General features: G+C 38.5%; 6 protein-coding genes and 6 non-coding genes across 15 annotated transcripts; 7 read left to right on the top strand and 5 right to left on the bottom strand.

Annotated features, from left to right (window-relative positions):
- Positions 1 to 43613: 43613 nt before the first annotated feature.
- On the bottom strand, positions 43614 to 43701 carry TRNAY-GUA. The gene is given in 2 exon segments: positions 43614 to 43649; positions 43665 to 43701. It is a non-coding gene; the product is annotated as a tRNA-Tyr (tRNA).
- A 38086-nt stretch (positions 43702 to 81787) lies between these two features.
- Positions 81788 to 81875, bottom strand: TRNAY-GUA. Its single transcript is given in 2 exon segments — positions 81788 to 81823; positions 81839 to 81875. It is a non-coding gene; the product is annotated as a tRNA-Tyr (tRNA).
- A 2827-nt stretch (positions 81876 to 84702) lies between these two features.
- On the bottom strand, positions 84703 to 86772 carry LOC110921227 (60S ribosomal protein L36-2). The gene is made up of 4 exons (XM_022165515.2): positions 86627 to 86772; positions 85303 to 85410; positions 85013 to 85212; positions 84703 to 84925 (listed from the first exon to the last, which is right to left on the bottom strand). The coding sequence occupies exons 2-4, from the start codon at positions 85402 to 85404 to the stop codon at positions 84895 to 84897; spliced, it is 333 nt and encodes a 110-aa protein (XP_022021207.1). The 5' UTR covers positions 85405 to 85410; positions 86627 to 86772; the 3' UTR covers positions 84703 to 84894.
- An 11312-nt stretch (positions 86773 to 98084) lies between these two features.
- LOC110921182 (F-box/kelch-repeat protein SKIP4) lies at positions 98085 to 102585 on the top strand. 2 transcript variants are annotated; one of them, XM_022165465.2, is made up of 3 exons: positions 98085 to 98238; positions 99730 to 100230; positions 101854 to 102585. In XM_022165465.2, exons 2-3 carry the CDS (start codon positions 99749 to 99751, stop codon positions 102449 to 102451), a joined length of 1080 nt encoding a protein of 359 aa, XP_022021157.1. In that variant the 5' UTR covers positions 98085 to 98238; positions 99730 to 99748; the 3' UTR covers positions 102452 to 102585. The 2 variants fall into 2 exon arrangements, with proteins under 2 accessions (XP_022021157.1, XP_022021156.1); XM_022165464.2 differs by having other exon boundaries at positions 98095 to 98243.
- Positions 102586 to 104799: 2214 nt separating this feature from the next.
- On the top strand, positions 104800 to 105437 carry LOC118488906 (integrin-linked protein kinase 1-like). The gene is made up of 2 exons (XM_035986330.1): positions 104800 to 105033; positions 105312 to 105437. Exons 1-2 carry the CDS (start codon positions 104800 to 104802, stop codon positions 105435 to 105437), a joined length of 360 nt encoding a protein of 119 aa, XP_035842223.1.
- A 244-nt stretch (positions 105438 to 105681) lies between these two features.
- LOC110924986 lies at positions 105682 to 106552 on the top strand. The gene is made up of 4 exons (XR_004887312.1): positions 105682 to 105744; positions 105854 to 105948; positions 106287 to 106404; positions 106472 to 106552. It is a non-coding gene; the product is annotated as an uncharacterized LOC110924986 (transcript).
- A 124-nt stretch (positions 106553 to 106676) lies between these two features.
- LOC118479398 (integrin-linked protein kinase 1-like) lies at positions 106677 to 109639 on the top strand. The gene is made up of 5 exons (XM_035987165.1): positions 106677 to 106707; positions 107655 to 107767; positions 107847 to 107932; positions 108730 to 108848; positions 109411 to 109639. The coding sequence occupies exons 2-5, from the start codon at positions 107746 to 107748 to the stop codon at positions 109547 to 109549; spliced, it is 366 nt and encodes a 121-aa protein (XP_035843058.1). The 5' UTR covers positions 106677 to 106707; positions 107655 to 107745; the 3' UTR covers positions 109550 to 109639.
- A 3364-nt stretch (positions 109640 to 113003) lies between these two features.
- LOC110921048 lies at positions 113004 to 114933 on the bottom strand. Of its 3 annotated transcripts, none has more exons than XM_022165310.2 (7): positions 114816 to 114930; positions 114679 to 114742; positions 114189 to 114455; positions 114066 to 114095; positions 113845 to 113874; positions 113515 to 113750; positions 113004 to 113433 (listed from the first exon to the last, which is right to left on the bottom strand). In XM_022165310.2, the coding sequence occupies exons 1-7, from the start codon at positions 114845 to 114847 to the stop codon at positions 113106 to 113108; spliced, it is 987 nt and encodes a 328-aa protein (XP_022021002.1). In that variant the 5' UTR covers positions 114848 to 114930; the 3' UTR covers positions 113004 to 113105. The 3 variants fall into 3 exon arrangements, with proteins under 3 accessions (XP_022021002.1, XP_022021005.1, XP_022021003.1); XM_022165313.2 differs by having other exon boundaries at positions 113015 to 113433; positions 114682 to 114742; positions 114816 to 114933; XM_022165311.2 differs by having other exon boundaries at positions 113015 to 113433; positions 114189 to 114452; positions 114816 to 114932.
- A 2965-nt stretch (positions 114934 to 117898) lies between these two features.
- On the top strand, positions 117899 to 117970 carry TRNAC-GCA. Its single transcript has one exon. It is a non-coding gene; the product is annotated as a tRNA-Cys (tRNA).
- A 71-nt stretch (positions 117971 to 118041) lies between these two features.
- On the top strand, positions 118042 to 118113 carry TRNAC-GCA. Its single transcript has one exon. It is a non-coding gene; the product is annotated as a tRNA-Cys (tRNA).
- A 93-nt stretch (positions 118114 to 118206) lies between these two features.
- On the top strand, positions 118207 to 118278 carry TRNAC-GCA. The gene has a single exon. It is a non-coding gene; the product is annotated as a tRNA-Cys (tRNA).
- A 444-nt stretch (positions 118279 to 118722) lies between these two features.
- Positions 118723 to 123436, bottom strand: LOC110926536 (serine/threonine-protein kinase BSK7). Its single transcript, XM_022170320.2, has 11 exons — positions 123040 to 123436; positions 122468 to 122567; positions 122119 to 122333; positions 121757 to 121892; positions 120946 to 121079; positions 120763 to 120868; positions 120062 to 120147; positions 119799 to 119987; positions 119554 to 119706; positions 119281 to 119394; positions 118723 to 119191 (listed from the first exon to the last, which is right to left on the bottom strand). The coding sequence occupies exons 2-11, from the start codon at positions 122544 to 122546 to the stop codon at positions 118934 to 118936; spliced, it is 1470 nt and encodes a 489-aa protein (XP_022026012.1). The 5' UTR covers positions 122547 to 122567; positions 123040 to 123436; the 3' UTR covers positions 118723 to 118933.
- Between the last annotated feature and the right edge of the window lie 20743 nt (positions 123437 to 144179).

Here is a 144179-nt window from a genome sequence, read left to right as displayed (position 1 = left end):
ATCCAATATATGCCCCGTAGGGGTATTTCGGTCATTTTAAAGATTATAAAAGAGGTTTCTGAGTTCTACAGGAAATTTGAGTTTTCCGAACAGTTTATAAAGTCCAAAATACTCTATTTATTATTTAAAATCAGTAGCAACTGGAATCGGGTCAAAATACCATGTAGAACTCAAGTTATGCTCGAAAAGGGTATATTTGGTATTTACCGAACCGATGCCATAACAGCAGATTATGAGCAAGTTAAAAATAATTAAAAATCTTTAAAAATTCCAAAATATTATTTTACATCAGTTTGTAAAAGGTTTGGTGTCGAAATTTGGGTTTAGATAGGCTTTATGCTAAATGCGTCGTTTAATTACTAAAGTTTCCGTAATTGCGCTATTTAGCATAACTCCTATTCTATACCTCGGATTGACATGAAATTTTAGGGACATGTTTAGAAATCAGTAACTAAGGTTGTTGTCCTTTCATATGTCTAAAATTCTCGTTTTAAATTGAAAAGGGCGTTACGGTCAACTTTTAAGCATTTAACGGAAATGTGCTAAAGACTCGGACAAACAACGAACCGGTCACAGAGGGTTATACCATCATGTAACCTGGTCCTAAAAGAGTCCTAAGGCATATCTAACTCATACCAAAACGGGTCAGAACTGAAGTCAAAGCAAAAGTCAAAGTTTTGCGACTTTCGGTTCCGAACCGGGTCAAAACAGTAAATGGTCGGATCAAACAAACTTAGACTAGTTAATATACTTGTTATCATGTTATATGAGTGTTAAAATAGGTTACACACTATCTACATTACCGATTATGCATAAAATCGCAAAATAGCATTCTGTTGATTTTTTTCTAAGCAAGTTTGACTCGACATTCGGACTAGTTAGAGTGGGAATCAGAGGGTGCCCTTTTAGGGGTTTAAAGCCCACATGATTACCAACATATAACTACCTTTGATTCGACAAACCACTGGACCATTTGTGGTTTATCGTAAAGTCAATCGTTAATTACGACAGATTGACTTTTAAGCTATAACTATGTAAAAACTAAACCACAAAGGGTTAGGCATACTTACAGAAGCTTGGTACATGACCAGAGATGATAGAAGAGTGCTCTTGAGCTCCAGAAGTGATCAAGAAAGCAGGTTTGAGGTGTGGTTACAATGTGTGCACTACATGGCCTTTTATAGTGAACTTTGGAGCATTAGATCATGACAACAAGGCCTATAATTGATCATGGATGTTCAACAACTGTCCCTGAGTGTTAGGGGACGTGTAGGGGGTGCCCATGCTGCCATAATTGCATCCAAGGTCGGTTAAAATAGCAAACAGTGAACCTGTGCATGTTTTCTGCATCTGGGGCCTTGACGCGGCCCGCGTGACGGATCAGGCTACCCTTACGCGGGTCGCCTGAATCCTTATGTCAGGAACCGGATCTGCACATGCCTCGCGGCCCGCGTGAGCTTACTTGTTTCTCTAATGCGGGTCGCCTGAGACTTGATTTTCAAGATTTTCAAATCTTTTGCCATTATTACCCTGGCCTTTCGGTTTCGAAGGGGTAACTTTGCGTTTTGGGTCTCATTTATTTACGAATAAGGGCCTCGTGACTTTTACCCACGCCGTTAGGTCCCCGGTTAGTTTAATTACTATCCGAAAAGCCCTAACTTTCATTCTTGACACTTCTAACCCCTCGCATACGAGATTGATCATAACTTTCTTGTTTTAAAACGGAACTTCGCGAAATTTATATCGTATATTCTAGTGAGCGTAATTTACTGTTACAAAGCCTCGGGTATGTTAAAGGGTCACTCAGAGGTATAACTTAAACATGTTGACACAATTAACCCCTGTAGTTTGTAATCTCTCGCTTTCTTCCGCATTTCGTTCCGTACGATCCATGATTTATACGTTTGAAGGTACGGGCATCATTTAGGGTTACTGTATAGTATATTTATCCCTCGTTGACATTTTTAACCCTCGAATTTACATACTTTCTATGTTTGTCAACTTTAGTCCTTTATGTAGTATTTAATACCACGTGTAAACTCAAGACACGTGTCAATACATTATTGGACGAAATTTCAAGGTGTTACAATGTTGTTCAGTATGTGATGTAATTATTGGAGTTTTAGTTTTAGTGTCATGAATAAATGAATAAATTTTAATTTTAAGAATCTATGTTGTGTTTTGTTTTTACTTATTTAGTGTTTGAGTAAGTTTTAGATTATGTTGATGTTGAATTGTGTTTGAACATCTGTTTGGTAAGTCAACAGAGGTTTAATAGTATCAAGGGTTGGTTTGATGGTGAATAGATGAGTGGAAAGATAAAACAAATGTTTAGAATTTGATCATTGATAGCAGTTTTTTGAATAATCTGTGCTCCTGTAAATTACAGAGAGTCAATACTTCGAGTTGTAAAAGGTCTGTTGTAGTTAAAGTTTGGCAAAAGAGAACATCTGCTGATGATGAAACAACTGTGTATTCTAACGACTGTTGATACTAACAGTGGTTGGGCTAATGATGAATAAATATTATTATATAACGTCTGCTATAAGTATTATTATATAATTTTATTTATCAATAACAGTTTTTTGGATGAATTTACGGTATATTTTAGTGTTATAAAATGTGTGTTGTAGCTAAAGTCTGACAAAAGAGAGCATCTGGTGATGAGTAAATATCTCAAGATGCAAAGGTCTGCTATGGGTCAACAGATGTTAACAAACAACAGATGATATTCAATCTTAAAATTCTTAACAGAGGATTTGATACTAACAGTGGTTGGGCTAATGATGAATAAGTATTATTATATAACATCTGCTATAAGTATTATTATATAATTTTGTTTATCAACAACAGTTTTTTGGAAGGATTTACGGTATATTTTTGTGTTATAAAAGGTGTGTTGTAGCTAAAGTCTGACAAAAGAGAGCATCTGCTGATGAATAAATGTCTGAAGATGCAAAGGTCTGCTATGGGTCAACAGATGTTAACGAACAACAGATGATATTCAATCTTAAAATGCATAACAGAGGATTTGATACTAACAGTGGTTGGGCTAATGATGAATAAGTATTATTATATAGCGCCTGGTATAAGTATTATTATATAATTTTGTTTATCAACAACAGTTTTTTGGAAGAATTTACGGTATATTTTGTGTTATAAAAGGTGTGTTGTAGCTAAAGTATGACAAAAGAGAGCATCTGCTGATGAATAAATGTCTGAAGATGCAAATGTCTGCTATGGGTCAACAGATGTTAACGAACAACAGATGATATTCAATCTTAAAATGCTTAACAGAGGATTTGATACTAACAGTGGTTGGGCTAATGATGAATAAGTATTATTATATAAGGTCTGGTATAAGTATAAGTATTATTATTATATAATTTTGTTTATCAACAACAGTTTTTTGGAAGAATTTACGGTATATTTTTGTGTTATAAAAGGTGTGTTGTAGCTAAAGTCTGACAAAAGAGAGCATCTGCTGATGAATAAATGTCTGAAGATGCAAAGGTCTGCTATGGGTCAACAGATGTTAACGAACAACAGATGATATTCAATCTTAAAATGTATAATTGAGGATTTGATACTAACAGTGGTTGGGCTAATGATGAATAAGTATTATTATATAGCGTCTGGTGTAAGTATTATTATATAATTTTGTTTATCAACAACAGCTTTTTAGAAGAATTTACGGTATATTTTGTGTTATAAAAGGTGTGTTGTAGCTAAAGTCTGACAAAATGCAAAGGTATGCTATGGGTCAACAGATGTTAACGAACAACATATGATATTCAATCTTAAAATGCATAACAGAGGATTTGATACTAACAGTGATTGGGCTAATAACAGATGTTAGACTTACGACTGTTGAGTTACACCGATTGAAAAAAAACTGGTGAAAGTTATCATCTGTTCTCATAACTTCTGTTTATCTAACGACTGTTTGACTCACACTGTTCCCAACGACCAATAGAGGTTTCCAAACAACTGTCATCGGTTGTCGCAAGAGAGGTTCTGACGTGGACAGATCTTAGCCATTAAATATTTGTAACTACTGCCACGTCAGCATTAACTTCTTCTCTCTATATAAAAGCTGTTTCATCCCTAAATCGAGGTTCTACCACTGCAGTATCGAATTCAAAATTCTCAAAAACAGTTTCCAACATATTAAAAACCCTCTAATTTAAACTCTAATTCATCTCCAAATCACCTTCTTTTCCGATCATGTCTCTGAACATCAAAAACCCTCACAACTACCTCCCCATCTTCGAGAAAACCAACAAAAATACTAGCTATCACTCAATAATTGACCTTTTAACGTCATCGAAATACAAATAAATTCTTACTGCTGATGCTCCGGTTCATAAAGAAACACTCCGACAATTTTGGTTTAATGCTGAAATAGAGGCTGAAGATAATAATCCAGTTGCCATCACATCTAAGGTCGGGGAAAGTGTGGTACGAATTTCTCCCTTTACAATTTCCACTACATTTGCATTGGACGACTTGGGAGGTAAGAACAACTTTGAAAAACTTGAACTTCATACAGAGTTCATTGAAAGAGGGTATGATGCACAATTAAAGGAAGTTACTATCTACAAACAAAACTAACCTCCGCCAATGAAATTTTTGTTTCATACTCTTTTAATCTGTCTCTCAGCCAAGACCACCGCATTTAATGAGATACCTTTAAACATTCAGTATTTCGGTTATGCTATTATAACAAAATCTGATTACAATTTATCACAAGCATTGTTTTCTGATTTGTTGCATAATGTGAAAAATGTGAAAAAATTGAAAAAAGGTGTTCGTAGTAATGCTTTTCTGTTGTATCCAAGACTTCTAAGCTACTACCTACGAAAACAAGTGTCACAGACATATTTTGAACAAGGTGTAGCTTTTCAAATAAATAGTCTTACAAGTAAAACTTTTACTAAACTTATGGATAAAGAGTCAAAAGTTTCAACAACTGAAACAAAGGGAGATGAGCCTGTTTTTGATGCGTCCGCATCAGTTGCTCAAACTTCTGTTGTTGAGCGAACTGCTCCTGGTGATCATGACACCACAACCAGTGTTGTGAAACACACACCAGGAAAACGCAAAAAGAAAGCTGTCACATCCAAAAAGTCCATCAAAACTAAACAAAATAAAAAGGTTCCTCTGGAAGATGAGATCCCAGAGGTTAATGCAGTGACAACACAAATGTCACTTGAAACCACATCTGCTACTTCTTCAGAGTTGTTGGAAAGATCTCAACTCATCCAAACTCCTCATATATTGTCACAAAAGGATCATGTTGTAAGTACAGGGACACCACAACATGAAGTAGACCTTTCATATGAAAGTATGTTTAAAAGTCCCTCTCCTAGGGCAATCACCCTTTCTATACTACAACCCTCGGCTCAAGTTCCATCAACAACCTCTGTTTGAAGCAATTGAATTTCAGAAAGAAAATAGTTCCTCTAATGCACACATTACTGAGAGTAGATCGCAACAAATGACTGTGTCTGAACCAATTCAATCTCCTATCCTACAAACAGTTGAGGAGGTTATCCCCGTTAAGTATTATAAAAGTCTTGGTGGTAGTTCAAGTGGAGCAGCCACTACAACTGTTGAACCCATTGGTGATCAGTTGGACAGTGGTTACATCATTAAGACTCCCTTGAAGGCAACTACTGATGAGGTTACAACTGTAATCTCTACTTCAGTGGGAAGTCCCCAGAACGAAGTAAAAGAGGCATCTGTTTCTGATGATATGGAGACTTCTCCTATTATCAAAACAAATACAACCACTACAGGTGGGAATTCAGATGATCCTATTAAAGTAGGTGATGAATTAAGTTATAAGGATTTGACGGTTAGAGTGTCTACCATTGAAACAGATGTTGCTGAAATGAAAGAATTGATTAAGCAGATGATAGAGCTTTTTAAAAGTCAACCTACCATACAGGAAATTGCCAATGAGCTTTGGAATTCTATGCAACCCATCCTTCAAACTCAGAGGAATTTAGCTGAAAGTAACCGCAATTTCAGTTTGGAATTTATCAGAAATTTAGTTGATGCCAGGTATAAAGACACACAAGCAGACATTATGAACATTAAGGAACATCTGTTGGAACTTACTGGCTCCACCTCTACATCAATATTTGAGAAAGATGATGATGATGATAATGATGCTAAAAAGGGGGAGAAAGATTCATTGAGAAAGTTACCACCAGATTCAAAAGCTAATCCTACAGAAATTGTATCGCCTGCTCAACCTAAATCCCAACCTTCTCCAAAAAAACCACTACAAAAGAAGGAGAAAATACCTTCCACACCATCATCACCCATGTTGTCAATAGATGTTAGGAACACAAAAGTATCAGCAGATGTTTACCAAACAGCTGCTGAGACACCAGTTGTTTCAGCAGTAGTTTCTCAAACATCTGCCATGATCATTTTCACTACACCAACCACAATCCAACCATCTCCAACGTCACAAAGATTTCCCATACATTCATCTTCACTACCAAAACATTCTCCTTCACCAGAAATCATCTCCACACGTAAGAGAAAAACTCATATCGATAGAATCACGAAAATGAATAATGATCGTCTGGTAAAGCTAACTCAACCTAATTGGAAGAAAGTCAAAACAGTGGATTCAGATGAGGTATTGAAGTTTAAAAGAATGAGAGCAGAGCTTGTGGCTGCTGATTATGGTCCAGTTAGATCCATTGCCAGATGGTCTAAACTGAAGATAGTTGAGTCCTACAAAAAGCTGGAAGAAGTTAGAGCTGAACATTCAAATGTTTTTCAAAACTCAGTCTATCCTACAACTGCTGCTCTGTCTCTAAAAATCGGTACTTCGAAAAACCTTCTCTCATCATCTGATTTGTCTGAATCAATTGCAAATTTAGTTAGCAGGCCACAATCACCAAACTCATCTTCAATAATTCTTTGCCCAAGAAAACCAACTGATAAAAAAATAGTAAAGTGGAAGTCATGCTCAAAAACCCAAGTATTGACTTTGATCAGATCAGATGGTAGTGTTGAAGAGATTAAAATGGACAGTGGATATAATCTGAATGCATACGATCTCTAGGATTTGTTGGACCTTCAACTTGAGAGGGATGACAAAGAAGACATGTTCTCCCTGGACTTTGAACTACAATTCAAAGGACAAATCAGGGAGATGTTGATGAGAAATAAAAATCAGTAATAAAGAAGGGTTCTCGTATCATCTGTTGTATAGGGAGATTGTTGGATCAGCAGTTGTTACATTGTTTGCAGTAGCATATTTAACCAGATCACAACATGTAGCGAAGGACATGTTGCTGGGTAACAAATTCTTAAGTGAGGTTTGATGTGTGTTGTTTAGGCAGGTGATCATATGTTCTTAGTTAATGTTTGTTAAAGTTAAATTGTATTCGAATTTTATTAAGTTTGTTAGACATCTTTCCTATGTACTTAAGTTTATAACAACTTATATTGTCAATGGGTGGCTACTCTCTTTTATGAATAAGAGAATGGAAATAATCATATGTAACTGATGAATTTTATTAAGTTTGTTAGACCTCTTTTAGACATCTTTTATTAACTTTGATAAATATCTTTTATATTTACCTATAGTTGTCTTTTAGCTATAATAAATAACACGTTTTGGTACAATATCTATACACATATCTATATGTTCTGTCAATATGTGTTATGCATGGTTTCTAAGAAACGACCCATGTTTGCACACGAGTCTTACCGCTAGTAATTAATTAGAAGAGATTAAGCTAAAACAATAATTATCCATAAGACATGGCTTAATATGATGACAAGTGTCCATCAAATGGTTTCTTTTATTATATAGTAAGATAAGATAAGATTTTTAAACATATTGAATTTTAAAACTTATTATATTTTATTTTTACTTTTATTTTATTATACATGCCATGTTTGATTTTGTATAAACTTTGGCTTCTTTCAAACTCTATGTTTGAAGCTAAGATGGCCTCGTAAATAATTGTTCAAAGATCAAGTTTAGATCACTCTTGGTTGGCTATTGTTTATTAAATTAAATACACAACTCAAACTATTTTTATTTTATATACATGTATAATTATTTATTTTTATAATTATAACTAACAAAATATATAGTATTAGATAATTTTATTATGTAAAATAAAAAAGTTACAAGTTATGTGTATATAAATAACTTACTCATTTAAACATGCATGCTAAGTCAAATTTGGTATGTGAAGCCTGATAGGCTTTAATTTAGATTTGAGCTCGCTTGAAGTTGATTGTTTTATTGAGTAACTAACGAGCAGAGGGGCATTATGGTAAATTAACAATCTCGTATTTCGTTGCGCATACAATACTCTGATACCTGTATCACGTCTAAATTCAAAATCCCAAAAAAAAATCCTTCACTCTCCCTCAGTATCCCTCTACAAATCAAAGATTAGGGGGAAAGGGGTTATGCAGGTATGATGGTCACCACCGTCATTACTACTTCGCCGGACTTCCAGTTTCTAGAAGGGAGGTATGTAAGAGATAGTAGGGAGGTAGAGAGAGAGAAAGTGGAGTTGGAAATTGTAACACCTGTAAAATTTCCGTCCAATTGTGAGACGACACGTGTCCCAAATTTCCAACTAAGGAAAGTGAATTTATCGTTCAACTAACTAACGATACAGGTCCAATCCTCCAATTAATCCCGACTATGTAGAAGGAGGAACCTCCAATTAATCCCGACTATGTGGAAGGGGAAGCACTTATATTCTACGATCTTTGAAAAAGCGTTCCGTATCTCCGACTAATCCCGATTATGGGAAGGAGAGGAACTATTATTGTGCATTAACTAAAACGCGTCCCGGATCTCCGACTACTCCCGACTCTGGGAAGGAGAGGGACTATAATTGCCAAATGGCAAATGAATCAAAGTCCAAGGACTAAAGTTGTAAAAATCTCAATTTTTAGTTTCTGGAGGTCCCTTACAAACCGCAAGGCTTAGCCCTTACGGTCCGCAAGGGTGTTTGATTAATTGTGCATGCTGAAGGTCCTTACGGACCGTAAGTCGTGACCCTTACGGTCCGTAAGGGGGTCTGCTGGCAGATTTATGCTTGGTCTACAAGCATAACCTCACAAGGTGACACCTAGCTCGAATTGCCACTCTTTCACCTAGTCTTGACACCTCAATTACACTTGCTAACATCCTAGAATAACCATGGACACTTGTCTTAATCTTGTTCATCCTCTACAACTATAAATAGCAAGCAAAGTTGAACTTTCAACTTGCTCATTTCCTCAAATCCCTCTCTATTCTCTCTTGGAGTGTTTCCTCATTCAAGGAAGCCTCCTACTGAGTTCAAGCTTCTCCTAGAACACAAGTAAGTGTTCTTTCATAGTATATTTCATTTTATAGGCTAGTTATTAGCCAAAAGTCAAACAGTTTGACTTTCTGTTTGACTTTCGGTTATGACCATTATGGTCAAGCCAATGTTCAGTTCGAACATGGCTACGTGATCGTAATAATGAAGGTTATAATCCCATGGGATCATACCTTTTAAAGATCACGTTAAGTAGGCGAAATTACGAGTCAACTTTATATTAAATAAACGGTCAAAAACGTAAACTTCGCAAATTACGCTAATCAAGTTTCCAACTATTAAAACTTAAAATTTTAACAGCATATCAGTTTATAAAACATATTAGGACATGTTTAAACATGTCGAACTCGTCATTTCTTATTTAGAGCTCAATTCTATATCGAAAGTCAAGATGTGACAACCCTCACTAAACCAGGTATCCGTACGACTTAATTAATAATTAATTACTGCTTAATTACTGTGCTTGATTGAAATTATGGATAAACTGCTACTTGAATTCTGATACGTACACTTACTTGCATCATACTTTATTTACTGTCACTACATTATTTACATGCTGAACTTTAGTGACAAACATGATGCACAAAAGCACAGTAGCACAATGAATGGATAACCTATTGAACATGCTGATATAGCCAGCATCAGGCAGTCACTGCCTCTAAGGCCTGTATGAGCCCAAGATAGTTTACTACACTAATAGTGAGTGTAGAGATACAAGAGTTGTAGAACTGCGTCTCTAGGAATAAGTTACAGTGACATGATGTGCCAAAAAACGTACTCTAAGTACAAAACTCAGCACTTTAACTAAAAATTCAGCATTTGGTTAACTAATAAAGTGCCAAAACATGAGAAAAATATTACTAGACACTTTCCAAAGTGTCGGGGATAAGTTGTGTCACTAAAATTAAGATAAACGACACTTTAAAGCCTTGTTAAACGCTTTAACGGATTACTATCCAATCGAACAACCGGACTATACCCGGAATATGAAAATATTGCCATTTACATTGTTTATCTTTTTTCTGAGCCAGTTAGGGTCCCTGAATACCCTAACATCCACTGTAATGCACAACACACTAGTAACAGGGTTAATCCCTAAACTAACTAAACTAACCTAACTAATACTTAATGTTTAGTTGGAAATGAACTAGATTACCCCCCCCCAACCGAATCGGTCACTAGGTGACCCCACTCTTGTCCTAATCTTGATTATTATATTCATTTATGTCTAATATCTATGGGACATGTAAACCATTGGACCATAATCACAATATTTGCCTATAAGATCAAACTCTTGCACAACATTCTTTCCATCACTCAAACTCACCACAAAACACACTCTCTCTCTCTCTCTCAAAGAGCTACGGCCGAACACCCCCTATATCATCCATCCATCTTTCGACTTTGATCATCTCGTTTCAAGATCATACAAGTGCTAAGGATCACATACGAGGAGGCTTGGTGCATTCGGAAGGCGAAGGACCTCATCTCATTGCTTTTATCCACTCATTTTGCGTCTAGAATCTTCCCTAGCCTCGAGCTAGTAGTAAGTTGCTTGAAACACACTCTCAATCTATTTTAAAGTGGTTAAAACGTTATATGACGGTTAAAACTCATAAACATACAAAATGATATGAAAAAGTCTACTAAAAATGCTAAAGATGATGGTTAAAAGCTAGATTGTTGTGTAAATATTGTAGGATTTGTTTTGTGTTATTATTTGGGCCCGATCTATGTTGTGGTAGCTCGGATCATCGTCTAACCCGGATTGATCATGATCATGGATCATGACATAGAGTTTGTTTAAATGTAACAAGGGTTAAGTGATGAAACTCTACCACACACGAATCATGAACTTGTGTAAAAACGATTTTTCTTATGAAATAGTGTTTAAAACTAGTAGATCTACGGATCTTCAAGCGGTATTTTCAAAGGACCAAGTGTCCAAGAAATCATATTTTTCTAAAGCCGGATCTTATATGATCAAGAATGATTTTTAAACACACAAGTGTGTAAACACTTGTGTAACACTAAGTTTCGACAAAGAACTAGTTTTGTCAAATTTTACAAGAAGTTGTAAAGATGGAATTTCTTTAAAAGCGAGGTTTTTGCAAATCCGGATTGATTTATATAAAGATCCACTAAAAGTAATGGGATCTACTTCATATTTTTGGATAAACTACAAGTTCATGTGATTTTTGCGATTTACATATTTATTGACTAGTTTGTTGCTTTGAATATTGTTTGATTGAATGAGAAAATTGTTGGTTTGATTTATAAAAGAAAATGATACGCTTGAAAGCGTGGCCACCTCCAGTTACAGGGGAAACTCTGGCGAAATTTTTCCAAAAACCTAACACTTAGAAATATTTTCACTACAAGTGTTAGAAATACATTTTGACATGTTCTCAAATTATAGATTTCGCCACAACTTTATTTACAAAATATCGGAGGTGGGATTTCACAAAATAAAACTTGGTAAATATATATTTAGTATATATTTTTAATAACGTCATTTGTTATGTGTTTATGATTATTTTGTGAAATATACAGATATTATTTTTAGGGTAAAAAATAATATTACCGTGTTAACGACTCCAAAATAATACGAACGCCTTTACGATAATTATTTAAGTTACAACGGTATAGTTAATACCACTCGATCTTTAAAACGTAACTTACGCATTTAAGGAAATATTTATGAACGCGTATTTTTGTCAAGGTATTATTTTGGGAAAATCATATGTATTAAAATATAATATTTTTGGGAAAAATATTTATATTTTGGAATAAGAAGTAAAATATATATTAAGTGAGACTTAATAATATATTCCGAAGTTATACGAACGCACATGTATTAAATCCCCCATCCTTGGGAAGGAAAATAATTACCAAGTATATACAGAATGTAAACACGAAATAGTTGTCTAACTATTTCCCAAAAACTTAAACCATAAAGCTAAGGCACGACCGTCCGTCTAATAGAGTTAGTACGTGTAGGTCGTCGCACAGCTGCTTGATCAGGAGATATACTTGGTAGAGACGCACCACTGTGAGTTCATGTCCCCCTTTTCTCTTAACTGTTTTCAGTTTTCTAAACTGCGGGGGTGAAATACATGTTACTTTGATTACAAGTACTTTATACATGGTATGGTTAGCGTAAGGAGGTTTACTACTTAGATCATGTGAGTGGGTAGGCGGAAACTTGAGGCCATTAATCCTCAGGTTAGGACCGAGGGACAGGAGCGGTAGATCTATCTGGGTGTAGCGAGCCCAACCCCAGGCCCAACAGTACGGACCTCGGGGTGACTTTGTGCCCAACGCATAAATACGCTAGGTTTGAGTCTCCCTACTTGCACTTCACACATATCAATGGCCTTGCAGACCATTGGTGATCTCTTTTTCCTTATTTGCTACATACCAGGAATTTTATACATACAAAGGTTTATTTACTCACTTACACATGAACTCGCTCAACATTATTGTTGATTTTTCAACTTACATGTATTTCGGGGAATTAAAGGATCTGGCACGGTATGACACGATTTCCCGCTGCACTAGTTTCGAGGTCATCCGGGTTTAGGGAATGTGACTCTTTCCTGGACAAGTCACAGTCCTTAAACTATGTTTATGTCAAGTTGATGTTTGTGAACAATGTTTTATGTTAGTAGATTTTAATTCACGTTGCATGTGTCAACGTCTTCAGACAATGTTGTTGTGTTTGGTTTTTAAAACTTAATTTAATGGATGATCTTGCATGGTTTTTATTTCATATAGCTTGTTATGGTTAAGCTATGGTATTAAGAAGTCACACCAAAATTAACCACGTTTCCGCAAAGCCAGGGTGTGACAGCTTGGTATCAGAGCTCTGATCATAGCGAACTAGGATTCCTCCTCGAGTCTAGACTATGATCAGTAGGGCTCTCACGAAAACATTTTTACACTGAATACCACTTAAGTCCAGATCCAAAACGTTTTCATAAACAAATGTTGAGCATATTTTCTTTATTAATTATAGGCTCAGTCTGGGAGGCTGAGGCTCGGTCTGAGAGGCCGAGGCTCGGTCTAAGAGACCGAGGTACTTGTCTAGTAGGACTAGGAATATCAATCTGAGAGGCTGGGAGGAATTTGGCTAATGGCACTAGGAAGAGCAGTCTGAGAGGCTGGGGGAGAATTTGGCTAGTGGGACTAGGAAAGTCAGTCTGGGAGGCTGGGAGGCTAGTGGGACTAGGAGAATTATTTGATTGCTTAATTGGTGACTAATGTGTTTGCCTGATTGTATGACTGATTATTTGTGCATATTTGTGTTTATGTTACAGACACATGGACTCGTCCGGCACTGGTGATTCAGACACCACGGGCCCTAGACCTATTGTATCAGACGACCTAGAGTCTTCAGAGCGCGAGGTTCACACATCCGACGTTACTAGCACAGACGAGGATGACTTTCAGCCCTTTGCGTTACCTGACGAGGCTGTTGAGCTCACTGATGGCCCTTTGGCCGGGGACCTACCGCTTGTAGAGATCCCTGCTCCCATACCACTTGCTTCATATCCTGCGTATGATATGCTTCTCGACGCTGATGGCGACGTCGATCTATTTGATGATGAGCCCCTAGAGGACGATGTTCAGGGCGAGGCCCTTCTAGCTGCTGATGATCTTTTGTTACTCACAGATGCTCCAGCTGGGGAGTCACCTGCTCACTCACCGGTCCCAGACTCTTTCGAGTCTGTGGCCTCTGCACTTTCACGCACTCAGAGTGCACAGCACTTTTCTCACGGTTCAGACCCAGATAGAGCATCCTCTGTTGCCCCTGCTCCGAGCTTTGCTTTCGACCACGATGTTGAGGAGGATTCCGATCCTGTCTTTCCCCCAGGATTCGACCCAGACCAGGAGATAGAGTTCATCCACTTGGATCAGCCTATGGTTGACCCAGTAGACCCAGTTGACCCTGCATTCGCTGACGATGCAGATTTTGATATGGAGTTCGTTGACCCCGAGCCTGCCGTGGCCCTTGAGCCAGTGGCCGCTTTAGACCCAGCGTTTGAGCATGACCCAGTTCATGCTGGCGCACCCGTTATTGATCCTGTGATTGCTGACCCACCCATTAATGATCACCCTGTTGATGCTCCACTACTGGAGGGTGACCATGATGTTGCTGCTGATCATGTTGATCCCCCACTTATCGCTGATATACCTGTTGACCCTCTTGTTGCACCCCATCTTGATCCTATGCCTGTGCAGTTTGATCGTGCACTTTTTGAGGCACAGATTGACCCACGAGATGAGCACGCCCAGCATGGGTGGATTCCTGCTGATGATGAGATTCCACCTATTCCCCCTCCTGCCATCGATACACGTCACGTTGATACCTCTTTTTCGTTCCCTCAGTTTACACCTCCAGCTCGACCTGGAGAGGGTTCTTCGGCTCATCCTTTTGGACACATACCGGCACCTATCCCAGTGGTACCACAGTTTTCTACTACTATACCCCCTGTTCCACCATTCTCTGTGCCACCTTTCGATCCAGCCAGTGAGCCATTCCTTTGGTCATCACCACCTGTTATGCCACCGACCAACCCCTACCATCCTTTCCACATGGGATACTCTATTGAGGACGTTTTGATATCATTTGTTGTCCAGCACGAGGCACACACACGGCGCATTCAGGAGCTTGAGAGAGCTCAGCCACCGCCGTGCCAGTGTCAGGGTCAGACTCACCCTACTTCTTCGCAGCACCCTGGACCTTTACTACCGGACTATGCTGCACGCCTTTTGGCACTAGAGCAGCAGGTTGCTTCTTTCTTGCGTACCCAGAGAGCCATGGAGGAGGACTGGCTCCAGTTGCGTCGTTTGTTCTACACCCATTTTCCCCCTCCTCCACCGCCATCAGTGTAGAGCTCTTCAGTACCGTATGGGTAGACATTGGTGAGAAGACAGCGATTGCTTTGACTGCACAGCATTTTTGGAGACTACAATCTGATTCTGACTTTTGTTGATCATGTATATGGGATGTATTGACACTGATTTGATATAGTTTTGGACTAGGGTGATGTCGCCCTTAGTCATTGATGTTGTATGACACTATGATGTACTTGTACACTTACTATGTGGTCTCGATATATGGCAATCGCAGTATTCTCATCATATTTGATGTTTGTTTGGTAATTTATATTTTTATGACATGGGATGTTATGTGATTGATGTATTTATAACATGGGATGTTGTGTGATTGGCCTATTTATAACATGAGATGTTATGTACTCTTACTATCATTATATACATACGCTTTACTATGGACTGACCAACGTGAACACATCTTTTAGAAGATGCCGAGACGTCAAACGCCGATGCCTACCAACGAGGCAGAACTCCAGCAAATCATCGCTGCTGCCATCGCGCAATACGCCGCCTCTCAAGGAGGGACTAGTGGAAGTAACTCTGGCAATACTGGCAACAACAATCCACCTCATGGTAATACTAAGTCATTAAGACATACCATGACCTAATTGGACATCTATAGCAAAGATGCTAATGCCATTCATATGTTGTAACATATGTGCAGGGTGCACCTACAAGCAGTTTCTAGACTGCAAGCCTGTTAACTTTGATGGCACTGGAGGTGCTGTCGCCTTTGTTCGTTGGGCCGAGAAAACTGAATCTGTTCTTTGCATGAGCAAATGTGCACCAGACTAGCAAGTCACCTACATTTCTGGGCTACTCTTGGATGGAGCCCTATCTTGGTGGAATTTGCAAGTGCAGACACTTGGTGAAGCTGCTGCCTACGCACTAACCTGGACCGAACTGAAGGAACTAATGCGCAAAAAGTACTGCTCTCGCGCGGAAATCCAGAGATTGGAAACTGAGTTCTGGCACTTGAAAATGGAAGGTCCAAAGATTGCGGAATATGTTCAGAGGTTTCATGACTTATCGCATGTGGTACCTTATATGGTCACTCCAGAATTCAAGCGGATTGAACGCTTCATTTGGGGATTAGCTCCTCAAATCATAAGCATGGTGACCTCATCCAAGCCTGCAACAATTACTGAGGCAATTGATCTGAGCGTGGCTCTTACTGAGGAGGCTATCCGCCTGAACAAGTTCGATGAGATCGAGCCAAAGAAGAAAGAGACTCACGTCGAGTCATCCGGAGGTAACAAGCGGAAGTTCTTGAACTTCAAGCAAGGCACCAGTGGGTTGTTAAGAAAGGAGAGACAAGCGCACCAGCTCAGGTTACAACTGGTAGTGGAAAGAAAGGAAAGGGATATATGGGCACCCAGCCCAAGTGTAACACCTGCCAGCGACACCATTCTGGCCGTTGTAGTGTGAAAGTATGTGAAGCATGTGGGAAACCTGGCCACTTGAAGGATTCTTGTTAGGCCACTGTTGGCCAGGGAGGCCAAGGAGGATTTGGAAACAGAAACAATAACCGGGGTGGAAATGGAAACCGCCCACAAGGAAACATTGGAGGAAATGGGAATCGAGGCAACAATGCGAATCAAGCGGGCGCTGTGAATCATAACCAGAGGAATAATCAAGCTGGAAATGGTGGAGGAAACGGGTAAAGACCTGGATGCTTTAACTGTGGTGATGTTGGGCACTACAAGAGGAACTGCCCAGAATTGAACCAAGCTCGTGGGAGAGTGTTCAATATAGAAGCAAGGGAAGCGTGCCAGGATCCCAATGTCGTTACTGGTACGTTCCCTGTAAACCAACGCTATGCATCCGTTTTATTTGATACTGGTGCCGATAATAGCTTCGTATCATTAGAGTTTAAGAATATGCTTGGGTTAGCCGCTAGTAAGTTAGATATTCCGTACTCAATCGAATTGGCCAATGGAAAGTTAGTAGAAGCCAATGAAGTTGTCAGAGGCTGTGTGATCGAATTGGGAGAGCGTGAGTTTGCTCTGGATCTACTACCCGTCCAATTGGGAAGCTTCGACGTGGTGGTAGGAATGGATTGGTTATCAGGCAACAAGGCTGAGATAGTTTGTCACGAAAAGGTCGTTCGTATCCCAACCAATGATGGTGAGACCATTGTGGTTCATGGAGAGAAGCGTGATACGCCTTTAAGAATTATCAGCTGTCTGAAAGCGCGAAAGTGTTTACAAAAGGGATGTGTTGCCTTCCTGGCACACATTGTGGACAAGAAGGCTGCAGAACCGAAGATCGAAGACACCCCTGTCGTGAGGGAATATCCAGAAGTCTTCCCAGAGGACTTGCCTGGATTGCCGCCTCAGAGGCAAGTAGAGTTTCGCATCGATTTAGTCCCAGGCGCTGCACCTGTGGCTAAGGCACCTTATAGACTCGCCCCGTCTGAGATGCAAGAACTGTCGACACAACTTCAAGAGTTGTTAGACAAGGGATTTATCCGACCAAGCTTCTCGCCTTGGGGAGCTCCAGTTTTGTTTGTCAAGAAGAAGGACGGTAGTTTTCGTATGTGCATTGACTACTGGGAGTTGAACAAGCTGACGATCAAGAATAGATACCCTCTGCCAAGGATCGATGATCTATTCGACCAACTGCAAGGTTCAAGCTTTTACTCTAAGATCGATCTTCGATCTGGATACCATCAGTTAAGGATACAAGAGGAAAGTATCCCGAAGACAGCCTTCAGAACTCGTTATGGACACTACGAGTTCCTAGTTATGCCGTTTGGTTTGACAAACGCACCTGAAGTGTTCATGGATTTGATGAATCGAGTTTGCAAGCCGTACTTGGATAAGTTCGTGATTGTGTTTATCGACGACATTTTGATTTATTCGAAGACAAAGGCTGAGCACGAACAGCATTTAAGAGCCATTTTGGAATTGCTGAAGAAGGAACAGCTGTATGCCAAATTCTCTAAGTGCGAGTTTTGGCTACGTGAAGTCCAATTCCTTGGACACGTGGTGAATGGAGATGGAATCCATGTGGATCCAACCAAGATCGAAGCGATTAAGAATTGGGAAACGCCAAAGACGCCAACCGAGATTCGACAATTCTTGGGTTTGGCTGGCTATTATCGAAGGTTCATTGAGGATTTTTCAAAAATCGCTCAACCATTGACGCTCCTCACGCAGAAAGATAAGAAGTTTGATTGGGGAATCAAACAGGAAGAAGCGTTCCAGATATTGAAGGATAAGCTCTGCAATGCGCCAATCTTAGCACTACCGGAAGGTACAGATGATTTTGTGGTATACTGCGACGCCTCGCGTCAAGGATTGGGTTGCGTGTTGATGCAACGCCAAAAGGTTATTGCTTACGCGTCACGCCAATTGAAAGTGCACGAAAAGAACTATACCACACATGATTTGGAACTTGGCGCAGTGGTTTTTGCATTAAAGATCTGGAGACACTACCTTTATGGTACGAAGTGTACAATCTTCACAGATCACAAGAGCCTACAACACATATTCAACCAGAAGGAGTTGAATATGAGACAAAGACGATGGGTTGAGTTGTTGAACGATTACGACTGTGAGATAAAGTATCATCCGGGGAAGGCGAATGTGGTTGCCGATGCCCTAAGTCGAAAAGAAAGGATCAAGCCCATAAGGGTTAGAGCTTTGGAGATGATTATTCAAACCGTCTTTCCTTGCGCATTCGTGCCGTGCAGAAAGAAGCTCTCAAGGAAGGGAACCTTGAAGAAGAATATCTCCGTGGGATGGAGAAGCAATTGGTGCCAAACGAGGAAGGAACGTTATGTTTTGAGAAAAGGATTTGGGTTCCTCTGTTTGGAGGTTTAAGGAAAGTTATTTTTGATGAAGCTCACAAATCACGGTACTCTATCCATCCAGGAGCGGATAAGATGTACCAAGATCTCAAGGATTACTATTGGTGGCCTAAGATGAAAGGCGATGTTGCGGTTTATGTGAGCAAATGTTTAACGTGCGCTAAAGTGAAAGCGGAATACCAGAAACCTTCAGGACTTCTGCAACAACCAGAAATTCCCAAGTGGAAATGGGAACAAATCTCCATGGATTTTATTACAAAGTTGCCAAGAACGCCAAGAAGCCATGACACTATTTGGGTAATAGTGGACCGATTAACGAAATCTGCACATTTCTTACCTATCAGGGAGAAGGATAACACGAGCAAGTTGGTTGAAATTTACATGAGAGAAATCGTTACGCGCCATGGAGTACCTCTCTCAATCATCTCTGATAGAGACGGAAGGTTCGTATCAAGGATTTGGCAATCCTTCCAAGAAGCTTTTGGCTCACAATTGAATCTGAGCACCGCATTTCACCCGCAGACCGATGGGCAAAGCGAACGGACGATACAGACTTTGGAAGATATGCTGAGAGCATGTGTTATGGATTTGGGCGGTAGCTGGGATAAACATTTGCCATTGGTCGAATTTTCATACAACAACAGCTACCACACCAGTATTGGTGCCGCACCATTCGAAGCTTTATATGGATGCAAGTGCAGGTCACCGCTTTGTTGGTCTGACGCAGGTGATAGACAATTGGTTGGTCCTGATATGGTCCAGGAAACCACAGATAAGATCGCACAGATCCGAGATCGCATCAAGGCGGCTCGTGATCGTCAAAAGTGTTATGCGGATCGAAGAAGAAAACCTCTAGAGTTTGAGGTAGGTGATATGGTTTTGTTGAAGGTATCACCCTGGAAGGGTGTGGCACGCTTCGGGAAGCGTGGAAAGTTGAACCCGCGGTATATTGGTCCATTCAGAATTTTGGAGAGAATTGGGCTAGTAGCCTACAAGTTGGATTTACCTGCTGAACTAAATGGCGTTCATGGTACATTTCATGTATCAAACTTGAAGAAAAGTCCAACTCAAGATACCGTTGTCATTCCTACCGACGAAATTCATGTTGACGACACGCTCCACTCCGTTGAAGAACCTGTTGAGGTTACGGACTGGAAAATGAACAAGACCCGCCGGAGCAGTGTCAAGCTCGTCAAAGTTCGTTGGAATGCCAGACATGGTCCTGAATACACCTGGGAGCGTGAGGACCGGATGAAAGAGAAGTACCCCCCACTTATTTCCCAAGAACCCTGCTTCTAGAAGCAGAACTTAAAATTTCGGGACGAAATTTTTCTAACGGGGGGAGAATGTGACAACCCTCACTAAAACCAGGTATCCGTACGACTTAATTAATAATTAATTACTGCTTAATTACTGTGCTTGATTGAAATTATGGATAAACTGCTACTTGAATTCTGATACGTACACTTACTTGCATCATACTTTATTTACTGTCACTACATTATTTACATGCTGAACTTTAGTGACAAACATGATGCACAAAAGCACAGTAGCACAATGAACGGATAACCTATTGAACATGCTGATATAGCCAGCATCAGGCAGTCACTGCCTCTAAGGCCTGTATGAGCCAAAGATAGTTTACTACACTAATAGTGAGTGTAGAGATACAAGAGTTGTAGAACTGCGTCACTACATTATTTACATGCTGAACTTTAATGACAAACATGATGCACAAAAGCACAGTAGCACAATGAACGGATAACCTATTGAACATGCTGATATAGCCAGCATCAGGCAGTCACTGCCTCTAAGGCCTGTATGAGCCCAAGATAGTTTACTACACTAATAGTGAGTGTAGAGATACAAGAGTTGTAGAACTGCGTCTCTAGGAATAAGTTACAGTGACAGGATGTGCCAAAAACGTACTCTAAGTACAAAACTCAGCACTTTAACTAAAAATTCAGCATTTGGTTAACTAATAAAGTGCCAAAACATGAGAAAAATATTACTAGACACTTTCCAAAGTGTAACACCTCGAAAATTCCTGTCCTTTAAAATAAAGACACGTGTCATGAGAGACAGACGTGTCAGGAAAACCGGGACAAATAAAAAGATGTATGGTAGGATTTTTAATAAAAAGGGCGTCATGTTATTAAAATACCTCTGAACAACCCAAAGGAGCTTACGGACCGCATGGCCTTAAGCTTACGGTCCGTAAGGCAGTCGCTGGCAGCAGAAAATGGACAGCTGCCTGTTCAGCCTGTTACACCGACTTAAATGAATGGTTTTCGAAACCAGGGACTTGCTAGGCAGTATATAGCATCATAGAGACACATGGGATGATCTTGTAACCACTCTAGACTATCTTGGCATCATCTTGGACCTCAAGGTTCACTATATAAGGGCTTGAAGTTGTGAACACTTTACATGCTCACTTGCAACTTTGGTTCAAGACTTCTCTGGAGCTTTTCTGGACAACATCAAGTTCTCATTAAATCCCTAATCCTTCTTTGGACTCTTGTAAGTGCCCTTAACCTCCCTTAATCCTTTCTAGCTTAGTTAATTAGCTAAAAGTCAAACCGTCGTAATTAAGGTTTGACTTCGTGATTAATTAAAATGTGCTCTGTCAAATCACGAATTTAAGATACCTTTAAGTAGGTAATTATGTGGGTAACAAACCCTTAAAAGGGTGTTTTCAGATTCCCACTCTAGGCATGTCAATTGTCGAGTCAAAGCTAACTTTAAAAAGTCAACAGAATGCTTAAATCCGAATTAATGCATAATTAGCAATGTAGGATGCATGCAACCTGTTTTAACATTTAAATAACTTGGTAATTAATGTAAGAACATGTTCCAACATGTTCAACTCGACAATTTTCAGTTTAGGCTCGGTTTGGAATCGAAAGTCGCAAAGTTTGACTTCTGCTTTGACTTTCAGTTCTGACCCGTTTAAGCCAAGATTAGGATTGCCTTAGAGCTTCTTTTGAACCTATTTACATGTTAGTATAACTCTCTGAGATTATACAACTTGGTTCACTGGATATCCTATTCACATGCATGTTTCCGTTAATCGCTTATATGTTGACCATTATGCCCAATTGACCTTAAAACGCGATTTTTGAAAATGTAAAAGGGTAGGAACCTTAGCTACTGATTTATAAACTTGCACCAAAATTTGAAGTCAGTTTGAGGCCTAGATTAAGAGTTATGCTCAATAGCGTAATTAAGAGCTTCTTTGATAATTAAATAGCGTAAATTATGTATAGCCTATCAAAACCCAAATTTTTATACCAAACTTTTACCCACTGTTATAAAATAATATTTTGGGATTTTTGGTGATTTTTATTTATTTTTAGGCTGAGCATAACTTAGTGTTCTAAGATTAATTCGGTTTATGCCGGTTTTGCCCTTTTTAGCCATAAAATGAGTTTTACAAAACCATTTGACCTCAAACCAATTTCTACTGATTTGTTATGATAAATAAATTATTTTGAGCCTTCTGGAATATTAAAAATATCAGCTTTTTACAGAAAACCCGGAAATGGCTCCAAATCGCCTTTTAGGCATTTTTAACGCATAAGTGTGCACTAGAGCTTTATTAAGCTTAAGAGTTTGAACCTACTGATGTAATTAGTAAATTTTTATATTCTAAACAGTAGGCAAATGTGTTGAACTCAGAATTCCAGAATTGACCTTTTAGGCACATGTGAAGTTACCAAAATGCCCCTACGGTGCATAGTAAGGTTAAAGATAGTAAATTTCACATAAATTTGATACCCTACTGTTATAACTTAGTAAATTAAGTATATTTACTAATTTAATTAGACTTGTAACTCAGGTTATCATTTTAACCCTTTTTCACCTTATAAATTGACCAAAACGCCCTTATGAGGCATAGTTTTGGTTTAAAATCATTTGGGGCATAATGGAAGGTATCATTCTGATATCACAACATATTTTAAGCATATTGACTTCAGAAACTTGTATTTGACTCTTATGGTTACTCGTTACGCATTATACGCGTTCGGATCGGCTTTTGTGACTAGTTTGGCCATATTAGCCGAAACGGGTCAAACCATATCTTTTTGGTCTCAAAATCCAGAATGTGATTATGTTACCCATATAAAACAAGTGTGCAAGCTTGTTGGGACAAAACCACATTCTAAAACGGTCTTCGCCTTATTGTGCGTTTAAAACCGTAATCTTTATATAAAACTAACCGGTCTAAGCTTAAGACCCGTTAGGATTCTAATAGGTTATTAAAACCTTAATTTCCAGATCTAGGAGCCCAGTAAAAGCTACGTGCACTCGTTATATTTGGTTTATACTTTGCTCAGGTAAATACGTTTAACTTATTTTCCCTATACGGGCTTGGGGTACGGTATATAAAATACCGCTTGGTCGGGAAATTGACCTTAACCGGTCTTGGTTATGTGCAGTCAAATTAACCCGATTGAAAATGCTGTTTTGTTTGTTTAACGCCTTTGGGGGCTTAATGACCATGTCCCGGATATCCTTGGCATCATTCAAAGAATGGCCACGACCTTAGCACTCGGGTGTAGGCGTACACCCGTAGTGTTGTACAACATGTATAATCGTCGGTACGAGAGAAGTCTCGCGGCGGAATTATATTAAGTGGTGTGTCTATTAATCTTTAACCCGGCATGACCCGGGCTACCGAACGCAGAACGAACATGTAATTCTTTTACAAGATTATTAAGCAAATAATTATCCCAAGTTATAAAAAGTTTTATGCCATGAGCATTTAAATCAATTTTAAACATTTTCAAAATGAGTCAGTTAAATTGTATTTACCAGTGTAAACTGACGTATTTTCCAAAAAGACTAAGTGCAGGTACTACGCGTAATAGGCTGGTCACTCCTTAAGCATCCATAGAAGTCTCGCAAGCTTAGGATGCATGAAGTCTGTTGAAATGAAGTTTCCTGTTTACTTGATTCTGCCTGTGGATTCTATTTCGACATTTTGTGATACTCGAATATTACAATAATTTAAGTTGAAATGAATCTATCTTTGCTTCCGTTGTGCATTATAATTTGTGTTGTTTGACTATGATGATATCGACTACGTCACGTTAATCCCCCACCGGGCCCACCGGTGACACGTGGAAATTAGGGGTGTGACAGGTTGGTATCAGAGCCAACACTGAGTGAATTAAACACTAGCCTTTTGTGTTTAGTCTCAGTGCACGAATTGCACATTCTTCGAGTTCCGAGTCTAGACAAAGAACATAGGACAAACTCTGTTTTGTTTTATTTTGGGTCTATTATTATATGTTGTTGTTATCTAAAACTTGTATGCAGGTCATCATGCCACCAAGATTTCTTCGCGGTAGAGGCAAAGCACCAGTCACGGGTCACGATCACGAAGCCGGGCCTTCGCACCGGCGTACCCCATCCATCACTATGAGCACTAGTCCACAACAGCCGTGGAGGCTCTATGTTGAACCCGGGAGACGGTCAGTTTCCCTCAGCTCTTCACCTTCTTACCAGCACTCCTTTGGGCCCCAATCGGAAAATGAGCCCAACGAACAACCACCCTCTTTCATACCGTTACAGAGATCCAACTCGCACCATTCCTTTGGTGACCCAACCCCGGTTTTCCAAAGCCGATTCAACCTGGCCAACATTTTTCCAGAACCCGGGGGTTTTAACCCACTCGGACCGGAAGACCACTTCTCTGGGGAAAATGACATGGACGAGGATACTGATCCAATGGAGCCTGCTACAGGAACGCCGAACCACCCCATCGAAATCTCGGATGGGTCATCTTTCCACGGATCACCATACCGCGGTCCGGATAGTTATCAAGAGAGGTTCAAGCAGTGGGACTGGTACTTCACGCCTTCTGAACAATCGTCCCCGTATCAGCAACAGCAGCAACAGCAGCAGCAAGATCCTTCTGAGGATCAACGATTCGTGGCCGTCACTCCGCCACCACCACCACCAGTGGAACAGCAGCCGCCTCCGGAGCCACCGAGGCGGAGGAGGTCGAACACACGGATGACCGTGCGAGGGGGTGTCCGTATCAGCACACCCCAACCGTCAAGTGGCAGTCATTACCCGCCACTTCAGGAGGAAGAAGAAGAACCACAGGTGGGGGTTCCATCAAACCCCATTCCAGATGTCAACTCAGTGCCTGGGGCGCCTCCGTTGGGTTTTGACAACCCAATTCCTGCTTATTCTGCGGCATACAACCCGTTTGAAATGTCGGGCCACAACAGCTTTAACTATGCCAACGTGGACCCATATCAGGAGGCTTGGGATTACAACGCTCAACACCCAGAAGGGCACTATGGTGGTCCTTGGACTACCGGGTACCCTCCATATGTGTTCCAGCAGCCACCACCTCCTCAGCCGTTGTACCAGCCGCCGCAGCCACAGCTTATTCCGCCGGAGCATCAGCAGGAGGTTCTTGATAGGTTGAACCAGGTCGAACAAGTAGTTCGAGAAGACCGCAGAGAGCGGAAAGGCTTCTTCAAGGGTCTGTCAGACTTGCTAAAGGGGAAGTCCAAGATGAGGGGTCACTGAAGACCTTGTTGTTTGTTGCTTAGTTGTAATCAGTCCCTGCGTGGACTTGTTGTTTCTGTGTTCAGCTCCTGCGCGAGCTTGTCTTTTTATTCTGCCCCTGCGTGGGCATGTCTTTCGGTTAACCCCTGCGTGGGTTTGTTTGTTGTTTTGTTTATTGTTATTTGTACTTCGCCCCTGCGTGGGCATGTTGTTTGTAGAAGTCCCGTTTAGGGCAAGTATTATACTATTGAATCTTTATTTAGTGAAATGTTGCATTTAAAATTTTCATAATTGTTGTTATAAATAAGTATATAAACTTAAAATAAACAGGTAAAATGAGAATAACATTTCCTAAATTAAAGAAGACCTACCATTAATATAAAATGGCAAAATCTAAAAAGGGACAAGACCTAGCCACATGTCATTTTAAGACAAGGCCAAGATGGTATCTCCATAATTAGATTCAGGTCCATAATTAACGTCTCAACCTAGGATTGATCTGCGTTATAAAGAGAATCTAAGAGGTAAAGCCTAGCCACGTGTCGTTGCAGACATGGCCAAGATGGTAGAACCTGTCTAGAAGATTCCAAATTCTGTTAACATCTGTAAGTATGTTAACATATTAGGCAAATTGTGACCCAGCAAAAGTCACATAAGCCATCATTGAAAATTGGGTTAATTTAAAATTCCCTGTAAGTAAATGTCCATTCCTTGAGAGTGAAGTGCCTACGGGTAATAATCAATGTCCTAGGGACTAAGAGACAGTTTGAGTCTGCAACTCACTGTCTAGAATAGGGTAATGAACTGTGATTCAGACCCTAATACCTTGATTTTGTAAGAATCCGGGTTATAAACTAACACTGTCCTTGTGACTAAGTTATATGTTAATTCTTAACTATAATATAGGATTATAATACAGATCCTGAATTATTATTTGATTAATAAATTAACCTGCAATGGCTATTTAAAACCATGGTTAATAAAATGCATAAAATACTGTATTACCTGTTAAATAAAACCTTGCCCATTATTGTTATATGTAGCATTTGAAGCTACATGGCGGGGTCGGATGAGGTGAATAGTCGTCCGGTGGAAAACCACGATAATGCAAAGATACAGTTAACTGGTGCAGAGTTGAAAGCACTGGTAGATGATGCGGTTACAAAGGCATTAGAAAGACAGTACAGTGAGTACAGTGGGACCCACAGTAGAACCCTGTCTACACCGCATAATAAGTCTAAGACTCATTCAGAGGCTCACAGCAAGCCACCTTCTGTCCAACCCAAGTCTAAAAAGGAGGAATCTAAGAAGGAGGATGATAGACATTCTTCGAATGAAAATGATAATCAGTCCAAGAAGATTGTGCTTTATGATGCCCCACGTGCCAAGGGTTGCACGTATAAATACTTTGTGTCTTGTAAACCCCGGGATTTCACTGGGGAGAAGGGGGCAGTGGACTGTATGACTTGGCTTGATGAGATGGAGACAGTAGTGGATATAAGTGGTTGTGCTGAAAAAGATATTGTGAAGTTTGTGACACAATCTTTTAAAGGTGATGCACTGCAATGGTGGAAGTCGCTGATTCAAGCCACCGGAAAGATACCGCTATACAACATGTCTTGGGAACAATTTGTTGCCTAATCAAGGAGAATTACTGTCCCTAGCACGAGGTCGAAGGAATAGAGTCTGATTTCCTGTCTCTGGTAATGAAGAACCTGGACTGCCAGGCTTACCTCACAACCTTCAATACCTTGTCAAGGCTAGTTCCCTACCTTGTAACACCTGAACCAAAAAGGATAGCCCATTTCATTGGGGGTCTGGCCCCAGAAATTAAAGCAAGCGTCAAGGCCTCTCGGCCCACTACTTTTCGATCAGTGGCTGACATATCTTTGTCCCTTACAAAAGACGCAGTTAGACAGAGATCAATGAGAGCCGCAGATGCCGAGAAACGAAAACGCGAAGATGATGGTTCGCGACGCTCAGACAAGAAGTGTAAGGGCAATGACGACCACAAGAAAGGGTCGGGATCCAGGAAGGGGGATCAACAGTCGAGTGAAAAGCCCAGGTGCAAAGTTTGTAAGAAGCACCATTTCGGGAAATGCAGGCAGGAGTCTAGATCCCAATCTCAGCAGAAACTATGTGGGATTTGCAAGTCCCCGGATCATAAGGCATTAGACTGCAAGAAGCTTAAGGATGCCACCTGCTACAACTGTAATGAGAAGGGACATATTAGACCCCAACTGCCCGAAGCTTGCCAAGAAAACAGAAGAGGGAAAGAAGACTAATGCAAGAGTCTTCCGCATGGATGCAAAGGAAGCTATTCAGGACGATAATGTCATAACAGGTACTTTTCTCATTAATGATGTCTACGCAAGGGTATTGTTTGACTCTGGGGCGGATAGATCGTTTGTAGATAATAAGTTCTGTGAACTGTTGAAATTACCTGTTAAAGTTTTAAGTATGAAATATGAAGTGGAATTAGCTGATGGAACAATAGAAACAGTTTCGACTGTGTTAGATGGATGTGTCCTATCCATTAGGAACCACTCTTTTCCTTTGTCATTGTTACCCTTTAAGCTAGCAGCCTTTGATGTAGTAATAGGGATGGATTGGTTATCACGTAACCAAGCCCTGATAGTGTGCAACAAGAAGCAGGTAGTAATCAAGACCCCATCTGGTGAGCCGCTCACTATCAAGGGAGATACTCAACACAGAATACCAGAGCCAGTAGTCATGCTTAAGGCATCAGGATGCACGAGTAAGGGTTGCGTCATTTATATGGCACAAGTAACCATTGACGAGAAGAAGCCCAGGATCGAAGACATACCAGTCATTTCTAACTATCCTGAGGTTTTTCCGGAGGAACTACCTGGTTTGCCACCAGACAGGCAGGTGGAATTCAAGATTGACATCATCCCCGGAGCTGCACCAGTAGCCAGAGCACCATATAGATTAGCACCAACAGAGATGAAGGAATTAAGGACACAGCTAGATGATTTATTAGCTAAAGGTTTTATTAGACCTAGTTCATCTCCATGGGGAGCGCCAATTCTGTTTGTTAAAAAGAAGGATGGATCAATGCGTCTATGCATTGATTACCGTGAGCTAAACAAGGTTACTATCAAGAACAGATATCCTTTGCCTAGAATCGATGATCTATTCGACCAGCTACAGGGAGCGAGTTACTTTTCTAAGATAGATCTCAGGTCAGGCTATCATCAATTGAAGGTAAAGGAGGAGGATGTACATAAGACCGCGTTTAGGACTCGTTATGGTCATTACGAGTTCCTAGTGATGCCTTTTGGGCTCACTAACGCACCTTCCGCATTCATGGATCTCATGAATCGCGTATGTAAGCCTTATCTGGATAAATTTGTCATCGTCTTCATTGACGACATCCTCATCTATTCAAAGAACCAAGCTGACCATGAGAGGCATCTTCGGTGCATTCTTAAGCTGCTCCATCAGGAGAAGCTCTATGCCAAGTTTTCAAAGTGTGAATTTTGGCTTCGCGAAGTCCAGTTCCTTGGACACGTTGTGAGTGAGTGTGGAATTCAAGTGGATCCCGCAAAGATAGAAGCTATCATGAACTGGCAGGAGCCCAAGACACCTTCAGAGATTCGTAGCTTCCTAGGTTTGGCTGGATACTGTAGGCGTTTTATTGAAAACTTCTCAAGAATTGCTGCACCCTTGACGTCGTTAACATGTAAGAACATTAAGTTTAATTGGGGGCCTAAGCAGCAAGAATCTTTTGATATCTTGAAGCAGAAGTTGAGTAACGCACCAGTGCTAACTCTACCTGAAGGCATTGAAGAATTTGTGGTGTATTGTGATGCATCACACACCGGAATGGGTTGTGTGTTAATGCAAAAGGGCAAGGTCATAGCCTACGCTTCACGTCAATTAAAAGTGCACGAGAAGAATTTCACCACCCATGACTTGGAGTTGGGTGCCGTTGTATTTGCACTAAAGCTTTGGAGGCATTATTTGTATGGGACGAAGTGTGTAATCTATTCCGACCATAAGAGCCTTCAACACCTGTTCAATCAGAAGGATTTGAACATGAGGCAGCGACGATGGATGGAAACCTTGAACGATTATGATTGTGAAATGAGGTACCATCTAGGCAAGGCCAATGTAGTCGCAGATGCTTTAAGCAGGAAGGAAAGAGTGAAGCCGATAAGGATCAATGCCAAGAGCATTGAAATTAAGAATAGTTTGAATGAAAGGTTGTTAGCTGCACAAAAGGAAGCTGTGTTGGAAGCTAACTATCCTGAGGAGAAATTAGGAGTAACTGAAGAACAGTTGTCCTATGACAAAGACGGAATGTTGAGATTAAATGGACGAATATGGGTTCCTGTATATGGAGGACTTCGTGATGTTATCCTCAAGGAAGCCCACAGTTCCAAGTATTCCGTCCATCCTGGGGCTGATAAGATGTACCAGGATTTAAAGGCGAATTATTGGTGGATAGGCTTGAAAAAGTCTATAGCTGCTTATGTAGCTAAATGCTTGACGTGTGCCAAAGTCAAAGCTGAACATCAGAAGCCGTCAGGTTTACTGCAACAGCCTGAAATTCCCACTTGGAAATGGGAAATGGTAACGATGGACTTCATCACCAAATTGCCTAAGACGCCGAAGGGAAATGATACTATATGGGTCATAGTTGATAGACTGACTAAGTCAGCACATTTCCTGCCCATTAGAGAGACCTTCAGCTCTGACATGCTAGCCCAATTGTACGTAGATAAGATTGTGGCCTTGCATGGCGTACCAGTATCTATTATCTCAGATCGAGATACTAGATACACATCTCATTTCTGGAAGAGTTTCCAACAGTCTTTGGGCACTCAATTGAATTTCAGTACGGCTTACCATCCTCAAACGGATGGGCAGAGTGAGCGTACTATTCAGACGTTGGAAGACATGTTGCGTGCATGTGTAATCGATCTAGGAGGTAGTTGGGATAGGCATTTACCGTTGGTCGAGTTCTCCTACAATAATAGCTACCATACTAGTATTAAGGCTGCGCCTTTTGAAGCACTATATGGTAGAAACTGCAGAACGCCCATTTGCTGGGCAGAAGTGGGAGATACGCAATTATCAGGTCCTGACTTAGTCTTCGAGACAACGGACAAGATTGTCCAAATTCGCGACCGTCTGAAAGCTGCTCGAGACAGGCAGAAGAGCTATGCGGATGAAAGGCGAAAGCCTCTCAAGTTTGAGGTTGGCGATAAGGTTTTGCTCAAGGTATCACCTTGGAAAGGGGTGATGCGATTTGGCAAGAAAGGTAAGTTAAGCCCAAGGTATATAGGACCATTCGAGATCATCGAATGTGTAGGATCAGTGGCTTATAAGTTAAACTTACCTGAGGAGCTCGATGGTATTCATAATGTATTCCACGTCTGCAATCTGAAGAAATGTCTAGCTGACGAGTCGCTAGTCATACCACACACGGATGTGCATATAGACGAGAGCTTAAAATTTGTGGAAAAACCTGTGTCGATTGAAGATCGACAGGTGAAAAAGCTTCGAAGAAAGCTTGTACCTATTGTCAAGGTAAAGTGGGACGCCCGCAGAGGTCCTGAATATACATGGGAGTTAGAGTCCACGATGAAAGAAAAATACCCTCAATTATTTCCATAAATCTCGAGGTCGAGATTTCTTTTAAGGGGGTGAGGATGTAACACCTCGAAAATTCATGTCCTTTAAAATAAAGACACGTGTCATGAGAGACAGACGTGTCAGGAAAACCAGGACAAATAAAAGATGTATGGTAGGATTTTTAATAAAAAGGGCGTCATGTTATTAAAATACCTCTGGACGACCCAAAGGGCGACATGTTATTAAAACACCTCTGAGCGACCCGAACTCATAAATCCCAAGACCCTTAAATTGTTTGATAAACATCTTATATGCCAACCGGTTGTTCCAAATAAATAAAGTTCCATCTTCATTATGGACTTCGGATTAGTAGGTTTGTTACTACTGAAAATGCTAAATAAAGTCCTTGTAAATAGGGAATCAAGAATAGTTATGTAGTTTATTAAACTATTATGAGAATCCAAGACATGTTCTTGGTATTTCCGTCATCTTGCAAGTCCCTTAAGAAGTCAAATAAAGGAGGGGACATGTAAGAACCATCCAAGCATGCAATGGCTGAGCAGATGGCTCCACAACTGAAAAAGATGGACTGAATTCGGAATTGTTTTGGTTGCATGGTCATGACTTAAAAGTTTTAAAAGTTTTGTCCTCTGATCACCGGTTACAGACCGCAAGGCCCTAGTTTTACGGTCCGTAAGGAGGGTACCTGGGCGATTTCAGCAAGGGTCGGTTACGGACCGTAACTGTTTCAGCACACGGTCCGCAAGAGGAGCTTACGGACCGCATGGCCTTAAGCTTACGGTCCGTAAGGCAGTCGCTGGCAGCAGAAAATGGACAGCTGCCTGTTCAACCTGTTACACCGACTTAAATGAATGGTTTTCGAAACCAGGGACTTGCTAGGCAGTATATAGCATCATAGAGACACCTGGGATGATCTTGTAACCACTCTAGACTATCTTGGCATCATCTTGGACCTCAAGGTTCACTATATAAGGGCTTGAAGTTGTGAACACTTTACATGCTCACTTGCAACTTTGGTTCAAGACTTCTCTGGAGCTTTTCTGGACAACATCAAGTTCTCATTAAATCCCTAATCCTTCTTAGGACTCTTGTAAGTGCCCTTAACCTCCCTTAATCCTTTCTAGCTTAGTTAATTAGCTAAAAGTCAAACCGTCGTAATTAAGGTTTGACTTCGTGATTAATTAAAATGTGCTCTGTCAAATCACGAATTTAAGATACCTTTAAGGAGGTAATTATGTGGGTAACAAACCCTTAAAAGGGTGTTTTCAGATTCCCACTCTAGGCATGTCAATTGTCGAGTCAAAGCTAACTTTAAAAAGTCAACAGAATGCTTAAATCCGAATTAATGCATAATTAGCAATGTAGGATGCATGCAACCTGTTTTAACATTTAAATAACTTGGTAATTAATGTAAGAACATGTTCCAACATGTTCAACTCGACAATTTTCAGTTTAGGCTCGGTTTGGAACCGAAAGTCGCAAAGTTTGACTTCTGCTTTGACTTTCAGTTCTGACCCGTTTAAGCCAAGATTAGGATTGCCTTAGAGCTTCTTTTGAACCTATTTACATGTTAGTATAACTCTCTGAGATTATACAACTTGGTTCATTGGATATCCTATTCACATGCATGTTTCCGTTAATCGCTTATATGTTGACCATTATGCCCATTTGACCTTAAAACGTGATTTTTGAAAATGTAAAAGGGTAGGAACCTTAGCTACTGATTTATAAACTTGCACCAAAATTTGAAGTCAGTTTGAGGCCTAGATTAAGAGTTATGCTCAATAGCGTAATTAAGAGCTTCTTTGATAATTAAATAGCGTAAATTATGTATAGCCTATCAAAACCCAAATTTTTATACCAAACTTTTACCCACTGTTATAAAATAATATTTTGGGATTTTTGGTGATTTTTATTTATTTTTAGGCTGAGCATAACTTAGTGTTCTAAGATTAATTCGGTTTATGCCGATTTTGCCCTTTTTAGCCATAAAATGAGTTTTACAAAACCATTTGACCTCAAACCAATTTCTACTGATTTGTTATGATAAATAAATTATTTTGAGCCTTCTGGAATATTAAAAATATCAGCTTTTTACAGAAAACCCGGAAATGGCTCCAAATCGCCTTTTAGGCATTTTTAACGCATAAGTGTGCACTAGAGCTTTATTAAGCTTAAGGGTTTGAACCTACTGATGTAATTAGTAAATTTTTATATTCTAAACAGTAGGCAAATGTGTTGAACTCAGAATTCCAGAATTGACCTTTTAGGCACATGTGAAGTTACCAAAATGCCCCTACGGTGCATAGTAAGGTTAAAGATAGTAAATTTCACATAAATTTGATACCCTACTGTTATAACTTAGTAAATTAAGTATATTTACTAATTTAATCAGACCTGTAACTCAGGTTATCATTTTAACCCTTTTTCACCTTATAAAATGACCAAAACGCCCTTATGAGGCATAGTTTTGGTTTAAAATCATTTGGGGCATAATGGAAGGTATCATTCTGATATCACAACATATTTTAAGCATATTGACTTCAGAAACTTGTATTTGACTCTTATGGTTACTCGTTACGCATTATACGCGTTCGGATCGGCTTATGTGACTAGTTTGGCCATATTAGCCGAAAGGGGTCAAACCATATCTTTTTGGTCTCAAAATCCAGAATGTGATTATGTTACCCATATAAAACAAGTGTGCAAGCTTGTTGGGACAAAACCACATTCTAAAACGGTCTTCGCCTTATTGTGCGTTTAAAACCGTAATCTTTATATAAAACTAACCGGTCTAAGCTTAAGACCCGTTAGGATTCTAATAGGTTATTAAAACCTTAATTTCCAGATCTAGGAGCCCAGTAAAAGCTACGTGCACTCGTTATATTTGGTTTATACTTTGCTCAGGTAAATACGTTTAACTTATTTTCCCTATACGGGCTTGGGGTACGGTATATAAAATACCGCTTGGTCGGGAAATTGACCTTAACCGGTCTTGGTTATGTGCAGTCAAATTAACCCGTTTGAAAATGCTGTTTCGTTTGTTTAACGCCTTTGGGGGCTTAATGACCATGTCCCGGATATCCTTGGCATCATTCAAAGAATGGCCACGACCTTAGCACTCGGGTGTAGGCGTACACCCGTAGTGTTGTACAACATGTATAATCGTCGGTACGAGAGAAGTCTCGCGGCGGAATTATATTAAGTGGTGTGTCTATTAATCTTTAACCCGGCATGACCCGGGCTACCGAACGCAGAACGAACATGTAATTCTTTTACAAGATTATTAAGCAAATAATTATCCCAAGTTATAAAAAGTTTTATGCCATGAGCATTTAAATCAATTTTGAACATTTTCAAAATGAGTCAGTTAAATTGTATTTACCAGTGTAAACTGACGTATTTTCCAAAAAGACTAAGTGCAGGTACTACGCGTAATAGGCTGGTCACTCCTTAAGCATCCATAGAAGTCTCGCAAGCTTAGGATGCATGAAGTCTGTTGAAATGAAGTTTCCTGTTTACTTGATTCTGCCTGTGGATTCTATTTCGACATTTTGTGATACTCGAATATTACAATAATTTAAGTTGAAATGAATCTATCTTTGCTTCCGTTGTGCATTATAATTTGTGTTGTTTGACTATGATGATATCGACTACGTCACGTTAATCCCCCACCGGGCCCACCGGTGACACGTGGAAATTAGGGGTGTGACACAAAGTGTCGGGGATAAGTTGTGTCACTAAAATTAAGATAAACGACACTTTAAAGCCTTGTTAAACGCTTTAACGGATTACTATCCAATCGAACAACCGGACTATACCCGGAACGTGAAAATATTGCCATTTACATTGTTTATCTTTTTTCTGAGCCAGTTAGGGTCCCTGAATACCCTAACACCCACTGTAATGCACAACACACTAGTAACAGGGTTAATCCCTAAACTAACTAAACTAACCTAACTAATACTTAATGTTTAGTTGGAAATGAACTAGATTACCCCCCCCCCAACCGAATTGGTCACTAGGTGACCCCACTCTTGTCCTAATCTTGATTATTATATTCATTTATGTCTAATATCTATGGGACATGTAAACCATTGGACCATAATCACAATATTTGCCTATAAGATCAAACTCTTGCACAACATTCTTTCCATCACTCAAACTCACCACAAAACACTCTCTCTCTCTCTCTCAAAGAGCTACGGCCGAACACCCCCTATATCATCCATCCATCTTTCGACTTTGATCATCTCGTTTCAAGATCATACAAGTGCTAAGGATCACATACGAGGAGGCTTGGTGCATTCGGAAGGCGAAGGACCTCATCTCATTGCTTTTATCCACTCATTTTGCGTCTAGAATCTTCCCTAGCCTCGAGCTAGTAGTAAGTTGCTTGAAACACACTCTCGATCTATTTTAAAGTGGTTAAAACGTTATATGACGGTTAAAACTCGTAAACATACAAAATGATATGAAAAAGTCTACTAAAAATGCTAAAGATGATGGTTAAAAGCTAGATTGTTGTGTAAATATTGTAGGATTTGTTTTGTGTTATTATTTGGGCCCGATCTATGTTGTGGTAGCTCGGATCATCGTCTAACCCGGATTGATCATGATCATGGATCATGACATAGAGTTTGTTTAAATGTAACAAGGGTTAAGTGATGAAACTCTACCACACACGAATCATGAACTTGTGTAAAAACGATTTTTCTTATGAAATAGTGTTTAAAACTAGTAGATCTACGGATCTACAAGCGGCATTTTCAAAGGACCAAGTGTCCAAGAAATCATATTTTTCTAAAGCCGGATCTTATATGATCAAGAATGATTTTTAAACACACAAGTGTGTAAACACTTGTGTAACACTAAGTTTCGACAAAGAACTAGTTTTGTCAAATTTTACAAGAAGTTGTAAAGATGGAATTTCTTTAAAAGCGAGGTTTTTGCAAAACCGGATTGATTTATATAAAGATCCACTAAAAGTAATGGGATCTACTTCATATTTTTGGATAAACTACAAGTTCATGTGATTTTTGCGATTTACATATTTATTGACTAGTTTGTTGCTTTGAATATTGTTTGATTGAATGAGAAAATTGTTGGTTTGATTTATAAAAGAAAATGATACGCTTGAAAGCGTGGCCACCTCCAGTTACAGGGGAAACTCTGGCGAAATTTTTCCAAAAACCTAACACTTAGAAATATTTTCACTACAAGTGTTAGAAATACATTTTGACATGTTCTCAAATTATAGATTTCGCCACAACTTTATTTACAAAATATCGGAGGTGGGATTTCACAAAATAAAACTTGGTAAATATATATTTAGTATATATTTTTAATAACGTCATTTGTTATGTGTTTATGATTATTTTGTGAAATATACAGATATTATTTTTAGGGTAAAAAATAATATTACCGTGTTAACGACTCCAAAATAATACGAACGCCTTTACGATAATTATTTAAGTTACAACGGTATAGTTAATACCACTCGATCTTTAAAACGTAACTTACGCATTTAAGGAAATATTTATGAACGCGTATTTTTGTCAAGGTATTATTTTGGGAAAATCATATGTATTAAAATATAATATTTTTGGGAAAAATATTTATATTTTGGAATAAGAAGTAAAATATATATTAAGTGAGACTTAATAATATATTCCGAAGTTATACGAACGCACATGTATTAAATCCCCCATCCTTGGGAAGGAAAATAATTACCAAGTATATACAGAATGTAAACACGAAATAGTTGTCTAACTATTTCCCAAAAACTTAAACCATAAAGCTAAGGCACGACCATCCGTCTAATAGAGTTAGTACGTGTAGGTCGTCGCACAGCTGCTTGATCAGGAGATATACTTGGTAGAGACGCACCCTTGTGAGTTCATGTCCCCCTTTTCTCTTAACTGTTTTCAGTTTTCTAAACTGCGGGGGTGAAATACATGTTACTTTGATTACAAGTACTTTATACATGGTATGGTTAGCGTAAGGAGGTTTACTACTTAGATCATGTGAGTGGGTAGGCGGAAACTTGAGGCCATTAATCCTCAGGTTAGGACCGAGGGACAGGAGCGGTAGATCTATCTGGGTGTAGCGAGCCCAGCCCCAGGCCCAACAGTACGGACCTCGGGGTGACTTTGTGCCCAACGCATAAATCCGCTAGGTTTGAGTCTCCCTACTTGCACTTCACACATATCAATGGCCTTGCAAACCATTGGTGATCTCTTTTTCCTTATTTGCTACATACCAGGAATTTTATACATACAAAGGTTTATTTACTCACTTACACATGAACTCGCTCAACATTATTGTTGATTTTTCAACTTACATGTATTTCAGGGAATTAAAGGATCTGGCGCGGTATGACACGATTTCCCGCTGCACTAGTTTCGAGGTCATCCGGGTTTAGGGAATGTGACTCTTTCCTGGACAAGTCACAGTCCTTAAACTATGTTTATGTCAAGTTGATGTTTGTGAACAATGTTTTATGTTAGTAGATTTTAATTCACGTTGCATGTGTCAACGTCTTCAGACAATGTTGTTGTGTTTGGTTTTTAAAACTTAATTTAATGGATGATCTTGCATGGTTTTTATTTCATATAGCTTGTTATGGTTAAGCTATGGTATTAAGAAGTCACACCAAAATTAACCACGCTTCCGCAAAGCCAAGGTGTGACACAAGAAGTTTGACTTTTGATTTGACTTTTGATTCTGGCCCGTTTGGTCAACGTTTAGGCCTGTTTTAAATTTGTTTTGAGACCATAATATTGTTGATTATAACTCACTGAAGTTATACCACATGGTCAATCCGTTTGATGAGTTAAATGACAAGTCTTGAAATTATTGTTAAAAATGACCACAATGCCCTTATGTGGTCAAAGTAGCTAAATAAAGGATTTTAAACTAAACCAACTTATAATCTGACTTTACAGCAGTATATACTTCAACTAAAAATGTATGCAACTACTTGGACCTGTCATAGACTCATCCGATCTCCTGAAACCGTCCTTATGCGCATAACTAGTTATCGAATCTAGTTCGCATAAACTACGCGCAACAGTGCTCAAAACCTTTTTAAACCTTTCTAGATCAGAATGTTGGTTTAATTACCCTTTATCCAATGAGTCCTTACACACGGATAGGTATAAACCACATTCTAATCAATCTACGCTTAATCTAGCGAACCTATTCTTAAGTAACGTGTCATATCTAAAGGGACTAACCTTTGACATGTATAAATTCTAATAGATAATAAATCTATTCATTCCAGACTATAGAACCCCCCAGATAATCGGACTTGGGTCAATAATACTTAGGGGGTGTTTGTTTTTTCAGAAAAACCTCTTCTGACCTCTTATGTCTGCGTCGCGCAGACGTTTAGCTCTGAAGACCGTTTGTTTTTTAGAAGACGTTTCATTAAAAAATGTCTTCAAACCTTTACGCGTCCTCTTCCCCACGCAGACATGGTCCAATGTCTTCCCACCTCTTCCAGCCTCTTCCAACCCTCTCTCCACCCCTCTCCTCCTAATCTTAAACCCCGGTCATATACCAAAAAATAAAGGATAAGAATTGTGCTTACAACAAAACCCAGTTACAGTCAAGAACCTCCACCGCAGTTACAGTTCTTCACTTGAAGCAGTAAACCCTAGATCGCACCACCAGACACCTCTTCAGATCTTCAATTTCACAATCATCCCCCACAACCGCACCACCATTATCGTCTATTCCCCACTCGTCCTCGTTAACTAAAGGATCCGAAGAGGCTAATTTGCTCAGGGGTTCGGTTTTCGGGTCAGATGGGGGGATGTTGGAGGATGATCGAGTGGTTATGAGTTTTATTGTTCTGGGGTTTTGGTGGTGGGGTAAGCGGATGAGGGTAAGTGATCGAGGAGTGGTGGTGGTGGTGGAGAAACGGTGAGCAGAGGAATGGGTAAAGAGGTGAGATAATCAAACACTCTTTTTATTACACTCCGCAGACATTTGGTCCACCTCTTCTCATGCAGACGTTTGCAGATGTGGTCCGCAGGCTGCAGACCTTTTACATCTGAAAAAACAAATACCACCTTAGACTTGCGGCTTTTTGCTAAATTATAATCATATTGATTGGAAGTTAGCAAAAAGATAAATACTCTTAACTTATTTTATTTTTAAACTTGGGGTATGGCGAATATGCCACTTGGAGCGGGAATTACATAAATGGGTCGCCTATGATAACCCATAAATGTAAGAACCCAGTTAAATCCATTTTATTTGATAACTAAAACAATTGGGGTTATTGGTACCGTATCCGGACGTCCCAACTCATGAACTATTATAGCCATACAGAATAACGTGCTGATGTAGGCATACTGACAGTAAGACACGTTATTCGACTTTGGTGTGTACCTTAATCATTATAGCACTGAAAATGACCGGCTTTGATATCGGGTTTCCATTGTATGACAAATATGTAAATCTGATGACAAGACAAAATCCCAAGAAATATTAAATGATTACCTACGGGTTTTCTCTATGTAAAAAATCATTTTTGAAAAACTATTTTCAAAATGAGTCAGTTAATTGTATTTACCAGCGAAAGCTGACGTATTTTCAAAGGATTGAACTGCAGATACCGAACCTTGAATATTAGGCTGAGAATTCGGGTCGGCTATGGAATTTGCAACTCATAACTGAAGGCCTATGATGCCTAAGCTTCATTTTCTCTCGATCCTGCATGTGGGCTGTTATATGAACACTTGAACATTCTTATACTTTGAATATTAAACACTTTTAATGTTATGATTACTTTTACTCTTAATACTTCCGCTGCATTACTATTAATTAACTGTGATAACTGCTACCCAACCATCACGACTAAACCCATCTGGGCCCACCGGAAATCGGGGTGTAACAGAAATAGGGGGAAGGGAGAAAGAGATGTATTTATAGCTAGGGTTTTGGAGTGTGCCTAAACCCAATATCACGTACCAAAATGCACCGCGTTCGCCCTGTTTTGCTTCCTAACTCCATTTTCGCCCGATAAATCGTGTATTAATTTATCGAATCAAGTAAATTAAAATTTTAAAGATAATATATATATATACATATACACACACACATACTTGATAAATGAATTAAATAGTGACCGCATACACCAGTACGCGTTTAAGTTGTGTAGAAAGATACACCCGTAGATTTTTGTTGTTTAACGATCCGAATACTATCGTAAAATAATTAAAATCATATTACGGCAAAATAAACACAACAACAATTATTATGATTAAAAAAATCATGGATTTCGATATCTTTAATCTGGTGCTGGCCGTTATTGTGTTCCTACCGCCGCGTGTCATCTGTGTTCGCGTCAATTTAGCGCTCGATATTACATGAATTTCGAAAAGGGTTTTGCTAGCCTTACGAATACCTAATTAATAAAATTCAAGTCTAATATGAATTATTGCATTGAAAGCATGATTGAAGTTTGTTTAGCCACAGGCTAGAGTCATAAAGTTAGACCAAATTCTTAACGCTTAGATTTTACCATCACATTAAGGCAAGAAATACCAAACCCAAAGTCTCGAACCAAAACCTATAACTCCTTTCCAAGTGATTAACACATTATTGAGTACATAGACATAGAAAACGTGAATGTTTGATGCCACAAACACGAAGTTGATGATTTATTTTTTAGAGCTTGATAAAATTCAATTTCAATGTAGTGATTAGTTGCTTAAAGTCATTAAAACACACCTTGAGGTCATCCAAAAGAGTCGTTAAGGGTTTACTTCCCCAAAGTAATGCAAGAACTTAGCCAATCATGACTATAAGAATAAACACTGTCAAACTTGATTGCCTAAATATAAATATACAAGAATGATTGCTAAAGAGTTCTTACACTTTTTGACTAATTAATACCAAAATAAACTATGAAATGGTGTTGGAATGGTAGGTGGATGCATGATGGAATGGTGTGGTAACAGGTTGTGCATGAAGCGGGTGAGGATGGAATGGTGAGAGTGACAATGGGTTTAAGGATAATGAGGGATAACTAAGGGATGTCTTGAAATGGGAGGCAAATGGCTCTATTTGTAGGTTATCTAGAGCATAGGGCAAGACCCGTGCCCCATGCCTAAGTGATCCGGTCTTAAAAAAACTAAACAAACATTGTTGATTGACTCATAATATCATTACTAACCTTGTTTACACCCCTATACTTGTGCCTAAGTGATCCAGTCTTAAAAATACTAATCAAACATTGTTGATAAGAGAAAAATGCCCGGATAGTCCTTGTGGTTTGATCCATTTTCACCTATATTCCCTAACTTTTGCACATTCGTTCTCGAATAGTCCCTAGCGTGTATGGGGGTTAGTTTTTGGTGTTAAGTGGGTGGGAAATGACTGAAATGCCCTTACTACAAAACATCTTTGACTACGGGTTTTATACAATCAACATCATTACCATACAACTTTTTGGATGATTTCCTAGTGATTTTAAAACACATGTAAACACAGACTAAATAATAAAAACTTTGATAAACCTAGTTTTTCTTTAAATCTCCTAATTGTCAAAATTTATGTAGAAAAACCGATATGGATTTTATAAAACTTCAAGTGATTATCATCACTTTTATAAAATTAGTCCACCTAATCACCCATTAAACCTTCCTTTGATACCTAATACCTTTGTGACACCTAATGAAGCCTTGTATTTCCACCTCAGGAGACATCAAGCAAAACCCACCACCAAACTGTTTTGGCCATCAAACTCACTTTGCTTAAACACATCCATTGGCGAAACCCCCCCCCCCCCCCCCTCAACTTTTCCAAAACCGCGGGGCGGAAACGTATATACCTATAGGAAAATACTATTCATAACACTACGCATCGATAAGTTCGGAGGAGGGGGGCGGGCGCCCCCTCAGAGGTAGCCTAAGTTGCGCCCCTGAACACATCTTCATAGCTCTCTAATCCCTCGACCCTCCAGAGGAATATTACATAAATAGTTAAATAGCACCCTCTCACATCCCATATTCATACATATAATATATGGACATTTTAATTGATTTACTTTACATTTATAATTTTTTTATTATTATATATAATTTTAAGCATATTTTGTTTTTCCTCTTGTAACTTTTAAGTTCCGATGTTATATTAAATTTCGTGTACGTCATTGCAACGTGCGTATTATATACACGTTTAAATATGTTTTTTAATTGATTTTGTAAGTAGTAGTGTACAAGTAATCAAGACACATATAAACATTTATCAAAACTACCTTACGCTTAGTTATTTTTGTTACTAAAATAATGTGATACTACTTACTAAATTTCCAAGTCTGTTGTATTCGTGATAGAGTATTTTTTTATATTGTAAGCTATAGCGAGTGTTGGTACCTCACATCGATTCCAACCAAACAACACCGGATCATCAATGGTCGATATATTTCTGCGCATATAACGAGTTTATTTGTTGGATTTTATCTTTAGGTTGTTGAAATGAGTGTCAATGTGTATAAAGGTATAATTACAATAACTAAGAAAGAAAATAATGTGTGTGCTTGTGTGGTTTTTTCAACTTAAAACATAGAAAAAGTCACATGGAGGGGACTCGAACCCAGGTCAATTATGGAAAAGCAACCTTTTTTCAACCTCAGCAAGTATAATTGTTGTTAAAAATGGACCTAATTAGTATATACCAGGGATTTGTTTTTTAAGTAAACTTCATTGAAACGTGATACTAAACCTTAAACCGAGGCGGTCAAACCAAAGGGATTGCATATTTACAAAATTACACCAATCAACGCACGAGATGGATTTATTTTTTATCTACCATAAGAAACCAATCGACTTAACCTCACAAATGATTTCTTCCATTCTTAAAACCTTGTTATTGAACTTGACCCATTCCTCGCCCTCCATAAGGTCCAACATCCGATCCTTATAATGCCCTTTAGCGCTTCTTTTTGTTGACCATTTAAACCAATGTACAAAAACACCAACAAGTTCTGGATAATGCCCTTTAGTAGCAAACATACATGAGCAGAATATATGTTGTACCGTTTCATCCCCTTCTCCGCACAATACGCGAGACGAATCTTGAATAACAAAATTCTTCTTCTTTAAAGCCTCCAATGTCGCAATTTTATTAATCTTGGCCCGCCTTATAAAGGCGTTACACTTACACCATTCCGTGACATAAAAACTCCAAGTCGATCCTGTTTTTATCGAGTAATTCTTTTACTGCACCCACCGAAAACTCCACATCCGAAGCACCTATCCATTCCCATCGATCTCTACCATCTTGCAGCTGAAAGCCGAATAGAAGACATTCATAGAGGACATCAGTGATTTAGACTTAAAAAATTTTAAATCAACAAAAATTCCGACCTGCCGGATTCGAACCAGCGACCTAAGGATACCAGCAATTTACAACTACAGTCCTCCGCTCTACCAACTGAGCTAAGGTCGGTTTTGTTTTTCTGGCAACAAACATCTTTTAAATGTGTCTTCATTGTAGCATTAAATTTTGCACTCATTTGGAAAAAAAAAACGATTATTTGTTTGCGATAAAAGGACAAGTCATTCACACAAACAGTTAGGGTTCATTTGATTAACACTCTTTTATTATTGACAAGATTTTATAATATACAAAATATTCTTATGAAACATTTGTAGGTTAAGCCACTGATATAGGATGACATATCACTCGAACTGGTAAGAAGCGTTTTAACCAACTACCTAGAAAAGGGGGCATGTATGGATTAAAGATGTAATGTCTAGTCAATTGTTGTCTGTGCGACCCCATATTATATGAGAGGTATGTAGACAGTGGCGAAGCTTGAAAATTTCCACCGGGGGATCGGAAGTCACCGAACCAAAAAATTCTATATAAGTAAAAATTTTGTTTATAAAACCGGGGGGGTCAAAAACATATATACCTAAAAAATTCTACACGAAACTTAGATACATAACACTACTGAACGAAAAGTTCGGGGGGTCGGGCGCCCCTCCCGGCCCCTTGAAAGCTACGCCCTTGTATGTAGAGACATGTATCTGAGAGTTGGGTAGAGACACAATTGGTATTTGGTAATCGTTACCTAACTACATAACCATGTTATGGGGAGAGCGCTCAGCTATTCACAATGTGATAAACCATGAATCTCAGTGCTTGAACAAAAATAGTGTTTTCAAATACAGTAGTTAGTATTTATTAAGGCGTTTCAAGCATTGAAAATACTAAAATATTTATCTTGTTTGTTGACGTTTGTAACTACAAACAATCCTCGTCACTCCAATCACTCTCTCAGACCAATTTTGGACATGGAGAAACTTCACGGCTTAGACTTCATTGATTGACACAATGACACTACAACTTGAGGATTATTTTTAAGGCGGAAAAGAAACTTTATGTTATTGTTGAGAAGCCAATTCTTAATAAGCTTCTTTAGGAATGCTCCCGCTACAACGAATGAAGCGTGGGATAAACATGTGGATGACTTATCTGATGTGGCATGCTTCATGTTAGCAACAATGGTTCTAAACTTCACAGAAGGATCTAGAACCAATTGTAGCTTACAACATGTCAATTGGTTGAGAAAAAAGAAATATTTTCAAGTTAACCTAATTGGACTATAGGGGTGTGCATGGGTCAATTTGGGTCGGTTTTGGCTTAAAACCATAACCATAACCAAGATATCGGTTAATGAATAATCATAATTATAACCGATTGGTTATGACGGTTTTGGTTATTCAGTTTTGATGCTTATAGCGGCTCGGTTATGGTCGGTTAACCGTGAATTTGAGCCTAGCTAAAAGTAACTCAACACAATATAATTGTGCAATATTTGGGTCCGAAAGTTTGCGGTTGAAATTTGTTACCATGGAAAAATTGTTATTACACATTTCTATATATTATTATATTACGTAGCAAAAAATACTTATAATATGTATATTAATACCGATGATTATCGAATATTTAAATAAATATGATTCATAAATTTAAACAAACGTTTATAAAAAGCGAAATGATATAACTCATAAACTTAAACAAACATTCAACCAGAAAACATCAAATATTGAAAGAATGATGAAAAGTCCAAATCCCTTAGATCTTACTCTATGTTGGTTAGGTTAAAGTGGGTATAAAAAGATTAATAAACATAACCGACCTACTACTTTCGGTTTTAGCAAAACAATAACCGACTCACCGGTTTTTGATTTGGTCTGATTTTATCGGTTAATTCGGTTACGAGTTGGTTAATTCAGTTTTTTGCACACCCCTATTTGACTATAGTACAAAAACCAGGCATGTTCCAACCTGATGAAACAATGGTTAACCGGGTTGGGTTAACACACTGGTCTCGTCGAGAAGGGTTAATCCCTTCCTCTCGAGAATCGCTGACTGGATCGCCTGCTGGTTGATCTCCTGCACAAGGAAACAAACCGTGACTCGTAACAAGGAGGATGGGGTGGGGGTGCTCCTTGTTACCATTCTCCGGCGTGAGAATCAGTAGTCTGCTTGGGAAGCAAAGTATGATAGTAGTAGTAGTGAGAGAAATGTGAAAGAGATACCTCAAACCTGGTTTGGGGTTGGTATTTATAGCCGAGGAGTGAAGGAGAAGGTGGACGGATAGACTGACGACATGTTGCACCTTTGCAGGTGTGTCAGGCATGTCGGCTGTGGAGGTTAAGCCACGTCAGTCTGTCGCTTACGTAGACCTGACAGGCGGCTGCCATTGGTGCTACTTGCTCTGTGGTGTCAGTCCCACTTGCTGAGTGCACAGGATGCGGTGCGGGCCGCATCGCTGCTTGCGGTAACTGTAGATGTTCCCACGTCTCACTCCTTGATCAAGAAATACGCGAGATGCGGTGCCAAGCCGCATCGTCGTTTGTGGTGACTGTTGCTGTTATCCAGCTCCCTTGATAGAAGTGTTCACTGGATGCGGTGCTAGGCCGCATCGCTGTGAATACTTCCGTTTTCATACACCAGATGCGGTGTTGTGCCGCATCACTATACCGTTCCATATTCCGGGTAAGTCCTCCTCCATCATTGGGCAGATTGGATTCAACCACTGTATTCGTGCGTTCCCGTACGGACACAGGTAAGTTGTTAGCTAGTGGGGGTTTTGATAAGGGTAATGGTCACTCACGGTCGTGCTGACGCGAGATCTGAGACCATACCCCTTCAAGTCCCCCCAGTCTAGTGTTGCTGCCATATGCAAGTTGCATGTGGGAGGAGTACTGGACTATGGTGTCTAGAAGGTAGTTTGGAGTCTGGAGAAGATTCTAGGCCATGTATATGGTCGTTGCTCTTCGTAAATCAAGCTGGAATCCGGAAGAGTCATGTGACGTGTCTTCCGTACCGGTGAAAAAGTTTCGCTTGATGCAAAATTCTCAGTCTCGGGTTTTGATATGGTAGATCTTATCAGGGTTGGTTGCCACCTGTTGGTGTGTCGAACCAACTTTTGAGATTTTGCTGGAGGTGTCCACAAACTTCGAACCAACCTCTAAGATGGTGGTTGAAGGTGTGCACAAACTTCGAACCAACCTCTGAGGTGGTGAATGAAGAAGAGAGTGGTCTTCCGATATAATTGGACATGTAATGATGATCCTTTTTTTGGGGTGTTCATGTTCTTCCAATTAGCTCTCAAGTAACCGCACGTCCTTTGCGGTTACCTCGTTGCGTGACATTGTTGGCCATGTTTGGTCGAACAACTTGAATCTGGATAATGGTCAAATAAACATGGTCATAGGCATGGTTATGCCCACTGAAGGGGTAAGGTCCCAAAAACCTCATAAAAAGGATTTGAGACCATACCACAAACTGGCCTTTCAACCTTTTAACCTTGCGCGGCCGCGCATTGGTCTCACAAAAGGGAGAAAGTAATCAACAAGCTATGGTCGCGCGCCCAAAGGAAAGCATAAAATCCTTGCGCCTTCTTCCATTAGCAAAGGATTAAAATCCTAAAGATCAATACTTCCGCCCAAATATCCAAACTTGGATATCATTTTACCCAGACTTGGGATTTATTCATCTATGTCCACACAGTAAGGTGTCACACTAGATTACAGCAGTAATCTTCTAGAAAGAATATGATCGTGCACCACCCAGACTGGACACGTGTCATTACCACAAGCATCCCTGAAATCACAACAAAAGCATGCAATTGGAGAATGATCTCCACTTAAATCACTTTCCACGTGGCAATCCCCCAGCCATAGATCAAACCACGATCCGTGTGCATTCACATCGGATCGAGGTAACTTAACGTGGGATTAAAGAACTTAACGGAAGGAAAAATAACCGCTACGGCGTTAACATCTTCCGTCATCTTTTCAATAACAGGTTTTCCCTCCCAAACTCCCGGTTATAAATACGAGAACTGTTCAGGTATAAACTCAGATCACATTCACTTCTCAAATACTTTTCTCTTCTCCATTACCAATACTTATTCTCACACCGGAGTCGGGTCAAGGAAAGAACCTTCTTCTCCCCTTGGCGAGGCTAACGGTGCTCTGTTTTGCAGAATCACCGGAGAAGAAGCTCGGCAGCAACTGAATCAACCGAGAGAGAGCTAACCCTTTTATGCAGAATCAAACCCCCTAGATATCTCGGTTCCGACCATTTATCTAGTGTTTCTTCACCCACCATTGTTTATTCTATCCGTCTTACAAGTGGGTTAACAAAGTCATAAGCAGACTTGTTACCGCTGTTCGGCCGCTTGTTGTTCGACAAGACCTCTTTAGGTAAGTGGGAATGTCGTTCGCAGCTGTTCTTTAGCCACTTTCCTTCACGCTCCAATGCCGAGGAGCTTTCGTTGAAGAAGCTTCGTTCATCTGTGTGATGACTTAGTTGTGGCTCTTCTGTAGCAACCATTTGCGGAGCTATGGTTATGTCCGCAGCGACTCATGAGTGTCTGTGGTTTTGTAACCCAACACTCGCTTGGAAAGAGTGTGTTGTTCGGATGTGGCTCTTGAAGGATCAGGAGCCTGGGTTGCTGATGTGCGGTCTCGTACATTCCCTTCCTTCTTCTCTATGGAGAAGATGTTTGCGCACTTTCTGTGGTTATGAACCGGACAGGAGGGATTTGAAGCTTGAAGAGAATGAAGGCACTGCGGTTTACCTGTTTCTGAGATGTGGTTCAGTCCAAAGAACAACGCTGGTTCTGAGCATCTGACACACGTGTACGGGCTCGTGTGTGTCATCTCCGCATATTCCGCGTGTACTCGTGGGTATGTGCGGATATATTTATACCCCCTAATATAATGTAGAGATATATATTTTTTGCTCTTTTGAGGGGTATGTAAAAAAACGACATGCGGTATGGGTTATGGTGTGGGATACCAGAGAAACCGCATGCCGCTTATAGTTGGATAATGTAGTCGCTTTTTTGTTGTATACGTGGCTGATCGCACGTGTGAGTTGGTGGAAGTTGGTGAGATCTTCTGGCATGTGCTGAAATGAAAGGACATTTGCACTGCCCGAGGTCATAAATGCACTGTAGCAGGAGTGTAAACGTCTACTATGTCAGGCACGTATGCGGCCACGCGCGCGTGGTAACCGTCAGCGGAAACGTTGTTTGACACGTGGTGCCGCAAAATTCGCTCTTTTTGGACGTGATGATTCAGTTTCCATGTTGCATTAATTGCGATGAGTATATAAGGGGAAATCGTTTGTGGTTTCCCCTCACTTTGTTCAAAATTTCAAAATTTCCGGTGAGAGAAAAAGATACCTCTGTCTTCTCCGATAAGGTTTTTCTGAAATTCCGGTGAGGTTGTTGAGTTTTTGAAACTCACTTTCTTTTCTTCCACATCTCTTATGGCTGAACCATCAAATCCACACAATGTGGAGGGTGAAAACCCGGAACAACAGCCACTGGCGGGGGCTGATGAAGATGAAGATGATGATGGTGGTGCAACCGGTGGTGGTCTACCGGTACTGAAGTGGTCAAAGGGTCAGTTTAAAACCCTGATGACCAGCATACAAATGGCGGAGGAGTGGGGTGCTACCTACCCTCAAGAGGGTGATACTGGTGCCGATGCTCCGGCGGGATATATCACCCTATGGGCTGAGTTTTTTAACGATGGAAACCTCCGGTTGCCGGTGACGATGTTTGTTGCTGAGGTGTTAGAACACTATCACCTTCATATCTCCCAACTGAGCCCCTTTGGGATGTTCCGAATCAGGAACTTCGAGTACACTTTTCGTGCCCTTGGTTTAGATGTTACCCGATTCTACCAGTTAACGGTAAACACCGGTTTTTTCTCTTTTAACCAAAGGTATGGGAGTCTCAAGTTGATGACCCCTCCGAAGGGTCTTACCAAGTGGAAAAGGAGATTTTTCTACGTGAAAACTTGTGCGGTGCATGCCAACATGACCTTTCGGAGCGTGAGTGTGGGTGTTACTTCGGAAGATATTCCTGTTGCTTCCGAAAAGACTGTAGACTGGTTCTCTAGGTTGCGGCCTGTTGAACTTAAGAAACTGGGCAACAATGAGTTGTGGGTGTTGCGGATGATGCTTACCAGGCCGGATAGGAAGGCAAGGCCCGTTCTGCGGGAAAAAAAGTGGTGGTAAGCCTGTTACTCTTGTGTGTTTTCCTTGCTTCTTTATCCTCTTATTAATTTGCATGTTTTATGAGAGGATGCGGTCGGCCTGTGGAGGATGTTTGAGCCAGATTTCGAGGGCAAAGTTGAGTTGATTCCGTGTGAGTTGCGGGAAGGTTTTAATTTGGAGATTGTTGGCAATTTCTGCGTTCCCACACGTGATATGTTGAATGCACCACCGCCGGAAGGCGAAGGTATCTTCTATGATTCCCTTGTTGTTTTAAAGTTCACCCGTGTAATCTGCTTGCTTGATTGTTTAAATGCAGATCACCTTGGGGACCTGGGGAAGTTTGAAAAAACTGTCCCTAAGAAACATGTGGAGAAGAAGCAGGTGAAGAAACCCGCGCGGGGTCACGGTAAGGAGAAAACTGAGGGTTTTGTCGCCCCTCCTATGGTGCCGCAGGCCGCAGGTACCTATCGTTCTTGTTACCGCAGATATACCGATTACGTGGTAGTATCTAACACCCTTGAGGGTTTGGGTGTTCCAGGTGGTGGTGCGGCTGCAGGTGGGACTGCTGCGGGTTCCACTCTTGCTGGTGAGAAGAGGAAAACGGAGCAGAAAGCTGTTGGTGCTGGTGAAGGGAAACGTCGGAGACTACAGTTCAAAAGGGCTGGTCCGACACAAAAGAAGCCTGCGGTCATTGCTGGTAAGTGTATAACTTTTGCAAGTGTTTTGTATGCACAACTTGTTTTCTGATAGTTATTGCTTTCTTTGTTTTGCAGAACCGCAAGATAAAGATTTTTCTATCTTTGACGCTCCCTCGTCTCCCTTGCATACCACGGCTGCGGATGCGGGTGTTACGAAGGAAGCTGCGGCACCTTTTGTCAAGGTGGTGCCTGATCCGACCGTGCAGGCGGAGAAAACTGTGGAGGAGGTTGCGGCCCAGATTTTTGATACCGTTGATTCTTCTAACAACCCGATCTCTTCAAATGATGCTGATGATTTGGATTTGAGGTTTTCTGATGTTGGGAAACAAAAATCTGGTGCTGAGCCGCAGAAGTCTCCTGCTAGTGAGAAGGTTTCTGGTTCTGCTTCTGGTGGTGCGGGTTATGATGGGCCTCCGATTCAGCCTGGGGAGTCTGAACTGGAGTATTATTACCGCACCTATATGCAGGATCGGAGTATAAGCTATCACCGACCCCCTGGACTGTTATGCAGGGGGATGATATTTCCAACGATCCTTCTGCTTGTAGGGAGATTTTGGGTGGCCTGGGCACACCGTTTGAGGTTGATCGTGTCCGTGCGGCATCCCATGAACTTCGCATCAACCAACTTTCCACCATGCTTGTGGGAAGTTCCATAGTGGCGAACGCTATTATGGAAGATTACAAGGTGTTAAGCCGGAGGGAGGAAGAAGCTGCACGCATGCGGGCTGAGGCGGAGAAGTTGTTGAGAGCTGCTCGCGCAGGTGCGGAGCAGCTTGAAAAGGATAAGGCTGCTTTTGAGAAGCATAAGCAGACCGAGGTGTGGGCTGCAACCGCCGAGCTTAAATAGGTTCGTACTCTTGCTAAGTTACTTTCTGATGAACGCAAGAGTTGGAACGAAAAACTTGCTGATGAGCGCAAGAGCTGGAAAGTATCTTGGGCCAAACATAATGAGACATTGTTTCGTGTTCGTCAGGAGTTGACAAATGCCAAGGCAGCGAATGCTGCTTTGGGCAAGGAGAAAGCTGCGGCCGAAGCGATTGCTGTAAAGGCCGTGGAGGCGGAGGCCCGGTTAGCAAAGGCGCTTGAAGAGGCCAAAGAGGCGGGGGCCCGTGCTGCAAAGGCTCTCGAAGAGGTCAAAGAGAGGGGGAGCCGTGCTTCTAAGGCTCTTGAAGAAGCGAATGCTGAGCGTACCCGTTTGAATCAGGTTGTTGGCAGCCTTCAGGTATGAGTTGCCTTTTCCGTGCAAACTTTCCTTCTGTCTTTCGAATATGTTTAATAATTTTCTACAAATTTTGTTTCTTGCTTTCGAAAGGCTGAGGTGCAGACTCGCGAGGCCCAGCTTGCGGAGATTACTGCCCGCGTGACTGTAGCTGAAAAGCGGGCTAACGAGGCTGTCGAGGCGAGAGATGGGCTTACCTCTTCGTTTAACCAGCTTGAGACTGACCGTGAGTGGATGCGGTGTCACGGTATTGCACATGTAAGCATCGGGTGCCTTTACATTTATTTGAATTAGCATGTGATAATGTAATTGCCCTTTGGTGCAGATTGTTAAAGCTATCATGGACGCGCCTGAGACCATAGCTGGTATAGATTTGATTAAGCAGCGTGCCCGTGATGCCGGTTTTAAAGCTGGTTATAACCGCTGCATCGGCCATATAAACGTCTTGTCTAAAGGCGGCTACACTAATGAACGGTCCGGGTTTCGTGATGTGGATACCGAAGCGCTTCTTGAGGCGGCTGATGCATCATTTTATGACACGTCTTTCTCTTCTGTTGAGAAGCTTGATGAATGCTTAGAGGCAGCGGACTATGTAGATCGGTTACGGATGCTATATGGCGATGCGAAGGAGGAAAATACTGGTGGTGACGGACAAGATGGCGCGGGTACCAGTGGTACAAAATAGGACTAGGTTGGCCTGCGTGCCCTTTTTTTTGTTTTCCTCTGTATATGTCAGAACTTCATGTAAATCCGTTGTGCACCACGTGGGTGCATGAATTTTTTGAATATAAAGTTTAACTGTTGCTCAATTTGTACAAGTGTTTTTACTTCTTGCATGTTTGAACGTGTGTATGCGGAACTCTACCCGTTGTGAACGGGGTTGAGTATACTCTATACCTTTGTCGTATGAGTATTAGTCAATTCCGTCGTTTGCCCTGTTAAGGTTTAGGAATTGTGTAAGTTTTGTAAAAACTCGTGTGTGTATCCGGCCGGATAGACACTTAATGTTTTTCCTTTGTTGGCCTATTACAATATTTGTGTGTGGTTAGCACTTTGTGTGGGTATCGCGAATGAAGATTTTGCCAATCTGTTTTTGCGGATACCAAGTGTAACACGCATTTGTAATAGTAGTAACAAACAATATTGCATTGAATCGCTCGTTTATTTATTTGCAAATGGCCTGCGGCCTGATCGGTTACATGGAAATGTAAAGAGCATGGCTTACATGTAACAGCATCGAAGCTGTTGTGCATTCCATGTGCGTGCGATAGTTTTGCCTTCTAACGTTTGTAGTTTATACGCGCCTTTGCCCAAGACCTCTTTGATGAGGTCGGGTCCTTCCCACTTTGGGGCAAGTTTTCCTGGGCGCTCAGCGTTAGATGCTTCGTTATCGCGAAGGACGTAGTCTCCCGGGTTAAATGTACAAACCCGCACGCGTGAATTGTAGTATTTTTCAAGCTTGGTTTTGTACTTGGCCTCGTTGATGGCAACGTTTTCGCGCCTTTCTTCTAGGAGGTCCAAGTCAAGTCTGCGTGCTTCATTGTTGGCTATTTTGTTGATAGCCAACATTCGAGGTGAAGGAAGACCTACTTCCGCGGGGATTACCGCTTCTGAGCCATAGACCAGGCTGAAGGGTGTCTCCCCTTTGCTCGTTTTTGGGCTTGTTCGGTGAGCCCATAAGATGCTTGGGATTTCATCGACCCAGCCACGCCTGGCTGTTCCCAACCTTGCTTTGATACCTTCGACCAGACTTTTATTGATACTCTCGACTAGGGCATTCCCTTGCGGGTGTGCCACGGAGGAGAATATGTGTTCAATATGTAATTCTTCTAGCCATTTTTGAAATTCGTCAACAGCAAAGTTGGTGCCGTTATCGGTAACGATGCACATTGGTAGACCGAAACGGCAGATGATGTGTTCCCAAATGAATTTTCTCGTTATCATAGCAGTGGTTGAGGCGAGTGGTTTGGCTTTAACCCATTTTGTGAAGTAATCGACGGCTACTATGATAAATTTGACCGCACCTGGTGCGTCTGGGAAAGGTCCGACCACGTCAATTTCCCATTTTTGAAAGGGCCATGCAGTGGTGACCGGGATCAAGTTATTCTTGGGGCGCAAGGTCTTGGGGGCATGCTGCTGAAAATTAATACACTTGCGCAATTCTTTGACGGCATCCAGGTGCATGCCAGGCCAGTAATACCCAGCATTCATGATTTTAGCCACTACCATGCGTGGCCCTGCGTGTATGCCATACATTCCCTCGTGTATCTCTCTGATGAGGTATGTGGCATCTTGAGGATTGACGCAGCGTAGGAGTGGCCCTAGGTATGATTTACAGTATAAGATACCGTCTCCCATTTGATAATGGCATGCTTTGTATTGTAGTTTGCGTGCCTCGGACTTGCTTTCGGGAGTCACACCTGATTGCAAGTATGCAATGATTGGTGTCATCCAGGATGTTATACCGTACTGGATGACATTAACCTGGCGCAGGGGTACTGAAGGATTCTGCAGAATTTCAATGCGTATCTCCTTTGCTAGGTGTTGGAAGCTTGTGGATGCAAGTTTTATAGTGCATCTGCGGATTTGTTTTCACTTCTGTTGATATGTCGGATATTGAATGAAGTGAATTTTGATTTTAGTTGCAGGGCTTGCTCGAGGTAGAGGATCATGATATCCCCCTTTGCGGCATAGTCGCCGCGCACCTGCCTTGCTACTTACAAGGAGTCGACGTGCGCTTCCAAATGTTGCACGCCGAGCTTGACTGCCAAACGTAGTCCAGCCAATAGAGCCTCATACTCTGCCTCGTTATTTGTGCTTTTGAAATCGAGGCGGATTGCATAGGTAAGCTCTTGGCCATCGGGGCTGACGAGTCGCAGACCTGCGCCCGCACCTTCTTCGTTGGACGCACCATCGGTAAAAAGTGCCCATACTTCTGAAGAAGGTGGTGGTGATGCAGGGTTTTGTTCTTCTTCGCATCTTGGATGTGATTCGTCGGTACCTCGGCAACGAAATTAGCTAGGACTTGGCCTTTGACTGCCGGGCGCGGCTTGTAGTTTAGCGTGAGTGTGCCCAGCTCGATTGCCCATTTTGCTAACCTCTCAGAGATGTCAGGTTTGGATAGGATGGGGCCGATCCTGTAGTTGGTTAACACTGTGATGACGTGGTTTGCGAAGTAGCGTCGCAATCGTCTTGATGCGTGTACTAGGGCTAGTACCAACTTTTCCATTATTGAATATCTTGTCTCTGGGTCGTTGAGCATCTTGCTGATGTAGTAGATGGGTGTTTGAATTCCTTCCCGCTCCACTATTAGTACCGCATCTACCGCATTGTCCGCGGCGGATAGAAATAATATAAGTGGTTCATCTTTGCGTGGCGGTTAGAGTTGGGAGTTGTATCAAACACTCTTTTATTTCTCGGAAAGCGTTTTCAGCCTCTGCGGTCCATTGGAATTGTTCTTTCTTTAGACAGTTCCGCAAGGTCTTGATGAAAGGATAAGACTTAGCGGCATGGTTGGCTAAGAATCTGTTAAGTGCGGCTAGCCTGACGGCTAGTCGTTGCATCTCTTTCATCGTTGAAAGCGATGGCATGCGCTCGATCGCCTGAACCTTTTCCGGGTTTACCTTGAATCCATCTTTAGTTACGATGAATCCAAGGAATTTGCCTTCTTCCATTCCAAACGAGCATTTTTCTGGATTGAGCTTTATGTTAACGCTTCGCAGAGTTTGGAATGTTCTTTCGATATCAGTGAGCATAGTATCCTCCTCAATGCTCATGACAACTAGGTCGTCCATGTAGATTTCGACACTTTTGCTTATTTGCCCGCGGAAAGTGTCGTTCATCAGTTTTTGATAGGTGGCGCCCGCGTTGCGCAACTCAAACGGCATTTTTGTATAACAGTAATTTCCGGTAGGTGTGCGGAATGCCGTTTTGTCTTCATTCTCGATTGCCATCTGTACCTGATGATAGCCTTTGTAACAATCGAAGAAACACTTCCATCGGAATGGTGCGAGGTTATCGACCTTTGTTGAGGTCTTTGTAATCGACGCACATGCGCCAGCCCCCGGATGGTTTCTCTACCATGACTGGGTTGGACAACCAAGTCTGGTATTTGACTTCCCGCAGGATGCCTGCGGAGAGCAGTTCTTCCACCTGCTCATGCATCGCCTGGTTCTTTGCGGATCCAAGGTGGCGTTGGCCTTGGATCACCGGCTTGATACCTGGCAAGGTATTCAAGTGATATTGCGCGATTTCGCATGGAACCCCCGTCATATCTGCGGGTGTCCATGGAAAAATGTCTTGATTCCTGAAGAGAAGCTGCTTCAGGTGCGCTTTGGTGTTAGGGGACAAGGCGTGGCCCAACGTGACCTTCTGTTCTGGGTATCTCGCGTTGAGAACCCATTTTTCTGGTTGGTTGGGTGTCGGCCTTGCTATCTTGGTCGGACGCAGCTCGTCCGACGTCATGACTTCCCTGCGTGCATAGATTATCGCGACCCCTGTTTCGGTTGGGAAACCGATTGCAGAATGGGGTACGGACGTAATCATGTTGTAATCGCCTTGGGATTCTCTCCCAAGGAGCACGTCATATTTGGAAGTATGAGGTAAAACCATGAAGTTCACCTCTTCTGTTCGTGTGTGCCTTCCGCTGGTGAGGTGCACAGGAAAAGTAATTTGGCCTACAGGAAAGACAGTTTCCCCGCGAACCCGGCCAACGGGTAATCCACTGCTTGCAACCGATCTTTGTCTTCCTGGTCGAACTGGTTGAAGCACTGCTCATATATGTCCGAGGTACTGCCCGGGTCGATGAATAATCGCTCGGTGCAGTAATGAGCTAGTTGGCCTGTAATAACAACGGCGCGTCTGTCGCGCGGACCGCCTTGGACTTTTGGGAAGACGACTTGCTCGTCTTTCCAGTCATTGTCCGGTCTTCTCGCCGCCTTGCGCGGCCTTCCTTTGCCTCTATTGATCATATAGGTTGAGGCCACATACATGGTCCTCTTCCCTGAGAAGGTGTCCTCGCCATGGGGGGTGATGCGTTTGGTGGCTTTTTACCCACCAGGCAACAGGTGTTGCAACTTCCCCTCCTTTAGGGCTCGCTCAATCTCCAGCCGGTGACTGATGCAGTTGTTTGTTGTGTGACCTAAGTGCTTGTGATACTCACAATAGAGAGTGAGATCTTGATTTTTCTTGGACTTCATTGGTTGGGCCGGTCGCAGGTACTGCGCGTCCGTAAGAAGGACTTCGCTTGGCGACCTAGTGATCTCGGAACAGTTGCGGTCCCGAGATTCTTTCTTTGACGCCCGGTTGTCCCGTTGGGCGTTAATCGTTGCCCTTGCGTCAAACTGGTTGGTACGCGGGAAATAAGGTTTGGAATCGCTGCCGCGATTCCCTGTGTCCCGGTTGCGCTTATTGTTGCGCTTGGGCTCGTAGCGGGAGGTTTGACATTCTGCTTGGGGCTGTGCCTTTGCGAGATGCGGTTAAGGGACCGCTGCATCTGGGCGTATGTCTTTACCGTAGCCATGACATCTTCCCATTTTTTGGCAAGCCGTCCTTGCCAGAGATGGTCATAACCATCTGCTCGTCTCTGACGGCTTTTATGAAGTGGTTCCGTGCCATTTGGTCTGCTACGTCGCCTATCTCCAGGCACTCTTTATTGTATCGGACGACGAATGCTTCGAGAGATTCGTCGTCCCTGCGCCAGATATTCATGACGTCCATCAAATCACGTTCGTGACGTCGTTGCTGGCTAAAATGAGCGAGGAACTTTGCATGCAAGTCCTCAAATGAGGCCAGCGATCTTACTGGCAAAGAATCGAACCAAGCCCTGGCCAGGCCCGTGAGGGTCTGGGGGAAAAAATGACAACAGGTGGGTTCGTCCCACCTGCCGTTGCACCCTGCACCCATGAAAATGTTCATGTGGTCGTCCGGGTCGGACGAACCATTGTATTTCTCAATGTTAAATGGGAATTTTGTGGTGGTGACATGAGCGTGGGCGATTTGCAGGGCGAATTTAGAGTTTTTGGCCGCAGCTTTCGGCCTATAGGGCTGGTTCTCAGGGCGCTTTGCAGCCTTGAGGTATGTGTTGCGGGGGTGAGTTGGAGGAATATAGTGCCGTCCTCCGGGTCTGCTATTGGTAGCATGAGAGTCCCCGCAATATGTATGGTCGTCCGGGTCGGTACGACCATACCCTTCGTTATATGGCTGTGGGCCCAACCGGCTCTGAATTCCGGAGCCATGCCGGGCTGTGGACTGCCGCCTGTCCTCGCTGTAAAGGCATAGGCGGGTATGTACTGGGCCCCTGCTGTGGGACCCGTATGAGGAATCATCCTCATCGATTGTGCGGATATCACAGTATGATGATCCGCGATCTTCACGCCTGCTTCTCGAGGCTGGACGTGAGGGTGCTCTGCCGTCGTATTGTAAAATACGACACGCAGGTGTATGCGGTGCCGGGGTAGGCCCGGCTTGTACCTGAGCTTCCGCACAAGCGCGGTTGTATGTTGCGGCCAGCAGGGCTGCCTGCTAGTCATACCAGGCATGAGGGTCCATGTCTGGTGGAATCACAGATGCGTACTGTGATAGGTCGTGTCCGAACATTAGGGATGGACCCCTTTGCGTTGATGTGCCAATGTGGCCAGGATTTAGGTCTGGGGGAGTGGTCCCCACGTTCCCTGGGTTGGTGGGGTTTAGGTTATCCCCAGTAGTGTTATTTATGCGACCTGACATGATCTTTTGAGAGGGAGAGGGATGGTTAAAAAAGTGCTAAGGCCCCACGGTGGGCGCCAATGATGAAACAATGGTTAACCGGGTTGGATTAACACACTGGTCTCGTCGAGAAGGGTTAATCCCTTCCTCTCGAGGATCGCTGACTGGATCGCCTGCTGGTTGATCTCCTGCACAAGGAAACAAACCGTGACTCGTAACAAGGAGGATGGGGTGGGGGGTGCTCCTTGTTACCACTCTCCGGCGTGAGAATCAATAGTCTGCTTGGGAAGCAAAGTATGATAGTAGTAGTAGTGAGAGAAATGTGAAAGAGATACCTCAAACCTGGTTTGGGGTTGTTATTTATAGCCGAGTAGTGAAGGAGAAGGTGGACGGATAGACTGACGACATGCTGCACCTTTGCAGGTGTGTCAGGCATGTCGGCTGTGGAGGTTAAGCCACGTCAGTCTGTCGCTTACGTAGACCTGACAGGCGGCTGCCATTGGTGCTACTTGCTCTGTGGTGTCAGTCCCACTTACTGAGTGCACAGGATGCGGTGCGGGCCGCATCGCTGCTTGTGGTAACTGTAGATGTTCCCGCGTCTCACTCCTTGATCAAGAAATACGCGAGATGCGGTGCCAAGCCGCATCGTCGTTTGTGGGGAATGTTGCTGTTATCCAGCTCCCTTGATAGAAGTGTTCACTGGATGCGGTGCTAGGCCGCATCGCTGTGAATACTTCCGTTTTCATACACCAGATGCGGTGTTGTGCCGCATCACTATACCGTTCCATATTCCGGGTAAGTCCTCCTCCATCATTGGGCAGATTGGATTCAACCACTGTGTTCGTGCGTTCCCGTACGGACACAGGTAAATTCCCGTACGGATAAGGGTAATGGTCACTCACGATCGTGCTGACGCGAGATCTGATAATTTAATATGAAGTATACGTTGATTTTTTTAGTACCAATTTCATGCTACAGTTTTACTAGTTGTATGATTTTGGTAATAATCATATTGACTCGCTAGATAACTTTAGTAGAGAACCATGTAAAGTTACATATGGTTTTTTCAGCCAAATCAATTGTTTTTGTTTTTTATAAGTGAATTATGTTGATTATATCTATAAACATGGGTCAAAATATAGAACCTAATCATGTTTATTCAATGATAACGTAAATATAGATACCAAGTTAGAGATACTTACTTGTAGGAGTGGTCATCTTTGAAGACGAAGATAAGGCCATGATTCCCGTTATGGTACCTTAGGTTGATGGATCACCTTAGAGAGAATTTTAGTATTTTTTAGTATTGGTGTTCTACTAGAGAGTTTTGATCACCTCTTATCATCAATATATAAAGATCAATGAATAATGGTCATGAATGGTGATCACTTATAAAACTCTATGTTTTCTCTATTAATGGTACCTAAAGGGAAATCATAATTGCCCCTTAATACTAATCAATAATTACAATTACTACCATCAAGTAATTGTCGGGGACTAGTTATGTCATATTGGTAATGTTACCAAATGATCCCTAAGGCCACATCAACGGGTTATTTCTAACATTCTCCCACTTGGCCGAGTGATCATTTGTGATAAGTATAAGTAAGTTTGGCCAAGTTAAAACATTAATCAATGTTTCAAATTGAAATTGCAACAGAAAAATACAGTCATTGAATTACTGTCAACTCAAGACCCCCATTAATCATGTTACAACCCCAAATCAAAACATACGTAAATTTAAGACCAAAATGACTGAGGTAAGCCCTTTGAAATTAATTTGTATAATTCTTGTCTATACGTCATCAGGTGCACATACGTATTTATAGACAAACAAATTGTGTAATTGAGGAAAAATAATAACTAATCATTCATATGTACGATATGCTATTATGTAAGGCCTTTAGTAAAACCCGTCTTTATTATGAGCTCTTAAAAAGACTTTGGGTGCAGACCTTAGTTATCGGATCCGCAAGCATATCATGAATGTAAATGTATTCGATACAAGTATTTAGGTTCCTCTTCTTGTTCATAAACGAACAATAATTTTGTATCGAAGTTTAATGCAGCACCTCTCGAACTGTTACTGTTCGAGAAAATAAGGTAGCTGACTCTTCACAGTAAGTCTTCAATATAGTATTTATATGGAGTTAATAAGTTTATGAGTCCACTGATAAAATTTCAACAACATTTAGTGACAATTGCGTTGTTAATTAACAACATATTATGTCATTATAATTTAGGTTGTTGTTAACAGTTTCTCATGACTCCTCCATGAGATAGATTTGTCCGCAGACACAAGGATTACCCCAAATTGACTTTTAGTTTCTTTTGAACATCATAAAATCAAGGTAAGAATAATCAACCTCTTCTTATGGTCTTTCTCGTTTCTTAAAGATATTGTAAGATGCTTCACAATAATCTACAGTGATATAATGTTCATCAATGTGAGCAATATCTAAACGAGTATAGACTTGAACCTTCATAAGGCTTCTAATTAATGAAGCATAAGGAAGTAATCTCATTTATCATTTTATCCTCTTAATGAGAGCAATATTGTTTGTTACATATGTAAGGACCCACTTTAGAGTAAAGCTTATGGCACGAAACTAATGCCCCAATGGGTCTATCTTGGTATATTTTGATATCTCTCACGTAAGTGATATTTCCGAGATTCATTATATCAAAATATGTGTGAGAAATTATTTGACTTATGTAACATATACTTATCAAAAGAGTGTCATCTATATAAGGACAAGTTAACATTAGTTGCTCCCACTCATCCTGAGGTTGGTACACATAAATCCGCTTAATTCGTGATGAAAAGAATCGCATTAAGATTTCGTCACATTTTGATGTTTGCTTCAACCCATATATGGATTTCATCGACTTAGAAACTAAGTGTTCTTGACCTTTCAGTTTAGAACTTTCAGGTTGTTTTGAACATGTAAGTCTTTGTTTAGGAAAAATTGTTTTAATATCCATTTAATGTAGCTACAAAAGATTATAAGCTACTAGAACAACAATGATCCTCAAAGAAACCTTTTGTAAGAAAGGTAAGATGATTCTTTGATAAATAATTCTCTTCTGAGCATAACCATTAACAATCAATCTTGCTTTTAGTGTCTTAACATTTGCATTTGGATTTAGGTAATTCAACCAAATCCCAAACGTTATTTTGACACATAAAATCAAATTTGCTATTAACAATTTTTATTACATTTAGAAAATTGATTGATGCTAATGGCTTAATTAGAAGAGGTAGGATCAGTAAACTTTCTAAAATCCATTTCAACTTCAGTCAAGGAGGATACATAATCATCAAAGTTAGTAGGCTTTTAAACCTAGATGGCCTCCTTAGTTGATTATTAGGTTTATTAAGAGTTTCAGTTTTATGGATTAACTCTTGCCTAAGTTGCTATCACTTTCAAAATTCTAAGTGTGCGCAAGAGGTGTAATCGGAGTAAAATTTAATAGGTCTCTTCCCCCCGCCTCTTGCACTTCTGGCAAATCCTGATAAGGACTTTTACTGCTCCCACCGACTTAGAAATCTTTAACAATTTAGCATGCTTATGGTCAACATTAGAAGACCAATAAATTCTAATAGAGAAACAAATTAAAGAAGTTACTCATTGTAGTTTCTCTGTTTGAGGATTACTGTAACACCTCGAAAAATTTCGTCCAATAATGTCTTGACACATGTCATAAGGTTCCGTTATGTGAAAACATACTTTAGAGGGACTAAAAGTGACAAACAGTGAAAACTATGGAACGTAAGGGTCCAAAGTGTCAACAATGGATAAATAGGCTCTATGATAACCCCACATAATGTTTATAACCTTTAACGGTTGGTTCATGGATCATACGACGCGGAAATTGCCCAAAAGTGAAGTATTGTAAACTATAGGGGCCAAAAGTGTCAACATGTTTAATTTATACCTCTGAGTGAACTTTTGGCAGACCCGAAGCTTTGTATAGCTAAAATATACTCACTAGAATATGTGGTAAAAATTTCATGAAGTTTCGTCAACGTATGAGAAAGTTATGGCCAAAACCGTACTTAAGGGACTAGAAGCGTCAACGTCGAATTTCAGGGCTTTTCGGTTGAGCGCAAAGTTATCCGAGGGCATTACCATGTTGGTAAAAGTCCTAAGGTCCTTAAAAACCAAGTTTGGGGGTTTACGGGTCGAGAAAAGTAGCCGAAACATCACGTACAAGTTCAGGGGTCAAAGCTGTCAATGTTTGAAAGATGTTTGGCTGAACAGCAGGTCAGGCGACCCGCCTGGACAGACCCAGGCGGGCCGCGTGGGACTATCAGGTGCAGAAAATCGAATTTGGGTTGATTTGGGTCCGAATTTGAGTGACAAACAGCTGTAACTTGCCTCCACAATCACCAATAACATTTCATGCAAGCCTACAACTACAGTAAGCTCGAAAATACTGATTTAAAACAAGAATTGATCTCATTTTGATCATTTGCAAGTGAAGAACAAGGAGCATTCTCTCAAGAGCTCTCAAGAACACTTCAAGCAAGCTTTCTGGAGGGATTCTGATCAACAAGGCCGACTCCTAGTGACCATTTAACATCTATAGGACTCTTGTAAGCCTTCAATTCGTTCTTTGATCCATTCTTGTTGTGTTAATTGCTAAAAGTCAAACTGGGTGTTCATAACCTTTGACTTTCTGATTAAACGGATTTCTTTCAGTAATTTCTCGAATTGAAACTTGTTATAGATTAGTATTTATGTGGGAAACAAACCCTCTAAAGGGTACTAACTGATTCCCACTACATGCATGCTTAATGTCGAGTCAAACCTAATTCTAAAAAGTCAACAGAAGTGATTTTTGCGAAAAATGACATGATTAATGATATAGATGACATGCAACCTGATTGATCATTGAAAATAACTTGTAACATATATATAAATGTGTTTTAATCATCATCAACTCGACACTCTATAGTATAGCCACGAATCGGAACCGAAAGTCTTGTAAAACGATTATTTCGTAGACTATCGATTCGGATTCGTACATGCATGTTCAAGATCTGTTTTGGAAAGTATTTTTGACTATTATTATTTCAGTTAAACTTTCTGGAACTTTCGTTGATTGAGTCTATGTTTAGCCTATTCGAATGCTTGTTTCCGGTTTATGCATAAAGTTGACTATTTTGCCCTTTTTGATTTAAAACGGGATTTTTTGGAAAAGTGAAAGGATAGAAATCTTTATTTTTATTATATAAACTTGCACCGAAAGTTTCGGATCAGTTGGTGGTCCAGATTGTGAGTTATGGCCATTAGCGTAAAACTATATTATAAATTTACATAAACGGTCCTTTTTGCGTAGAACCCGTTTCTGGCCACATTTTGACACGAAACTTTTTACCAACTGATTATATATAATATTCTGGGAATTTTGGTGATTTTTAATTAATTTTTGGCTGAACGGATCCTAGATCACCTAGCCATTTCGGCTTATGTCGGTTTTGACCGTTTTAGCCATAAAAAGAGTTTTACACCTCCGTTTGACCCGAAACCTTTTTCTACTGATTTTATATGATGAATAAATTATTTTAAGTATTCTGGAAATATAAAAATCTCAGATTTACTGTGAAAACCCGAAAACGCCCTTAAATCGTATTTTTAGCGTTTTAAGCGCTTAGTAAGCGTTATACTTGTTTTAAACCCACAAAACTTATACCTACTGATGTAAACCACATATTTTCATATAATAACAGTAAGTATGATATTTTGAACTCAGGTTTCCAGTTTTGGCATTTTTAGCCCTTGTGAAATTACTAAATTACCCCTACGGTGCATAGTTTGGTTTTAAATGATATATTTGGTATATGGGTCATACCCTACTGATATAATATGTTATATTAAGTATATTTACTGTATGAACCAGACCCGCAACTCAGATTTCTAATTTTACCCTTTTATTATCTTTTAAATGACCAAAATGCCCTTCTAAGGCATAAATTGAGTTTAAAATTATCCCGGGCAATATAGGACATAACTTACTGATATAATATCATATTCTAAGCATATTACTTCAGGAAACTTGCATTTGAATCTTTGGTCTACCCGTAACGCCGTTTTCGCGTTCGGTTCGGTTTACGTAACTAGTTTGCGTAAATTGACCGAAACGGGTCAAACAATATCATTTTTATTTCAAAATCCAGAATGTATTTAGTATACCCATATTATACAAGTATTCAAACTTGTCGGGTCTAAATCACATTCTATCCGGTCTTTCGCTTAATCGTGCGTAAACCGTATCATTCCTAAAACTAACCGGTCAAAGCTTAAGCTTAAATAAAAGGCCGTTAGGAATCTAATAGGTTAATTATAAACCTTTGTTCCAGATTAGGAAGCCCGGTAAAAGCTATCACCACTTATCGTTTGTGACTTATACTTGCTCAGGTAAATACATTTTGACTTATTTTCCCTATACGGGCTTGGGGTACGGTAATTAAAATACCGCTTGATCGGGCGCACAAGTCCTGCTCCCTATGGGTGTTCAGTCTTGAATAGCTTGTGTGATTTCGTTTAAACAGTCTTGTCTTACTTAAAGGCTTTGGGGGGTTATTGACCATGTCCCGGATATCCTTGGCATTATCTTACGAGATGGCCACGACCAGAGCACGGGGTGTAGGCGTACACCCGTCGTGTATAACTCTTTGATGTGGTGTGTCAATTAAATCTCTAGCCCGGACAGTAGATCCCGGGCCACCAGAGATATAAGTGCATGTAAATCGTTCACAAGTTTATATTATATAATTATCCCAAGTTAATAAAATATTTATGCCTTGTGCATTTAAATAAATTTTAAATCATTTTCAAAATGAGTCGGTTGATTTGTATTTACCAGTGTAAACTGACGTATTTTTCCCAAAAGATTAAGTGCAGGTACTATACGGAAATAGGCTGGCTGTTTCCTAGAGAGCGTCCACAATAGTCTCGCAAACTCGGACGACATTTATCTGTTGAACTATTTATTTCTATTTTTATTTGATCCGCCTGTGGATCCATTTCAACTACTGTGATATTATTATTACACTTTATTTAAAAGTTGAAATGTTTCTATTCTGCTTCCGCTGTGCATTATTATATTGTGTTGATTGTCTATGACGATGCCAACTACGTCACTGTACCCCACACCGGGCCCACCGGTGACACGTGGAAATCGGGGGTGTGACAGGTTGGTATCAGAGCCAACGCTGAGTGAATTAAACACTATCCTAATGTGTTTAATCTCAGTTACACAATTGCACATTCCTCGATTTTCGAGTCTAGACAAAGAACTTAGGAAATGTTCAACATTTCGTTTAATTTATTTTATTTATTATTACATTGTCTTATATATATGTTGTGCAACTTGTTTGATTTTTGACAGGATCAGGATGCCGCCAAGGATGAGAGGTCGTGGAGGATTTCCTACATCGCACGATCATGAGGCTGGTCCCTCACATAGACGAGCACCATCCGCCACGCACCACACAGTCGCCAACGACCTTTGGAGGTCTTTTGCCGAGCCTGCTAGGCATTCGGTTTCCGCGAGCACTTCTCCGTCATTACCCCACTCGTTTGGGCCCCATTCGGAGAACGGGCCCCATGATTCGCTTGGATCATACATACCGTTGCACCAGTCACCGCACCAGCACCCAGCGCCAGCCTACCAGGGTTTGTATAACCCTAATGCTTATGTGGAGGAGCCAGTGGGCCATAACCCACTTGGGCAGGAGGACCACTTTTCTGGTGGTCACGGGATGGACGTGGACGAGGAGACGGACCCTTCGCTCCCACCATCAGGTACACCAAACCACCCGATTGAGATATCGGATGGGTCGCCATACACAGGATCACCATTTAATGGTGTGGACAGCTTCCAGGAGAGGTTCAAGCAGCATGATTGGTACTTCACCCCTAGCCACAACTCTCCTATGCTTCAGTCACTCCATGGTACTCCGATGCTTCAATCGCTCCATGGTTCGCCGGTGCACTCACAGCACCACTCGCAGCAGCAGCAGCTCCAGCAGCAGCCGCCTCTACCGCAGGACCTATCTGAGGCCCTGTGGCGTGACGTGATCACTCCGTCACCACCGCCGCCGCCAGTCTTACCTCCTCCGCCTCAGAGGCCAAGGAGGAACGCGCGCATGTCTACGCGCGAAGGGATTCGCATAGGCACCCCTCCACGTGTTAGTAGCAGCCGCTACACGTCGCTACCTGGGGAGTCTGAGACAGGGGAGTCTCAGCATCCAGTATCGGAGGTTACTTCTGTTCCGATCCCGCCTCTGCCGCCGCAGAATTTTGGAGAGCCGATTCCGGCTTATGCTAGTGCCGCTCAGTTCAACCCGTTCGAGCAGGTATTCCCTCAGGGTTATGATTACACGGGAGACCCTTATTGGCAAGCTGTGAACTACAGCTCACTCCCACATAGTGGTCCACTTGGAGACCCTTGGGCTGCTGGCCCATCTACTTTTGGTTACCCTCCGGGTTACCAGCAGCCACCGCAGCCGCAGCCTTACCAGCCGCCGCAGCCGCAGCACTACCAGCCACCACCACCGGCGCCTATGATGTCGCCGCCGCAGGTTCAGGAGATCCTGCAGGGGATTGATAGCATGCGACGCGAGTTTCAGCACAATATGCGAGAGGATCGCCGACGCACCAGTGGCATGTTTAAGAAGGTATTCGATTTGCTCAAGGGTAAGAGCAAGAAGGATCGTTGAATCCTTCGATTACCATTTCATGTACTCATGTCCCTGCGTGGACATTTATTCCAGTACTCTACCCCTGCGTGGGTATATCTATCTTATTCTACCCCTACGTGGGTATGCTATTCTGTTGACCCCTGCGTGGGTTTGTTTTATTTTATTTTGTTTTGTTATTGTTGTACTAGTTTAGCCCCTGCGCGGGCATGTTATTCATGCTAGTTATGTTATTTCAAAGTCCCGTTTAGGGCAATTATGTACTGGTATTTTATTGGAAATTTAAATGGTTAATTTGAATTTATCATTTTATTTATATGCATGAATAATATTAAAATAATGGAAAATATCAATTTTTATTTGATTTGCCATTTTATAAGAATCTTAGTAAGGTATAACCTAGCCTGAATGCCTTATTAACAGGCCTGGCCCTGATGGTAAAACCTGGTTGAAAAGATTCAACTCCCTGTTAACATCTGAGAACATGTTAGCATTCTGGCTAAGCGTGATCTGTAGAATCACACAAGCCACCCTTTTTAATAAATTATCTACAGATTATATCTGTATACAAGTCTATTAATGACTTGATACCTACGGGTTATGACTATGTCATATAGTGGCAGTTGTGGTCTATGACTCCCTGCCTAGTAAAGAAATATCTACAGATTACATCTGTATACAAGTCTATTAATGGCTTGATACCTACGGGTTATGACTAGGTCATAAAGTGGCAGTTGTGGTCTATGACTCCCTGCCTAGTAAAGAATTATCTACAGATTTTATCTGTACACAAGTCTATTAATGGCTTGATACCTACGGGTTATAACTATGTTATATAAGGACAGTTGTGGTTTATGACTCTCTGTCTAGTAAAGGATTATTTGTTTAATTATACAATTTATAGTCCTATAAAAATCTAAATTTATAATTTAGTGATTGTCCTTGTGACTAGGCCTATGGTGCCAATATATATATTTTCATTCCTTGATTGCTAATCAGAGCCTGAATGAAATTTATTAAATTAACTGCTAAGGTTTTTGATACCATGGTTAATAAATCGTCTAGGACGATAATACTGTTAGGTTCTAAATAAGACCTTGTCCTTTATTGTAGCTTAACGCTACGATGGCCAAATCGGAAGAAACCAACAGTCATTCTGGGGAACGCTCAGATAATGCAAAGATTCACGTTACCGGTGCAGAATTGCAAGCACTGATTGATAATGTTGTCGCCAAGGCTATGGATAGGCAGTTCAGAGAATCTAGTGGTACTCAGAGTAGAACCCGCTCAGTGACGCATGTCAAGGCTAAGACTCATTCTGGGGCTCATAGTAAGCCGCCGTCTAAAAAGAGTGAGCCAAAGAAGGTTGAGGATGATAATCATTCCTCCAACCACAGCAGCGTCCCGAAGCAGGAGATTGAGCTGAAGCGTGACACGTACAACAGGTCCTGTACGTACAAATACTTTGTATCTTGCAAGCCCAGAGATTTCACTGGGGAAAAAGGAGCCGTCGACTGCATGACGTGGATCGACGAGATGGACACTGTAGTTGATATCAGCGGGTGTGCTGATAGGGACGTCGTTAAGTACGTGTCCCAGTCATTCAAAGGAGATGCGTTAGCATGGTGGAGGTCACTCCTACAAGCTGCTGGTAAGGCCACACTGTACGGTTTGTCATGGGAACAGTTTGTGGCCCTGATTAAAGAGAACTTCTGCCCGCAGCACGAGGTCGAGCGAATCGAATCGGATTTCGTATCCTTAGTCATGAAGAACCTCGACTGTCAAACGTATCTTACTACGTTCAACACGCTGTCTCGTTTAGTGCCTTACTTGGTGACCCCGGAGCCACGTAGGATTGCTCGATTCATTGGGGGTCTGGCACCGGAGATAAAGGCGAGTGTTAAAGCTTCAAGACCTACAACATTTCGATCCGTAGCGGATCTATCCCTCTCCCTCACTCAAGACGTGGTTAGATTGAGAGCCATAAGGAGCTCTGAGGAGAACAAACGAAAACGTGAGGATGACACCTCACGGAAATCTGAAAAGCGACATAGAGGGAACAACGACCACAGGAAAGGGTCAGGGTCTAGGAAGAGTGATCATCAGTCGGGTGAAAAACCCAGATGCAAGTTTTGTAGGAGACACCACTTTGGGAGGTGTCGGTTTGAAACAAAATCCCAGTCTTCGGAGAAGCGATGTGGAATCTGCAAGTCCACCGAACATAAGGCTGTGGATTGCAAGAAGATGAAGGATGCAACTTGTTTTGGTTGCAACGAAAAAGGTCATATTCGGCCCAACTGTCCAAAGTTTGCGAAGAAGGCCGAGGAAGGGAAGAAGACTAATGCGAGAGACTTCAAAATGGACGCAAAGGAAGCAGTCCTTGACGATAACGTCATTACCGGTACGTTTCTTGTAAACGATATTTTTGCTAGAGTCTTGTTTGATTCTGGAGCTGATAAGTCGTTTGTAGATAATAAGTTTTGTAAACTGTTGAACCTTCCTGTTAAAACCTTAAGCGTGAAATATGAGGTGGAATTAGCCGATGGAACCATAGAAACCGCCTCAACTGTTTTAGATGGATGTGTTATATCCATTAGGAATCATTCTTTCCCGCTATCCTTGCTTCCCTTTAAGCTAGCTGGATTCGACATAGTGATAGGCATGGATTGGTTGTCGAATAACCAAGCCCAGATTCTGTGCAATAGAAAGCAGGTGATAGTGAAGACTCCGTCTGGTGAGTCGCTCACTATTCAAGGAGATACCCAACATGGATTGCCCGAGCAAGTGTCCATGCTCAAGGCATCCAGATGCATGCAGAAGGGATGTGTCATCTATATGGCCCAAGTTACCATTGATGAGCCGAAGCCGAAGATTGAGGATATCCCTGTTATATCAGAATATCCTGAAGTGTTTCCTGAAGAACTACCCGGATTGCCACCGGATAGACAAGTAGAGTTTCGGATAGATATCATTCCAGGCACTGCGCCTGTGGCAAGAGCACCATACAGATTGGCACCAACGGAGATGAAGGAGTTGAGGACGCAGTTGGATGATCTATTAGCTAAGGGTTTTATCAGACCTAGCTCATCTCCTTGGGGAGCGCCAATCTTGTTCGTTAAAAAGAAGGATGGTTCGATGCGTCTGTGCATCGATTACCGTGAACTTAACAAGGTCACTATCAAGAATAGGTATCCGTTACCCAGGATCGACGATCTGTTCGATCAGTTGCAAGGAGCAAGTTATTTCTCCAAGATTGACCTGAGGTCAGGTTATCATCAGTTGAAGGTCAAGGATGAAGACGTACACAAGACCGCGTTTAGGACTCGTTATGGACACTACGAGTTCCTAGTGATGCCGTTTGGGCTCACTAACGCACCAGCCGCGTTCATGGATCTCATGAATCGCGTCTGCAAACCTTACTTAGATAAGTTCGTTATCGTCTTTATTGATGACATTCTTATCTACTCGAAGAGCCAAGCTGACCATGAGAAACACCTTCGTTGTATTCTCCAACTACTGAATCAAGAGAAGCTTTATGCCAAATTCTCGAAGTGTGAATTTTGGCTTCGAGAAGTCCAATTCCTTGGACATGTTGTAAGTGAGCGTGGTATCCAAGTAGATCCCGCTAAAGTAGAAGCAGTTATGAATTGGCAGGAGCCGAAGACTCCTACTGAGATTCGCAGTTTCCTCGGATTGGCAGGATATTACAGAAGATTCATCGAGAACTTCTCAAGGATTGCTGCGCCCCTAACCTCATTGACCCGTAAGGAGAGTAAGTTTGATTGGGGCCCTAAGCAGCAGGAATCCTTTGACATTCTGAAGCAGAAGCTGAGCCATGCACCAGTGTTGACATTGCCCGATGGTATAGATGAATTTGTGGTGTATTGTGATGCATCACATACTGGCATGGGCTGTGTACTCATGCAGAAAGGCAAAGTCATTGCCTACGCTTCTCGACAGCTCAAAGTGCATGAGAAGAACTACACCACCCACGATTTGGAATTGGGTGCGGTTGTATTTGCTTTGAAGTTATGGAGACATTACTTGTATGGAACCAAGTGCATAATTTATTCGGATCACAAGAGTCTTCAGCATTTGTTCAATCAGAAGGAATTGAACATGCGTCAAAGGCGATGGATGGAAACTCTCAATGATTATGACTGTGAGATAAGATACCATCCAGGCAAGGCAAATGTAGTTGCCGACGCCTTAAGTAGAAAGGAAAGGGTTAAACCGATCAGAATCAATGCCAAGCGCATTGAAATAAGAAATAATTTGAATGAAAGGGTGTTAGCTGCACAGAAGGAAGCTGTGCTGGAAGCTAACTATCCTGCAGAAAAGTTGGGAGTAACTGAGGAGCAGTTATCCCACGACAAAGATGGAATGTTACGACTAAACGGACGAATATGGGTTCCAGTATATGGAGGACTTCGGGATGTTATCCTCCAGGAAGCCCACAGCTCTAAATACTCCGTTCATCCTGGAGCGGATAAGATGTACCAGGATCTGAAGTCAAACTACTGGTGGATTGGTTTGAAAAAGTCCGTGGCCGAGTATGTGGCCAAATGTTTGACTTGTGCGCAAGTCAAGGCTGAGCATCAGAAGCCGTCAGGTTTGCTTCAACAACCTGAAATTCCCGAGTGGAAATGGGAAATGGTGACAATGGATTTCATCACCAAGTTGCCAAAGACGAAAAAGGGAAATGATACCATATGGGTCATAGTTGACAGACTGACTAAGTCAGCTCATTTTCTACCCATCAAAGAGACATATAGCTCGGATATGTTAGCTCAATTATACGTCGATAAGATAGTAGCGCTACATGGTATACCTATATCTATCATCTCTGATAGGGATACTAGATATACGTCACATTTTTGGAAGAGTTTCCAACAGTCGTTGGGCACTCGTTTGAATTTCAGTACGGCTTATCATCCTCAGACTGATGGTCAGAGTGAGCGTACTATTCAAACTCTGGAAGACATGCTTCGAGCATGTGCGATCGACTTAGGTGGTAGTTGGGATAAGCACCTACCACTGATTGAATTCTCCTACAACAATAGCTACCATTCCAGCATAAAGGCTGCGCCTTTTGAGGCCCTATACGGTAGGAAGTGTAGATCGCCCATTTGTTGGGCAGAAGTTGGAGATGTCCAGTTGTCTGGACCAGAAATCGTCTTTGAGACGACAGACAAGATCGTTCAGATCCGTGATCGTTTGAAAGCTGCCAGGGATAGGCAGAAAAGTTATGCGGATCCTAAGCGCAAAGATTTTCACTTTGATGTGGGTGAAAAAGTGTTGCTCAAAGTATCGCCTTGGAAAGGTGTGATGAGATTTGGAAAGAAAGGCAAGCTGAGCCCGAGATATATAGGACCTTTCGAGATAATCGAACGTGTCGGGGCAGTCGCTTACAAGTTAAACTTGCCAGAAGAGCTTAGTGCCATTCATAATGTGTTTCACATCTGTAATTTGAAGAAGTGTTTCGCTGACGATTCACTGGTTATACCGCATACAGATATACACATAGACGAAAGTCTAAAGTTTGTTGAAAAACCTTTGTCGATTGAGGATCGACAGGTAAAGAAGCTTCGAAGGAAGCACGTGCCTATTGTAAAGGTCAAATGGGATGCCCGTAGAGGTCCCGAATACACGTGGGAAGTGGAATCCACGATGAAAGAAAAATATCCCCATTTGTTTGATTAAATCTCGGGGTCGAGATTTCTTTTAAGGGGGTGAGGATGTAACACCTCGAAAAATTTCGTCCAATAATGTCTTGACACATGTCATAAGGTTCCGTTATGTGAAAACATACTTTAGAGGGACTAAAAGTGACAAACAGTGAAAACTATGGAACGTAAGGGTCCAAAGTGTCAACAATGGATAAATAGGCTCTATGATAACCCCACATAATGTTTATAACCTTTAACGGTTGGTTCATGGATCATACGACGCGGAAATTGCCCAAAAGTGAAGTATTGTAAACTATAGGGGCCAAAAGTGTCAACATGTTTAATTTATACCTCTGAGTGAACTTTTGGCAGACCCGAAGCTTTGTATAGCTAAAATATACTCACTAGAATATGTGGTAAAAATTTCATGAAGTTTCGTCAACGTATGAGAAAGTTATGGCCAAAACCGTACTTAAGGGACTAGAAGCGTCAACGTCGAATTTCAGGGCTTTTCGGTTGAGCGCAAAGTTATCCGAGGGCATTACCATGTTGGTAAAAGTCCTAAGGTCCTTAAAAACCAAGTTTGGGGGTTTACGGGTCGAGAAAAGTAGCCGAAACATCACGTACAAGTTCAGGGGTCAAAGCTGTCAATGTTTGAAAGATGTTTGGCTGAACAGCAGGTCAGGCGACCCGCCTGGACAGACCCAGGCGGGCCGCGTGGGACTATCAGGTGCAGAAAATCGAATTTGGGTTGATTTGGGTCCGAATTTGAGTGACAAACAGCTGTAACTTGCCTCCACAATCACCAATAACATTTCATGCAAGCCTACAACTACAGTAAGCTCGAAAATACTGATTTAAAACAAGAATTGATCTCATTTTGATCATTTGCAAGTGAAGAACAAGGAGCATTCTCTCAAGAGCTCTCAAGAACACTTCAAGCAAGCTTTCTGGAGGGATTCTGATCAACAAGGCCGACTCCTAGTGACCATTTAACATCTATAGGACTCTTGTAAGCCTTCAATTCGTTCTTTGATCCATTCTTGTTGTGTTAATTGCTAAAAGTCAAACTGGGTGTTCATAACCTTTGACTTTCTGATTAAACGGATTTCTTTCAGTAATTTCTCGAATTGAAACTTGTTATAGATTAGTATTTATGTGGGAAACAAACCCTCTAAAGGGTACTAACTGATTCCCACTACATGCATGCTTAATGTCGAGTCAAACCTAATTCTAAAAAGTCAACAGAAGTGATTTTTGCGAAAAATGACATGATTAATGATATAGATGACATGCAACCTGATTGATCATTGAAAATAACTTGTAACATATATATAAATGTGTTTTAATCATCATCAACTCGACACTCTATAGTATAGCCACGAATCGGAACCGAAAGTCTTGTAAAACGATTATTTCGTAGACTATCGATTCGGATTCGTACATGCATGTTCAAGATCTGTTTTGGAAAGTATTTTTGACTATTATTATTTCAGTTAAACTTTCTGGAACTTTCGTTGATTGAGTCTATGTTTAGCCTATTCGAATGCTTGTTTCCGGTTTATGCATAAAGTTGACTATTTTGCCCTTTTTGATTTAAAACGGGATTTTTTGGAAAAGTGAAAGGATAGAAATCTTTATTTTTATTATATAAACTTGCACCGAAAGTTTCGGATCAGTTGGTGGTCCAGATTGTGAGTTATGGCCATTAGCGTAAAACTATATTATAAATTTACATAAACGGTCCTTTTTGCGTAGAACCCGTTTCTGGCCACATTTTGACACGAAACTTTTTACCAACTGATTATATATAATATTCTGGGAATTTTGGTGATTTTTAATTAATTTTTGGCTGAACGGATCCTAGATCACCTAGCCATTTCGGCTTATGTCGGTTTTGACCGTTTTAGCCATAAAAAGAGTTTTACACCTCCGTTTGACCCGAAACCTTTTTCTACTGATTTTATATGATGAATAAATTATTTTAAGTATTCTGGAAATATAAAAATCTCAGATTTACTGTGAAAACCCGAAAACGCCCTTAAATCGTATTTTTAGCGTTTTAAGCGCTTAGTAAGCGTTATACTTGTTTTAAACCCACAAAACTTATACCTACTGATGTAAACCACATATTTTCATATAATAACAGTAAGTATGATATTTTGAACTCAGGTTTCCAGTTTTGGCATTTTTAGCCCTTGTGAAATTACTAAATTACCCCTACGGTGCATAGTTTGGTTTTAAATGATATATTTGGTATATGGGTCATACCCTACTGATATAATATGTTATATTAAGTATATTTACTGTATGAACCAGACCCGCAACTCAGATTTCTAATTTTACCCTTTTATTATCTTTTAAATGACCAAAATGCCCTTCTAAGGCATAAATTGAGTTTAAAATTATCCCGGGCAATATAGGACATAACTTACTGATATAATATCATATTCTAAGCATATTACTTCAGGAAACTTGCATTTGAATCTTTGGTCTACCCGTAACGCCGTTTTCGCGTTCGGTTCGGTTTACGTAACTAGTTTGCGTAAATTGACCGAAACGGGTCAAACAATATCATTTTTATTTCAAAATCCAGAATGTATTTAGTATACCCATATTATACAAGTATTCAAACTTGTCGGGTCTAAATCACATTCTATCCGGTCTTTCGCTTAATCGTGCGTAAACCGTATCATTCCTAAAACTAACCGGTCAAAGCTTAAGCTTAAATAAAAGGCCGTTAGGAATCTAATAGGTTAATTATAAACCTTTGTTCCAGATTAGGAAGCCCGGTAAAAGCTATCACCACTTATCGTTTGTGACTTATACTTGCTCAGGTAAATACATTTTGACTTATTTTCCCTATACGGGCTTGGGGTACGGTAATTAAAATACCGCTTGATCGGGCGCACAAGTCCTGCTCCCTATGGGTGTTCAGTCTTGAATAGCTTGTGTGATTTCGTTTAAACAGTCTTGTCTTACTTAAAGGCTTTGGGGGGTTATTGACCATGTCCCGGATATCCTTGGCATTATCTTACGAGATGGCCACGACCAGAGCACGGGGTGTAGGCGTACACCCGTCGTGTATAACTCTTTGATGTGGTGTGTCAATTAAATCTCTAGCCCGGACAGTAGATCCCGGGCCACCAGAGATATAAGTGCATGTAAATCGTTCACAAGTTTATATTATATAATTATCCCAAGTTAATAAAATATTTATGCCTTGTGCATTTAAATAAATTTTAAATCATTTTCAAAATGAGTCGGTTGATTTGTATTTACCAGTGTAAACTGACGTATTTTTCCCAAAAGATTAAGTGCAGGTACTATACGGAAATAGGCTGGCTGTTTCCTAGAGAGCGTCCACAATAGTCTCGCAAACTCGGACGACATTTATCTGTTGAACTATTTATTTCTATTTTTATTTGATCCGCCTGTGGATCCATTTCAACTACTGTGATATTATTATTACACTTTATTTAAAAGTTGAAATGTTTCTATTCTGCTTCCGCTGTGCATTATTATATTGTGTTGATTGTCTATGACGATGCCAACTACGTCACTGTACCCCACACCGGGCCCACCGGTGACACGTGGAAATCGGGGGTGTGACAATTACAATTTTGGCAAGAAATCTGAGTGTGCCCACGTTTAAGCAACAATGAAACTTTTGTTAGAGTAGCAGTATATTCTTAAAGAGAAAAGTTGTGAAGGAGCAATGTCTTGTACAAGAGGTGCAAATTGAGGTAATAACAAGTTTTCACTCCCCCACCTCTTGCAACTCTCGCAAATTAAGATTAAGACACTTAATACTCCCACTAAACTTTTAGATCTGTGGGAATGCTACAAGATAAGTTTCAATGATGTATGTGCTGTGGGAACATGTCATATATGTTAGACTTGATTTCCTTAATGTCCATATGTTATAAAAATTTTGGGGACATATTTAGAAGGAATCATAGTATATATGAATTAATTTCTTTAATACCTTAATTCATATAAGACAATACAAGTAAATATTATGATAAATGAATTATGTCTGAATATTCCATTTTGGGATAAGTTCCAATGAAATATAACTTCTAATGGAACTTAATTTATTCCCTTAGCCATTTAAATATTAAGGCTTATAACACATGCTCATAAGTCACTAAGAATGAGATTTGATAATATTTCATCCTTCATTAACCTAGTCATAATTTCTCATGAAATTTGGTCTTAATGGATGAAATTTGTAAGTCTCATTTTTCTTTTGTTAAATTTTCATTTTCATGATAACAAAGGTTGTGAAAAATTAGCATCATCAAGTTCTATCTTATAAGGTTTCTATCCAGATTGAGATAACAAATAATATGAGAGTTTAAGGTAAAAGTGACTTTGTTTTAACCATGCAAACCTCACAACTTTCATAATGCAGCTTTTATATTGATACTAAATTCTGAATAATCTACAGAATATATAAGGTATCACTAAGCCCAATTATAAAACAGTTTGTATGGTTCTTATAGTCTTAACATAAAATTTTGCCACTAACTCTCATATTAATTATTTGTTGATTTCTGGTAAGGAAACACATAGAACTAGAATCAACCGGTCATATGTTGGTTAGAATATTACCATTAGTAAACTTAAATATCATAAATATCTTACTACTTATCTTAGCCAGCTGTTTCATTGAATTATGGATAGTCTCGATGCTCATGCCTAGTTTAATGGCATAAACCTGCTGTGAGACTTTCCTTTGAAGAAACTTATAGCTGGAAGTAGTAGTTGTACACTATCTCTGAATCTTAAAAGTATCCTCCTTTCGGGTTTAGTGGCGGTGAGATGAACATCATCTAATTTTCCAGTTTCATGCATTCATTTTCCTGTATATATGCTGCTAATCAACACACTCATTTTCCTTTGGTACTCTTGAGTGTTATAGTTGATTCTTAAGGAAACTTATGGTATTAATGGAAAAGTTATATGTAATGCACCGGAAAAGTGTAATGATTTCCATGTGTAAACCTTTAAATTATGGGTCATGGTATTGTACATTATGATGTATTCACATATGCCACAAACTTTATAGTAAGAATCTAGAGTAATGCATGCTGCTTAGGAGTTATTTTGATTCTTCCAAAGAAAACAAATTAGTCTTAGGAAATTTAGAATCTAAAATAGCTCCCATGATAGCAATAATGAAATGAGTTCTTGATTATCATAAGAGATATAATGGTTGACGTATCGCACTAGTCATGCTCTAGTTTTCTTCTGTAATACTTTTTATCAGAAAAGAGCAGTAGGATCATCATATCTTAAGAAATAATCAACAATTCAACAAGAGTAAATTTTGTAGAAACTCTTTAGTAAGCAAAACATTTTAGGTTTTGAAATTAGAGTGGATGGAATAGATGAGATACAAACCTAAGAAGAAGCTTGGAGTGATTTACATTATGGGGTAATCAAGTAAGGCATACACAAATTATTATATTGAAGATATAGTCTACTATAACACCAAAATAACAGACTAATTTAAGATTCTACCTGAATTTTGGCTTCGCTTTGGCTTTAACCAAAATTCAGAGAACGTACATAAATAACAAATTGTCTTGATGTTCTATAATAAATCTGGCTTCGCTTTGGCTTTGACCAAAATTTATGCATTATAAACATACATAATAAACTGACTTATTGTTCTACATGAAATTTGGCTTCGCTTTGGCTTTGACCAAATTTCATGTATTATGAACATAAATAAATAAAACCAACTTAATGTTCTGCCTGAATTTTGGCTTCGCTTTGGCTTTGACCAAAATTCACGCATTATGAACGATAAAAAAATAATAAACCTCAGCTTAATGTTCTACCTAAATTTTGGCTTCGCTTTGACTTTGATCAAAATTCAGCATTATGAACGATATAAATAATAGACCGTCTTTAGTGTTCTACATGAACTCTGGCTTCGCTTTGCCTTTGACCACAATTCACATATTATGAACATACATAAATATAGACTGTCTCAATGTTCTACATGAACTCTAGCTTCATTTTGGCTTTGACCAAAATTCATGTATCATGATGAACATACATACACAATAAGGTAAAACACATAAATATAACATAACACCTTTGGGCCAGAAATGAAATATTTATGTAAATTAGGCTAATAATTCATTATGTATGTAATTAAACAATTAGTTGTTGGGTTCATTATCCAATAATACACATAATAAGATAAAATGACATAAATTAAAGTTGGGCCATTTCCAAGTTATGGTCATACGAAACCAAATAAAATGAGGCTTCCAAAAGTTAAGACAAGACATGCAAATTCGTATGTCAAATAGGTTTCAAGACATAAGTAAAAAGATTAATTTCGCTTAGTGTGATGAACCCAAAACATAATAGAATCCCATATAGTCAAATATAATAACTGTAAGGATTTAGACATAATTTATCTCAGTAGATTTAAAAACAAATATATCTAAGTAGATTTAAATAAAATATAAAGATTTGCATAAATATAAATCCAAGCATTAATTGTATCGTTTAGATGGTTATAATAAAAAGTCTAATGTGAATATACCAAAAGATTTTGTAAACTTATATTGAAGCATTCTCTTCATAGAAAATCAATTTGGAATATCATTATATCATAAAGACAATAGTGCCCACAAAACACACACATCAAGAGTTTCATTTGATTTAATTACATTAAATGTGGATAAATAAGCAATAATGAAACAGTGGAGGAAACGGTAATATTATTTATGGATGGAATCTCATTCATCCATAATTAAAAAATAAAATAAATAGACCTTAATGATTTTAATTTCCATTATAACATAAGAAAGGTTAAACGATTAGAACATCAAAAGTTTTGGCAATATGGATAAGCTTGATTCCATGAAAAACAACTTCTGTAAATAGATTTTGTTTATTTGATTATATACATTTTGTTCAACTTCAGTGGCAATATCAACGATGTCTTCATAAATCCAACTAAAAAAACTATATATTATGCATTAATTTCATGATGCATTAGTGATCTTTTCAGTTTAATTGCAGAGTATGTCATTTTAAAAAATCTGCTAAAATATGTTGTTCGCTGACTACATTGCAAACAGAAAAATGTAAACTGAGCATAACAAGATAAAAATGATCATCAATAAATTTACATAATCGAATGATATCATTGCTCTGATACCACATGTTGATTATATCTATAAACATGGGTCAAAATATAGAACCTAATCATGTTTATTCAATGATAACGTAAATATAGATACCAAGTTAGAGACACTTACTTGTAGGAGTGGTCATCTTTGAAGACGAAGATAAGGCCATGATTCCCGTTATGGTACCTTAGGTTGATGGATCACCTTAGAGAGAATTTTAGTATTTTTTAGTATTGGTGTTCTACTAGAGAGTTTTGATCACCTCTTATCATCAATATATAAAGATCAATGAATAATGGTCATGAATGGTGATCACTTATAAAACTCTATGTTTTCTCTATTAATGGTACCTAAAGGGAAATCATAATTGCCCCTTAATACTAATCAATAATTACAATTACTACCATCAAGTAATTGTCGGGGACTAGTTATGTCATATTGGTAATGTTACCAAATGATTCCTAAGGCCACATCAACGGGTTATTTCTAACAAATTATAATTGTCAGATGTAATTATGAGTCGAGTCAAGCCCCTTTTTTCTATGTCATCTTTTATATAAATACTCAAAAACGAAATATGAAATTGTGTACTAGGTTTGTATCATAGAGTTAACATACTTCTTCATTTTCCATATAAAAAAAATTCGAACCCAGCAGTGGCAGACCTAGAAATTTTTTTCAGTGGGTTCACTATTTTAAAGGCTTAAAGTTTATAGGACCGGACATAAAAGTTTTATGGTAGTTTCGATAGTTCGGGTTGGGTCGAGTTGACCCGCAAACACTTTCTTTTTGTCAAAAAAACCTTATATTATGAATAATCGAAATGTTAATTATGATGACAAAACAATTTTAATACTAGCATGAACAACAATAGCACAAATGTGAACACATTTAGATTAATCAAAAATTTGTACCAGTTAGAACTTAGAAGCAAACACTGAACTAAGTGCACAACACCACATTTGCACCCAAAAGATCATTCGGATAAAGCATATGGAACATTTTGAGTTCTTATCCAGTTACACCATTCATAAATGAACTAACACATCTACATGATCCAGTAAATTCATCAGAAACAAAATGAAGAATTCATCAACAATTTGTTTAAATCACTCTTCAACTGGTATATTATATTAGAATGATTTTAGTATTATAGATTAGAATGAGGAACTTAAGACAAGTGCGACGGATGAACCTCTCTCTCTAGCCCATAGTAGATAACTGTGTAAGGCCTAAGGGATTGGTTATGGTGAATTTGATGAAAAAAAAACCATACAAATGACACCAAACAGAATCAAACAAGGGACCTCTTGAGTAATAGACAATTTTTGTGCCATTGTATCACTCTTCAATTTTGTTTATGGGTTCATCTCATAAATTATTTATGGGTTCACTCAGATTTTTTATATATGTTTTCTACTAAAAACTCAAAACTCGATGGATTCGCACGAACCCATTGTATAGTATGTAGATCCACCCTAGAACCCAGTCATGTAACACATTGAAATGCATTAACTTTTTTTGAAATGAAAAACATTAAATCAAAAATAAAAACACATTTATCATCACTAGTTTGTAATTTGAGTTATATGTCTTACAACAATTTAAATGAGATTTTCATCTCAAAAAGGGGATATGGCGAAATTGGTAGACGCTACGGACTTAATTGGATTGAGCCTTGGTACGGAAATTTACTAAGTGATAACTTTCAAATTCAGAGAAACCCTGGAATCAATAAAAATGGGCAATCCTGAGCCAAATCATGTTTTCCGAAAACAAACAAAGGTTCAGAAAGCGAAAATAAAAAAGGATAGGTGCAGATAATACTCAACAAAAAATCCGACCTGCCGGATTCGAACCAGCGACCTAAGGATTTCAGCAATTTACAACTACAGTCCTCCGCTCTACCAACTGAGCTAAGGTCGGCTTGTTCCTTTTTGCCAATAAACAACTTTTATCATGTATAACATAGCTTTTTTCCTTTTTTTTTTTCCTAATGCAACTTAGTTCAAGCATTGGTTATTTTTATTTTTATTATTAGGGAGTAATTTATTGTTTGTAAAAATACAAGAAGGGCTGATAGACCTATAAACCTCTCTAGCATGATTTTCATCTTATCTTATAAGATACATACATATTATAAGCAATCGTTTGTTCAATTGTTTGCAACAAAAGAACAATTGATTCATACAAACAAACAAATTAGGGTTTATCTTTTTTCAAAACTTTTTGTTTATTACAAAATACATTTCTTATAAACAAAATGTTTCTTGTGAAATCTATGTACATTATATATAAAGTCAAGTAAAGATTATACTATAACACCCGTGTCTTTTGTGGACGATTTTTTTTTCTAAATAACATTCATGGCGGAAGACTTAGCTAAATAGTGTACTTTGTTATTTACCATATGACATAATAAGCCATAGACATCCTTCCTAGTTTTCTACACATCATAAGGCAAAACACTTAAGAGTAGAGTAAGGATACGCATCGTTTATCAATAAAACATAATTTCATACGTCTTTGTACTTTAATACGTATCATATAATTTGTTTCTTGGAAAATCATATTCTCATATAAAGATACACATCATCGTGTGTTTTGTAAATATTCACCTCTTAACCATTTAAATATAAGACACAACTACGTCATTAAAGCCATGGTCGTTAACTTATTAGACCATGTGTAGTGGTAAATTGTTATAATGCCCCCACCATGGGGCATTATCCGACACGTGTCATCCCAGTTAGCATGGGGCGTTATTGCAAAAGTGGCGTAGTGGGAATAATGTCTGATAATGCCCCTTCCAATCATTAAACAAAAAAAAAAAAAAAAAAAAAAAAAGCAAATAGATGGATTGTGATTGGCTAGTCAAAGTTGCATGGGGTTCTCCAAAGTTGTCAGACACATGTGCCAAATTGATTGGTTAAACAAACATGTGCCAAACTTGCATCAGCGTTATTATTAAAACGCCAAACTTCATTTTTTTGATTTTTTTTTAAATAACGCCCCATGTAATGGTAGTGGGGGCGTTTTGGGACGTTATTTTTCACTTTTTTTTTAAAATCACGCCCCACTACGGATGGTCTTATATAAACACTAGCGATGACAATCGAACATGTATATGACGGATATTGGTAACTCCAAACATATACTCGATTGTAAAACCATGTATTATACATGACCTAATACGCTTTGGATATTTGTTTAATAATCGCCCGATATAAGGTAAATTGATGAAATAACAATTCTGACAATCGTATATCTTCTGTGTTATGCTTGACTCGTTTAAATTGAATTTGGTTTGAACCATTTTGAACTCCCGGTGTTACTAGTCGAAGAATATAATTAGAACTTTTATTGGATGTTTGCATTTCGATCATTGTTCAGTATGCAATTATGCGTAGAAACTTTGAAGGTTAAGGTTTGTTTCTTATATACAATAATAGCTATACATAACATAACATAATGTAAATTATTTAGTTTTTGTCATAATTATATACATGATGATACTATTTATGATGTAATGATTTGTTATAGAAATAATATCATTGGTAGCCTAATCAAGCTCAGGCTCAACCTCGTTTAGTTTTAGGATCAAGCTTGGGCATGAACTCGTTTAAGCTTGACTCGGTGTGAATACTCAAAGAATAGATCTTGAGTAGCTCGCCGCTCTTAGTCGCTTACTATGTTTGTATACTAACGTTAAATATCTAGGAGACTAAAATTTGTGCACAATTTTGATGGAAACTCCTTGTATACTCCTATGCAGCTTAATCCTCCATCTCGGTATAATATTTTAAACTCAAACTTAGGACATAACACACATTCTAATCCTTTGACATGCTTTTCTATGCTTCTTTCTCACCCTTCATACTGAGCCCTGAAGCCTAAAACTCGCCAGGGTGGTGGAATACGATACGAGCCAAATTTTAGCATTTCGCTCGATTTGAAACCAAATATTATTGTCCGCCACACGCGAACATTGTTGGATACTGTTAGTCGCTATTAAGTCCGGTTCGTTGACAAAGGTTATGACACTAAGACCTTGAGTTCGGTTGTCAACCTATTCATTTGATTATTTTCTTGGTTGCTTATTCACACAGATGGGATATTTGTCATGCCGACGTTAACGCCATCTTTTTACATGTCAGTTCGATAAAGACTGTAAATGACTAATCCATATGATAAGTTGCTTACACAACGTGTGTACAAAACTTCCATTTGTTTATTGTGATGCAGTGGTGCCATGTTACATAAATATGTTGATTGTATTATTGTTACTAGGAGTTCCTTCACATTTGTGGCTAACTTGATGCATTGAATGAGGTTTTAGAATACTATGGGAAAAGGTGTAAAAACATACATTTTTACTTGCATGAATGAGGTTTTAGAATACATTCGGTTTTGGTGTAGGCCAGACTCGCAAACACAAACTAAACAAGTCGTGTTTGCGTCAGACAAACAGTTAACTTGATTTGTTTAACCCATTTGTTGACATAACATATATGGTCGAATTGTATTTATTTAACATCCATTTGTATATTTGCGATTGTAAAATGGTTATTTTGGAGTATTAACATGTTTTTCATGTTGATGTCTAACATGTATCTCATGTTAGCGTTGTGTTGGATCCACACAGTTTGACGCATTTAGCACCCCTAGTCGGACCGAGGTCCTGATTTTCTTACATATGGTGAAACCCAACCATATGTAAGAAATATCTATGGTTCATTTTTTATTTAGATGATTATCAAACACCCGTTAATTTTGATTTTTCTGCAACCCAAATTAGGTCGGACAAAAATCTTCATCAAACAAACTTGACCCAGAAGAGTCAAAATTCCAAAAACAGTAAAACAAGAAGGTTCGACAATAAGTCCTGCCTATAGATCTAGTCAAACAAATCAAGAAAGATCTTCAAGGTGTATCGAACACAAACTTACTTTTTCTTCTCGGTACCTCCACCAGCCCTACATAAACATCCAACCAAGGTAAGAAACATATAACACACACAGGCGTCTCAAACATATGAGATGTAAAAATACCAATATATTTACCTCATCTTGCGGAGAACGCTAGACATCTCCTCTCTCTTCTTTTTCGCCCTCTTGTGAGTGCCCAACTTTCGCTTGGCAACTTTGAGGGCACGTTTGTCTTTTCCAACCTTAAGAAGTTCGGTAATTCTCTTCTCATAAGGAGCAAACCCGGCAACCTCTCTGATTAGGTTCCTCACAAAGTGTACTCTTTTGCTTGTTTTCTAAAGTAAGAACCAATATATAATAGAAGACTGTTGAGATTTAAAAATCAAATTTCTATGATAAAAAAAGATATACGAAAGATTACTCACCCCTTTCCTGTCAGATGGGCGTGGTGCCAATTCCTTCTTGGTCACAACATGTCCTTTGTTTAGACCCACAAAAAGTCCAGTGTTCGGCTGTTTTGGAGCCATTTTGTGCTGAAAAGATTATGCAATTCAGTACAAGAAAAAACAACAAAGGGGTGACAACATTAGAACTAAAAAGATGCTCGTCAAATCCAAGCTAAAAAACCAATGTATGTGTCACAAAGTTGTTCTAGAAGCAAAGCACTATGAATGAATATCCGGTCAAACACAATGACTTTTGTTGATCTGTGGCTAAACTCAACTCGATGTTGAGTTTTCATTCAGAAGCTCAGTTTAGATAAAAGTTTCCTAAATTAGATCTATATCAGCATCTGGTCATATAAATTATCATAGCTGAGTAAACATTGTTGTCCTCTATAGCGTCAAAAACAAATCAGTTGTGAGCCCAGGCATTTCAAACAAAACTAAACTAAAACCAGGCAAGACAAGCATCTAGTTCTGTACAGAAACCAAAACTAAACAAAAACTGGCCAAAACCAGCATAAACAGGTACAAATCTAACCCATGTCCCGGCGCCCATTGGTTTTCTTAACCATAGGCCAAGCACCACTTATGGTTCCCTTTTTTATCTCCCTTTACTTTATAAACATCTCCTTTGTCAAATTTCTTTACATAAAGCAGTGTGGGATATACAAACAAATTTCTTTAATCCTTTACTTTCATTTAGATAAAAACTTCAACTTTTGACTACTAAAGTGTGCACTTTTTTGCCCCAAAATACTTTGCGCCTTGTAGTAGTATGATTGTGTTTGTATATGTAATACTGAACCTCCATAACAAATGTATAGACTCAAGAATTAATGTCAAATGATGAAGCAAACACTAATAAGACACTGTGTTCTTCAGTGTGTTCTACATAGCTATCTAGCACTAAGTTAGGTCAAAGAGAATAAGTAATTTAAACCAAAATCACATGGATTTTGAGAAAAAAGAAACAAGGATTCATAAATTCAACAATAATAGCAATTTCAACTATATCTAGCTTGCCTCATGTAGTTTGGATCACACACAGAATGAATTTTCCAGATAAATTTGCCCTAAAAACATTAAAAGCCTAAAATTACAATCAAAAGTGCAGTAGTGAACCTAAAACGATAAACAGATGTTAATCAGCTAAGAAAACATAATACGAAAGCACAATTCATGAAGAACGCACGAAGTGAGCAATAATCAAACATTTCGATAAAAAAAGATGACATTTTTACATCAAATCAGGCAAGAATGAATCGATTTAGTGAAAGAAAAAGCGATGAATGAGAGAACAAACCCTAGAAAATCCTCGAGGCAGTTGCGTTTGACAGGGGTCGGCTGGAACCCTAAATCAAGTGTTGTTATATAGTAGGTTGGAATGTTCATACCAGTGGGCTTTTATTCATGGGCCATTGCCTATGTTATGGATAATCTGAAAGTTTGAAGAATATTATGGATCGTCTAAACAACTTGATGTTGCATGTTTCTAAGTAGTGGTGCACTGGTGCACAAAAAAACCCAAACCCGAACCCCAAAAAAAACTCGGGTCCAGGTTTTTTTAAAAACCGGGTATTGTAAACCCAAACCCGAATCTGAACCTGAACTCGAATCGTAGGTAGGGGCGTGAATTTCTGACACGACCCGAAAACCCGACACAAACCTAACACGAAATTCACGGGTGTAGGTTTAGTCTAAACGGGTTCGGATCAGTTTCAGGTTGAACCCGTGAACCCGTTTAGGTTAACGGGTCGGGTTCGGGTCAACCTGGTCGGGTTGGCGGGTTGACCCGTTTCACACATTTATACTATATTATATTTTTTTACAATATATTTTATGTCATAAATTAAATGGGGTGGGTATTTTATGCAATGATTATAACTTAAAAAGAGAAATTAACATAGATTTTATAATTTAAATATGATATTATTATATACATTTGTGTTTTTTAAGTAAATTTTAATTTTAATATATTAATTTCAGAAAAAAAAAATTAAAAAAATTCGGGTTGAACGGGTCGTGTTCGGGTCAACCCACAAAACTTTGGGTCGTGTTCGGGTTCTTATGTATGATACGATTTTCGGGTTTGGGTCGGGTTCGGGTTTGTGTAAAATTTTCGGGTTCGGGTCGGGTTAAACCCGCCAACCCGCGAACACGACCCGTTTAGCACCCCTAATCGTAGGGTAGGGTCCGGGTATGGTATTTGATGTGAGAACCCGAACCCGGGTTTTTATCAACCAAATTTATACCCGGGTTTTATTAATACCCATACCCGGGTTTTACAATACTTGTACCCGGGTTTTTTTAATACCTGCACCGGGATTTTTGATAATCAGACTATTTCTAAGTTTCTAATATATCGGAAGTTTTATGTTATTAATGATAAAGTTTATAACCCAAAAAAATGGAGTTGGAAACATATAAATACAAAAAAAAATTATGAAATAAAAAAAGTAGCGACATCGGGTTTTTTGCATAACTGTATTGGGTTTTCTAATACCCTGTGATACCCGAACCCGAGTATTCATAACACTCGGTTATGTGCACCTATATTTCGAATTAGGCCTTTGGTTTTAGTAAAAAATGTCCAGGTTCTAATAAATCGTATTAGAGTATTCACAATGGATTTCTTATATTTATGTGAGTGAGTTAGTTATATTATACGGAATGATTGTGAGTCGAGGAGATATAAATTTTTATTGTTCATATGTAAAAATATATGGGAACATTATTCACCCCTTATATTTTTTTAATATTTTTTTAAGTGGATGAGAGAGAAAATGTAATGATAAAGGTACAAAAAATATTATTTGATTGAAAAAATATTGATTTTTAGTATAATTATATAGATAGGGGGAATGAATTCAATGTGAAAACTCTTAGGGGGCATTTGGTTCGCGGAATGTGTAGGAATTAGAATTGGAATCCTTATGGGAATTGGAATTTGAACTGGAATTTGATGGATTCCTTTGAAATCCATAGATGTGTTTGGTTGATAAATGTATTAATGGAATTAGAATTTAAAAATACCTAAAAAGACAAAATTACCCCTAGTTATAAACAATTGGCAAAAGTTTTAAAAACAACTATCTTAGATAAAAATTCAAAAATATTCTAAAAAATCCAAAAAATTATAAAAATTCAAAAAAATTGTAAAAATCATAAAAAATTATAAAAATTCAAAACAATTCTAAAAACTCCAAAAAATTCAAAAGTATAACAAAAATCTAAAAAATAATAAAAAGTTCAAAAAATTCAAAAAAATTCTAAAAAATCAAAAAATTTTCTAAAAAAATAAAAAAAAACTCTAAAAAATAATAAAAATGCAAAAAATCCTACAAATTCAAAAAAATCTAAAATGTAATAAAAAAATCCAAAAAATTCTAAAAAATAAAAAATAATAAAAAGTTCAAAAAATTCTAAAAAATCAAAAAAATTCTAAAAAATAATAAAAATCCAAAAATCCTACAAATTCAAAAAAATCTAAAAAACAATAAAAAATCCAAAAAATTCTAAAAAATCAAAAAAAATCTAAAAAATAATAAAAACTTCAAAAAATTCTAGAATATCAAAAAAATATCTAAAAAATAAAAAAAAAATCTTAAAAATCCTAAAAATTCAAAAATAATAAAAAATTAAAAAAAATCCAAAAAAATATAAAAAATCAAAAAAAAAATAAAAAATAATAAAAAGTTCAAATAACTTTAAAAATAAAAAAAATCTAAAAAATAAAAAAAAATCTAAAAAATAATAAAAATCCTAAAAATCAAAAAAAAATCTAATAAGTAATAACAAATTCTATAAAATCAAAAAAAATCTAAAAAATAATAAAAATCCAAAAAATTTTAAAAAATAAAAAAATTAGTTTTTTTGAATTTTTTTGATTTTTTGATTTTTTTAGAACTTTTTGGGTTTTTTTATTATTTTTTTGGTTTTTTAGTTTTTTTTTTATTTTTATTTTTTTGGCAAATTGGATTTAAATAATCCCAACTCACTGTTATTGGCCAATAATAATCCCAACTCATTTAATCACCAATAATAATCCGAACTATTCACTTTTGTTTGTAAAATACTCCCAATTAAAAAAATACTAACTAGGTTAAAAAATTGCTGACGTGGCAGGTGACGTGGCATGCCACATCAGCAACGTGGCAGTTGAAGTGGCATTTTTTGATGACGTGGCAGCTGACGTGGTTGTCTACGTGGCATTTTGATGACGTGGCAACTGATGTGGCATGCCACATCAGCAATTTTTTAACCTTGTTAGTGTTTTTTTAACTGGGAGTATTTTACAAACAAAAGTGAATTGTCCGAATTATTATTGGTGATTAAATGAGTTGGGATTATTATTGGCCAATAACAGTGAGTTGGGATTATTTAAATCCAATTTGCCTTTTTTTTTGGGTTTTTAGAATTTTTTTTGGGATTTTTAGGTTTTTTATTAATTTTTTTATTTTTTAGAATTTTTTTTTATTTTTTAGAATTTTTTTGGATTTTTTTATTTTTTGGATTTTTTTGTAATTTTTTTGGATGTTTTTATTATTTTTTTGATTTTTTAGAATTTTTTAGATTTTTTCGATATTTTTTATTTTTTGAATTTTTTAGAATTTTTTAGAATTTTTGATTTTTTAGAATTTTTTGGATTTTGTAGTATTTATTGATTTTTTATTATTTTTTTATTTTTTAGGATATTTTGGATTTTTTTATTATTTTTTTGATTTTTTAGAATTTTTTTATTTTTTAGAATTTTTTGGATTTTTGTATTATTTTTTTGATTTTTTATAATTTTTTGGATTTTTTATTATTTTTTTGATTTTTTAGATTTTTTTATTATTTAAATATTTTTTGGTTTTTTAGAATTTTTTTGGGTTTTTTTAGATTTTTTATTATTTTTTTGATTTTTTTGGATTTTTTTGGATTTTTATGATTTTTTTTATTTTTATTTTTTTTATTTTTCCGAATTTTTTGGATTTTTTAGATTTTTTTACATTTTTTATTTTTTAGGGTTTTTTTTTATTTTTTAGAAATTTTTGGATTTTTTAGAAATTTTTAGAATTTTTTGGATTTTTTATTATTTTTTGATTTTTTTATTTTTTAGAATTTTTTAATTTTTTATTATTTTTTGGTTTTTAGACAAAAATGAAAGAAGCAAGGGGTTATTTCCGTAACTTTGGAAACATTCTCATGGTTTTTTAAACTTTCATTTGAAATTTAGAAGGAATCTGAATTCCATTAAATAAGGGATTTTGTTGGAATTGAAATCCAATTCTCTTCAACTAATTTGTCTAACCAAACACAAAAAGGAATGGAATTCAAATTCCAATTCGCTTGAAATCCCATGGATTCCTGTCAACCAAACAGGCCCTTACATGAATAAAAAAAAACCTAAATTAGGTTCACCTTCAGCAATTTATTTTTATGACAACTAATGGTAATGATGTGATCAGTAGTGGAGGTGACGATAATGATGGCGTTTGTTGTGTCGACATTGGCGGAGGTGGTAGTGATAGAGGTGACGCTGACCTACTTTGCGTAGGTGGTTGTGGTTGTGGTGGTGGTGTGATTCGGTGATGACGGTGGGTGGTGTTGGCCTATATAGACATGATCTAATCTAAGTTAATAATATAGACAAATTGACCCACTATATAATTTGAGTATACCGAAGTTAACCTATCAAATACATGAAAATGCACACAAAAGTAAACCATTTTTTTAAATAACAATTCGTAGTTATTCATATTTCAATCAACATATTTCAGTCAATATTCATATTTCTTCTCACCGTTACTGAATCTAACGCTTTATCACCATCCACACACTTTTTTCCAAACAATTATACTATCCAACAGAGTGCTTGTACTTTCCACACAATTATCAACTTTTACATTCATTTTTCCAGGGCCGTCTCCGAGAATGTTAAAAAATTTTTTGGCCCTGTGCAAGATAAAAAAAACCGGGCCCTACCCACCAATTGCCATGTAATATAAACTCATCAATCAGTCATTCACATATATAAAAACTAAAAACGCATAATACGTCATAAAAACTTTGAACCACGTATTCATGTATTGCCTCGGATTCATTACATGAGAAATTCAGTTGTTGTCGGCTCGACTCATTACATTATTGTTGTGATAGTGGACTCGATATAGCAACACAAAAAGGAAACAAAAACAAAAGTGAACTATTACTATCACTATTATATTTGCGATTGTTATTTATAAAATGACAATTTATTCATAATAAACAAACAAACATACTAGTGGTAAGTTAGACATTTTATTAGCCATGAATAGTTGTTTTAAGTTTGTTTAATGAAAGTTTATAAAAGAATAAGAAATTTATAATAACAAACAAACAAAATCCCACACGTATTCTATAAAATATATATCTACAATGTAAATTAAACAATATATTGAATAGAAGCTATTAAATAAAATAATAATATCATGATCTCAAGCTATGGATTTTGGCATCGCAATGTAAATCAATTTAAAAAGAACTCTCAGCAAAGAAAAAAATTAAGAAAAAGTGTATTAAAGGATCAAACCTGTGGTTATTATTATCTAATGAAACTGTGAAAAAAAGTTCCCAACCACTGTAACACCGTTGGTTTATTTATTAAAACTGAACTGTGTTATATATACTTATTATAAATACATATAGATAATTTTTAAAAATTACGGGCCCTTTACGGGTTTGGGCCCCGAGCGGCGGCCCACCCCGCACACCCTCAGGGCCGGCCCTGCATTTTTCATAACCACATTATTATTTTTAATAACCAATTTAGTATTTGATATCGTATAAATAATTTTTTAGTATAAATTCATTAATTTTATAAAAAAAAATACAAATATGAGTTAAATTTTGTTGTTATAAACTTACCTATATTTATTTTACTGAGTTTTAATAAGTCTGTATATTAATAAAATTTACAACTCTGTTACAAGTTTATCTATATCTATACTGTATTATAATGCATATAGGAAGAATAATAAAGAAATTTTACCTAAAATTTAAGAGTTTAAGTAATTACAACTATTAAAACATATTGTACAACTCTACCAAATATACAATAGTTAACTTTTTGTGTTATTAAGTTGTTGATAAATAATGTGCATATACCACATACATATTTCAATACACTTAATGTATACATCAAGAAGGTTGATTATGAGCTAGAAGTTAAATTGTAATGAAATTAGTTGGGTATTGGTTGTCCAACAAGACTAACATTAAAGAATTGAATTGATTTTGTCAAAAAAAAATGAAGATTAGGATTTGCATACATCGACTGACTGAAGGATAATGAATATCAATGGCAAATTACATAAATTGATTAGGATCAAGGTTGATACAAATCAAAGATGATGATTCAAAAGCACACAAAGATCAACATATGAAACTGACATCACAAAGTGAAGATCAAAGTCAAACCGACATTTAAATCGATTGAAAATCAAGAAAGGTAAAATAAAATGGTTTTCATATTATAACAAACTTACAAAAATATCATTTTGAGTAAAATGTCAAAATGTCACTGAGTTTAGGTCACTTTTGGCACTTCAGTCAAAAAATGAAACTTTTTTGTATTTGGGTCCCTGAGGTTTCATTTTTATTACCATTTCATCCAATTAGCAAATTGGGTTAGAATTTTCTAGTTAACTTCTCTCTTTTTATCGTTTTCTTCATTTAATTAAAATATATTATTGTATAAATGACGATTATATCCTTCATTTAAATGATGAAAACGACAAAAAACAGAAAATTAACAGAAAAATCTAACTCAGTTTGCCAATTAGATGAAAATGGCAACAAAAATGAAACCTTACGGACACACATACAAAAAGTTTTTTTTTTTTTTTTTTACTGAAGTGGCAAAGATGGCCTAAACTCAAAGACCATTTTGGCATTTTATTATTTTTTTTTATAAAGTCTTGATGTTATCCAAAAATATATTTTATAAAACATCAAATAAGTTTTATACAAAATTATTAAGTTTTGTAAATTTTTATAACTAAGTCTTTGAGATAATTTGAATTTGAAAGTTGGTGGTTGGTGCTTGCCAAGGCCGCCAGTAAGGGTGAGAGGGGCACTCCCCTCTTAGGGGAGTCTCCTCTCTTACGCACACCCAATCAGGTTATGCCACGTCAACTCCCCTTTTAAACTCCCCTCACACCCCAATTTGATAGCGGCACTCCCCTCTTAGGTGTGTACAAGTATGTAAGCCCAAGGTACATGTTACCCAACCTTTTAAACATGAAATCTTGTGCAGTGAACACACACCGCTCCCCCTCCCCGAAGTGACGGCGGCAGTGTTCCCGCTCGGGAACTAGACTCCCCGCACCCATCCCCGCTGAGTGCCCCGTTCCCCCTAAAGATTCAAATTGCATCCACCTCGAAGTCATAAAGATACTTAAAATGGTTTAAAGACAAATACTTTAGGAAAGCATATTAAACCTTTACAAGTCTCAAAAGTAAACTTACCATTTTTGTGTTAAACTTGTTTTAAACACCGATTTTTAAATTGTATCGGGTTAGGCTCAGAAATGGTACAACCGGTTGAACCGGATTATACCGGGCGGTACAATCGGTTGAACCAGATTGTACCGGGTGGTTCAACCGGGTTGACTAATTAACCCTGTAAGACCATAAAATACAATTTTTACTCAAAAACTAATCCAAAACTACATAATTTAATAATAAAAAATATTTCAAAAGTTAATCCATAATAAAAAAAAATCCAAAAATTCACTATTGGTACCTTTTTGGCGCAAGGTTTTACTAAGAAGGTAAATCGTCACCTTTTTGGCCCATAAAAGGTTAAAAGTCCAAATTTTAACCTTTGACCCGGTACCGGTATACCAGTTAAACCGGGATAACCCAATTTACCGACGGTACAACTTCTTTGTCGTTCACTTAGTTTACCAGTATAATTCGTACCGTCTAATTCGTACCGTCTGAGCTTTTGACATTCGGTTTAACCGGCCGATATAAACCGGTTTTTAAAACATTGTTTTCAGCTCTAAAGGTCAAATGGTATCTTCTTAAGACTCAAATATCATATGAAAATGTGTTAAAATAGGTATAGTAAACTGGACTCGACAATTAATAGAGTTCCACAACACAAACAAAAAAAGGACAACCCTGACGATCGACGGTTGATACCATCGACTGTCAGGACCTCAGTCTATCCTACTTTGTCTTTTTGTGTTGTGCATGTAAATAGAACCACCCACTTTCATTTGAGCTCACTCATTTGCCCGAAACACTCTATAGTCTCATTCTTATTCATATCCCTCTAATTTACTTGTGATGCAAACTACAAATCAAAGAGAGAGTCAAGATCAAGATTAAGAGCAAAATAGACGAGTTGTTTACAACAAAACCATTATTCATTCTTGTGTTTGAGCTTTGTATTGTGAGGCTTATTGTTGCTGTTGTGAGACATTTGTGTCACACCCCCAAAAACGTCGTAGTGGAAATACAAACGTGGCGGTGATGGAGGTTAATACCCATAAATATCTTTGTGGATGATGCAATATTTATTTTGGACATGTAACGTAATTAAGACATAAAGTTTAAAGTTTAAACATAAAGCACAACCATAATATAGTTGTTTGATCCCTTATGGTTCTTAGTGCAAATAGTCCCAAACAGTTTTAAAAGTTGTCCAAAGATTATTTATTATAAATTGCTTCAACAACCACAAGACAAGCCAAAATCCCGAAGTCGAACTTATGTACCTGAATAATACGTAAAATCAAGTGTCAACACAAATAGGTTTGTGAGTTCACATGTTCAAATTATAATCAAATTTCTTTAAGGAAAAGCTTCATTGGTATGAATTTCATGTCAAAACCATTCATATATTTTAAGAAAGTCCAATCAGATTTTCCTTATTAAAGATCCAAGGGCCAACTCTTTGGTTGCAAGCGTTTTCCCAAAACGCGACACAAATCATCTTCCCAAGGGTTTAAATGTATATTAAATTTCTAGTATCAAAATTTCAGATTCATAGGGTTGCAAGGCCTATGAGCTATATATTAACAATAATGTTATAATCAACGCTAGACAATCACAAAATATTAGTTCGTCGCTTGACTTGACACGGAGCTACTGGTCAAGACGGGGTTGTCACCCCGATAGAACTACCAACAACTATACGCATACTGGTATTAATGATTAAACAACTAAATTCGCGCAAAGTGCTTCAAATTGGTCACTTATGGTGCATGTCTCGTGTACATTATATATATCCTACTAAATTGAAAATTTTAATATTTTGTGTTGTACGAATTCCCCGAAGTCCCCACCGAGACGTAGGCCTATTCCGATACGTACTCTCTTGAGATCAGGCAAAATCGTCACAACTTAGATTTGAATTTTTTAAATATATACAGTCGTTTTACCCCAAACACTACAATCCTCCTTGTTTCTCCCGAAATGATTTATATTCAATCCATTCTCGTTTTCCTCGAAAACAATTTTATATCATCTCCGTTTGAAAACCATGTTTTCCTCGAAAACACGACACATTCATTTTCAAACCATATTTTCCTCGAAATATATTAATATTTTGTTTAAAGGCATGTTACTCCCCCAGAACATTATATAATACAGTAAAAAGAGAGGTAGTGATACTCACATTTGGTTGTGTTTTCAACAAGCATAAATTCCACAAAATTGGTCTACACATCCTAATTTCAAGTAAAAAGAGAGGTAGTGATACTCACATTTGGTTGTGTTTTCAATAAGCATAAATTCCACAAAATTGGTCTACACATCCTAATTTCAAGTAGGAAAGAGTTAATGATCAAATATTCTAAAATCCCTAAGTTTCTCCAAAACTTATGATTTTTCACATAATTTTGAGATTTTCTCAAAAAGTATTTATTTTTGTTATGTTGGCGCCAACTTATATATTTTCTCATTTCAAAAGCATCCACATGTAATAACTCCACAAGTTAACCTATGTATAATTTTCATGCTTGACAAGTAAGTTGTATCTTAACGTGTCTTTTAATGAAATATTCGTTTAATCGTACAAGTGTACATGCATAGTCTTATACTTTACTATCATGGTAACACTTATCGCTCCTCATAACATATACTCATATCTATATGTCACATCTTAACAAGCAAAATCACACTTAAACAATCCATTTTAGTACATCAAAATATGCGTATTTTTAACGTTTCTATAACGTTTTTAGGCGTCGAAAGTCACATATGACTAGCCAAACACCATAGATACTTAATATAAGTTTAAATACTTATATTTGTTACAAAAATATCATTTTTTAACCTGATCTAAATCAATTTTTCAAAAATCACTTTAAAAGCCGATTTTACTGTTTTTAAACGTATAGTCTTGTACCGAACTTTACTATAACCATCCCAAATCATCATGACTTCATATTTTAACACAATGCATGTTATTTACTGAATAAAATGGTACCAATAATCATATTAGTGCAGATTTCATGTAAGCCACCTAAATCATGCAATTTCATCCATTTTACTACTTTTAAGCCTCATGTAACCATCACACTTATGACACTTCTTTGTATCATTAAAACACAACATATATCATCATATTAACATGCATGCAACCTGGTTTAATTCCTCTTTCATGTATTATATCATCATCAAATCACTTCCATATCATCATCCAATCATCACTAACACTTATGTACAAGTATGGAGCCTAAATAGCCGGGTGTCACAATTTGTTAGGGGTGTCACTAAGTTTGTTTAATGATTCGAGATATTGGTGATAATTACCACTTGAGACTAGTGAAACGTAGATGGTGATCACTTCCTTTGAAAAAGTGAGACGTTTATACAAGGTGGCCACTACGTTTGTACAAGGTGACCCTAAACCCTATCAATTTGTTTTTTTTTTAAATGAGACGTTTGTACAAGGTGATCACTGCCTTTTCTTAGTGAGACGTTGGTGTAACAGTGATCCTTACCGTTTTTAGGAGACGACCAGTGGAGAAATTCTCAATCGGAGGATCAAGGAGAGGACGTAGAAGGATTAGTCAACATTGCTTGAACTTCTATAAATCAACTTTGTCATTCTTTCCCCAAATTTTTTAAATACTTATGTATCTTGTTCTTATTGCCTACAAGTGTATTGTTGCCTTTTAATAAGTAGTTACTCAACTAAACAAGTGATTAAACAACTTTTTTTAAGAGATGATGAGGGTAAATATAAGATGCGCTATGAGAAGTTCTTCACAATTCAGAGAGGAAACAAAGAAGAATCAGGTTGACACGGGAGTGAGAATCAATAAATAAGAAAACGGTATTGATACCGAATTTCTGAAAAAGTGTGTATCGAATATTGTACCAAATCTATTGGTATGGTACCCGTCCTAGTTGCAAAATGCTCATCCAAGTATGGGACCATACCAATACCAGCACAAAAAAATACCAATACTAAATTTAAGAAAAAGTGGTTGCCGGATCTATCGGTATGATAACAGTACTCGGTGTGTAATGCCGATGCGTAAGCAAAAACACAGTTCCCTCCAAATCGAGCAGCATGGGATTAGGGGGGGGGGGGTTAGGGTATGTGGGCCAATAGCTTGTGTTCTAGAGTATTTTTCTGAAAAGTAAAGTGAATGACTGAATGTGATATTTTGTTTATAAAAAACGGACAGTAAAAAAATAGGGTCAATCTCCACTAGTTTAAATAGTTGAGGGACTGTTAAATATGATAATAAGTATCTCACCCCACAAGTTTAGTATAACTTATAAAATGACCCTCGTCCTCCCTCCATCACCCATCATTTTCATTTTCATTGCTACGTGATCGAAAAACGGATCCAGCAGACCCCAAAAATCTCAATGTTTGAAGAATCGATCTGAATCAAATTGTCCTCTCGCAACACTCACCTGTCTGTAAGGTCTTACATACCAATCTCAATCTCATTTTCACATAATTTCTGCATATAATGTTGCCATTCTTTCTTCTCTTCGTTAGTTGGTGTTTAATTAACCCTAGGACCTATATTGATCCACACATTCGTTGTATTTTTCTGATCTTAATTTGTAACGTAATATTTTGTTTAAAAGCTGTCCATGTTGTGTAGACTTTGTGCCCTAATTGCTGAATTTTTAGGAATCGTCACTGATTATCGTGTATATCGTCACGAAATCATTGAATTCTGTACCAAACTAGTGTTTGGAGGTACTTATCTGATGATTTTCAAGGGGGGGGGGGTATTTTTGTTATTGGATAACAAATTTCTTATTATTTTTTTTTTTTTTTTGCTATTGAACGAAATTGAAGCTATTTAGATGACGTACTAGGAATGAAGTTGTGTAAGGAAACACTGTTTTTGTATTTTAGACTATATATCGTGGGTTAACTAAAAAGCGCACAAGTTCCACCACGTCACCGCTGCCATGTAGGCAACGGGGCTTTAACTAACTACACATTTAAAAGTGTGTTAAAAGAGGGGGATGGTTAATCATACATCATGTGGTGGTGTTGATAGCCGAAAGACAAGGGAGTACATGCACTAATCGGCGTTTGTCTTAATTGCTAAGTGCTATGTGCCTTATGTCCAAGGCTTGATGCAAAACTACTATCGAGCCGGGGGTCTCACTGGAAGCAGCCTCTCTATTCCTATGGGGTAGAGGTAAGGCTGTCTACATCTTACCCTCCTGAGACCCTACCTTAACTTTGCTATTGGTGGGATTTACTGAGTATGATGATGATGATGATGACATTTAAAAGTGTGTAGTGGTTTAACTAAAATAACGATTAAACTTTTTATTTTATTTTTATAAAAAATGTGAGTCAATGGTTTGATTGTGAGTTGGCCCCACGTCCTTCGTGCCCGTTAACCCCCTTGCGCCCATCCTCTTTGGCTCTCCTTTTAAACGATCCGGCACAATGTTTGGCGCCCTTGGTGGGTGACTTGGCAGTGGGCACCAAACCACTACTACACCTGGTCTTACTGAATTGTAAATAAACTTGTTATCAGTCTTTTGTGGAATTCGGTCTGAAAGTTAGCATTCAGATTGACTTGATTTACATTTACGTTTCCAATATGTTTGCTTAAGTTTAACACTTTCAATTCGATGGTTTATAATTTATTTATTTTATTGTTGATGAGGCCCGATTGATGTAATTTTGTATGCCATAGCCCATAATCAATACGCACAGAAAGAATATGCATATACCGACATAGAGTTGCTGAATCCCGAATTATTGAAGCCGTGTTGCGAGTTGTGTTGTATATGTGACTCTGTTCGTGTTGGCTTGTTCTTTTTCTTATTAAAAAAACCACTTTCAGGCTACAAGTTATAGATTTAATCTGTAAGAATGAATGTAATCTAGCAGCTGTTAGTGTTTTATAACACCCGTTCTTTAAATTATTACAGGGATTGAATTTGCAAAAATATGGAACTTACAGAAAGTGTGCCAGAGGGTTCAAGTCAAACCGTCATTACACAATCATCATTAATCAGTGGTCTCCCAGACGATATTGCTCTAACCTGCTTAGCAAGGATTCCGCGTAAATACCATTCACTCCTCAAATGCGTTTCAAGAAAATGGCGGGATTTGGTTTGCAGTGAAGAGTGGTATACCTACCGTCAAAAGCATAACTTATCCGAAACTTGGATTTATGCGTTATGTAAAGACAAATCAGAACAACTTTGTTGTTATGTATTAGACCCAGATTTGCCCAAAAAAGGTTGGAAACGTATCCCGGATCTTTCACCTCGTTGTTTGAAACGAAAAGGTGTCGGTTTTGAAGTGTTGGGGAAAACAATTTACTTTTTGGGTGGATGCGGTTGGGTTGAAGATGCTACCGATGAAGTTTATTGTTATGATGCTAGTAGGAATGCGTGGAGTGAAGCTTCTCCGTTGTCAACTCCAAGGTAATATTTTATTATTCTTGGTTTTTAATTATTGCATATTATATAAACTATAAAGTGGTCAAAATCTGTGTAGAATACAAATAATCTGGGTTTTAAAAAGCGCGCCTGAGGCGCATCAAGGCGCAAAGCCTTGTCGCCTTAGGTAGCCCGAGGCGCGCTTTTTACAAAAAGCCCCAAAAAAGCGCAATTTTGGGTGGTTTTTCAAGCCTGAGGCGCGCGCCTCATGGACATAGGCTATTTCCATGCTGTTTTTAAGCATCAAACTGTTGTACAATAGGTTTTTTGGCTTGTAGGTAAAATCATATATAAACCTTATTTTGTAGCTATATTTTGGATAAGGGATGCTAAAAACCTATGGGATATATATATGAAAAATTATATAATCACTTTGCGCCTTGGGTACGAAAAGCCTGCCGCTTTTGCGCTTCGCTCCTCGGTTTTAGACCTCGTCGCTTTTGTGCGCCTCTCGCTTTTTAAAACCAAGCAAATAATATATATAAAAATAATTCATGATTCCCTATCTGAAGTAGTGAGATTTATTTATATAAAATGGCCAATAAGGACATTCTTGTGAGCTTGTGAGAATCGGATATATGTCTTGTGAGTAGGGTTGCAAACGAACTGAACGTTCAGTGAACAGTTCATGAATAGTTTGGCGGGAAGTTCGTTTGTGTTCGTTCGTTTAATAAATGAACGGAAATGGTCAAGAAATCTTTGTCATTTAACTGTTTAGTTAAATGAACGAACATGAATAGAGGTCACGGTCGTTCATTTGTGTTCATGAACGTTCGGTAACGTGTTCGTTTATGATCGTTTGTGTTCGATAGTTCATTCGGGTTTTTAATTACTGTATTTTTTTTTAAACTTCAAAATTCCCATTAGTAATATATTAAATATATATTAATGTATCATATATTACATATCTTTTAACAATTAAGGGCTCACAACCTTCACAAATCGCATATTTTACTATTTTTTCGTGAAAATAACGTTAAAAGCTGAGGACGGTTAATCATGCATCATGTGGTGGCCTTGATAGCTGAAAGGCAAAAGGGTACATGCACTAATCGGTCTTTATCCCGATTGCTGAGTGTTATGTGCCTTATGTCCAAGGCTTGATGCAAAACTACTATCGCGCCGGGGTCTCACTGGAAACAGCCTCTCTATTCCTATGGGGTAGAGGTAAGGCTGTCTACATCTTACCCTCCTCAGACCCTACCTTTGCTTTGCTATTGGTGGGATTTACTGAGTATGATGATGATGATGATGATGATGATGATGATGATGATGATGATGAACCTTCACAAATCGCAAATTAGGTTAAAAGAAGGGGTAATTATGTCATTATATGTATTCGTTTGTGTTCGTTAACGTTTGTGTTCTGACCCTCCAACCCGATTGCCACTCTCAAGTACAAGTCCCTCAAATTAGGTTAAATGAAGGGGTAATTATGTCATTATTATGCCCTTAGATAACCAGTTTTGCTACTAGTATGAAACTGCTTATATCTGAATCCAGAAGCATATATTTATCCAAACATTAAAAGCTTTTCGGTTTTGTTATGCATATCCAAACACCCTTTAGCGCGAATCTTAGATTGTTCAATTTTCCTGTTTTATCCAGGTGTTATTTCGCTTGTGAAGCAATGGATGATAAGATGTATGCAATTGGCGGGCTAGGATCCAAGTCAAGCGATCCACACTCATGGGACACTTTTGATTCAACCACAAACTCATGGACATCTCATATGGATCCAAACATTGTTCCCGAGATCGAAGACTCTCTAGTACTAGACGGGAAAATCTACATCCGATGCGGGCTTTCGGCTGTATCTAGTCATGTTTATGCAGTTGTGTACGACCCACTAAACGGCACATGGCAGCATGCGGATGCTGACATGATGTCAGGCTGGCGGGGCCCGGGCATTGTAGTGGACAACACGCTTTACGTGTTGGATCAGAGTTCAGGAACGAGAGTGATGATGTGGCGGAAGGATAGTAGAGAATGGGAAGCGTTCGGGAGACTGGCGGCGATTCTTACAAGACCACCGTGTCGGCTGGTGGCGATTGGTAAGAAGATGTTTGTTGTTGGAAAGGGGCTTAGCACTGTGGTTTTTGATGTTGATAAGGCTGCGAATATTGATGGAATGTTGGTTACTACATCTGTGCCAAAGTTGCCTTCTGATGATGATGTAATTAGCTGCAAATCTGTTTCTTTATGACCGTTTTACCCTTGTGTTTAATAAGACTCGGAACTTGTTTGATAACATGTCATATTTTATAAGACTAAATGGTCATAAAACTTCAATGTAATATGGAGTCAAACTATGATAAAACTTCTATTTGTTGAATGCTCCATGCTTTTCTTGAACTCATGAAAATCGTCACGAGAACACACTTGTTTTAGAAATTGGCCGGGCATCCATCGGACACAATGAGGGGTGTAAACAAGCCGGGCCGAGCTCGAGCTCGACTGGGCTCGAGCTCTCGAGCTCGGCTTGTCATGTTTTTATGAAGCTCGAGCTCGGCTCGGTTCAAGCTTACTTATTTGAGATTGAGCTCGGCTCAGGAGTAAAACCCAAAGCTCGAGCTATTTTAAGAACAACCTCAGATGGGCTAAAAACTTGGCTCCATCTCGCTTCAATATCGCTTAAACGAGCCAAAGTTCGGCTCGCCAATGTTATCATCATTATTATTATATTATATAAAATAAATAATTTTTTGTTTGGGCTCGTGTAGGCTCGCGAGCCTAAACGAGCTTTGTATTTTAGGCTCGAGATTGGGCTCGATAACTAAACGAGCTCTATTTCAGGCTCGGGCTCGAGCTCATTAAAGCTTGGCTCGTTCAAGCTTTTAACCGAGCCGATAATGAGTAGCTCTCGAGCCTCTGGGCTTGTTTATACCCCTCCTCTCATCTTCTCTCATTCTTGCATTTCATTATGCCAGCCACTCCTTATCTCCCTGAAAAAGAGCAATGATGGGGATGCTGTCTATGAGGACATGTTAGTGGTTTATGATAAGAGCTTAAAATATTTTATGATGATACACGATACCATTACCGATACGTATGGGGTTGGTTCAAACACGCGAAATGAGGAATCAAAGCCCCATAGTGTCTTTTCACGTTGATGGACCATTCCTTGAAGAAAAAGAAGAATAAGCCTTTTGCTGTTACGGACTGAAACTATTGCAAGGTATGCGACTTATCCCACATCGGTTGAATGGACAACAAAGGCAGAGTTTCTAGGCCAAATGGACCGGTCTTGTGGGTTGTGTTCTCTTGTTTGGACTGTTACATATGCGTGGTATGGTAAAAGATCAAATTACTGAATACGAAGACGAAGGTTGTGACTTCAATAAAATAGTTATAAGCTTATATCACTAGTGAAAAGGTTTTAGTTTGCTAGATTCAAAGATGAGTCAGCTAGATTCATATGATACTAATATTTGTCTGGAACTATCTCTCTTGATTTTAGCTAAATAAATTATAGCATAATATAATAAGTGTTAATAATATCATATGTTATTTAGAAAAGATTTCATTTCTTGGTACCTCAGCAGCCTTACTTTGTTCTTGTTATTCTGTACCTTAATTCCATCGGCCATATTATTCCATGAGCTTATTATAAAAGATTCAAATGCTGATCTTAATAATATGTCCTTCATTTTCCACCGTCATCGTCATCGCCAGTTTTTAGTTGTTGGTGCCAGTGAACTTATGGTTCGTGTGTTCTTGGCGAAAATATGATTCTGCATAATTCTACATACCATTATTGTTTTCATCCATTTATTAATGATTCTTAAGTGTCACTCATTTGACTACCAAAAGTAGCCGAGCCTGGGCTCGGATCCGTTTATTTAAGACAACTTAAGCCCGTACTCGGCTTGCTTACTTTAAGAGAACCTGAGCTCGAGCTTGACTCATTTTGCAGCTCTATGTCTAGAACTCGAGCTCATGTTCGGCTCGTGAGTAGTTTATTATTTTTATCAATATGTATAATTTTTTATTTATAATTGTAATCTTGTAAAAAACATAAGTTTTTTAGTAAATTTAATAATAATTATATATATATACACACACACACATACACATATAATACTTATTATGCAATTATATATTATGTTATATTTATATTAATAATAATTTCGTTTAGGCTTGCGGGCCTAACCAAGGTTGGTCTTTAAAGCTTAGTCTCATGCTCATTTATTAAACGAGATTCAGTTTACAACTTGAATTAGGGTCTAATCGATCTTTTAGCTAGTAGATCTCGGGTAAGTCATGCGCGAGACTGGGTTCATTTACATGGGTTTTTGTTGTTATGCATGTACTACTTATTGTGATATTTTTATCATAATTTTATATAGATAATATTTATGAAAATTATATATTTTTTATATAACATAAAGTTTATTATCTTTATATAAGTAATATGTTTTTTTTTATTGGTGTGAGAAACTTACTTGTACAAAATGAAAAAATATGTTGATTCTTTAATGGTATTAACTCATTATCTTACACAGCAACAGTTATGTTTGGCATGTTTATGATTCAATGTTATGGTAGCAGCAAATGCAGGTGCAAAAAACCGACTCAGATGGCAAGTATCGCCTTCTTTACTGCTCGAGTAAAGGCAACAAATGTGGGGTTATGCAAGAACTTGATAAGGGTGTAGAACCGAATGCAGAAAATTATGATAAAAGAACTGCACTTCACTTAGCTGCTTGTGAAGGCTGTACAGAAATTGTTATTTTACTTCTTGAGAAAGGCGCGGATGTCAACTCTATTGACCGTTGGGGTCGTACGGTAAGTTTTTTTGTTAAAAATGTGACTATGAAGTTGTATATATATGCAAGAGCCTTCCTTCCGCCAAGCGATTTTGTAGACAAACTGGTTTTCTTGTTTTAAGTCCAATCTTGTAGAGTCTATTCGACGAGCGAGGACAACCTGGCCCATTCCGACTTGCATGGACTCGGAAAATATGGACGCGTGCTAACACATTCTAGTCATGATACTCACTTTCTAGTCTTTGGTGATAAAGTGATTTCAAGATTAAAATAATCAGTTTTGGATGTTATATGCAGCCACTTTCGGATGCACGTGGCATGGGTCACACTGAAATTTGCAAAATCCTCGAGGCATATGGAGGAAACGATCCGGTAATTCATTTTCTTAAACATGTACCCCTTAACTTCAGAGAAAAAGTGTGAGTGAAAATGTTTTGACTTTTAAGTCAAACCTATTGCTCTACCAAAATGGACAGTGCTTTTGTTAGAAGGGATCAAGGGCGTGTTCTAAACATAGTAAATTACCATTTTAACCTTCTGAAAGATTCAATCTTGGTCATACGTATACTACTCGTTCTAAAGTTCCATTATTAAAATTTGTACTTCAACATATATCCTTTGACCTCAAAAATCAAACTGTGTCTTTCTGCAGGTTATATTTGACTCCGTTCCATGTTACCTAATTCATTACAATGAAGTTCATCTTCAAGGCGCGGTTTTCATCGGCGAAGTAAATATTTATTTAATCTATAAAAAGAAACTAAAGTTGGAAATAAGTTGCATATGTAACAAAACTTGATAACTGTGTTGACTGTTGACCATGCTACACATGATAACAGGGTTCATACGATGAAGTTTATAAAGTAAAATGGCGCGGTACAGACGTCGCTGCAAAGACAATCCGGTCTTCACTTGAAACAAATGAGAAAGTGAGGTGAGCTTTGACCAATAAAAGTCAAAAGTATAGGGGTGGAATCATGTAGGGTTAGTGCGTTGAATACATGAATCCAGACATGAACCATATATTTATTCATGTAAAAAACGCAAGACACACTTGAAATATTGTAGCCTGAACACGGCCCGTGTAACCCATTTATCTAAACGAGTCAAATGGGTTGACGGTTGTATATGGGTTGTAACCCAAACACGAGTTGTTTATTAAACATGGACTATTTGACTTTCAAAAGTAATCTGTTTGACTTTTGAAAGTCAAACATGGACTCGTTGATACTCATCTAGCCATTTAAACTTATGTTTTAAAATGTGTTACAGGAGAATTTTTCTGAAGGAGCTCGCATTATGGCAAAAGTTGCGCCACCCGAACATTGTGCAGTTTCTTGGCATTTTGGACTCGGACCGACTCATTTTCCTAACCGAATATCTAAAAAATGTTGGGTCGGATTGTTTTTTATGTTCTTTTCTTTTAGTTTGCACTTATAATTTGGTACTTTTTTTAGGGAAGTTTGCATGATATTCTAAGAAAGAAAGGAAGACTTGATCCTTTGACTGCTGTTTGTTATGCTTTGGATATTGCAAGGTGTATCATTTCTCACCTTTTTTAAAAACTGATTCCACTAATTTCACTTTAAGAAGTTTAACACGCGAAAGACGTATTCTTTCTTATCTGCAGGGGTATGAATTATCTTCATCACTATAAACCCCATGCTATAATTCACAGGGATTTGACCCCAAGGTATGTATTCAAACAATCTTTGTTTAGAATATGCAGTAAAGTAACATTTCTTTTAGGAAAAATTACAAGTTTTGTCCTTTATCTTTATACCACTTTTCAGGCGGTGTCCTTTTTAACGAATGTTGACAGGCGGTGTCCTTTACTAGGTATTTTGTTGCAAGTTTAGTCCTTTACACCCAACCCAGTTTAAAAACCCTGTTAATTGTTGACAGGCGGTGTCCTTTACTAGGTATTTTGTTGCAAGTTTAGTCCTTTACCTAGGTATTTTGTTGCAAATTTAGTCCTTTACACCCAACAATTAACAGGGTTTTTAAACTGGGTTGGGTGTAAAGGACTAAACTTGCAACAAAATACCTAGTAAAGGACACCGCCTGTCAACATTCGTTAAAAAGGACACCGCCTGAAAAATGGTATAAAGATAAAGGACAAAACTTGTAATTTTTCCTTTATTTTAATTTCATGATACATGAGTCTACAAAAACTTTTCTAGGACATGCACAACTAGCCACCCAAAAATCATACATGAACCCGAACATGACATGACCGCAACTCATTTAAGTCAAAAAATGTTATTTAATTTTTTTACATATTAATATTCTGAAGTTATAAACTTATAACCAAAAACATAAATATGTATAAACTATTAGTTTAAACTATAAGACATTTCTTGTTTCTATTTTATCATCCAATTTTGGCATAAAAAAATTCTCGTTCAAATTATAATATAAAACACATTTAAAAAAATATAATAATAAACGTGTGATTCCGTCACGTTGACCCGAACCCAACCTGTTTAGTTATACATGTTGTTCGACTTGAAACTAGCTCTAACCTGTTTGTCAGAAATTCACACCCTTATGTCGGCCCTTTTTTGCGTCATGATTCGTTTTACACTTATACTTCTGAATTAACCACCTTTCCTTTTTCTTGCCTAAAAAATCTTTCAGAAATATATTGCAAGATGAAGCTGGTCATCTGAAAGTTACAGGCTTCCATTTGAGCAAAACTGCACGAGAGAAAGACGTTAACGGCTATAAAATGACAGGAGGCACTGGCTCATGTACTATAATATGTCACGTTATCATAACAGTTATATAAGTTGATGTTTTGTGATTACATGTTTTGTATGTTTGTTTCAGATCGATACATGGCTCCTGAAGTATATCGTCGCGAATCGTATGACAAGAGTGTTGATGTTTACTCTTTTGCTCTCATTGTTCACGAAGTAAGACATACTCAGTTCTTAACAAAAAGATGCATAGTTTGACTTTTGTGGTCAAAGTATTCAATCTTAGAATGCAATACTTGTTTGACTTTTGTTATGTTCAGCTAAAAGAAGTTCAGGATAACATTAAATCATCTTAGAACGCTTCATAACAAATGTTTTTAGGACCGGACGTCGAACCAGTCTCCTTACCAGTCCACTGGTCGAGTCGGTCGGCTCGAATGTAAGAACCGGGTGACGTCGTAAATATTATATAAAAATTTATAGGGTATAACTGAAAATTTTTAACCAAAATCCGGTTCAACCCGCCGGTTTTCCGGTCAAACCGGCCGGCTCGACTCAAAACTTGTCTGATAGTGTGAACCGGATCAGCCAGACCTCCGGCTTCCGGTCCAAGTGGCCCGACCGGCAGGTACAGTTTTCAAAACATTGTTCATAACAAGGCACCTTTTAGTGTGGAGCTTTTATTTTGTCTTTTGACTTCAAGAGTCAAAATATGCATAGTAAAGAGACATATGTTATTGACTTTTGTGGTCAAATTGGTCAACTTTAGAACTCACATTTGGTGCAAGTCTTATTAAATCGGGAAAGAATAAAAGATTACGCTAAAACTTTCTTAAATATTGTACCGATAGAAAAGTTTGTAATCTTTGAAACTCAAACTAAATTATGCAAAAAAAAAAAGACCATTGTTTCCATTTTTTTGACTTTAAAAAAAGTAAAATTTTTATTATCATCTGATTTGCTCATTCTATATTGTTTGAATATTCAAGTTATATATCTAGATGTGGCTTTAGATGTTTCAGGGTGGGCCATCGAATATAGAAGAACCACCAGAACATGTAGCGGACAAACGAGCATATGAGCACTCAAGACCGCCTTTATCTTCCTGTTTATACCCTGAACCTGTGAAAATGTAAGTTACTTATACGTGCTCGACTTGTGTCATTAAAGTAAAAATTAATCCGCATGACCATAGGTGGAACTGTCAACCCATTTATGTGAAAACGGGTCAATTCAAGTTGTATTTTATTGATGACGGGTCAAACAGGTAAAAGTATAAAAGTTAGTTAAGAATGAAAATGAAACGGGTCAATATATCTGAAGTTGTCTAATATGTAGTCTAATGCTTACAACATCCTTAATCGTTTTATTTGAAAAAAAGTAAGTTATTAATTTAATAATATAGTTTTTAAATCATATTTAATATACAAACTTCTTATCAACTTCAAATATTCCCAAGCATCTTTTAGAATTTATGTGTAGTTAGACAACCAGATTGAACTCTTCCATAATAAGCAATATGAATAGAAATAAATATACTAGTGTTGACTGCTTAAGAAAAGTCAAGTTTAACATGAATGTCAAAATTGTAAGTTTGACCAAAAGAGTCAAAGTAAGTGTGTTTCTACATTCAGGGTTGTTTATGTATGCACAAACATAGCAGTCAGTCACAATTAAGAGGTCTGATTTTACAGGCTGCTAAAAAGATGTTGGCACCGGAATCCTGATGTGAGGCCAAAGTTTGAAGACATAATAACAGAACTCGAGTACGTATTGGAGATTGAACAAAGAAAGTTGGATGGTGGATTATGCCGTACATGTGGAATCTTATGAGTTGCTACCGTTTCAAAACATATATATGGCATTCTCTGTGTGTATACATACACGTATTTGTTATAGAAAACACAAATGTTTGAATAATAACATGCATATAGAAAACACAACTGTTAGAATGGAAAGTTTTGACTTTTTGAGGTCATACCTTTAATTTATGCATTTTTGAAGAATTAAAGATGCGAACAAGTTTAGTTAGAAACAAAAGATAAAAATGAAAAACTAAATATTTGAGTAAATTGTCATTTTCGTCCTTGTGGTTTGTCGGAAATTGCCCCTTCGGTCCAATTTTTTTTTTCTGCTTGTTCCGTCGTTGAAATATCCGAAACATGCCACTTTAGTCCAAATTTTTAACCCCCACTAAAAAACTTAGGTGCTATTTGTTTTTTAAGAGGTAAAATATCTACAGTCTACAGACCACATCTGCAGACATCTGTAGAAGAAGAGGTGGACCAAACCTCTGCAGTCTGCAAGAAGAAGGTTGTTTGTTTTTTAACGTATGTAGACTTCAAAAATAAACTGGTGGTGGAGTACGGACGGTGGTGGTGCGTGGTGGTGGACAGTGGTGGTGGACGTTGGTGGTAGACGGTGGTGGTGTTTAACCCTTTGCAGACTTTAGAAGATCTTAGAAATGGTTGGGCCAAGTCTGCACCAAAAAGAGCTCGCGCAGACGTTTTTTAGTGAAATGTCTTCGGAAAAACAAACAGTCTGCAGATGGTAGTGTCTGCGCGACGCAGACAAAAGAGGTTGCGCAGATCTTTTATAAGAATTTGTAGTTACAGTTCAATGAACCAACTTTCAACCCAGAAATAGCAGTACTCTACTAGTAGAGATGAATAAACCGGTTTCAGATTCGGTTTTGGTTAATGGTACGTGTTCAACAGATGAATTTTATAAGAGAAAACCATCAAACTTTTGAACTTTTTATTTAGTTTCGTTGTTTTTACTACATACATACATACATAGGCAAATAGTTTAGTTTACCAGTAATTCATAGTAACCCAAACTTCTTCAAGAAATTCGAATTCGCTCTCCATACCATGGCTCGCCACCAACAATCTTTAATAATGCCTCCGGTGCAAAGCTTGCTAAGCGTTTGATTAAAAACAGGAAATTTTGTATGCTTGTTTTTCCAATTAAAAAGGCACAAGAGTATCCAACATCGTCATCAAACTCAACAAGGTATTCTTCCGGTCTAAAATCAAATCGTTCGTTATCTCTTCCGCATCCAACCACTAGGCCGTCAAGATGATAATTTTCAACATGCACCGTATTTTTCGGGAATTTGGCTTCTGAAGTTGGCGGAGGTGGCATGATAACGGTCATAAGAAGGAGACACCAGACAACTTCAAGACATTTTTTAGGATGAAATTCCGTTTCTCCTTGTATAAAACTAGGGTGTCCAGATTAGCTTTACTACGTCTCTAGTTTTCACTCTTGATAGTGCAACATATAATTGTCCATGGGTTAATACCGGTTCTTTTAAATATAAACCGACTCTTTTATTTATTTCGCAAGAAAAAACTTTGGGTGGATTTGGATACTCACCTAGTTTTAATTTATGTGTTTTAGTATTGTTAGTTTTGAAAATTCAATTGTCGTACTTTTCATTTTCATGAACAATGTAATGCTTGATTTAGTGAAATGAAATTTTAAATTTTAATTTATTGTCGCAAATTTGGTGTTATATTGTCTTTGAGCAATCTATTACGTCTCGCCTCGATGTTTCTGCTATTGGTTGGGGTGTGATCAGGGTTCCATCACATAATATTCCCTCTTGTTAAGAAGACACTCAAATGGTCGTCTAGATAGTGCTGCCATTGTATGTTTTGACTGTTAAAGACATCTTTGTTTTTTCAGTGAAATCAGCATGCACTATGCCGGGCGTAAATTTAGATTTCTCAATGAATACGTCAGGCTTGTAAGGCTAAGAAAAATCTTTTGACCCATCGGGGATTGGATGGTCTACCCGATTGCGGATTATGATAAAAGAACTGCACTTCACTTAGCTGCTTGTGAAGGCTGTACAGAAATTGTTATTTTACTTCTTGAGAAAGGCGCGGATGTCAACTCTATTGACCGTTGGGGTCGTACGGTAAGTTTTTGTTAAAAATGTGACTATGAAGTTGTATATATATGCAAGAGCCTTCCTTCCGCCAAGCGATTTTGTAGACAAACTGGTTTTCTTGTTTTAAGTCCAATCTTGTAGAGTATAATCATCTTGTCGTTTCTATCACACATGGTTAAGAATCCACCTCTTCACTTTTCTTCTTTCTTTCTGACACGCGGAAGAAAAGTTTCCAAATTGATCACACCTATGACATTGGACCTTAGAACCAATGTTTTAAAAACCGGTAAATACCGGCCGCTTATACCGGTATTACTGTTTTCGGATGTAAATCCGGTCCAAAACACCCCGAAAGTAGGAGAAACGACATAGACTTTGTACCGCCGGTAAAATCCGGAATACCGGTTTGAACCGTTATACCGGTACCGTCTCAGGTCTGTTTTTGGGTTAGAATTTTACTTTTTATCGCCTCATCTCCATGTTTACTCTTAGCTTTAACCTAACAAGTTTTAACATTTTATCTCCATCAATTAAAATTCAAAACTTGCTTCATCACTCCATAATTCGTAACTTGTTCCAGACTTCCATCACCCCATCGTTCGTTCCAGATTTCCATTTTAATCCAATTTTGGATTATTTTTTGAGTTAATGTTGTAATTTATGAAATTATACAATTAACTAGTCAACCCGGTTGAACCGCCCGACACAACCCGGTTCAACCGGTTAAACCATTTTTGTGCCTAATCCGATATGATTAAAAAACCGGATTTTAAAACATTGCTTAGAACGATCTTTACCTTTTCCTTTGTTCTCGGTTTTCTCAAACTGAGACTTGTTCCTTTGGTGGTGCGATTTTAAAAGCTTTCGAACAAGCCTTTTCTCTTCAAATACTGTTCCAAAACTTGCGACTTTAGAAACTAGACCTCCTATTCGGGCATCGAACCCATCAATAGTTTCGGCTTCCTTCATCTTCAAGGATTCAAACTCAGCTTCAAGCGTTTCAATCTTAAAGCCCACACCGACTTGCATGGACTTGGACAACCTGGCCCGTTCCGACTTGCATGGACTCGGAAACTATGGACGCGTGCCAACACATTCTAGTCATGATAGTCACTTTCTAGTCTTTGGTGATAAAGTGATTTCAAGATTAAAATAATCAGTTTTGGATGTTATATACAAGATCCCAATTCACAGTTGTCAAAGTTGACAGCATCCATGAACTTGTATAGCGCTTTGTTTATGGTTTCAAGAACTAAGGCAAGGTGTCGGAGAGGGTGGTTGAATGCTCAAGATGCCATAAGTGGTAAGATGAGTAATACACACACAACCAAGTGGAACCCAAAACAGAACCCAGGATCACAATGATGATAGCCAGCACTTGAGAGCTACAATCAAAAAGAGTCGCAGGAAACAGCACCATCGAATAATATATTAAGTTAAGATCTAGTTTTTCATTAGCTACATTCATAGTCCCTTGGAAATGGTAGCCTACTTAGAAACTCCCACAAACATCAAACGCACATCATCCTCAGAAGCGGCCTCTAAACGATGGTAATCAATACCAAAGCAGGAGCATATTTTACAATAGAATGACAACTGCTCCGGGGACAGTTCCCAAAGGATAGGCGTCTGACGTGAGTGAATAATCCACATAGTAGCAATCATGCTTTGTCGTGAGAGACGGGTCTGCTCATCATACTCAAACTCCACATGCGCGCCTGTAAAAGAGGAGATAGGGGTGTAACCAGACATATCGTATCTAGGCTTACGTGTGGGGTCATAGCTTTCAACTTCTTTGCTGGCTCGGTCCCGTTTGCTGCAAAAGGAAAGAAAATGAGCATAATAAAAAACTTTAAAATGATATAAAAGGGGAGATAGAGAAAAGAAAAGGGCATACTATTTCCAGCCAGGTGGCAGATGAGAGTGGAAGTAGTTGCAAAAAAACCGGATTTTTTTCTCAACCATTTTCAATTTTGTGGTTTTGGTGTGCGACGACTTCATGATAGCAACTGCTTGCTTGAGCAGCAAATAGAGATGATAAGGAATACAGCGAGGTTGGGTGCGTTCAGTATATTCACCGAATTTGAATGGCCCCAAAAGGCGGGGCCTGGCGAAACCAATCACTCGCGTTAGCTATAAACCAACCAAAAGGTTTAGCAAAAACATAATAATAATAATTTCCTAAAATGAACCAAGATAGATAGGTTTATTATGTGATTAAGAATACCTCATCAACTGGGGAGAGGGGGGGTTCTTCCTAAACAATCACAGCAGCAAAGCAAATAAATTACATGGGTAAACAAAGTCCAATGGCCCCTCTAAGAGATGAACCAAAAGGTTTAGCAAAAACATAAATTATTATTATTAACCCTTGTTTCATACCAATCAATCAATCAATCCCTTTTAACCAAACCAAATCAACTAACTGTGATAACAATAATAGCATACCTCGTCTGATGAGATCCCTCCATCTGCCACCTAAACAAATAATAATAAATTAAATTAGATGGGTAAACAAACAAAGTCCATGAAACATAATTTCCTAACTACTAAAACCGATGTACTAGGTACCTGCAATGATTTGTATCTGAAAGGTGGTATGTTCTCACAGGAGGAATGCAATTTAAGATAAAATGCTTTGGCATACAAATTCCACTTCATGTATTCCTCAGTAGCAGCACGCCTCCCTGATACAAACGAGTAAAAAATTTCGCTAAACTCACTATGTGAAAGATGAAAAGCATCATCGATAGAGCAAAGCTGCGGCATCATCTTTAACTCTTCACAACTAAGCTTCAACACGTCCTCCTTGTCCTTGAACAACAAGGTGGTGGTGGTCTAAACAAACAAATCAAGAATTATTATTATTATTAATAAGCATTCATTGCTTTGTTTCAAGTCAACAGCAGCAACAACAACAACAATATAATAATAATAATTCTAAGTAGTAATTCGAATTTAGTACTTATTCCTTAAGTTAACGGATGATTGATTCAACCAAAAATTATAATTTAGAGTTTGGGCGGGTAAATGGGATTAACAAGTAATGAAATAGACTTACACCCTGAGAGCTCTTCATCTTCCTCTTCCTCTTAGATGTTGTAGAAGATGCCTTGTTGTTGTTACTGAACAGAAATTAGCAAATCAGAATCAGTTGAATCGCTAATTATTATGAATTGAACGAAGAATACGAAATACCTCCTCTGCTGCTGCTGCTGGCTCTTCTTCATCTTGTTGCGATGATGAAACCCTAACGAACGAACGAACGCAGATGAATGAAGAAACCCCCTTTTTGATTGATTGATGATATATTTATTATTTCTCTTTTTTCACGTTACCTCCCTTGCTTTTCCTCAGTTTTTTCCAAGTTAGTGTAGATACAAAAATTATTTACCTATTTAGGTACTTTGAAAAATATTTATGTATTTGGGTACTTTTCTATATCTCTTTAATTTTTTACCTGATGTATACATTTCTTTTTATTTTTCTACCCAAAGTAAAATTAGATTACTCACAGAATTAGAATCAACAAAAATATAAGTAATTATTTTTTGTAAAAAAATAAAATATTATGCAAATATTCAAAAAAAAATCTGCAAAAAGTCTAAAAAAAATCTGCGAAAAATCCATAAAAAATCTGCAAAAATATATTAAAAAATTCTACAATAATTCTGCAAAGTTAAAAAAAAATATTATAAAAAAATATAATCTATAGGGTGATAGTTGGTGGATTTGATGGTCCACATTGTGTAGTTCGTTTCGGGTTAATATCTATAAAAAAACCAAACTACTTATACGTACAGAATATTGGCGAAATAATCACTATTAATAAAATTGAAATAATTAAAATACTTAGGATCTTTTCTCAAAACTCAAATTTCAAGAAATTCGAAATTTGTAACTTTATTTTATTAATTGCTTGAGTTTATATAAACTTGTTTGAGATATCAAACTTTTCACCAGATTACTATCACTTAATCGATATAACTTAGGGGAGTAAATTTGTGAATTTATTGTTTTTTTTTAACTTTGCAGAATTATTGTAGAATTTTTTAATATATTTTTGCAGATTTTTTGTGGATTTTTCGCAGATTTTTTGTATAATTTTTGCAGATTTTTTTTGAATATCTGTAGAATTTTTTTATTTTTTTACAAAAAATAATTACTCATATTTTTGCTGATTCTAATTCTGTGAGTAATCTAATTTAACTTTGGGTAGAAAAATAAAAGGAAATGTATAAATTAGGTAAAAAAATTAAATGGATATAGAAAAGTACCCAAATAGGTAAATATTTTTTAAAGTACCCAAATAGGTAAATACTTTTTGTATCTACACTAGTTTGGGAAAAAACTCTGCTTTTCCTTTTTTTTTTTTTTTTGAAAATTCTGCTTTTCCTTTTAGTCTCTTTCCTTTTTGCGGCTTATATTGTTTTCCTTTCCTTCTCTAATAATTTCTTTTTTAAAGACCTAAATTCGACTTATCTTACGTTTTCATTCAACCGAGTTCAACGTTCCCTTTGACCCATTGTTCAAAGGCAACTAGTGGCGAAGCTTGAAAATTTCCACTAGGGGTCGAAAACGTATGTACCTAAAAAATTCTATACGAAACGTACATACGTAACACTACTGAGCGAAAAGTTTGGGGGGGGGGGTGGTTCGGGCGCCCCCCGCCCCCTTGAAAGCTACGCCCCTGAAGGCAACAAACATCCTCTGTTTCTCTTCTTGCGACAGCCGTTATGCATTGGTTGTCGCAAATGGCGTGGACCCCATGGGTTAGTTGTTAGGAAGCGTGCGCATGCGTATAACCATATGCAGTTCCAAATAAACCATAAGGTGTTGTAACAAACTGATATCCTATTGACGTGAAAGGTGTAAATGAGGGGGTGGATACTTGCGTGACTCCTTGAGAAAATGATGCAGGTAGCGACGTTACAACTAAAGTGGCACAAAGTGGGCCATAGTATGTTGGAAATACATTTTGTGAGGCGGATTGAGTGTACACAGGGGTGGAACCTATAGCCACGAATGGAATGGTTGACTGAAAAGACGATGGTGTGGTCATGAAACCGGAGGTTGTGTGGTGTACGTTGGATTGATTAAGAAACGAGGAGTGCATGCCATGAAATGCGATGCCATGGTCTGCACGCTTGGAGCGGTTACAGATCTAAATACTCCAGCTGAGTTGGCGGTAGGTACAACTGATGAGAAGTCAACAGAAGTCAAACCTGCAGAAGCCCCATTAGAGAAGGAGAAGATGTTTATCAGAAAACCTTCAGAAGAGAGACCTGAAGAAGGATCATATGGTAGCCACATTGTCGGTGGGTCGGCTTTTGGTTGGAATTTTATCATGTATCCGGGCAGCGAATTGACAGCAGCCTATTATGGTACAACGAAAGAGGATTTCCGGGCAGCTAATCCTGTACCAACTTACTCAGAAAAAAAAAATGAGTAGCTTACGGGTTTTGATTTACACATGTTACGTGTTACAAGTGCATTGTTGAAGGCCTGATTTGTTGTTGTGGTGTGATGTAATTCTGCGATAGCATATGGTTTGATCGATGAGTATGTGCTATAACTTAGTAGTCGTGTTTGTATTTTGGTTGTACTTACAAATCGTATTCACGGGTTGGCAAGTTGAGCCCAAGCCGGCAGGCAAACACAACAGGAATCTGTAAATCGTGTCAGATAAATATATTTGAACACCACTGGTTGACGCAAACGCAACTTGTTTAGTTTGAATTTGGTTTTTGTTTTCTACATACTATTGTTTTAATATTAAACTATGTAATGGTGAACACGCCCTTTTGCGGCCCCTCCCCCTTGCAGCCATCGTTTAACCACCAACCAGCGTCCCTCCTCCCGGCCCACACCACATCTAGCGCCCCACCGTCGCTAAAAGCCCATAACACAGTCAATCTTACAAGTCGCATGCCCAAATGTCTATAAATTTTGCTTATGTTATAATTTTTAAGGTTTTAGCATAAACATATTCAATCATTTACATGTTAAGATAAAATACATTCTTACAGGAAATTGTAAAAGTAGATGTTCAACCCATGAATCTAGTAAGGTAACCCAAAACCAACCCGTTTAGCAAAATGTTGATGTTTCTTCTACGCATATTTTATGATATTCCAGTGCTGTGATTGTACCTTATGCATGGATGGTTGTACATTTTATAGAGTGGTTGACTTTTCACGCATTAATACTTTGAACCTCAAGATATGTATGTTCTACGAGACTGCCATTTCTATTAATTTAGTTGGAATACTGACAACAATGGGTCCATAGCTCAGTGGTAGAGCAATTGACTGCAGATCAATAGGTCACCGGTTCGAACCCGGTTGGGCCCTTTTTGTTGTTTTTGATACTCTTTGTATTATTTTTTAGAAATAATCATTTTATTTAGTCAGTCAACAACAATGGGTCCATAGCTCAGTGGTAGAGCAATTGACTGCAGATCAATAGGTCACCGGTTCGAACCCGGTTGGGCCCTCTTGTAATTTTTTCATTAATTACGCTTATTTTATTTTTTTCTTTGTAGAGCATTATTTTGAAGTAATTATTTTATTATTCATTTAACAACAATGGGTCCATAGCTCAGTGGTAGAGCAATTGACTGCAGATCAATAGGTCACCGGTTCGAACCCGGTTGGGCCCTTATCCTTGTTTTTTTTGTCTAACTATATTTTTTTGTCTAAGCTTTACCGATATGTCTCTTTTTTGTTGTATTATTTTAACAAATTATGTTATTTTTTGTTGTATTTTTTTATTGATTATGAATTTTTAATATAATGTTAGTGTTTTATACTAAGGGTAAATTACTTTTTGAGTCACTGTGTTATAGTGATTTTAACCACTTAAGTCCAAGATCAAAAAGTTTAACGCCCTGAATCCTAAACGCTTTTTTTTCTAACATTTTGAGTCCAATTTTTTAACTTCGTTTGAATATTCTGTTAGTCTCTAATAAACTTTCATTTTTAATATCGTTAGGACAAACGATCAAAACCGTGACAAACTATAACCAATCATTTCGGTGTCCTTTGAACCTGTTACAAAAATTATGCACCGTGAGCCCGTGACAAACCAAACCAAACCGAACCAAGAGAATAAAAGGCTAACTTTTTGTACATAAAGTAGAGCCAACCAAGTTCATGCTTTACACCCAATGCTTCAACAAAAAATGCAACCTTTTTTTCTACATTTAATCTCCAATACCATAAATTTCCATAAAGAACAGCAAAATCTTCGCTCTTATATCCGTTTGACCATTCAGTCAAAGTCAAAACATATCAAGTCAACAAGAACCAACTTGATCACTGACCATTCGCAGTGGCTGCACCCCTCTTGGCTTCAAGAGTTGCAGCCTCTTTGAGAGCCGCATGCGCTTCATTTTCCATTTTAAGCGCAAAAAGTGCGGCGGATTGTAGATACAACGCAATGTGCCAAACGGGTGACACCACTTGAGCCTGCATTGCGTCATTTAATGCTTCTTGAGCCATGTCATTCATGAGGTAAGATAGACTACGCCTTGCATATACGGTTGGTGATGCCATTGGTCCGTGCTCAATGAACTGCAAAAAACCGAACAAAAAGGGTATTTTAGTCTTTTGCCATTGTCGTAACATATAATAATTTTGGAAAATGTGCAAGAGAAAAACACCTGAGAGTAACACTCTATTGCAGCATTGAAATCCTTGTTCCGGAACGCTACATCTCCCTTTTTCTTTGAATTTAACGACTCTTGCATTTGATCGGTCCACACTTGAAACGAGAGCTGTTACCATAGTAACATGAATAAGAATCAAGAGCAAATTCGATTTGAAAAAAACGTACAAAAAGAGTGTGAATCCCGTTTTTTTTTTTTCTGTTTCATGGGTCCCGCTAATTAGAACAGAAAAGTGGGACCCTCAACCCTTAATGGCAATAAACTAACCTCATTTGTTTGCCCTTCATCATCTTTATACGAAACCGTTTCCAAAATTTCATGTATAGCGGTCAAATCCATTCTTAAGCAAGCTTGACCAAGAGGTGACCGAGGTGAGAATGAAGTCGTGGCCGGGATCCCCATCAAGACGTATGACGGGACCTGTGAAGAAATTATCAAAGGGTATTTTAGAACTTTGACTAAAGTCAAACGTCAAAACACTCTTGTGCTAAGTCAAAAGACGATAAACTAACCTCTGTTTCTTTTTGTAGAGCAGTCAAGGCCGCTACAAGCGACTTTGAATTCGGGCGTTCACGTGGTTCGTATTGCAAACAACGAGAAGCCAAACGCACCAACTCGGTTCCATCATCGTTAGAAAATTGTCCTTCCAAACATGAATCCGTAAGCATTTGAAGGTTCCGATCTCTTATCAAGTCAAGTGCCTGAAATTATAAACAAGATGTGTGATCAAACATGCATACATACATACACATAAATCGGTGAAACGTATTCTTACATGGCTTGGAGGAATGTGCTTCCCGCTAAGAAGGTCAACCAAAAGAGTCCCAAAGCTATATATCACGCTTTCAGGCGTTACTCTTCCTAAAGGATGGAAACAAATTTCAAAAAAGTAAATAAGAAAACTAAAGATAAAACTCATGCCAAATTTAAAGTTGAAAATCAGTGGTTGTCACTTCAAAAGTTATAATGCATCTTTTCCATAACAGAAATACAAATGGTACCGAAACCAGAACGCATCGGTTCTCGGAAAACTCAAAAAAAGCAAACACTGAATTTGTGTATTGGCATTAAAACAATAAACAGTAAAGTACATGGATGGTCCCTGTGGTTTGCACTTTGTAACACATTTAGTCCCCAGCCAACAAATCTAAAGGTTTTAGCCTGTCCAAATTAGGGACTAAATGCATCACAAAGTGCAAACCACAGGGACCATCCATGTACTTTTGGACAAAGATTGGAACTAAATGTGTTACAAAGTGCAAACCACAGGGACCATTGTGTACTTTTGAAAAGCTAGGGACCAGATCCAAAATTTTGGTAAACCATAGGGACCATCCGTGTACTTCACACTCATAAACTTATAGAAATTGCCAAATAAAGTTAAAAATAACTCCCATTGACCATAAAAGTCAAAACTAATCCTTTTGACCACAAAAGTCAAAATAATTAAGAACAATAATGTAAACAAAAATGTACCTGTCCTCAAATACTCGGGAGGAGTGAAAGCAAGATTCGTGCTATAACTTTTTCCATCCCGACTATTCTTCATCAAGCCAAAGCACGAAAGTCTAGGATTACCTTCCTGCAAGAATCTAATACGTGAGCATCAGTTTTCATATTTAAAAATGGGAAATATGAGATAAAGATTGAAGGTTTGACCTCGTCAAACAAAACTCTATAGGCATTGAGATCGTGATAAAGAGCACGCCCTTTATTTGTGCAATATTCAAGAGCTTCGGCTAAATGTAACACCACACGTAACCTCATTGCCCATTTCATCGGTTGCGATTCCCCTGAATCAACAGAGATATACATGATTCTTGTGAATTTATATAAAAAATAAAACATTACAATTTGCAAGAATGACTGATTATGAACAAGGGGAGGGTTCATTGGGGAACACTAAAAAAGTGGGGAACAGTGGGGAACCGGCTCAAACGAACTCCGACTGGACTCATTCCAGTGGCGTTGGAACCGTTTCATCGAACCCTAACTAAGATCTCTTAACCCTAAATCCTAACTCCTAAACTCTAAACTCTAAAGCTAAAAAATAAGGCTAAAACCTAAGCTAAACCGTAAAATCTAAACTATAAACCCTAAAAGCGAAACCCTAAAGGCTAAACCTAAAGCTAAACCATATAGCTAAACCCTAAAGCTAAACTCTAAACCTTAAAGTTAAACCCTAAGGCTAAACCCTAAAAGCCAAACCCTAATATGTTTAGGGTTTAGGGGTTATGATTTAGGGTTTAGGGTTAAGAGATCTTAGTTAGGGTTCGACGAGACGGTTCCAACGCCGCTGGAATGAGTCCAATCGGAGTTCGTTTGAGTCGGTTCCCCACTGTTCCCCACTTTTTTAGTGTTCCCCAATGAACCTCGCACTTATGAACAAATTATGGACATGTGGATGTAAATAAATAATTAAAAAAAAAGCATAGTTCTTTTAGTTTGAAAATAACAAAGAGCCACTTACAGTGAAAAAGATGTTTTGCAAGTGTATTATTAGGCATATACTCAGCCACAAGTAGTCGTTCATCGTTTTCACAACAGCAACCAAGAAGATTTGCCAGCCTGGCGTTACGAAGTTGACCAACCGATTTTGCTTCTTCCTAATGTTCCAAAAAGATAAATTCAAACATAATTAAGAACAATACGAGCAATCACAAATTAGAAAAGATGTGACGATATTTAAGACGATAAGATCCGCATTGTTGGAAAAAAACATCTTGATTAAGAACATGAATTATAAGAATAAGCTCGGTTTTTCATCTATGAATGTTGTAAAAATTACACTAACTATCACAAAAATCTATAAAAAAATTGTAAGATTTATACCAAAAATTGTCGGGAATCAGGCCAGGCTGAACTATTAAAACGTTTAACTGCGATCCTCACTTGATTCTCAAGTTTTCCTTTATACACAACATTTGGGGCTTTCTCACCGTGCTCGGATACAATGTTTTGAACAGCAAAACCTGATGTTGCATTTTTAAGTTGCTCGAAGGTGAACTCTTTGAATTTAGGCAAATTACCGCCTTCCTCTTCATTACCTGTTTGCAAAAAAAAAAAAAAAAAAAAAAAAAAAACCTAACATATTTTCTTTCAAATTATTAAAATAAGTTCCCGAAACGTTAAAGAAAAGCATTTGCATTTAATGGTAAATTATGGAATGTATTATACATACCATTGTTCGGATCCTCGAGAACCGATGCCTTGTTTGGTGAAACTAGACATGGAATGAGCTTGGTGCAAGATGAACCCATGATCACAAGAGCAAACAACACCTAAATTTGACCAGAATTGCAAATATTAAAGAAATTTTAAATGAATCAGATCAATCAATCCAATTAAAAATCATGCTTTCAAATTCCGATTCAGTATGTGTTCAAAATGAGCCAAAAAAATGAGTGTGATCTTGGACAATTTCCAATGGCCTTTTTGCAGCACAATCACTTTGATGTGTTGAGTTCTGTAAATGGATTCATGTTTGATCAAATTTAACAAACTAAACAATTAAATTGCCCATACAAAACACAAAGATCATCATATAAGATTTCAATTTCAACAGGTAATACTAAAATAGGATCCTGATTTCGTACAATAACTTAAAGAAACTTTTTAGGGTTCTAGCAAATTACAGTGTATCTCACATATAAAAACCAAAACTAACATACAAAGATTCAATCTTTAAGCATATAGAACAAAACCCAAAAGGGAAACACCAAAATTTGCACAAAAAGAAGATAAAAATCTCACCTTTTGTTGTAGAACTTTTGTTGATTGTTGATCAAGGTGTGAAAAGAAAGGGTCAAAGTTCACCACTTTATGATTCTGATTAAAGAAAAACCCTAATTGGTGGCTTTAAATCCTCTCAAAAAGTCAAAATTAAAACCCCTTTTTCACATTGTCGCATCCAGAAAAAGATTGACCTCCAAACACACAACCCCCCACTTGAACAAAAGACTCAGAAACTTAAGGGGAAGCAAGACAAAAGGAGAAATTATGAAATTAAAGAAAAGAAATGGGTTTTGGGGAGTGTGGAGTAGATAAGATATTTTACAGGACCCTAGATTGATACGTATAGAATAGAACTCATATTGGAACTAAATGACCGACTGCCAGAATCAGATATCCCTGTATCTTCATAATCTTCTTGGAAGCCAGCAGTGTTGCCGTTGGCCTTTTTATAGTTTGTAAGACTATACGGTATGGAGACGGACCGGCGAAGGAGGACGGAGCTCGACGGGGTGGGCGGCATGGTGTTGGCTCCGGCGACGGGGGTGGGGCCCACCTGGAGGATCATCCCGAACGGCGAAGAAGGGACGTTGGCGACGGGGACGGAGCTCAGGACGGGGGGCGGCACGGTGTTGGCTCCGGCGCCGGACCGCGACGCACCGGGGCCGACCCCCATACCGTATGGCCTAACATGCCATGCCGGATGAGATCATTACAGAACACTAATTATTGCGAGAACAAAAGTAACAACTATTAAATTTTGGGATTTAAATTATATATTTTTTAAATTTTATGTTTCTTACATTAATATGTGTATTATATATACATAAAAAACCAACGATTTTAACCTACAGATAGCCTACTTACATGTTGGTAATTTAATCTACATATGTGTAGGTTATACAAAAAGTGAAAATTTTTCATATTTTGTTTTTAATTCTAGTGTAAGAAACAATAAATCTTATATTTATAACATTTTTATTTACTTTTTAGGTTTTTGGGATAGAAAAAATAAGTGATTCATTGTGTTCTGCAACTCCCAGTATTTAGTGTTCTGCTTAGAATTTTCCCCATATATATATATATATATATATATATATATATATATATATATATATATATATATATATATAGGCTGGTTAACGTACAAATGCGCTTATCGTACATTACGTACGCTACAATCTCAGCCGTCAGATCATCTTCCCGCATTGAAAATCGCATGTTGTTTTTTTGTAACAATTTCGCATGTTGGTTTTTTAACATGCGATTTCTTCAAAATTACCACATGCGAAATTGTTACAAAAAAACCAACCTGCTATTTCATCAAAATTATCACATGCGAAATTGAATTACCACATGCGAAATTGTTACAAAAAAAACAACCTGCTATTTCATCAAAATTATCACATGCGAAATTGAATTACCACATGCGAAATTGTTACAAAAAAAACAACCTTCTATTTCATCAAAATTATCACATGCGAAATCGAATTAACACATGCGAAATTGTTACAAAAGAACACCTGCTATTTCATCAAATTTATCACATGCGAAATTATTACAAAAAAAAACATGCGTTTTTCATTGCGGGAAGATGATCGGACGGCTGAGATTGTAGCGTACGTAATGTACGATAACGGAATTTGTACAGTACCCTTTACCTATATATATATATAGATATAGGGGACGGTTTAAATGAGAACGCTAAATATTGTGAGAACCGTGAGAACAAATGAAAAAACCATGAGAACTTGGTCAAAAACACCTCAAATTCAAAAAATTTTTCTACACTTATCATTATTATTCGAATACAATGTTAGAAATTCAATTTACACGTTTAAATTTACGTGAATTCATAAATAAAGAAAATTTACACATGTGTAAGTTTGCCATTTACACATGTGTAAATCTGCTATATTTACACATGTGTAAAAAATCTAAAAAGAATGATTTTGAAATGAGAAATGAATTATTTGATGTTATAAATTCTTGTTTTGATGTTGTATCTTCATTACAATGAGGTTTGTATAAAAAAATTTAGTTTTAATTGGTTTTTTCATTCGTTCTCACGGTTCTCGCAATATTTAGCGTTCTCAAGATAACCCTCCCATATATATATATATAGGGAGCCGCTAAAATGAAAACCATTCCCAGTTATAAGAACCGCGAGAACCACTCTCCACCAATCATATTCTGCCACCAAAAAGGGTAGTTTGGTCATTTACCCCAAATGTCAAATCTCACCCTCTCTCTTCATTTAAATCCACCAGTCATTGTCTCTCTCCTCATTTCTTCAAATACCAGTCATTGTCTCCTTTCATTTGTCTTTCTCCTCATTTCTTAAAAAACCAGACCTTCAGCTTGAACCCAAACCATAACCCACCACCATATTCATCTTCTCTGATCCCCCTCCCACCTAATCTGCAGCCGCACCCACTCCCCCTTGTACCCCCTCCTTCTCCGGCGACAAGACCGGCACAACCGCTAGCTATTCTCCGGTGACCAGACCCTCTTTGTTTGATGTGGTGGATTAGGGGCGGCGGTGTGTCGACGGCGGTGGTGGCGGCGAATGATGGGGTGAAGGGGGTGGGTGATTTGACGGCGTCGGGGAGAGAGGCAGTGGGTGATCTGCAACCCATCTCCGACGACATGTTTTGATTTTTTTTTAATCTTGTTTGAGCCCTGGATCTTGTGTGGTTTGTTTGATCTGCTAGAATGGGCAAACCAGGTGGGTTAGGGGTGGGTGAAGGGGGGTTGCTGTGGTGGGTTAGGGGTGGGTGAAGGGGGGTTGTTGTGTGGTCTGTTTGATCTGTTAGAACATGTTTGATCTTGGTATCTTCATGTGTTCATCTTCAGATTTTTGCTTTATATCGTTGCATACTTGTGTTTTTGACTTTCTTGATCTTTGGGTGTCTTTTTTGGAAGTTTGAACAGTGAACTAGGTGGCTTTGATGTTTGGATTGCGACGGTGATGATAAAAAAAACGCATATTTTGATGACGATGGCGCGGCAAGGATGGTGGAGGGTAGGTTTTTGAACTTGCAACCCCACTTTGCAACCTCTGTTTATCGGAAAAATCTGAGCCAAACCCCGTTTTTTTCAAGAATCAATACATTGTTTTGATTTCTGTTGTTGGTTTGTTATTTTTTTCCAAGTCGATGATGATAACAATCTATCTGAGACACCTACCTAGTTGTGATTTCTGGGTTTATTCGTTTTGTGTAAAAAAATATTTGAAAAAAAAGGTAAAACCGTAAACTTTTTAAGGTAAAATGTAATTTTTTTAACGTAAAACGTAAAGTTTTTAACGTAAAAGTTAAAACCGTAAACTTTTTAACGCAAAACGTAAAGTTTTTAACGTAAAACGTAAAGTTTTTAACGTAAAACGTAAAGTTTTTAACGTAAAACGTAAAACGTAAAAAGTTTAACGTAAAACGTAAAAATGTAAAAGTTTAACGTAAAACGTAAAAAATTAAAAAAATCTGTTAAAAATCTGAGTTTAAAAAGCTTTTAATAAAAAAAGTGTTTAAAAAAACAAAAACTAATATAATAATACAAAAAGTAATAAAAAATAATAAATACAAAAAAAGTAATTTTAATAAACTACCCTTTTGCATTAAAATATTAAAAACATAATAAGACAAAAATTATTTAATATTATTTTTAATTACTTTTAATCTTGTCCATCCATTTTGTTGATCTAGTGGCTAGAAAGTGGTTCTATCGGTTCTTACAACTGGAGGTGGTTTTCATTTTAGCGGTCTCATATATATATTTCGAGGACGATGAATAGTAACTTTATTTTTATAATAATATATAGTTTTTTATTTTTTTTTCGTTTAATATATTATAATAGTTTATTATTATAGGTAGAGGATCCTGTAAAAAGTCCAACTTTTGTGAGAAGTGTGAGAAATAATTTGGGAATGACAAGTGTCCCTTATCTTAATTAATTCAAAAGGGTATATTAGTAATTGTCCATTCTTATCAATTAATTGATTTCCAAAGATAACTGCCAAAAATATCAGCCGATATATTAGGGATGTGATTAAAATTCGATTTGTTATATACATTTAATTGTTTACGGTAAGTTCTTGTTGTAGTGTTATATTCCCCAGTCAATAGTGTTATATTATGTACATGTATCTTTAATCTCCTTTTCATAGTGTTTTTATCCCAATCAATAGTGTTTTATTCTGTATAGTGTCTTACAGTAAACAAATAGTGTTATATCTTTCTATAGTGTTTTATCATGTAATATACTGTTCCTTTTACTAGTGTTTTATCCTCATCAATAGTGTTTTATTCTGTATAGTGTCTTACAGTAAACAGATAGCGTTATATCTTCCTATAGTGTATTTATCATGTAATATACTGTTCCTTTTCATAGTGTTTTATCCCCCATCAACAGTGTTTTATTTATGTATAGTGTCTTACAGTAAACAGATAGTGTTATATCTTCCTATAGTGTTTTATCATGTAATATACTGTTCTTTATAGTGTTATAAAAAGTTGTTGTGAAGGAAATCGAAGAATTTATTTCAGTACGAGAAATTCGCTGATTTTTTAGGAGATTGATGGGGGTTTTGAAACAGTTACCATAAATTCGCTGATTTATAGGAGATTGATGGGGGTTTTGAAACGGTTACCATATTTGAAACGTTGGAAAAGTCACTATTGCCCTTTAATTTTACATAATGTCCTTCTAATTAAAACACAATTTACATTTTATACCCTATTGATCTCAACCATTAGATCAAATATCCAATGGTTTAAAACACTTCTTACCCTTCTCACATTTTAGACACTTTTTACCATATCCCTACCCTATTATTATATTTACTTTTAATAAGATATTTTTTTTATTTTTTTCCTTTTTTAAAACTATATATTTCTTTTACCATTTTTTAATATTTTTTTCTTTTTAGAACATATATTAATTTATCAATTAATTTGATACTTCTTTAATAATTTATGTTTATAACTTTTTTCTAAAAAATTAAATACGTAGTTGTGCTTGATTTTTTCTCTCGGCATTCCGTTATAAGTTTTGTTAAAAATGAAGTTATACTCAAAATAAAGTATTTATTTGGTATCATAAAACGGTTCGATGATGAACCAAACCGTTCTAATGGTCTGACTCTCTAAACAATATGCTTTATTTTCAAATCACGTTTATTTTACATTATCATTTGATCGGTTTCACCGCAACGCCCAACGTAAAAAAACTAGTCAATATTATATGCTGATAATATTAAGATACAATGAAAAATGTGATTGGAAACACAACACACTAATTCATACACACTAATTCATACACATGTAATTTCGTAATGATATATAATTACATGACATATAATATAATTTACATCAGGGAATTAATACAGTAAATTCATCTCATGCTAACCAAGTTTTTAACTAATCTAAATTTTTTTATAAAGTCAGCTTAACTTTCATTTGATTTTTAATTTTTATAAGATTTTTTTATAAATGTTAAATGTAATTAAAGTTAAAAGTTAATTACATAGTCCCTATGGTTTGCACAAAGTAACATACTTAGGTACTAATAGTTTAAAATCACATTGTATGGTATTAACTTTTCATTTTGTAACGTTTGGAGGTATTAACATTATTTGTAGGTTTAAAATCACATTCTATTAGTACCTAAATATGTTATTTTGTGCAAACCACAGGGACTAATTATGTTAATACCCTAGAAGTTAATACCTCCAAACGTTAGAAAATGAAAAGTTAATATCCTAAAAGGTAATTTTAAACTATTAGTACCTAAGTAGTTATTTTGTGCAAACCACAGGGACTAACTATGTAATTAACTCTAAAGTTCAATAACAAAATGAATGCTAATGCGTTTCAGTAACCACCTCAAACGAGTATAAATATAGGTCGTACGACGTCATTCCAACCTATCACAACTCAGCTTACTTGAAATTTCTCTGTTCTCCATCTCTCCACAATCGTCGGAAGTTATACTCCGGTCACACCATCTATTATTATATCCGAGCTTTTCAATTGAAGTAGGTGAGGACGAAAATGGTTATAAGATTCTTTTACTGGTCGGTATGAGATTTAGGATTTTCGGATGTTATATGGGTTATCGAATACACCAAAATCTCAGTATTTTACGGGATAAAATCTTGGTAATAGATAGATACGGAGTGAAGATGGCTTATCGCCGGAGAAAAAGGCTGGAAAAGCGGGTTTTTGGTTTTTAAAAGTTTGGTTTTATTGCACATTAGTCCTTGCTGTTAGAATTGGTTTAAAATAGGTTGAAACTTAAATATTCTTTGTTTTATCAACCAAAATGATGAATATACCCTCACATGTTATGCATGTGAGGGAACTTAACCGAAGAAAATAACGTGGTTAGCTGTAAAGGATTGAACCCGCAACAAAAATAAACGTAAAGGTTGTTTGCAGCAAGTTTTAAACATTAAGGCTGGAACTTGCAAGTTTGAGGAAACATAAAAGATGTTTTGTGCAATTTACTCCACTACAAAATCACATTTTATATATGTTCTCCTAACATTCACATACTTGCATAATTTTAGTTATCATATTATCTAGGGTAAATTCCATTTTACATCCTTTAAGTTTTAGCAAAATTCCAGGCTCTGTCCTTTAACTAACAAAATTACAACGGATGTCCTTTATGTTTTAATTTCTTTACAGCAGATGTTCTTTATGTTTTAATTTCTTTATGGTGGATGTCCTTTATTTTTGTAATCTTTTAGGGAGAAAGGACACCGTCTGTAAAAAAAATAGAACATAAAGGACATTCGTTGTAATTTCGTTAGTTAAAGGATCGCGCTTGAATTTTTGCTGAAACTTAAAGGACATAAAATTCAATTTACCCTATTATCTATTTAGTATTTTGGTTTACTTGTTTGTGCAAGCATGCAACAAGCTAGTAGTTGGCAACTGTGTTGGAGGTCTTTGATTGCAGATTTGTTGTTTGGAAAGTTAATACGTTATCTATTAGGGCAGATTGACTCTTTTAAAATCAGTTCTAGAAAGCCTCCCGACTTATTTCTTTTTTTGGTATAAAGCTCCGGCGAAGATTCTTGACTCATTGGATGCTAAATGTAGACAATTCCTAAGGGGCGGTAGGTAGGAAATCTAAAACATGTTGGGTTGTGTGGAGCTATATTACTTCAGACAAAAAAGAGGGAGGGTTAGGTTTATGCCCTCTAAAAGATTTTAATTTACTTCTTTTGGCAAAATGGTGGTGGATGTTTTGTATAGAGGTCAACAGTTTATGGAGGAAGTTCATTGTAGCTATTCATCACATCCCTCGGTCTTAGCCGACTCTTCTGTTCAATAAGAGTCTCTAAGGCATGTGGGGAACTATAGCAAATATGGATAAATGTTCAATAAGAGTCTTACAATGTTAAATGTTTGTTTAGCCAATGCCATTAAAGGTGAAGTTAGGATGGGTTGCAGGTGAGATTCTGGCTGGACACATAGCTTAGGGATGAACCACTTACAAACCTTTTCCCACTCATGTTCAGTCCGGAAACAAAGAAGGGGTGTGTTGTGGCTGAGCCAGTGTCATCAATTAATGGCCTACTTACTTTCTTTTAGAGCTGGAAAAGAACAATTGGGGACGAAAAGGACCATGTCCTGTCGCGTGGCGCGACGTCGACACTTTCAAGATATAAATAGAGAGGGTCGGGGGCTTCCATTTTGCACAAATCGATCTTGAAAACTCATTCTCGTTTCTCTGTTAGTGAGTCCATGTCTCAATTCCCATGTACGAAACCCCAATCGCTGAAACGATACCCTGTCCAATTGATCCGAAACCCTAGCAACAAAAAGCTGAAGTTCTGCCTAAATAAGGTGAGACTTTATACATTGCGGTTTTGATCTTGTGATTATCGTTGAAGTTTGATTTGGTTTCTTATACTAATACGTGTTACATTGTGTGTTCATCTAGGAACTAGGACTTAAACCCAGGAGGCTTAAAACCCTAAATCCTATAATGTGAGTCATTCTCTTTTATTAAATGCTTTCAAAACCCTAAAAGTTGTCTAATTGTGGCTTATATTACAGTGAATAAGTCTTTGTATTCTTACATGGAAAACTAGTGTCAGTATGTGGGGTTTTGCATACACTGCTTGATAAGCTTCACTAGTTGAGAGAATGATCAACAATGATATGAACACAGTTACAAGATTGCCAAGTGACAAATACCTTTGGGTAGTAGTATAAACAAATGTAAAACCTCTTAATGTTGTAATTATAAGAAAGTGTTTTTTTTATAAAATTGAATGACCTCACTAGTATTTTCTGCTGATCAAATGTTTTTAAACGCATTTGAGGTGATTTATTGTGAAGGAAAGGAAAAAGTGCTACGAGGAACTAGAGCTTAAATAAGTGGCTATGTATCCCGAATATAACGTGTTTTGTAATTAAAGGGTTTATCCTTATAAAAACATTTTTATATAAATATGGGTTTTATCCCACGGTTTATGAAATGAAACTACGGTGTTCAAAAATTCTGATATTTTTCATGACACCCGGTTCTGATGAAACTTCCGTTGCGATAACTTTAATAAACACCTGTACCACTTGTGTTGTTCACCGCTCTCGTCCTGGGTAAGGTCGGGGGTTGTGATAGTGACATGATTTGCCACGTAAGAACATGAATGGAAGGCTACATCACTCCATTTCCTGATCCACCATACTTTGTATGGATTAAACCATGGCAACCATGGTCCTCTTTTCCATTTTTCCAAGATTTCCTTTCCTTTTTCTTTTGACAAAAATAAATTAAAATAAATAAATAATGGTTTGGTCATGATTACACCATTAGGGTAGTAGTTTTAGATTGTGGATTAGAGGTGGGTGACATGGCGCTGACATGGAGGGTCATGGTGGTCACGAGAGTCATGACCACACCTTATAGCCTTAGTTTGGGTTGGTTTTTAACTTGTGCTTTTTATTTATGGAAGTTGTTACAAAATCTATTTAGTAGCTGAGTGTAATACTGAAACTAATGATAAACAAAAGTAGAACACTCGTGTGTGTAAACAAATAAATAAGGCTACTCGGTACGGGGGACGGCCCTGGCCTGTCCAGCCCCGTCGCCGATCCCCAACACCGTTTCCCTTGGCACGTCGTCGTCCTCTCCATCTTGGCCAAGACGTTGCAGTCGGCCCTCCACCTCACCACTTTAATGTCGTTCAGAAACTACTTTTAAAAAAATCAATTTCCTATTAAATGCAATGACTACTTTTATAAAAAAAAAATTAACTTTAAATACACATCTTTCACCCCAATTTTAAACAATTTCAACCAAACTCTTTATAAAATTCTTCACTTTTTTTTATAAATTTTTCCATGCATCCATACAATCCAAGCAACCCGAACCCGAACCCAAATGCGAACAAAAACCAAAACCTGAACCCAAACCCACACGTTTTCTCGGTACCCGGCTACTATCCTACGATGGATCCGAGTTGGTCGGCATCGCAATTTTCTTTCTCGGGTTTCCAACAAACCCCCAACGCTTTATCTCAAATGAGTCAAATGCAATCCATGCAACAAATGCTAATGCGAACCGCATTCAACTCACAATTTCAATCCCAACCACAACCTTCACCGCCACTGGTAGAATCGGCTCCCCAACCACAACCCGTAGAAGATGAAGTTGAAGAATGTGTTCCGGAGACGCAACCCCAATCCTCGAAACGGAAAAAAAGGGAAGCAAGTGGCGCGTCTAAACGGTGATCAACCTTCAAGAGCCAAGTCACAACCTTGGTCAAAGATCGAGGAGGAGGCGTTAGCTAAGGGGTGGATTAGCACGTCAAAAAGCCCCATTGTCGGTATGTAAAAATATATAAATTCTATACTAAAAATACATAAAATTTACATTTTTAATATATAGCTTTTGATACATTCTAAAAATAAAGGTAACAACCAAACCGGCGATGGTTTTTGGATAGAAATACTATCAAATTTCCTTGCGATTATGGAATAAGGTCATTTCGCGATCTCGATTCCATCGCTTCGAAGTGGCGAAAGATGCATCCGGTCGTGAACCGATTTGCCGGGATATATACTAATTTATATGTTAATCGTCGTAGTGGGCAGAGTGACGAAGATGTTTTTAAAGATGCGATGCGTAGATACGAAGATGAGCATCAGGTCGTTTTCCCACACATCCGGGCATGGGAGGTTATGCGAACCAATAAGAAGTGGGTGTTGGTTCCAAACGAGGTTGCAAGTGCTAAACGAACAAAAACCTCGGAGACCGGAAGTTATAGTGTAGGGGGTTCGGACGCACAATGCCAAATAAATATAAACGACGAGCCAGAATTTGACGAATAAGAGCATATAGTTCACAAAGCCAAAAAGGCAGCAACTGCAAAGCTGCAACGGGGGCGGTTCGAAAATGGACGACTTGATGGCCCAGTTCAAAGCATACACCGAGGTCACAGCCCAAAAGGCACAAGCGAAGCAACGTGAAGTGGATGAACGGGTTCGGTTGAAGCAAGAAAAGAACGAACTAAAAGAATGAGAGATAATGACAACAGATATCAACTCGTATGCTGAAGAAGACCGAGCAATTTTGCGTAAAATGAAAGAAAAGATCGCTAAAAAATGAAATTCTTAGGATTTTTAATTTTCACCAATCTAGTATTTTTTTAAGTTATGTTTTTTTAAGTTATGTAGTGTTTGTTTTTTAATATTAATGATTTTATTTTATAACTTATTAAATGTTAAAAAACATGTTGAATTTTTAAGAAAAAAAATTAAATAAGTAGGGGAGCCTCATTCTCCATTTCCTTTAGTCCATCCTTGGAGGGGCATCCTCCTTGGATGTTGACATGGCGATGACGTGGAGGGACATCCTCCAAGGACTTGACTCCTCCACACCGAGTAGCCTTATATAGAAAACTTATAGATACTATTTTTTTTTGTACGGCTAATTTCTTTAATCATCTGTGTGAGACTTGAATCTAAGATTTTTCCTTTCCCAACCTAGATATTTTAAAGGTTTTACCTCCATTGGTTTACAGATACTAATGAGTTTCATTTCGGTCAATTTCTATCCTATTTTGTAGGTATTTAATTGCAAACATGTTACATCTAATAGTAAATATTTTAGTGGTCACTAGTTTAATAACACGAGAGTAATTTTGCATATCATTTAAACTTGTTTGCTATGTGATCGATTTTGTGTTGTTAGTGTTGTATTATATGATGCTAGTGGGTTGTTCCGTGTGATGCGTAGAAAATTTTGTACGTGTACATTTGCAATCTGGCTGAAATCGTCTTGCATCAAAACTAAAACCATAATAATAAATATTGATACCGATGTTGTTTGGTCGGTATCAGTTTGGTCTGGCATGGTAACGGTGTCGGTATTCGGTAAAAGTATTAAGAGTAAATTACAAATTTTGTCCTTTATGTTTGTACCAAATTGCAGGCGCTGTCTTTGCCTTTAAATTTGATGAGTTTTGATCTTAACGTTTCAAAATCATGCACATTATGTCCTTTAGCCCTAATCCAGTTAGATTTTTTGGTTAAGTATGGTCATGTGCCTTGCACATGAGGATATCCTTGTCTTTTCACCCTTTCAGGGGTTATCGTGTAAATAAGTTATATATAAGAACTATTTTGTAAAAAACAAAAAAAAAAGCATATAAATAAAAAACAGAGTAAACTGTCATTTTGGTCTCTGAGGTTTGGTCACTTTTAACACTTTAGTCCAAAACTCAAACCTTTTGCATTTGGGTCCCTGTGGTTTCAGTTTTATTGCCATTTTGGTCCAAAAGTGAAATCAGGTCATATTTGTCTTATAAAATTATGCTATTTTGTCCATTTTCTCAGGGGCAAAATGGTCATTTTACTTTTTATTATAACACATTATTAATTAAAATAATTAAATTAAATAATCCCCATATAAAAGTAGCAGAGATTCATCTTCCCCAAACCAAAACCAAACCCAAACCCTAATCCATCATCTTCTCCAAACACTCCACAAAACAAGATTTTACAAGCAAAATTGATGTATAAAACAAAATTGAGGTATTTGTGGTAAGTTCAGGGTTTAATCTGAATGCGAAGAATTTGGTACAACATGGTGATCACCAGGAAAAAGGTCGAAATATGACAAAGAAGGCTAGAGGGGGGGAGAATCAAGAAGGAAAACTCGATTTCGAGCGTGGAATTGGACTCCCGAAGCTCCAACTTTGTTTTCGCGCAGGTGGCTAACTCTGTAACGAGCAATGGTAGAGCGAATGGTAGGTCGGGAAACTATGATGAAGATGATAGTGATGATGCTCGGGATGGTGGCTCGTTAAACTATGTATCGCAAACTACATTTAGCAAGAATGAGGCTGAGTATGAAAATGTTTCACATGACGATTTAGCAGGCAATAATTCTTGGGCTGTTAAGGAAGAAAAGATTGATGAGCATGTGGGGTTAGGGAGTATAGACCCTTTGGTTGAATCGATCATACCACTTCATTTGACTCAAGAAGCACTCGAGAGAGGTAATGGTCCTTTCGTTCTCTGTGCTCTATATTAATTATTACTATTACTATTATTATTATTTATTTATTATGGCAATATCTTAGCAGAAGTTGAGAAGTTGGGAGATGTTGGTAAAGAGGATATTTTATCCTCTAATGACTGGGTTCAATCTCAACCACCGGTATCTGCAACAAAACCAGCACCGGTGATAGAGGAAGAAGATGCTAAGAAACTGAAAAATATGGCATGGAGATATGTGTAACACCCCGTGTTTTCAAATGTCAAAGTCAAAGTCAAAGTCAAGTTTGACTTCCTTGACTGTAATTAGTCTATTTTATGTTTTATTAATCGTATTATGTGGAGTAAGTGTTGTTTATCAAAGGAATCGAAGTAATCGAATGTTTAATCGACGCAAAATGCTTTACGACTGTGAATAGTAGGAAGTAACAATGCGATAAAGTCAATCAATCAATAATCAAGCTAATCGAATCATCACTCGAACTCGAAACTCAATTATACGACTTTGGTGTTATTATAAGTGTGTGTTTGCCTTACGTGTTACCTGTGCGTGTTTACTTTATGTTATGTGTGGTGATCAATCGAATCGAAACTCGAAACTCAATCGAACTCAATCGAAATCGAATTATGATGATTAGTGGCGAAAGGATAGTGTGAAATATAGATGCTTGTATGTAGATATAGTGGATATAGTGGTTGGGATTAAAAGTAATTTGGATAGGAAACTCTATCATATTCATATCGTCTTCAATCGAAATCGAAATATCGGAAATCGTCACAACGAACGCTCAACGCAGGCTGTTGATCGATCAGGCTCCTAGCCGATCGAACAGCCCAGCCGATCGGACGGACTGTCCGATCGAGCAGGCTGTCCGATCGGGATGCCTGGCCGATCCGCCAGCCCTTTCCCCTTTTGGAAGCCTATAAATAGGTCTGTCATTGTCATTCTTTCCACTTTTGGAAACTCTCTGTCCGACCAGCTCGTGTTCTTCACTATTTCTCAGATTTCTCTCGATTCCGGTAAGATTTCATCCTTAATCTTGTACTTTCTTGATCAATACACGCTACTACACCTTTCTATCTTTCAAATCTTAACTTTTAACCGTGAAATCATCAAGATCTAAGTGTTCTAGGATGATGTCATCATGGGTTCTTGAGGAACTCCATGTTTGGCCTCAATCCACCAAGAATCACTTGGATTTAGTCGATTTCCACATAAACAAACTAAGATCTATCATAGATCTGAACATTTACAAGGTGTGAAGGATTTCCAACTTTCTTTTAACTCTTTTACACTCAATGCCCTCAAACCGGTAGAAACGGAGCTTGAGCCAACTCACTAATCATTCAAATAGTTGAGTGGTTCAAGATTCGGATTCTATCTACGAGGTTCACTGATTTCGGGTTAAACTATAAACTCCGTTCCGAACCGTTCACCGGCCGGACTTGGGTGGTTCGTGTCCGAGCAGGAGAAACAAGTAAGAACGAAGGTTCCATGGTTCAGCTCGTTGTCAAAATACCTCGATATAACGTCAAACAATCAGAACATCCAAGTGTTAGACGAACAGGCCGACCAGGTCAGAATGCTGACCGATCAAACAGGCTGTTCGAACGAGCAGCCCAACCGATCGGACATGTCAGCCGATCGACCAGGCCAGCCGATCGGCTAGCACATGGCCCCACTCTTTAACAATTTCATGAAGTATAGTATTGAACGAAGTGATGTTCGATCGAACGGCTGTTTGATAACATTACTCTTCGAATCATGAGATAATATGCTTCAACCCTTAATCGATTTTCAACTCGTTCGATGTATTGGAGTGCCACCCGATCGAACATGCCATCCGATCAGGTGACATCCCACTGAGGACCCATTCTGAAGTACCTAACTGATCGGTTAAGTCGGCCGATCGAACAGGCCGTTCGATCGATCGACCTCAAAGGTAAGGACACTTCAGTGTTCTCAAATACTACAACGAAAACTTCAAAAGGACAAGCCATCATACACAAACACATCCTACTCAAAGGAAGAAACAATCCACTCGAACAGTCCAACCGATCGAGCCTACTGGCCGATTGAACAGGCTGTCCGAACGGACTGTCTAACCGAACGAACAACCCGTTCGATCGAACCTACAATTCGATCGACCAGGCTGTTCGACCCATCATCACTTGTTTCCATTTAACGCGTTACTCATCGTTATGCTATCGAACTATTCAGGCTAACCCTACTCCCAAGCGCTCCCTTCAATCCATCAATCAATCGCTGTGAGTATACTCGAACCCTTTTTGCTTTAGCACTTTTGGGTGTTACATACGTTACTTATCTAAATCACAATCAAACACACTACACAATTACTTTAAACGCTAACCGTTCTGCATGTATTACGTGACTAAATGAATGCTTGTTGTTATGTTTACACGTGGAATGCTGTCTACCTGCCTTAACGACGATAATACTATAGTTTGGACTCGGCACCCGTTCACACGGGGGTTGTTAAGGACAATTACTTGCATGATTTACGGTGGTAATCACGTATTGCGAACTGCCTCGGGCAGTCAACCCGCAGTCATTAGTATCGATAGATCCATGTCGATAATTAACGTGCTTCGTTTTCCTCTGTGTACGTGCTGGTTATGCATAAAGTATTTCGAACTCTATATGCTATTATCAAACTTGTATGCTCACCTTTACATTTTATGTATTGACTTTATTTTAACGTATGTGACAGGCAATTAGGATGCTTATCTGCTAGGAAGGCGAGCTTAGAATAAGCGTCAAGAGCATAGTTATCTGTAGATCTTGCAGATCGAGTCTCTAGAAGCATTTGAACAATTATATTATTTATATTTGAATCTGAGTTGTCGGAACAGAACATTTGACTAGTTGTTATCTGTAATAATTTGTTTTACTATTTGGGGTACGGTATGGGACGTATTAATTAAACTAAATAGTAACGATAGTTGTTGTGGAAACTTCTGGACAATCTGTTTCGCTCAGTGCCATGCCCCGATGATTCTGCCATCGGCTAGGGTGTGACAGATTGGTATCAGAGCCATAACTATAGGGAATTAGGCTAGACACGACCTAGTCCGGGTCGCTGTCTTAAAGACCTAGACTATAGTTAGGAACCAACTAACCAAAGCTTATGTGCTATACCCAGCTATTTCTCGCTATTACTGCACTCGAATTTTCAAATGGAATCAAGCGATTTAGTCAGGATTAGGCGTGAAAACCGCAAACTCTCGACTAAATTGCGTGGTCAATGCTGACTTATCAATTCATCAATGATTTCTTCATTAATTTTTCAAAACCAACGAGGAGAATTATACCAAATCAGGAGTGAAATACATATTTTGATGAATAATCTCCTCAATTTTTACTAAAACAAGGAAGAAGTTGCTAAGCTAGGGGTGAAACCTTAACCTTGACAACTTGTTCCGAATTTTTATTTTTCTCACCAAAGCCTCGACGGACTGCAACGACCTGAACTCACGAGTATGACCTAGGGAATGCGTGCTGCATGCCCAAGAAACGAGGCAGAGACACGATCCCGAAAGTCGAAATGTGACGACAAGTCTATTGTGAATAGTCGAATCGCCTTGGGTAGTCGATGTCTAGTAGCCGCAGACGATCTAATTCTCGATTTTATGTGTTTTGAGTCGGCAGTAGTGACTCTGATGATTCGTCGATTTTATATGGTTTATGTGTGCTTACCTGTCATGTGTTTAAATTTTTGGAGGATTATTCGATTTTGCTATCACTTCGATCGACACACACAACTCGCGTTGCTATTCTATCTCAAGACGCTAACAAGTCGCTGCAGTTTTAGACAATATTATGCTATGATACACGATTATACTATACTACTTGACACGCTATACGACTATACGATGCTACTCGAAATGCTAATCGCGACCGAATATACGAACGACACGCGAGCTTTGAATGATAGGTTTATGTATTCTGACTGCATCTGTGATTAAATGCCTATGTGCTTATGTGCTTCTGTGATTCTGTGCTCTATGTGCTTCTATGATTTCGTGAATATGTGGTTTTTGTGCCTATGTGTTTATGTGATTCATGCCTTATCGTGTTCCTGAGCTTTAGTAAGTAGTAGACGTGTGAGGTGAGATTCGATTTGTTGTGTCTGAGACCTATGATGATGTCTGTTGCAGACCATGTCGTCATCTAGACACCGAACCCCTCTTACCCGCCAAGAAAAGAGAGACAAGCGTCTCGCTGCTATCATCTCCAAGCAAGTGGCAAAAGCAGTGAGCGAGGTGTATGAAAACGTCAGCAAATCGTCTGAGGAGTCGCGAACCGAAGCTCCTCAAGATGCTAACAAGACTGTTTTCAGCTTCAAACAGTTCAAGGCATGCGGACCAAAAGAATTCACCGGGGAAGATGGCCCTACCGCCATGTTTCAATGGTTTGATTCGGTTGAAGTCACTCTGCGCCAAGGCGGCTGTCCTGAAAATCTCCGTACCCTCAATGCGACCGGTGTCTTCCAGTCCCGAGCTCTAGACTGGTGGACGGCCGAACGAAACAAACGCGGGAATGATGCAGCTTATGAGCTGACTTGGGAAGAGCTGAAGGCTATCATGATGGACGAATTCTGCCCTCCCCATGAACGCCAAAAGCTGGAGGACGAGTTTTGGAACATCAAGTAGAAGGACGGAGACAACGCTGCCTTAACTGCTCGCTTCAAGCAGCTTAGCATTATCTGTCCCGATCAAGTCAAGATGCCAGACATGGCCATCAAGAAGTACATTCGAGCTCTACCTGATTGTGTTGCCGACTTTGTTCACGCCGCCAAGACATCATCAATTGAGGAGACCTACTTGCTTGCCACCGAGATCAATGACAAGCGAGTAACGTCTGGTTTCTGGGATAAGCCATCCAAGTCTCTGCATCAAGCTACTATTGCACCAACCGCCGACTCCACTACTCAGCCATCCAAGTCATCACGCCGAAAGAAGAAGCACAACAACAGCAGCTCCAGCAACAAAAACTGTGCCGTCACAACAACTGCTGCCCCTCTGCAAGCCGTACAGGCTCAACAGCAGTCGCATCACCGACCAGTTCCAGCGACCAATGCACCGCCAGCAAAGCGTGCTTACACAGGTCCCCACCCGCTCTGCCCGACATGCTCATATCATCATCCGGTGGGACTCGCCTGTCGTTTTTGCGCTCATTGTAACCTCTACGGTCATTTCACTGCTAACTGTCGCTATGGTCCTCGTCAAGCCCCAGTTCAAGCCACTGCTCATCAAGCTCTACTCCCAGCCCCTCAAGGCCAACACGCAGCTCAAGCACCCGCGGTCAATGCTCGAGTCTGCTTTGCATGTGGTGACCCTAACCATTTTGCAAATATGTGCCCAAACAGGGTTATGAAGCAAGAGCCTCAGCAGCAGTAGCAACCTCAGCAGCAGCAACAAGCAGCTCGTGCCAGAACTTTCAACATCAACGCCCGTCAGGCTCAGGCTGACAACAACGTGGTTAATGGTACGTTCCTTGTGAATGGTATTTATGCATCGTGTTTGTTTGATACTGGAGCCGATAACTGCTTTGTGTCGTTTGAATTCGAGAAGCTCCTTAGTCGTAAGCGCTCTTATCTCCCCTCGTCATTCGAAGTCGAAGTCGCTACTGGAAGAACCGTCGCCTTTAACTCTGTTCTCCGTGATTGTACTCTCGAGCTCAATAATCATATCTTCCCTATCGACCTTATTCCCATGCAACTCGGAAGCTTCGACATCATAGTAGGCATGGACTTTCTTCGCGAAAATCATGCTGAAGTTGTGTGTTTTGATAAGATGATTCGATTCTCGCTCGCTAATGATGATCTATTATATGTGTACGGTGAAACAGCTTCGAAAGGTCTCGAGCTCATGTCATGCATCCAAGCTACCAAGTATCTCCACAAGGAATACAGAGCTTTCTTGGCCAACAATGTAGTAGCAGAGAAGGAAAAGAAAAGGAAGGCCGAAGTCAAAGATGTTCCAGTGGTTCGTGAATTCCCTCAGGTGTTCCCTGACGATCTTCCTGGACCACCGCCAAGTCGTGATATCGACTTTCGTATCGACCTCATTCCTGGAGCTAACCCCGTTGCCAAAGCCCCTTATCGAATCGCTCCATCCGAAATGAGGGAACTCTCGAATCAGCTCCAGGAACTACTTGAAAAAGGCTTTATTCCCCCAAGCACCTCTCCTTGGGGCGCGCCAGTCCTTTTCGTTAAAAAGAAGGATGGGTCGTTCAGGATGTGCATTGACTATCAGGAGTTGAATAAGTTAACCATCAAGAACCGTTATCCTCTACCTCGAATCGATGACTTGTTTGATCAGTTGCAAGGTGCTACGTGTTTCTCGAAGATTGATCTACATTCAGGCTATCATCAATTGCGCATTCAAGAGGAAGACATCCCTAAAACCGCTTTTCGAACTCGATACGGCCATTATGAATTCGTTGTTATGCCTTTTGGTTTAACTAACGAACCCGCGGTTTTCATGGATCTGATGAATCGCGTGTGTAAGCAATTTCTAGACCGTTTCGTCATCGTGTTCATCAACGATGTCTTGATCTATTCTAAGCCGAAAGCCGAACACGCGCAACATCTACGTTTGGTTCTCGAGCTACTCCAGGGGAATCAACTCTACGCCAAGTTCTCCAAGTGCGAATTCTGGCTGGAGGAGGTTCAATTTCTGGGTCACATCGTTAATAATCAAGGTATTCATGTCGATTCCGCGAAGTTTGAAACAGTTAAGAGCTGGATTACGCCTAAAACCCCGTCTGAAGTTCGTTCTTTTCTCAGACTAGCGGGCTATTATCGGCGATTTATCGAAGGATTCTCTAAGATCGCTGTGCCGCTTACCGCCCTTACTCATAAAGACAAGCCTTTTGTTTGGGGAACCGAACACGAGTCTGCTTTTCAAACCCTCAAGCATATGCTTTGCAATGCTCCTGTTCTGACGTTGCCCGATGGAAACAACAATTTCATTGTCTATTGTGATGCTTCCAACCTTGGTCTTGGCTGCGTTCTCATGCAACGGGACAAGGTTATAGCTTACGCATCTCGTCAGCTCAAAATCCACGAGAAGAACTATACAACCCATGATCTCGAGCTAGGTGCAGTTGTTTTTGCTTTGAAGATTTGGCAACACTACTTGTATGGTACCAAGTGCACGATCTTCACCGATCACAGGAGTTTACAACATATCTTTAATCAGAAAGAACTTAACATGCGTCAACGCCGATGGGTAGAACTTCTCAACGATTACGACTATAAGACTCGTTATCACCCAGGCAAAGCAAATGTTGTTGCCGATGCGCTCAGCGGACGGAGTTATTTGCTCAGTATTCGCAATACCCAAGCCCAGCATGATCTCGAAACCCTCATCCGCGAAGCCCAGCATGCTTGTTTTAACGAACGTACTTTAAAGAAAGAGAGGATTTATCACGATGGAGCTCAGCTTGTAAGCAAAGCAAATGGGATTTTCTATTATCTGGGCCGAATTTGGATCCCTAAGCGGACCGATTTGCGAAAGATTATAACGGACGAAGCCCAAAAATCCCGATATTCTATTCATCCCGGTGCCGATAAAATGTACCAGGACCTTCGTTACAAGTACTGGTGGCTGGGCATGAAACGGGATATCGCTCTTTATGTTGGAAGTTGTCTGACTTGTGCGAGAGTTAATGCTGAACATCAACGACCTTCTGGCTTACTCGAACAACCTCCAATCCCCATATGGAAGTGGGAGAGTATAGCTATGGATTTCATAACCAAACTTCTGCCCACGCCATCAGGTCACGACAGCATTTGGGTTATAGTTGATCGTCTGACCAAATCAGCCCACTTTTTGCCAATAGGGAAGACTACAAGGTAGAACGACTAGCCCGAATCTACACCAACGAGATTGTTTGTAATCATGGTACGCCTCATAACATCATTTTAGACCGTGATGCTCGATTTACTTCGCGATTGTGGGAAACGTTCAAGCAGCTGTTGGTACGACGCTTAACCTGAGTACCGCATTCCATCCTCAAACCGACGGACAGACTGAAAGAACGATCCGTACTCTTGAAGACATGCTCCATGCGTGTGTCATAGACTTCGGTGGTAGTTGGAACAAATACCTACCATTAGTCGAATTCTCGTATAACAACAGTTATCATGCCAGCATACAAATGGCGCCATTCGAGGCCTTTTATGGAAGAAGATGTCGTTCGCCTATTGTGTGGCACGAGATCGGTCACTCGCAATTATCCGGTCCCGAGTTACTACAAGAAACGACTGACAAAATCCTCTAGATTCGAGACAACTGTCGAAAGCCAGGGATAGACAGAAAAGTTACGCCGATAGAAGACGCAAACCCCTTGAATTTGACGTTGGCGACTACGTACTCCTAAAGGTATCACCTTAGAAGGGTGTGGTCAGATTCGGCAAGAAAGGGAAACTAGCGCCTCGATATGTTGGACCTTTTAAGATTCTGGAAAGGATCGGAAAAGTCGCCTACAGACTCGAACTACCGGAGGAACTTAGTAACGCCCACCCAACTTTCCATGTGTCGAACCTTCGAAAGTGCCTAGCTGACCATGATCTGGTTGTACCTCTCGATGACCTTCAAGTAAACAAAACGCT

The sequence above is a fragment of the Helianthus annuus genome, chromosome 17 (genome assembly GCF_002127325.2).
Source record: "Helianthus annuus cultivar XRQ/B chromosome 17, HanXRQr2.0-SUNRISE, whole genome shotgun sequence".
Taxonomy (NCBI): domain Eukaryota; kingdom Viridiplantae; phylum Streptophyta; class Magnoliopsida; order Asterales; family Asteraceae; genus Helianthus; species Helianthus annuus.
This window is presented reverse-complemented; position numbering and strand designations above follow the sequence as displayed.

Coding starts and splice junctions, on each gene's coding strand:
- LOC110921227 (XM_022165515.2), bottom strand. CDS start 85,404: ATGGCTCCAAAACAGCCGAACACTGGACTTTTTGTGGGTCTAAACAAA. Junction 85,213..85,302: donor GCCCATCTGACAGGAAAGGG/GTGAGTAATCTT, acceptor TTCTTACTTTAG/AAAACAAGCAAAAGAGTACA. Junction 84,926..85,012: donor AGCGTTCTCCGCAAGATGAG/GTAAATATATTG, acceptor ATGTTTATGTAG/GGCTGGTGGAGGTACCGAGA.
- LOC110921182 (XM_022165465.2), top strand. CDS start 99,749: ATGGAACTTACAGAAAGTGTGCCAGAGGGTTCAAGTCAAACCGTCATT. Junction 100,231..101,853: donor TCTCCGTTGTCAACTCCAAG/GTAATATTTTAT, acceptor TGTTTTATCCAG/GTGTTATTTCGCTTGTGAAG.
- LOC118488906 (XM_035986330.1), top strand. CDS start 104,800: ATGCAGGTGCAAAAAACCGACTCAGATGGCAAGTATCGCCTTCTTTAC. Junction 105,034..105,311: donor TTGACCGTTGGGGTCGTACG/GTAAGTTTTTTT, acceptor TGTTATATGCAG/CCACTTTCGGATGCACGTGG.
- LOC118479398 (XM_035987165.1), top strand. CDS start 107,746: ATGACAGGAGGCACTGGCTCAT. Junction 107,933..108,729: donor TTGCTCTCATTGTTCACGAA/GTAAGACATACT, acceptor ATGTGGCTTTAG/ATGTTTCAGGGTGGGCCATC. Junction 108,849..109,410: donor TACCCTGAACCTGTGAAAAT/GTAAGTTACTTA, acceptor CTGATTTTACAG/GCTGCTAAAAAGATGTTGGC.
- LOC110921048 (XM_022165310.2), bottom strand. CDS start 114,847: ATGAAGAAGAGCCAGCAGCAGCAGCAGAGGAG. Junction 114,743..114,815: donor CAGCAGCAGCAGCAGAGGAG/GTATTTCGTATT, acceptor ATTTCTGTTCAG/TAACAACAACAAGGCATCTT. Junction 114,096..114,188: donor TCAGATACAAATCATTGCAG/GTACCTAGTACA, acceptor TTATTTGTTTAG/GTGGCAGATGGAGGGATCTC.
- LOC110926536 (XM_022170320.2), bottom strand. CDS start 122,546: ATGGGTTCATCTTGCACCAAGCTCATTCCATGTCTAGTTTCACCAAAC. Junction 122,334..122,467: donor TCTCGAGGATCCGAACAATG/GTATGTATAATA, acceptor TTTTGCAAACAG/GTAATGAAGAGGAAGGCGGT. Junction 119,707..119,798: donor CTCTACAAAAAGAAACAGAG/GTTAGTTTATCG, acceptor ATTTCTTCACAG/GTCCCGTCATACGTCTTGAT.